The sequence below is a fragment of the Oncorhynchus tshawytscha genome, linkage group LG03 (genome assembly GCF_018296145.1).
Source record: "Oncorhynchus tshawytscha isolate Ot180627B linkage group LG03, Otsh_v2.0, whole genome shotgun sequence".
Lineage (NCBI taxonomy): Eukaryota > Metazoa > Chordata > Actinopteri > Salmoniformes > Salmonidae > Oncorhynchus > Oncorhynchus tshawytscha.
The window spans coordinates 47082629-47226807 of NC_056431.1; the positions used below are offsets into that span (position 1 = coordinate 47082629).

Consider the following 144179-nt stretch of genomic DNA (forward strand, 5'->3'; position numbering starts at 1 on the left):
GGGAAGATGGATGGAGCCAAATACAGGACCATTCTGGAACAATACCTGATGGAGTCGGAGACTCGGAGACTGGGACGGAGATTTGTCTTCCAACAAGACAATGATCCAAAACATAAAGCAAAATCTACAATGGAATGGTTAAAAAATAAACATATCCAGGTGTTAGAATGGCCAAGTCAAAGTCCAGACCTGAATCCAATCGAGAATCTGTGGAAAGAACTGAAAACTGCTGTTCACAAATGCTCTCCATCCAACCTCACTGAGCTCGAGCTGTTTTGCAAGGAGGAATGGGAAAAAATGTCAGTCTCTCGATGTGCAAAACTGATAGAGACATACCCCAAGTGACTTACAGCTGTAATCGGAGCAAAAGGTGGCGCTACAAAGTATTAACTTAAGGGGGCTGAATAATTTTGCACGCCCAATTTTTCAGTTTTTGATTTGTTAAAAAAGTTTGAAATATCCAATAAATGTCGTTCCACTTCATGATTGTGTCCCACTTGTTGTTGATTATTCACAAAAAATACAGTTTTATATCTTTATGTTTGAAGCCTGAAATGTGGCAAAAGGTCGCAAAGTTCAAGGGGGCCGAATACTTTCGCAAGGCACTGTAGATCGCAACATTGTATCTGTCCCATTATGGTGTCTATGAGCGCACAAGCAGCACTATTGAGGCCATCTCAATTTTGAAGTAGTCAATTTTATTCTTCTACAACATATATGGGTTTGTCAACAAACTGAAAGGGTGCATACTGCCACCTGGAGTGTGTTGTTTGAACAGGTATAAAGCCAAGGTTGGCAATTTACTGCCACCTGCAGTTGTGGAACATTTGCTCACAAGTATAACCCTTTGGCTGATTTCTCGTTTGGGTAAAAGTCCATCCTCCGTCCTCTCTCCGTGACCTGGAAACCGATAAGTGGTCGAGTGGTCGAGGAGTGTGTCAATTTGTTAGTAGGCAAATGAAAGACGGTCCTACCCTCCTCGATAGCCTCCTTTTGGCAAAGAAGGACAATTGTATCCTACCTCGGTCGCTTTGATATCTGCCACACCTCCTTTGAATCAGCTGTATTGTCGGAGGAGAAAACCATGTACACACTTATAAACAATATGCTACTTGTTTTATCTATAAAATGTTGTGCACAACTAACTTAATGTGTTTTTATCACTTTACACATTTATTTTGTGATCCACTCCTGTAAACGTCATTTTCCTGATGACGCACAAGTGGAGAAGGAGCTTCTCATTTCATACAAGCGCACTTTCTTCCACATTCACACTCCTCGCTGCCTCTCTAACTTTGACCCTGGATAGAATTATGTGATCCTTCCTTAACCGATAGGAAACCCCCCCAGTTAACTACTTCAAAATGGTGAAAGTCCTCAATGGCCCTACCGATGCTAAAACGGGCTTCTGGGCACTAGACTCCTCTAAACATCTCCTCTATACATGTAAAATATATCAAATCAAATAAGATGATTTTAAAATTTAAAAAAATAGAATGGCATAGTTGTAAAACATTATCCTAAAAATAAACCTTAAACTTGGTGGATACCATTGATGCTTAATATGAGGGTTTGAGAAGGAAATATCCTTTTTTTTTTTTTTATGCACTTTTACTTATTTTACCATGTCATTGTTGTAAATATTTTGAAAAAAGTAAATAGTTGGAAGAAGTTTGGAGAAATCATTTCATTGTTGATTAGATGCCTTTTCATTAATTAGGCTATTTTCTCTTGAACCATGTGTTCTATCCACAAGAAAGTAATGGACAAAATGGACACATATTGTATATAAACATTATTTCTGTCCAATATGAAAGATAAGTTCCAAATGTTTCCAAGAATGTATCGCAAGTGAGGTGTATTAACGTTTAGACTGTAAACCCAGAAGACCAATGGATTGCAATACCAATGACTGTATCTGTGAATGGACAAAGCCATTGATCACGCGACACCATTCATTCCTATGTGAAGACTCAATAGCACATTGAAGCCAAATGAAGACGGCTAAGATGGCGATTCATGGAGAGATAACATGCAAACTTCGAGCTACTCCAGGAAGTGACGTTGCAAGGCTAGCTCAGTTCTGCGCCCGCTCAATGATTAACTCAAGTTGAAGGCCGACCAGGTTACTGATGTTTGCATTAGCAACTAAATTATCCGTATAACGTCTTCTGTGTGCAATATTAAAATAATCAGTTCAAGGACATACATTTGGTTCATTAGAAGCAATTGTTGGTACCATGAGTGTCTTTAGAAAAAAATGTGACCACGAAAATTGGCATTTTTCCATTCACTGTAATGGGGAAGCTGTTTTCTCCTAACAATGCCTGCAGTACTGCAGTCGGCAGTACTGCAACTTCCGTGGTCGGCCTTGAACTTCCGTGGCTTCAATGAGAGGGGACAGTCCTCCCCTGAGCAATACATTAGGGGGCAGTCCTCCCCTGAGCAATACATTAAGCACAAGCACAGCCTACATTGCGAACAAATATATACATTTTAGTGTGTGTGTGTTATCTGATGAAATTACTTTCAATTATGTTGTAAAGTCACACAAGTTTACATTGACATTTTTGTCATTTAGTAGACGCTCTTATTGTACTTTTTCATATATACACAAGTGAAATCAAATTGTATTTGTCACATGCGCCAAATACAACTGGTGTAGACTTTACTGTGAAATGATTGCTTATGAGCCCTTCCCAGCGATGCAGAGTTTTAAATGAATCATAAAAATAAAATAGTAACACATGAATAAAATAAACAAGAATGGAGCTATGTATAGGGAGGACAAGTACCACATCAATGTGCAGAGCAGTTGTGTAAAAAGTACCCAATTGTCATACTTGAGTAAAAGGAAAGATAACTTACTGTCACGACTTCCACCGAAGTCGTTCCCTCTCCTTGTTCGGGCGGCGTTTGGCGGTCGACGGCACCAGTCTTCTAGCCATCGCTGATCCACCTTTCATTTTCCATTTGTTTTGTCTTTGTTTTCTACACACCTGGTTTCATTCCTCAATTACATGTTCATGTATTTAACCCTCTGTTTCCCCCATGTTTTTGTGCGTGATTGTTTCTAATGTTCATTTGGTACGTTATGGCTGGTTTTCGACGGGTGCTGTTTTCACCTGTGCGTAATTGATTACCGTTTATTGTTGGTCAAGTATATTGATACCTTTTGCCTTTATTTTAAGTAAAGTACGTTGCTCACTCATTCTGCTCTCCTGTGCCTGACTTCATGCACCAGCAACACCCACCTTCTGACACTTACTCATTACTCAAGTAAAAGTGAAAGTCACCCAGTAAAATTCTACTTGAGTAAAAGTCTAAAAGTATTTGATTTTAAATATACTTAAGCATCAAAAGTAAATGTAATTTCAAAAATATACTTAAGTATCAAAAGTGAAAGTATAAATCATAAAACATTCCTTAAATATGGCAAACCAGATGGCACGATTTTCTTGTTTTTAAAATTTACGGATCGTCAGGGGCACACTCCAACAATCAGACATAATTTACAAAGGAATTGTATTTAGTGAATCCGCCAAATCAGAGGTAGTAGGGATGAGCAGGGATGTTCTCTTGATAAGTTTGTGAGTTGGACCATTTTCCTGTCCTGTTAAGCATTCAAAATATAACAAGTACGTTTGGGTGTCCGGGAAAATGTATGGAGTAAAAAGTACATTATTTTATTTAGGAATGTAGTGGAGTAAAAGTAAAAGTTGTCAAAAATAGAAATAGTAAAGTAAAGTACAGATACCCCCAAAAACTACTTAAGTAGTACTTTAAAGTATTTTTTACTTAAGTACTTTACACCACTGGTGCAGAGCTGCATAATATTTGAAGTAGATACTGTATGTACATGAAGGCAGGGTAAAGTGGCTGCGCATCAGGAAAGATAACAATAAGAGTAAAATAAAGAACAGAGTAGCAGCAGAAAATTATGAGTGTAAAAGTGTGTGAGTGTGCGTGTGTAATGTGTATGAATGTGTGTTTGTGTTGTGTCGGTATGCGTGTGTGTTGTATGCGTGTGAATGTGTGTGGGAGTGTCAATGTAGTGTATGTTAATGATTGTGTATAGGGTGTGTATACATTGTCTACTGACTGTGCGTAGGGTCAGTGCAAGATCGAGTCAGTGCAGACAGATAGAGTACCATTAATAGACTATTTAGCAGTCCGGCTATTTGCAGTCTTATGGCTTGAGGGTAAAAGCTGTCTAGGAGCCTGTTGGTCTGAGAGCCGATGCTCCGGTACCCCCTGTATATAGCCTCGCTATTGTTATTTTACTGGTGCTCTTTAACTATTTGTTACTTTTATTTGTATTTATTTTTTTTGGTATTTTTCTTAACTGCATTGTTGGTTAAGGGCTTGTAAGTAAGCATTGCACTGTAAGGTGAAACGTTGTACCTGTTGTATTTGGCGCATGTGACAAATAAATTGTATTTGATTTGATTTGTTCAGAGAATACTGGGTGAATCAGGCCTTCATGGTCAGATTTCTGCAAAGAAACCACTACTAAACAACACCAATAATAAGAAGAGACATGCTTGAGCAAAGAAACAGGAGCAATGGACATTAGACCAGTTGAAATCTGTCCTTTTTGAGACTCAGAGTAGGTCAACAGATTATCTCTGCATGTGTGATTCCCACCGTGAAGCATTGAGGAGGAGATGTGATGGTGTGGGGCTGGTTTGCTGGTACACTGTCTATGATTTATTTAGAATTCAAGGCATTCTGCAGCAATACGCTATCCCATCTGGTTTGCTCTAGGTGGGACTATCATTTGTTTTTCAACAGGACAATGACCCAACACACCTCCAGCCTGAGTAAGTGCTGTTTGACCAAGAAAGAGAGTGGTTTGGGATGAGTTTGACAGCAGAGTGAGGGACCAGCATCCAACAAGTGCTCAGCATATGTGGGAACTCCTTTAAGACTGTTGGAAAAGCATTCCAGGTGAAGCTGGTTAAGAGAATGCCACGATTGTGCAACGTTGTCATCAAGGTAAAGGTGTCTAATTTGAAGAATCTAAAATCTATTTAGATTTTTTTCACACTTATTTGGTTACTAAGTGATTCCATATGTATTTTTTAATAGTTTGATGTCTTCACTATTATTCTACAATGTAGAAAATAGTGAAAATAAAGAAAAAACCCTTGAATCAGTATTGTAGGTGTTTCCAAACTTTTGACTGGTACTGTAGATATTACATTGGCTAACCTGTACCCCAACATGTATTTAGCTTCGTTATTGTTATTTTATTTTTGCTCTTCTATATTTTACTTTAGTTTATTTAGTAAATATTTTTCATTGTAAATAAGCATTTCACGGTAAGGTCTATAACTGTTCTATTCGACGTATGTAACAAATAACATTTGATTTGATTTCACACATTTGCTTTTCACATCAGTTTGAGAACTCTGCGTAATTGACCTTACGTATCTGTTATGTGGTATTTTGAAGCAAGATTGTAGTATGGTGAGAATAAGAATAGTAGGCCAGCCTATTATCATATTTCTTCTTTACACTAAAGCCAAGACAGTGAAAAGTTATCTGACTCCTAATGACATCGTTTCCATATGAAACTCCTCAGATCCTCGCTCCTCCCTCTCGCCATGACGTCACCTGGGTCCTGCTCTCGCTCTCTCTTCCCATCGCGAAGTCATTCGCCAAAGACTGTGGACTCACACTAGGCTACAACTGGATAGTCGGAGCACGCAAAACTACGCCCATTTGATGCATTTATTTCAATGGACTTATTCACAGGACTTTTACAAGGTGAGCTAAGATGTTAAAGTTATTATTCCATTGTTTTCAAATGTTAAGCGTATTCTCTCACCCAAACAGAAGTGCTCACGTCGACAAAACTGTTTGCATCATCTAGGTGCGTTCCCGTAGTTTATGCCGCGTTCAAAACAAAACGGAACTGGAAATTCTCTGACTTCAATGTGCTCAAGACAACAGAGAACTCTGGAAAAAACGATACCGATTGGGAAAAATCGTATTGAACGGTCATCCAACTCGAAATTCCATGTTTGAAACTCGGACATATTTCTAGTGCACCGACTTTCCGACTGTCTTGAATGTACAATTAGATTCAGGTTATTACCACATTTTATGAATAACTTTAGATACATTCAGATTGTGGACCATATAGTTGTAATGCTCTATCAATGGGAATTGTTGTCGTTTTTAATGCTGGGACATTTTTAGGAGCTGTGTTCATAGGTAGTCGGAACTAGAAAACTCGGTTATTTGAAACTTGCTAACTGTTTGTAGTTATACACGTGCCGCGTTCATCCAGTTATCAAGTCAGATATGTCAGAGTTATCTAGCTCCGACTATCACATGAACGCGGCGTTACTCCCAGAGCAGCCACTTTACTGCGCAAAGGTGGGTGGGCTTTTCTGTCTTTGCGGTCCTAATTTGTAGCAATTTATGACTATCTCTCGCTACATTGTTGCTTTTTGGTTTTTTTGTACCACGACACGCATCCTATACGTTACTAATACAATGTATGTCTGCCACCTCTCAAGTTTAGCTCCTATCAGTTAGAAAACCAGTTTTGCCTTCTTGAGTAGAATTGACTCCACTCAGCATCATCCATTGAACACAATTTGCAATGTTTTATGAGTGGTGCATATGCAACATTGATGTAGCATAATCAAGTCTCTCCCCGCCATATAAAGTTGGTATAACGGCACTGGGCTCGCATGCGTGACATTCGTTGGCAATCGCCATGGTTTCAAACAATCCAACTCGCCCAATATGTGAATTGTAAACTCACCCAGTATGTAAATTGAATTTATGTTGGGTGGATATGGTGCGCTTTCTACTCTTCATGTTAAGTTTTCCCAAATTGCATTCAATTTTCCTTTGTGAGTCACTGCGTTCTATTCTAAAACCTTGATAGCAGAGAAAGCTTCATTGGTCAGAATGTTAATTTATGCATTGGATGCTAAGAGGGATATCTCACAACCTTTTTAAACAGTAAGCCTATTTATCTGTTCGTTCCTCTATGCTCTTTTGTCAGTGGTGGAAAAAGTACCCAATTGTCATACTTGAGTAAAAGTAAAGATACCTTAATTAATAGAAAACTACTCAAGTAAAAGTAACCCAGTAAAATACTACTTGAGTAAAAGTCTAAAAGTATTTCGTTTTGAATATACTTAAAAGTAGAAGTATACATTGTTTCCAATTCCTTATATTAAGCTAAACAGGTGGCACAATATAACAATATATTTATTAATATTTACGGATAGCCAGGGGCACACTCCAACTCTCAGACATAATTTAAAAAGAAGCTTGTGTTTAGTGAGTCCGCCAGAGGCAGTAGGGATGACCAGGGATGTTCTCTTGATATAGTGCTTTCGGAAAGTATTCAGACCCCTTGACCTTTTCCACATTTTGTTACGTTACAGCCTTATTCTAAAATGTATTAAATACTTTCCTCCCCTCATCAATCTACACACAATACCTCATAATGACAAAGCAAAACGCTTTAAAAAATGTTTTTTATGTATGCAAATGTATAAAAATAATAAACATAAATATCACATTTACATAAGTATTCAGACCATTTACTCTGGACGTTGTGGAAGCACCTTTGGCAGCGATTGGCACACCTCTGCAGATCCTCTCAAGCTCTGTCAGGTTGGATAGGGAGCGTCGCTGCACAGCTATTTTCAGCTCTCTCCAGAGATGTTAGATCGGGTTCAAGTCCAGGCTCTGGCTGGGCCACTCAAGGACCTTCAGAGACTTGTCCCAAAGTCACCTGTGTTGTTTTAGCTGTGTGCTTAGGGTCGTTGTCCTGTTGGAAGGAGAACCTTCGCCCCAGTCTGAGGTCCTGGGCGTTTTGGAGCAGGTTTTCATCAAGGATCTCTCTGTACTTCGCTCCGTTCATCTTTCCCTCGATCTTGACTAGTCTCGCAGTCCCTGCTGCTGAAAAACATCCCCACAGCATGATGCTGCCACCACCATGCTTCACAATAGGGATATTGCCAGGTGACAATTGGCATTCAGGCCAAAGAGTTCAATCTTGGTTTCATCAAACCAGAGACTCTTGTTTCTCATGGTCTGAGAGTCCTTCATGTGCTTTTTGTCTACGGAATCTCTACTGCACTCCACACTGCCTTTTCCCCCCTGGACGAAAGGAACACCTATGTGAGATTGCTGTTCATTGACTACAGCTCAGCGTTTAACACCATAGTGCCCACAAAGCTCATCACTAAGCTAAGGACCCTGGGACTAAACACCTCCCTCTGCAACTGGATCCGGAACTTCCTGACTGGCCGCCCCCAGGTGGTAAGGGTAGGCAACAACACATTTGCCACGTTGAGGCTCAACACAGGGTCCCCTCAGGGATGCGTACTTAGTCCCCTCCTGTACTCCCTGTTCACCCACGACTGCGTGACCAAGTACGACTCCAATACCATCATTAAGTTTGCTGACAACACAACAGTGGTAGGCCTGATCACTGACAACGATGAGACAGCCTATATGGGGGAGGTCAGAGACCTGGCAGTGTGGTGCCAGGACAACAACTTCTCCCTCAACGTGAGCAAGACAAAGGAGATGATCGTGGACTACAGGAAAAGGAGGACCGAACATGCCCTCATTCACATCGTTGTGGCTGTAGTGAAGCGGGTCGAGAGTTTCAAGTTCCTTGGTGTCCACATCATCAACAAACTAACAAACTATCATGGTCCAAACACACCAAGAAAATCATGAAAAGGGCACGACAATGCCTTTTCCTCCTCGAGACTGAAAGGATTCGACATTGGTCCTCAGATACTCAAACATTTCTAGAGCTGCACAATCAAGAGCATTGTGACTGGTTGCATCACCGCCTGGTATGTCAACTGCTCGGCATCCGATCGTACGGTGCTACAGAGGGTGGTGCGTACAGCCCAGTACATCATTGGGGCAAGCGGTACCGGAGCGCCAAGTCTAGGTCCAAAAGGCTCCTTAACAGCTTCTACCCCCAAGCCATAAGACTGCTGAACAATTAATGAAATGGCCACCCGGACTATTTGAATTGACCCCCCCTCCCAATTTGTTTTAACATTGCTGCTACTCACTGTTTATTATCTATGCATAGTCACTTTACCCCTACCTACATGTACAAATTACCTCGACTAACATGTACCCCTGCACATTGACTTGGTACCGGTACTCCTGTATATATCCTGATGTTATTTTATTTTGGTATTATTTTTTACTTTTGTTTATTTAGTTAATATTTGCTGAACTATTTTCTTAACTGCATTGATGGTTAAGTGCTTGTAAGTAAGCATTTCACGGTAAGGTCTACACCTATTGTATACGGTGCATGTGACCAATACAATTTAATTTGATTTTGGCAAACTCCAAGCGGGCAGTCATGTATGTGCCTTTTACTGATTGGTGGATGCCTGATTGGTGGAGTGCTGCAGAGATGGTTGTCTTTCTGGACAATGCAGAGATGATTGTCTTTCTCCACGGAGGAACTCTGGAGCTCTGTCAGATTAATCATCGGGTTCTTGGTCAAATCAAATTTTATTGGTCACATACACATGGTTAGCAGATGTTAATGCAAGTGTAGGGAAATGCTTATGCTTCTAGTTCTGACAGTGAAGTAATCTAACAAATTCACAACAACAACCTTATACACACAAATGTAAAGGGATGAATAAGAATATGTACATATAAATATATGGATGAGTGATGGCCGTGCGACATAGGCAAGATGCAGTAGATGGTATAGAATACACTATATACATATGAGGTGAGTAATGTAGGATATGTATCCAAAATTAAAGTGCCGTTATTTACTAGTGACTTGTGATACCTTTATTAAAGTGGCCAGAGATTTGAGTCTATATGTTGGCATCAGCCTCATGGCTGTTTAACAGTCTGATGGCCTTGAGATAGGAGCTGTTTTTCAGTCTCTCAGTCCCAGCTTTGATGCACCTGTACTGACCTCGCCTTCTGGATGATAGCAAGGTGAACAGGCAGTGGCTCGGATGGTTGTTGTCCTTGATGATCAGGTCAAGGGGTCTGAATACTTTCTGAATGCACTGTAAGTGTGTGAATTAGTCCATTTTCCTGTCCTGCTAAGCATTCAAAATGTAATAAGTACTTTTGGGTGTCATGGAAAATGTAGTGAAAAGTATAATATTTTCTTTAGGAATGTAGTGAAGTAAAAGTAAAAGTTGTCACAAATATAAATAGTAAACTACTTAAGTAGTACTTTCAAGTTTTTTTTACTTAAGCACTTTGCACCTCTTGTCTTTTGCTCTCTCTTCACTGAGCAAGGCTACAAATCAAATCCAATCAAATCAAATTTTATTTGTCACATACACATGGTTAGCAGATGTTAATGCGAGTGTAGCGAAATGCTTGTGCTTCTAGTTCCGACAATGCAGTAATAACCAACAAGTAATCTAACTAACAATTCCAAAACTACTGTCTTATACACAGTGTAAGGGGATAAAGAATATGTACATAAGGATATATGAATGAGTGATGGTACAGAGCAGCATAGGCAAGATACAGTAGATGGTATCGAGTACAGTATATACATATGAGATGAGTATGTAAACAAAGTGGCTAGTGATACATGTATTACATAAGGATGCAGTCGATGATATAGAGTACAGTATATACGTATGCATATGAGATGAATAATGTAGGGTAAGTAACATATAAGGTAGCATTGTTTAAAGTGGCTAGTGATATATTTACATCATTTCCCATCAATTCCCATTATTAAAGTGGCTGGAGTTGAGTCAGTGTCAGTGTGTTGGCAGCAGCCACTCAATGTTAGTGGTGGCTGTTTAACAGTCTGATGGCCTTGAGATAGAAGCTGTTTTTCAGTCTCTCGGTCCCAGCTTTGATGCACCTGTACTGACCTCGCCTTCTGGATGATAGCGGGGTGAACAGGCAGTGGCTCGGGTGGTTGATGTCCTTGATGATCTTTATGGCCTTCCTGTAACATCGGGTGGTGTAGGTGTCCTGGAGGGCAGGTAGTTTCCCCCCGGTGATGCGTTGTGCAGAGCTCACTACCCTCTGGAGAGCCTTACGGTTGTGGGCGGAGCAGTTGCCGTACCAGGCGGTGATACAGCCCGCCAGGATGCTCTCGATTGTGCATCTGTAGAAGTTTGTGAGTGCTTTTGGTGACAAGCCGAATTTCTTCAGCCTCCTGAGGTTGAAGAGGCGCTGCTGCGCCTTCTTCACGATGCTGTCTGTGTGAGTGGACCAATTCAGTTTGTCTGTGATGTGTATGCCGAGGAACTTAAAACTTGCTACCCTCTCCACTACTGTTCCATCGATGTGGATAGGGGTGTTCCCTCTGCTGTTTCCTGAAGTCCACAATCATCTCCTTAGTTTTGTTGATGTTGAGTGTGAGGTTATTTTCCTGACACCACACTCCGAGGGCCCTCACCTCCTCCCTGTAGGCCGTCTCGTCGTTGTTGGTAATCAAGCCTACCACTGTTGTGTCGTCCGCAAACTTGATGATTGAGTTGGAGCGTGCGTGGCCACGCAGTCGTGGGTGAACAGGGAGTACAGGAGAGGGCTCAGAACGCACCCTTGTGGGGCCCCAGTGTTGAGGATCAGCGGGGTGGAGATGTTGTTGCCTACCCTCACCACCTGGGGCGGCCCGTCAGGAAGTCCAGTACCCAGTTGCACAGGGCGGGGTCGAGACCCAGGGTCTCGAGCTTGATGACGAGCTTGGAGGGTACTATGGTGTTGAATGCCGAGCTGTAGTCGATGAACAGCATTCTCACATAGGTATTCCTCTTGTCCAGATGGGTTAGGGTAGTGTGCAGTGTGGTTGAGATTGCATCGTCTGTGGACCTATTTTGGGCGGTAAGCAAATTGGAGTGGGTCTAGGGTGTCAGGTAGGGTGGAGGTGATATGGTCCTTGACTAGTCTCTCAAAGCACTTCATGATGACGGAAGTGAGTGCTACAGGGCGGTAGTCGTTTAGCTCAGTTACCTTAGCTTTCTTGGGAACAGGAACAATGGTGGCCCTCTTGAAGCATGTGGGAACAGCAATTAAAGGTGCTACATGTTCAATCGGACATCTGCATTGATCGCATTTACGGTGATATGACCTCTGCAGGAGTCAGGGCATTCATACTTCTTGACCTTCGCCGAGCAGCGCAGAGCTGTTGTGAAGGAAGTTGTCATGGAAATTAGTTTGTGTTCATACAGGACCTCCGGCCCTCACCTACTGTCAACCAATCATTTCACTGCGGAGCTATATGGAGCCCTCTGCATTGTTATAAAATTTGAGAGGCTCACAGCCATGTGTTACAGAGCTCAATTTGGCCGTGCCTTGCTTCAAATATCCATATGGTGCCTCCGACCACATTTCGAATCAAGCATAAATTGGCTCTTACTGTGCTTCTAAACAAGGTATGGTGTGATTCTGCAAACTGGGGTAGATGTTGCCCATTCGTAGATGCTAATAACCTTTAGTGACTATTGATGATAGTGTCTTCTGGTCGGGGAGTTTTAAGAGCCCTGACACTGTCGGTATGGTTTTGGAAACGTAAGGAATTTATCTTCCATATCAGCAAGAAATAATAAAAAATGAAAAAAGGTTCAATTACACACCTTTTTATAGGGTTCCCACACAGCCATATTTCCATGTTACGGCGCTTGTTAATGGAAAACAGACGGAAGACAGAGTTTACTATCTGTGCAAATTAGCTATCTGTGTCTCCTAACACCTGTGTGTATATGGAAGACTGCCGCCACAAACGTGTTGTCACTGAAAAATACTGGCGCTGCATCTGTGTTACAAACGGGTTAAAACAGTGCACAGCAGCGGAGGCTGCTGAGGGGATGAAAGTAGAGGGCTTTATGTTTCTAGAACCGTACCGCAATTGAGAATCGATTCACGTTTAGATGGAGTATTTGGCTGTTTTGGCTGCCAGAGCCAATTCGCTTCTAAACAGAACATGTATGTGTCTTTGACTATAAGGAGTAACGTTAGACTCCTTTTGTCCATTATTGGGCTAGGGTAGGCGTAACATGATAAACAAAAATACGGGACACTCAAATGAGTATGTGTTACATTTGGTATGGTATGTATTCATTTGTGGTTGTTCATCATTCATTTCGTGTGATGTGTTACGAACTACAATTCATATGATATGTTACAAATTCCAATTCGTTGTGGCTAATGTTAGCTAGGTGGCTAATGTTAGCTAGGCTAGGAGATAGGGGTTAGGAGTTGGGTTAAGGTTATTGGAAGGGTTAGCTAACATGCTATGTAGTTGTAAAGTAGCTAAAAAGTAGTAAACACCCACCCATCCACCCCCACCAACCACCATCATTTGTTTTTTTGCCTTAAGTAACCTTCTGTCTTATATAACCATACCAAACATAACATATTATACACATTTGAGTGTCCTGGGTTTTCGTAACTATGTCACATATAGTCTGAGACCAACCTGAATTCTGTGGACCATTGATGCAAATAGACGCACAGTACGAACAGTAAAACAAAAACTGTAGCCATGGATGACTGCTGTCATGTCTGTCCTCTATTGTATTTGTTTACTTTCACATATCTGCATTAGAGGGACACCTTGGAGAATAACAATCAGTGTGCATAATTCATCTGCCAGGCCTGCGGAACAGCATATAATCTAAAATGCTTGCCTTTTCCCATCATAATGTCAGTCACCTTCAAGCTTTATAATTGGAGCAAAATCTCTACAAAACTACTTTGCACAGCTGTTTCTTCAAATGACCATTGATAGATAAATAACTTAAAACTTTGTGCAACAGGTCCTGTGTGACTCAGTTCGTAGAGCAGAGCCCTTATAATGCCAGGGTTGTGTGTTCAAGTCCCACAGGTGACCAGTATGAAAATGTATGCACTCACTGCTGGAAAAACATGACTGTAAATCTGCTAAATTACTATGCTGGTAACACTTTACTTGATACCCAGTGTCATAACACATTATGACAGTCATAATATGTCATGACTGTTATGTATTTAGACCTTTTGTGACATATATTGCGTTAATTTGTTGCTGGTTAAGACAAATTATATTTTCCCCGGCAAATAACTTTTCTTTAGTTTGAAAGTTTTTCTTAAATCCTTTATTGTTGTAATGAATTATTTACAGCCATGTTTTTTTCATCGCATTTTAAATTAGAGTTCGTCCGATTATGATTTTTCAGCACCGATACCCGATTATTGGAGGACCAAAAGCCGATATCGATTAATCGGCCAATTTTTGGGGATTTATTTTATTTATTTGTAATAATGACAATTGCAACAGTACTAAATGAACACTTATTTTAACTTAATATAATACATCAATAAAATAAATTTAGCCTCAAATAAATAATGAAACATGTTCAATTTGGTTTAAATAATGCAAAAACAAAGTGTTGGAGAAGAAAGTAAAAGTGCAATATGTGCCATGTAAGAAAGCTAACTTAAGGTAAAGAAAGCTTAAATTCCTTGCTCAGAACATGAGAACATATGAAAGCGTGTGGTTCCTTTCAGCATGAGTCTTCAATATTCCCAGGTAAGAAGTTTTAGGTTGTAGTTATTATAGGAATTATAGGACTATTTCCCTCTATACCATTTGTATTTCATTAACCTCTAGCGTCGAGCAATCCCGTATCCGGGAGCGTAATTATAGCCTCAAGGTCATTACAATAACGCAACGTTAACTATTCATAAAAATCGCAAATGAAATGAAAGAAATATATTCACTCACAAGCTTAGCCTTTTGTTAACAACACTGTCATCTCAGATTTTCAAAATATGCTTTTCAACCATAGCTACGCAAGCATTTGTGTAAGAGTATTGATAGCTAGCATAACATTAAGCCTAGCATTCAGCAGGCAACATTTTCACAAAAACAAGAAAAGCATTCAAATGAAATAATTTACCTTTGAAGAACTTCGGATGTTTTCAATGAGGAGACTCTCAGTTAGATAGCAAATGTTCAGTTTTTCCAAAAAGATTACTTGTGTAGGAGAAATCGCTCCGTTTGTTCATCACGTTTGGCTAAGAAAAAAAAATCAGAAAATGCAGTCTCTACAACGCCAAACTTTTTACCAAATTAACTCCATAATATCGACAGAAACATGGCAAACGTTGTTTAGAATCAATCCTCAAGGTGTTTTTCACATATCTATTCGATGATAAATCAGTCGTGGCAGCTGTTTCTCTCCTCGAAGCAAACGAAAAATACACGCAGCTGGAGATTACGCAATAATTGCAACGGAGGACACCAAGCGGCCACCTGGTAGATGTAGTCTCTTAAGGTCAATCTTCCAATGATTTGCCTACAAGTACGTCACAATGCTGTCGACACCTTGGGGAAACGACAGAAAGTCTAAGCTCATTCGTGACCCATACACAGCCATTTAAGGAGACATTGGAACACAGCCCGTTCAAAATCTGGGGCACTTCCTGTATGAAATTTCATCTTGGTTTCGCCTGTAGCATTAGTTCTGTAGCACTCACAGACAATATCTTTGCAGTTTTGGAAACGTCAGAGTGTTTTCTTTCCAAAGCTGTCAATTATATGCATAGTCGAGCATCTTTTCGTGACAAAATATCTTAAGTTTTTTTATCCATAAATTAAAAGAGCGCCCCCTATATCCAAGAATTTAACCTTTGACTATTGGATGTTCTTATAGGCACTTTAGTATTGCCAGTGTAACAGTATAGCTTCCATCCCTCTCCTCGCTCCTACCTGGGCTCGAACCAGGAACACAATGACAACAGCCACCCTCGAAGCAGCGTTACCCATGCAGAGCAAGGGGAACAACTACTCCAAGTCTCAGAGCGAGTGACGTTTGAAACGCTATTAGCGCGCACCCTGCTAACTAGCTAGCCATTTCACTTCGTTACACCAGCCTCATCTCAGTAGTTGATAGGCTTGAAGTCATAAACAGCGCAGTGCTTGACACACAACGCCGAGCTGCTGGCAAAACGCACGAAAGTGCTGTTTGAATGAATGATTACGAGCCTGCTCCTGCCTACCACCGCTCAATCAGATACTTGTATGCTTGTATGCTCAGTCACACACTAGTTAAACTAGTAATATCATCAACCATGTGCAGTTAACTAGTGATTATGATTGATTGATTGTTTTTATAAGATTTATAAACATTTATAAGTTTAATGCTAGCTAGCAACTTACCTTGGCTTACTGCATTCGCGTAACAGGCAGGCCCCTTGTGGAGTGCAACGAGAGGCAGGTGGTTATAGCGTTGGACTAGTTAACTGTAACGTTGCAAGATTGAATCCTCCGAGCTGACAAGATGAAAATCTGTCGTTCTGCCCCTGAATGAGACAGTTAACCCACCGTTCCTAGGCCGTCATTGAAAATAAGAAGGTGTTCTTAACTGACTTGCCTAGTTAAATAAAGATTAAATAAAGGTGTAAAAAAACGGAATTTTCGGACACCGATTTGGCCGATTGTTATGAAAACTTGAAATCGGCCCTAATTAATCGGCCATTCCGATTAATCGGTCGACCTCTATTTTAAATAGCTTGTATAAAATACACCTTATGACACTGTCAGGAAGACTTATGACCCTCATAATCATATAAGCCAGATAGGCCTATCACGTACATGCCCTTATATCAGTCATCAATCTAAAAGAGGGTGTCTTGTCCTGCTCCTGAAATCTGCTCCTACATTCATCATTCATATTTAATCATCAACAAAAGAGTATTGGGTAGGTGCATGTCTGACATCACTGTGTGCGCAATTACAATGATAATTTAATATGGTTAATAAAAAAAATGTTAGATAGCCTACATGTCAACAGTATGTTTGTTATGTTGTAGTGGAATGTTTTTCCCTGTGTGGTAGGTTTGGAGGTTTTTGACACTCTTGTGTCATAACCAGACATAAATAAACGCAATATATGTCAAAACAAGTCTAAATATACAGTACTCCCAATTGAAAGGCTGGTTGAGAGAATGTCAAGAGTGTGCAAAGCGGTCATCTAGGCAATGGGTGGCTACTTTGAAGAATCTGAAATATAAAATATATTTAGATTTTTTTAACACTTGTTTTGGTTACTACGTGATTCCATATGTGTTATTTCATAGTTTTGATGTCTTCACTATTCTACAATGTAGAAAATAGTTAAAATAAATAACAACCCTTGAATGAGTAGGTATGTCTAAACTTTTGACAGGTACTGTATGTGTCATGACAGTGGTAAGACCATATTATAACAGGTTATGTAATTTGATATGGCATGGTTATGTCCGTGTCATAATGTGTTATGGCACTGGGTGTCAAGTAAAGTGTTTCAAAAATGTCAAATGTAAATGTGACATTAACTCATGTTGCTATCCAATTCACAACATAGTGTCTACTGTAGATGTAATGGATTCAAATATATTTCACACAGTTTGTGTGTGCCAGAAGAGGGGTCATACTAGGCTCCATAGTCTCGCTTTCTATTTAGTCAGCCGAGGCATGAGAGAGTGTCTTACTTCGCTAGCGGGTGACATGGAGATCAGACACTTTTGTGGTATTGTACTGTATGCTCTTCAGATATCTGAAGACATGTATCAGTCAGCAGACAGACATATTAATATCAATGGAGGCTCCTCACAGGAGGAAGTGCAAGACCATCCTACTCAGTGAATTTCAGAAAAAAAATTGTGAAACATTTAAAATGATATTTTTTAGATAAAACAAATCTAAATATAGTCATGTCACCAAATAATTGGTTAAAACACTGTTTTGCAATGAAAGCCTCCAGAAGCCTCGTCTAGGGTAGCACCATGGTGTAGCCAGAGGACAGCTATTAGCTTCCTCCTCTGGGTACATTGACTTCATTTTTTTTTTACCTTTATTTAATTAGGCAAGCCAGTTAAGAACAAATTCTTATTTTCAATTACAGCCTAGGAACAGTGGGTTAACTGCCTTGTTCAGGGCAGAACGACAGAATTTTACCTTGTCAGCTCGGGGATTCAACCTAGCACCTTTCGGTTACAGGCCCAACGCTCTAACCACAAGCCTACCTGCCACCCCAATACAAAACCTAGGAGACTCATGGTTCTCACCCACAACAGTTATGACGGGTTCCGGAGGAACGTCCACCAATCTATTAAAACTCTTGCAGTATGAACTGACATGTTGTCCAGCCAATCAAAGGATTAGAGAATAAATCTACTGCTAAAAGGAAAAGCTAAATCTAGCTATCGCTACAGTGCATAAAGTGTGGTGAGTAGTTGACTCGGAGAGAGACAGACAATAGTTGAACAGTTTTAAACAAAGTAATTTCTTAAATAATGAAATTTGTGGAGTGGTTGAAAATAAGTTTTAATGACTCCAACCTAAGTGTATGTAAACTTCTGACTTCAACTGTATATCCACAGTAAAACAAGTCCTATATTGGCGTAACCTGAAAGTTCGCACAGCAAGGAAGAAGCCACTGCTCCAAAACCGCCATAACAAAAGCTAGACTACGGTTTGCAACTGAACATGGGGACAAAGATGGTACTTTTTGGAGAAATGTCAACTGTATATTGTCTTGATATGCAGCCATTGTCAATGGTAGAGGGGCAGAACTTTGTGGGTAAATTTGTGGGCAGAAATTTGTGGGCAGAACTGAAAAAGCGTGTGCAAGGAGGCCTACAAACCTGTCTCAGTTACACCAGCTCTGTCAGGAGGATTGGCCCAAAATTCACCCAACTTATTGTGGGAAGCTTGTGGAAGGCTACCCGAAACATTTGACCCAAGTTAAACAATATAAAGGTAATGCTACCAAATCCTAATTGAGTGTATGTGACCTTTTGACACACTGGGAATGTGATAAAAGCTGAAATATATAATTCTCTCTACTATTATTCTAACATCTCACATTCTTAAAATAAAGTGGTGATCCTAACTGATTTTTTACTAGGATTAAATGTCAAGAATGGTGAAAAACCGAGTTTAAATGTATTTGGCTAAGGTGTATGTAAACTTCTGACTTCAACTGTAGGCCTAAAGGCAGAGACAATTAGAAGACACAGTGGTAGAATAAATTCAACCACACCTTTGTTTCGTCACAAAACTGGAGAGCAGCCTTTGTCCGGTGAAGTCACAAAGCATATTGCATGTAACAAACAGTTACATGACCTACATCATGGTCAAGCAATTTAATGTTTCCGATGTTGTCGAACCACTAAACAACTATTGATTTAGAATCACATTGAGTTACCGCAAGTCACAAAGATCAGCTAAAATGGCGGCGGAAGAAATGGAAGCAGTTTACGTGCGCCCAACCAATTGTGCAATTATGTGGGTTTTTCTTGCTTTATTTGTAACTTATTTTGTACGTAATGTTTCTGCAACCGTATCTTCCGGCAAAAAATAGCTTCTGGATATCAGGACAGCGATCACTCACCTCAAATCAAATCAAATTTTATTTGTCACATACACATGGTTAGCAGATGTTAATGCGAGTGTAGCGAAATGCTTGTGCTTCTAGTTCCGACAATGCAGTAATAACGAACAAGTAATCTAACTAACAATTCCAAAAAAACTACTGTCTTATACACAGTGTAAGGGGATAAAGAATATGTACATAAGGATATATGAATGAGTGATGGTACAGAGCAGCATAGGCAAGATACAGTAGGTGATATCGAGTACAGTATATACATATGAGATGAGTATGTAAACCAAGTGGCATAGTTAAAGTGGCTAGTGATACATGTATTACATAAGGATGCAGTCGATGATATAGACTACAGTATCTACGTATGCATATGAGATGAATCGGATTAGATTAGACAAAGATTTTCTTCTTCAACAAACAAGATGCATAAGACATCCTCCAAACACCCGGCAGGGCTGACATCCACAATATTTGCAAGAGGAAGCGAAGCAGGTACAGAGGACAAAGAGCCGGATGCCTGGTCAGGACCCGGCGAAGGCGACTGGGAAAGCTGCCGTTACCGTCAATACAATAAATTAGACGAGGTACGATCACGAATATCCTACCAACGGGACATCAAACTGTAATATCCTATGTTTCACGGAATCTTGGCTGAATGATGACATGGATATTCAGCTAGCAGGACACACGCTGCACCGGCAAGATAGAACAGCACACTCCGGTATTGTGATAAATTGCAGGCCACACTACTTGCCTAGAGAGTTTTCAGCTATACTTTTCATGGCTGTTTATTTACCACCACAGACGGATGCTGGCACTAAGACCGCACTCAGTCGTCTGTATAAGGAAATAAGCCAACAGGAAACCACTCACCCAGAGGCGGTGCTCTTAGTGGCCGGAGACTTTAATTAATGCAGGGAAACTTAAATCAGTTCTACCAAATTTCCATCAACATGTTAAATGTGCAACCAGAGGGAAATCCGACCACAACTCTATCCTCCTGATTCCTGCTTACAAGCAAAAATTATAGCAGGAAGCACCAGTTACTCGGTCTATAATCAAGTCGTCAGATGAAGCAGATGCTAAACTACAGGACTGTTTTGCTATCACAGACTGGAACATGTTCTGGGATTCTTCCGATGACATTGAGAAGTACACCACATCAGTCACTGGCTTTATCAATAAGTGCATCGAGGACATCGTCTCCACAGTGACTGTACGTACATACCCCAACCAGAAGCCATGGATTACAGGCAACATTCGCACTGAGCTAAAGGGTAGAGCTGCTGCTTTCAAGGTGCGGGACTCTATCCCGGAAGCTTACTAGAAATCCTGCTATGCCCTGCGACGAACCATCAAACAGGCAAAGCGTCAATACAGGGCTAAGTTTGAATCATACTACGCCGGCTCCGACAATCGTCTTACAGTGTGGGAAAAAAGTATTTGATCCTCTGCTGATTTTGTACATTTGCCCACCGACAAAGGAATTATCCGTCTATAATTTTAATGGTATGTTTATTTGAACACTGAGAGACAGAATAACAACAAAAAATCCTAGACCCACTCCAATTTGCATACCGCCCAAACAGATTCACAGATGGTGCAATCTTTATTTCACTCCACACTGCCCTTTCCCACCTGGACAAAAGGAACACTTATGTGAAAATGCTATTCATTGACTACAGCTCAGCGTTCAACACCATAGTACCCTCAAAGCTCATCACGAAGCTAAGGATCCTGGGACTAAACACTTCCCTCAGCAACTGGATCCTGGACTTCCTGACGGGCCGCCCCCAGGTGGTGAGGGTAGGTAGGCAACACATCTGCCATGCTGATCCTCAACACTGGAGCTCCCCAGGGGTGCATGCTCAGTCCCCTCCTGTACTCCCTGTTCACCCACGACTGCATGGCCAGGCACGACTCCAACACCATCATTAAGTTTGCAGATGACACAACAGTGCTAGGCCTGATCACCGACAACGACGAGACAGCCTATAAGGGAGGAAGTCAGAGACCTGGCCAGGTGGTGCCAGAATAACAACCTATCCCTCAACGTAACCAAGACTAAGGAGATTATTGTGAACAATAGGAAAAGGAGGACAGAGCACGCCCCCATTCTCATTGACAGGGCTGTAGTGGAGCAGGTTGAGAGCTTCAAGTTCCTTGGTGTCCACATCAACAACAAACTAGAATGGTCCGAACACACCAAGACAGTCGTGAAGAGGGCACGACAAAGCCTATTCCCCCTCAGGAAACTAAGAAGATTTGACATGGGTCCTGAGATCCTCAAAAGGTTCTACAGCAGCAACATCGAGAGCATCCTGACTGGTTGCATCACTGCCTGGTAGGCAACTGCTCGGCCTCTGACCGCAAGGCACTACAGAGGGTAGTGCGTATGGCCCAGTACATCACTGGAGCTAGGCTGCCTGCCATCCAGGACCTGTACACCATGCGGTGTCAGAGGAAGGCCCTAAACATTGTCAAAGACGCCAGCCACCCCAGTCATAGACTGTTCTCTCTACTACCACATGGCAAGCGGTACCGGAGTACCAGTCTAGGACAAAAATGCTTCTCAACAGTTTTTACCCCCAAGCTATAAGACTCCTGAACAGGAGTCTACCCTATGCCTACCCGGACTATTTGCATTGTGTCCCCCCCCCAACCTCTCTTTTTACGCTGCTGCTACTCTCTGTTTATCATGTATGCATAATCACTAACTATACATTCATGTACATACTACCTCAATTGGGCCAACCAGCCAGTGCCCCCGCACGGTGGCTAACCGGGCTATCTGCATGTGTCCCACCACCCGCCAACTCCTCTTTTACTTTACTGCTACTCTCTGTTCATCATATATACATAGTCACTTTAACCATATCTACATGTACATACTACATCAATCAGCCTGACTAACCGGTGTCTGTATGTAACCTCGCTACTGTTATAGCCTCGCTACTGTATATAGTGTCTTTTTACTGTTGTTTTATTTCTTTACTTACCTATTGTTTACCAAATACCTTTTTTGCACTATTGGTTAGAGCCTGTAAGTAAGCATTTCACTGCACGTGACAAATAAACTTTGATTTGATTTGAAAGAAAACAGGAACTGTTTAAATTACTCGAGCACCATTTCAACTTCAACATTTCAACATCATCAAATCACCAATGCTTTGTCTAACACAGTGATGTACCAAAAGCTATTTAGTCCAATCAACATAAGCTAAATCTGACGTGGCTCTCCATGGTTCTGATTTACAGTATATGTGTGTACATTCAAGCAAGTAGAAAAAACACGTTGACTCACCCCACTTGTAGAGAAATGCCAATGCCATCCTCTTTCATTTTGATGAAAAGGTCTATTACTCTGTCATAGAGTACATGCTTTTATTTTGTTTTGTCCTAGCCTACCTGCCTAAAATGCTTGCTCACTAGCCTAACTTCCTTTCTACATTTAGCTACATTTTGAACTTCCCTCCTCTTAGGCCAGGGGCACAATATATGAATTAATGGTTGGATCAGAATCGCCACTATAATCATTGGCCAGTACGGAGAATTAAGTAAAACCACAAGTCCAAATCCCCATCTCCATCCATGGCTAATTTAGGAAAGGGACAATTTTAGTTAGCTAGCTAGCCACCGGAGGACAACAACACAATGAGATGCAACAATTCAAGTTGTTTCTGTCAATGACGTATGTTCTCAATGCGATTTGATAGGAGTGATGCCAAATCCAAACTGGATGCCCTTGACACTTTTTTGGGTGCGCCAGGACCATTCACAGTTGATTTCACTCAGTTTAGCTCCCTGCCGATTTGTTATTAATTTTATACTTTTTTTTTTACATGAGAGCCCAGATGCTTGCTGGCTTCCCTTGCATTTAATGCTATGGTCGGCAACAATGTCATACACTTTTGGACCAGACAGCATCACATAGATGGCCTACAGAGACAGAGGGGTTCTGTTTCACTCACTTGGATGCTTTCTCTGGTGACATACATTCAGCCTCTGCGAATTTAAGGAAAATTATGAAACCCAGAGAGACGAAAGATACATTATTTTATATGTTTATTTTTGCTTGGTCAATTATTTGGGATAGCCTGGCTTCCCTTGGCATCCATGAATACACGCCACTGGGAATATGAAAGACTCTAATGGAAATAAGGCCATGCTCATTAACAAAATCGTCCTCCCTAATCTTAAATGGCACTGACCGCCACTGATTGATACACGATATCAATGCCAACATAGTGCAACCAATAATGAGTAGATGAGGACGTTTGTTCTGTGTGACATTTGAAAGTGTAATTTGGTGATACCATTTAATTTCTGATGGATGGAATTTATCTCCATCTCCCATCTTCAGCCTACTTTCTGATGTTCTGTTCAGGTCATCTGTTTTAATGCCAAAGTCTCTGCCAAAGCATAACTTATTTTTCCTTCTCTTAGCTCGCTCTTGAGTGACAACTGGATTTAAATGGAGTTCATTGTGTGAATGAATGTGCATGTGATTCCAGATAAGATGCTCCCACAGTGAGAACATGCCACAGTCTCTTGGTTTACGATAGTGCTGATCCGAGAGTCCAGTTGGTTAGTTACATGCATGCATTACAACATAGAGGGCACACTGGCACAATTGGCATGAGACAGTGCAGCTGCGTTGGCCCCAAGGCAGCCTGGCACTCTCTGACTCATTGGATCATAGCCAATTATTACCAGGTGTGACTCATGCTAGAGGTTAGGTTGGCTCATTCTGTATCGTGGGTTTTAAGTGGACGTGTTCTCCCAAGTGTTGAACTGTTTTAATCAACATTGATTGCCGAAGAGGGAGCAGACCAACCTTCCCTGTAGCTTCTGTTTTTTATTTGTTCCAATATTTTGAATGCCCATCTCCATAAACTATATTAACTGGAGAACTTTTCTCTCCGCTTTATTTGTACAGCCTCTGAAATTCTGGGTCTTTGTGCACAACCAGAGTGTTATCAACCTGGAACATGCAGAGCAGGTTGTTGAAAGTGAGATTAGGAAGAGAAACCAGAGGGTACATTTTCCCTTTCATTCCAATGTTTCTGTACCATTTGTCATACTCCATGCATGGCAAGACTGGCGTTGTGATGAGAAGTCCACTGAAATGTCTGATTAAATTGCCTGAAATGACAGTGGGAACACACTCTCTAACCCTGACCTTGTTATTGAAAAAAATATATGTTTTCCCCGTCTTCTCCTCTTTACATGATTAAGGCATGGTATCTCTTTGAGTCCAGACATTCTTGCCATTCCTTTTCACTTCTTCCCTTGCAAAAATGTACAATAATGTGTTTATATTCAAAGCTTGCAAGTGGATTGAATGAAGTGGAGAGGGATAGCCAAAGCTAGCAGGAAACATATTTTCCCTCAGTTTTCCACAACCATTTAGGGAATAATGCCAGTTTTAGAATCTGCAATGTGATACACAACCACAACATAGTTTTAATGCATTTTTTGTAAAGTTTTGGAAGTAAATTGTATTACCATTGTCTGATTTGCAAGACAGGTGTTTGAATGCAGATAGATGTTTGGCTATTAGTCAAATGTTTACCAACCAAGTAAAATCTCTTCACTGTCTGTAAGATTATCTCAGTAGGATACTAAGGGGTAACTAGCCCCCTCTAAGAACAATGTCTAATTGCTGACACAAAAAAGCAACGTTTGTAGAAAATAAATGCTATGTGGATCAGTAGAGGTCGACCAATTAATCGGAATGGCCGATTAATTAGGGACGATTTCAAGTTTTCATAACAATCGGAAATCGGTCATTTTGGATGCCGATTTTGCCGATTTTAATGTTTTTTTTTTTTTTTTTTTTTTTTACTCCTTTATTTAATCTTTATTTAACTAGGTAAGTCAGTTAAGAACACATTCTTAATTTCAATGACGGCCTAGGAACGGTGGGTTAACTGCCTTGTTCAGGGGCAGAACAACAGATTTTTACCTTGTCAGCTCAGGGATTCAATCTTGCAACCTTACGGTTAACTAGTCCAATGCTCGAACCACTTGCCTCACGAGGAGCCTGCATGTTACGCGAATGCAGTAGGAAGCCAAGGTAAGTTGCTAGCTAGCATTAAACTTAATCAATCATAATAAATAGTTATAACTACAGATGGTTGATGATACTACTAGTTTATCTACCGTATCCTGCGTTGCATATAATTGATGCAGTGCGCATTCGTGAAAAAGGACTGTCGTTGCTCCAACGTGTACCTAACCATAAACACCAATGCCTTTCTTAAAATCAATACACAGAAGTATATATTTTTAAACCTGCAAATTTAGCTAAAAGAAATCCAGGTTAGCAGGCAATATTAACCAGGTGAAATTGTGTCACTTCTCTTGCATTCATTGGACGCAGAGTCAGGGTATATGCAACAGTTTGGGCCGCCTGGCTCATTGCTAACTAATTTGCCAGAATTTTACGTAATTATGACCATAACATTGAAGGTTGTGCAATGTAACAGGAATATTTAGACTGATGGATGCCACCCGTTAGATAAAATACGGAACGGTTCCGTATTTCACTGAAAGAATAAACGTCTTGTTTTCGAGATGATAGTTTCCGGATTCGACCATATTAATGACCTAAGGCTCGCATTTCTGTGTGTTATTATGTTATAATTAAGTCTACGATTTGATAGAGCAGTCTGACTGAGCGATGGTAGGCACCAGCAGGCTCATAAGCATTCATTCAAATAGCACTTTTGTGCGTTTTGCCAGCAGCTCTGCTGTTTATGACTTCAAGCCTATCAACTCCCGACATTAGGCTGGTGTAACAATGTGATGTGAAATGGCTAGCTAGTTAGCGGGGTGGGCGCTAATATCGTTTCAAACGTCACTCGCTCTGAGACTTGGAGTAGTTGTTCCCCTTGCTCTGCATGGGTAACGCTGCTTCGAGGGTGGCTGTTGTCATTGTGTTCCTAGTTCGAGCGAGGAGAGGTACACAAGCTATACTGTTACACTGGCAATACTAAAGTGCCTATAAGAACATCCAATAGTCAAAGGTATATGAAATACAAATGGTATAGAGAGAAATAGTACTATAATAACTACAACCTAAAACTTCTTACCTGGGAATATTGAAAACTTATGTTAAAAGGAACCACTAGCTTTCATATGTTCTCATGTTCTGAGCGAGGAACTTAAAACGTTAGCTTTCTTACATGGCACAAATTGCACTTTTACTTTCTTCTCCAACACTTTGTTTTTGCATTATTTAAACCAAATTGAACATGTTTCATTATTTATTTGAGGCTAAATTCATTTTATTGATGTATTATATTAAGTTAAATTAAGTGTTCAGTCAGTATTGTTGTAATTGTCATTATTACAAATACATTTTAAAAATCGTCCGATTTAATCGGTATCTGCTTTTTTTTGTCCTACAATAATCGTATCGGTATCGGCGTTGAAAAATCATAATCGGTCGACTTCTATGTGTATGAAGGTGATGCTTAGGCGAATAAACGCTAAAGGGAAATAAATGGCTACACTTTTTTAGTTATTTCATTAAATTCTGTTTTTTAGAAAAAGGTTTTTTTTTTTAAAGCACCGAGGTAACTCCCAGTAGTCTTTTTAAAATTACATTCAGGAGCAAAAGGTTTTCAATGGTTGTTTTTAGTTCCCCCCAAAAAAATATTCATTGGAATATAGAATTGGAATTGAATATAACTAATAGTATGAAATAACATTGGAATATAACATTTGATAAAAAATAACTTAGCTAATGAATTCAGTGTAACATTGTGACAATTCTCTTGTGCTCTGCTATTGCACAATTCTAATTTGTACATAGGTCACAAATAAAGCTATCCCCAGTAAAATTGGAGTACAACTCATGAGCCCACCTCCTGCACTGCTCACGCCTAATCCAGTCCCCACCTTTGAGAGATGCCAATTGAAAAGCTCTCTCTTAAAAATGTAGCTATCTATCTAGTTATATGACATAACATGTTATGCAAATAGCTAAAATGCTATAAAGTAACATTAACTGTAAAGCTATCAGTCACTAGTGGAAACATTTACAATTGCTATTAAGTTACGTTATATTTTTTTATGTATTTTACCTCAGACAATCTGGTGGTAAGGTTGCTAGCTAGCACTTCTAGCAGCTTATGCTAACTAGTTAGCTGGCTAGCATTTATTGCTAGTGAAGTTGCTAGCTAGCAAGTTAGCATAAACTAGCTTAACTGGGCTAGGCATTGTCTAAATGACAGGTAGAAACACATTCATAACCATAAAAGGGTAACTAACCCCCAGGGGCCAGTTACCCCCTCTCTCTAAACAGGTGGATTATTTATCTTAAGGCCTTCCCACTTGTATATTTTAAAAAAACAATTATAGATACAACGTCATTGGAATATATCTACAACATTTTGAAAATGTCCCAAAAATTGATAAACTTGCCACAAAATAGTTTTGTTGAAGTATCGACACAATTTGTGGTGACACAGACAAAAAAAAATGTTGCGCAAGAGCAGTGGGAAAGTGTTGGGAAAACAATTTGGTCACATCTTTTTTTATTTTACCTTTTATTTAACTAGGCAAGTCAGTTAAGAACAAATTCTTATTTTCAATGACGGCCTAGGAACAGTAGATTAACTGCCTGTTCAGGGGCAGAATGACAGATTTGTACCTTGTCAGCTCGGGGGTTTGAACTTGTCCAACACTCTAACCACTAGGCTACCCTGCCGCCCCATCTTGTGGTCTTAATGTGAATTACAGAGAGGGGGTGGGGAGGGGGCAGTTACCCTAGGGGGCTAGTTACCCCCTATTTCTCTACCATGTAAGACTGAGTTGATGTCACTGAAGAATCTGAACCTGTCAGAGCTCGCAGACAAAATCAGTCAATGTAGACAGTGAGGTGTCTGTTATGGTTCTCATCAACATGTCTTGGATGACATTATCTTTCAAAGACTTGCCAATGGTCAATATAGCCCCACATGATACCATGAAGAGTGTATGTCTGTATTATGTTAGAGTACTATTTTTCTGCAGACTATAAGGACCACAGGCTGGTTATAAAACTTACGACACAGAGGAGTCTAGACACATACTGAAACGTTTACACCTATTATTTAGTGCATGCTTTTAGTACATTTGAGGCTCAGTGGTAGCCACAGGTATTCAGGCCTCAAAGGTAGTAAAATGGTTTACAAAAATAAATTCCATCATATTCCCGTGAATTTAGTTTATAGTACTGTATCCATTTAATTGCCATATTCCATTGGTTTTGAGACAAAGTAGAGTCACAATTCTCAGACACAAGAGGTATGTGGCGGGGTCTACAATTAATCACGGATTACAAAAAGAAAACCAGCCCCGTCGCGGACCAGGATGTCTTGCTCCCAGACAGACTAAACAACTTCTTTGCTCGCTTTGAGGACAATACAGTACCACTGACACGGCTCGCTACCAAAACCTGCGGACTCTCCTTCACTGCAGCCGACGTGAGTAAAACATTTAAACGTGTTAACCCTCGCAAGGCTGCAAGCCCAGAGCATGCGCAGACCAGCTGGCTGGTGTGTTTACGGACATATTCAATCAATCCTTATCCCAGTCTGCTGTTCCCACATGCTTCAAGAGGGCCACCATTGTTCCTGTTCCCAACTGAGCTAAACGACTACCGCCCCGTAGCACTCACTTCCGTCATCATGAAGTGCTTTGAGAGACTAGTCAAGGACCATATCACCTCCACCCTACCTGACACCCTAGACCCACTCCAATTTGCTTACCGCCCCAACAGGTCCACAGATGACACAATCACACTGCACACTGCCCTAACCCATCTGGACAAGAGGAATACCGATGTGAGAATGCTGTTCATCGACTACAGCTCAGCATTTAACACCATAGTACCCTCCAAACTCGTCATTAAGCTCGAGACCCTGGGTCTGTGCAACTGGGTACTGGACTTCCTGATGGGCCGCCCCCAGGTGGTGAGGGTAGGTAACAACATCTCTACCCCGCTGATCCTCAACACTGGGGCCCCACAAGGGTGCGTTCTGAGCCCTCTCCTGTACTCCCTGTTCACCGACGACTGCATGGCCATGCACACCTCCAACTCAATCATCAAGTTTGCAGACGATACTACAGTGGTAGGCTTGATTACCAACAACGACGAGACGGCCTACAGGGAGGAGGAGAGGGCCCTCGGAGTGTGGTGGCAGGAAAACAACCTCACACTTAACGTCAACAAAACAAAGGAGATTGTCGTGGACTTCAGGAAACAGCAGAGGGAGCACCACCCTATCCACATCGATGGGACAGTAGTGGAGAGGGTAGTAAGTTTTAAGTTCCTCGGCGTACACATCACGGACAAACTGTTTTGGTCTACCCACACAGACAGCGTGGTGAAGAAGGCGCGGCAGCCTCAGGAGGCTGAAGATATTCGGCTTGTCACCAAAAGCACTCAAACTTTTACAGATGCACAATCGAGAGCATCCTGCCTGGCTGTATCACCGCCTGGTACGGCAACTGCTCCGCTCACAACCGTAAGGCTCTCCAGAGGTTAGTAAGGTCTGCACAACTCATCACCGGGGGCAAATTACCTGGCCTCCAGGACACCTACACCACCCTATGTCACAGGAAGGCCATAAAGATCATCAAGGACAACAACCACATGAGCCACTGCCTGTTCACCCCGCTATCATCCAGAAAACGAGGTCAGTACAGGTGCATCAAAGCAGGGACCGAGAGACTGGAAAAAAAGCTTATATTTCAAGGCCATCAGACTGTTAAACAGCCACCACTACATTGAGTGGCTGCTGCCAACATACTGACTCAACTCCAGCCACTTTAATAATGTGAAAATGAATGTAAAAAATGTATCACTAGCCACTTTAAACAATGCTACTTAATACAATGTTTACATACCCTGCATTCATCTCATATGTATATACTGTACTCGATACCATCTACTGCATCTTGCCTATGCCGTTTTGTACCATCACTCATTCATATCTTTATGTACATATTCTTCATCCCTTTACACTTGTGTGTATAAGGTAGTTGTTGTGAAATTGTTAGGTTAGATTACTCGTTGGTTATTACTGCATTGTCGGAACTAGAAGCACAAGCATTTCGCTACACTTGCATTAACATCTGCTACCCATGTGTATGTGACAAATAAAATTGGTTTTGATTTGAAAGTGCTTGAATTTCTGTTTAATCACAATAACTGAGTACAATGCACAAGTCAAGAACAAGTCAAGCTGAGTCACAGTTGAAATTAAGGTATTGGAGGGATGGGAGTGAGGCAGTGGGAGGCATGGGGGATCTTGATGCCACTCATCAGAAAGGCATTTCCTCCTTATTGCTGCTCCTCAGGCACTTCCTGTTCACGAACAACCCTCAAACACAGAGGCAAGAACCTCCTCAGTTCCTCTGTACTGTGCGCCAGAGAACATGAACCCAAATCTCTCAGCTATCAAAGTCCTGCTCTCACACAGGGTGCTAGCATGTACTGTCTGTGCATCTTAGGCCGTGAACACAGATTTACTACAACTGTAATGACGATAACTGTCAGTGTTCGTCCTCTGTTTTTTCATGTACACAGACTGATTAATGTTCTGAGAATGTTTCCCAGTCTTACATACAGACAGTTAGCCTTCCTCTTGTGTGGAACAGTGTCATTACTCAAAGTGATCTGCAGTACAACAGAAAGGAAGTCCTAATCTATTTTCATGATATTCAAACTAGCATTTTGAAATTGTTGCTCATTGCTCACTCATTTTTACAGCTGTGATGACAAGTGATGTCAGGCAACTTCATCTGCAAGCCAGCATTGTTCCACACATGTCTGATGTGCACTTTTATTGCCAAAACAGGTCAGCAGTATCTCAAGCCTAGAGTTGAAATGAATAACATCGGCACATAACCAAATATTCTGTATGACATATTTATTACAAACGGTTTGGAACCTAAATTAATTTCCCATTGTTTTGTTCTGAACAGAACCATTATTTTTTGGGGACGGTAGGGATATCCTTGTCTCATCGCGCACCAGCGACTCCTGTGGCGGGCCGGGCGCAGTGCGCGCTAACCAAGGTAGCCAAGTGCACGGTGTTTCCTCCGACACATTGGTGCGGCTGGCTTCCGGGTTGGAGGCGCGCTGTGTTAAGAAGCAGTGCGGCTCGGTTGGGTTGTGTTTCGGAGGACGCATGGCTTTCAACCTTCGTCTCTCCCGAGCCCGTACGGGAGTTGTAGCGATGAGACAAGATAGTAATTACTAAACAATTGGATACCACAAAATTGGAGAGAAAAAGGGAGGTAAAATGTATTTATTTTATTTAAATAATTAAAAGCCTACAAGAGAAATGTCCTCCATGTGGACAAGTTTTAATATAGTAGTGGACTAAGATGAGAAGAACTTTGGCGTGGCCAAATGCAGGATACTGTGCAACTCGCTATTAAGGTAGAATGATAATTTGTTTTATCATTATTATTGTATATCATTGTTATTACTGTAAGCCTATTTATTTATCGAAACCAGTTCTTTAAATATGCTAAATTGAAACATTTTTGTTGGCTAAATTAAGGTTGATTTATAAGTAGGCATATAGTACCAAAAATCTCACATTTGGACTCATCAGACCTAAGAACAGATTTCCACCACTCTAATGTCAATTGCTCATGTTTCTTGGCCCAAGCAAGTCTCTTCTTCTTATTGGTGTCCTTTAGTAGTGATTTCTTTGCAGCAATTCGACCATGAAGACCTGATTCACCACAGTCTCCTCTGAACAGTAGATGTTGAGATGTGTCTGTTACTTGAACTCTGTGAAGAATTTATTTGGGCTGCCATTTCTGAGGCTGGTAACTCTAATCAACTTATCCTATGCAGCAGAGGTAACTCTTCCTTTCCTGTGGCAGTCCTCATAAGAGCCAGTTTCATCATAGCGCTCGATGGTTTTTGCGACTCCTGAAAATTTTCCGGGTTTACTGACAAACGATGTTTTAAAGTAATGGTGGAGTGTCATTTCTTTTGCTTATTTAAGCTGTACTTGCCATAAAATTGACTTGGTCTTTTACCAAATAGGGCTATCTTCTGTGATGTTGGCTTTCACCGACTGGTCGAGCACCGGTACGCACTGCCAAGTAACTTGTCACATATATATTAGTGATGCACTAATACTAATATTAGTGATGCACACAGTGGACACCTAAGCCTATAGGTCCTATGCATGCAATGCCTCAAATCTGACAGCTGAACCGAGGGGTGGGAGATTATTGCTTTAGGAAAGTAAAAAACAAAACATAAAATAAAATAGGCTATAAAGTTTTACATATCCTACACATCAAATACAAGAAATTGTTTTTGTAATTTGTTATATGCTGTTTTTATGGACACGTAAATGTGGCTCATTTGGCCAATATCCCTCGTTTGTTGATGGCGCTGGCAGCACCAGATCGGATCTGAATGCATATGGATGTCCGGTAAATTTCTCAAATGTCTGGTCAATTTAAATCTTCCCGGTCACGTGTCTGGTGATACATTTTCCTTAGGAAACCCTGGCACACACGCTTGCAAAGATCTTCTGGCAGGCAGGCACACAGTGGAACAGGCGTTTATTCTTTTGTGGTACGGGGAAAAAATGTTGGGAACGTAAAAGCACATTACTAACCGGTTCCCATGATTTTAAAAGAATGTTTCTGTTTCGCAACATTAAAGATCACTTTCGTTTGCGGTTCTGATTCTGTTCCCTGTCAAATTACATTCTTTTCAGGTTTTCGGTTCTTTTCCCTGAACCGGTTCCAACATCTGATTTTACAAACGCGGTACACACCAGTGAAAACTCATCATAGGACTGCTCGGTCCATCTGGTGTCAGTAAACATTTCAATGTAATTAATCATGCTAGTAAATGTATCAACTTCCTACTTTAATCAGATCTGGAGTACAATGTGCAAGTCAGTCAGGAATGCAATGCCACTGTCTATAGGGAGACAACAATGCCCGTACTCTCCTACAGAGGGACGACTCTACATTGAACATTAATCACATCACCTTGGTGTCTGAGTCCATATCCTGTGTGGAGGATGATGATATACTGAGAATATCTTTATAGCTGAATACATTATCTTGAAAAAGTAGAGGCAGTTAGCAAATGACAGTGGTTTTGATGTAGATGGCTGATTACACAATGGCTATTACACAATACACAATGTCCTTTGTAGGCATTGTTTTACTTGGGAACTCTTTCCCTTTGAAACTTGAAAGAAAGGTCACCTCCCTTCCCTATTTCAGTTGGTCCACTTGAGTTCCACACTAATTCTCAACTTCACACCAAAGCAATGAAAACTGTAGAGCCATTTTTCAATTTTCAAGTTCAGCAGATTGTCTGATAACAGAGAGTAGTCTAGATTTTGCAGTAGAGTGGAGAATTAAGTGCCAATTCAAGAAGCACACATTCTGGGATTATTTTAATTATGCAGCCTGTCTCTTCTTTTCTTGCAGTTGCATGGTAGGACAGATATACTGTACTACTGTTGGGTGGTATACTGTATTTTGAAAAACCCACAGGAGTTTTTCAATAAATGTGAATATTTGTAGCAATCTTGTAAGTTAATACATGCAGTCAACTGGTGCAATACATTAGGCAATAAAGCAGATTGCGTTCTTAATTTCACCTGTCACAAATATTTTACATTATTAAGCTTACTATAGTGCCCCAGAACAGTTGAGCCAGTCACATGTTTGTTTTAAAGAGCACAATAAGAGAAGCATGAGCTGGTGAGTCCATAGCGTTCTATTGGAGAGTGTCTGTTGTGTGGAGGTAATGAAGTTACACTTGTATGCAATTTAAAACTAAATGTTTGCCGTCAGATATCTTAGAACTGTTTTCTGCCATGTTTTAGAAGTCAGAGAGCTCTGTTAAAGGCACAGCTGCCATTTTTCCCTGTAATTCCTACTAGAGTTTTTTTCCTCTGTTCTTCTCCCCTCTGCTCCCCTCTTCTCGGTGTACACATATGGCTCTTTCTTCAGAAAAGCATGCATCAAAACTTTGTTCATTTGCACAATTTCTCTCATTCACTTTTGCTTGTAAATGTCCACACTCACCGAAAATGACATTCGTAGCTACTAGATATGCTTGTATAACTTTAGGAGCTGGATTTGCCTATCTTAGCAATTATTTCATGTTAGTTTTCGATTGTTAGCATTTACCTAACAGTATCTTTGGGATTTTGCTATTACTTGTGCTAATCTTATTAGCATTTTAGTAATAGAGGCCCAATAGGATTTTTTGTGTGTTTTTAGCGCATCCTTGTGTGCGATGTCAGTGATACCGTAAATCCGGGGATGGCAGAAGAACGGTATGAAAATCTCAATACCGCCCAATCCGATTAACTGTATTTAATTACCAAAGCCCATTCATTTACATTTCAGTGAACATATGGATTGCTTTTGTGTTTTTGCATGATGTATTTAATGACATGTTACACCTTAGATGAGGATTATGAGCACATGTATCTGACCTGGATGTAAAAGACAGGCGTAGTCTGTAATAAAACCATTTGCACCAGCCCTCCCCTGGGGGGCCTGAACACAGTAGGAACCAAATCACTGGATATAAGGAGTGGTGTGGATGATAGATTCATAGTGCATTTCCCCTGTAGGGATTTAAGAGAAAGGGCATTTCGGTTGTTCTGTCATGGCCTCAGCACTGTTTCAGAATATGATAGGCTAATCTGCATACACTGCCTGGTGCTGCAGTTGCGTTACCTGCCACCAACGCATGGTGATGGTAGGCTCCTTGGAGCAGCAGAGGTTAAATTTATAACAGATGTAGTGTTTATATTCATGCTGTGGTGTGTCTATGCCAGGGCCTGCGTATGTGGGCAAGTTGCACTAAAATCAGCCTATCCTCTGCTGATTGCACCCTATCTTTCTCTCTGCCTCGCTCTGTCTCTCTCTCGCCCTCTCTCTGCATCTCTCTTTCTCTCTTTGCCTCTCTGTCACTCTCTCCCTCTCTGCCTCTCTCTCTTTGCCTGTCTCTCACTCTGCCTCTCTTGCTGCCTCATGCTCTCTCTCTCTTTCTCTCTCGCTACCTCTCTCTCGGTCTCTCGGTCTCTCTCTCTCTCTCTCTCTCTCTCTCTCTCTCTCTCTCTCTCTCTCACTGCCTCTCTGAAGTTGAGAATGCTGACAGGAGGTATGGGTAAAAGTATGAGTCAAATTAGGGCAGCACACAAGGGACCATCTGATTCATATAACCTGCAGCCACGTAGACTAACCAACGCAACCACCCATAATATTATGGCAGTTTGTCACTCATAAATAATTATGTTGTTCATTGTTTTCTTTATGTGACTTTAATGATGTAATTCATTTGGCAGGTGAGGTTTAGAAATAGATGGCCTGCAGTAATGGTACTTATCAGGGTTTAACTAAAGGTACCACCAGTAGGTTGATTGATTTGGTTTAACCCGTTTTTAAAGACTGATGAAGAAACCTCATGAATGCAAACCTCACACCCCCTTGTCATTCATTAGTCTAATGGCACCATCAGCAGTGGCAAAAAATCTTTGCTTTTTGTTTGGTTTACATTGGCTTCTTCCACTGTTTTTGAGAGATATTTTCGGCGATAGCAAGACAGTGTTTCCCCACCCTTCAACCCCCTTGCGCAACCTAATGCGGGAAACAAATATCTTTAGGTTGTCATCCAGATTCACATGTATCTATTTTCCAAGCTTAAAGCACACTACATTTTACCAAAAGTTTGCTCTGCTTCATGTTTTCAATTTTGCCATGGAAAAAATATTGTGATACTGGTATCATCACAGCCCTACTGATGAATGTGTAATATCTTGCTAAAGCATCTGCATTTGTTCGCTTCCTCACAAAACTAGACACATTTTTGTGGGATTTGCATGGAATTTCATTGATTAGAAGGGTCCTTTGGAGGAAGGATAGTTGACATCTATCTGACATTTGTATCATAAAGCTTAATTGAGAAATAATTAATTGAAGTTGGAACATTTGACATTTTGGTCTTAACAAGGCCTCCTTTAAGACTCCATAATGTTTCATCTGTAGGTGCTACAAAGCAAAATATGGGGTCATATGACGCTTTAATCCTTGCTCTATAATATGAGTCATAGTTTTATTTCAATAAAAACATTCTTACATTTATTTATGAATATGAAAAAAATATGAATATTGAAAATAAACCATTTTAATTTGCCAAATGTTTCAATATATTGTTGAAGACAGTATACTCTATAGACATGTCAAAGTTCCAGTGTGGGATCTCTGCTAGTTACTTTACACAGAGAAATTGGCATTATAGGCAATGTACCCAATCACAGCCCTCCTTTTACTTGCATCATTGCACATCCTGCAAATCACCAGCAGAGGTTGATCATTTTGAATAAATTTAACTCTGTTGACAATGCTTACAAATTGGATCATATCTCTAAAAGTAGCAGATATCCCACTCTGGAACTTTAATATACAGTGCCTTCGGAAAGTATTCAGACCCCTTGACTTTTCACACATTTTGGTACGTTACAGCCTTACTCTAAAGTTGATTCATTTGTTTTTTTCCCTCATCAATCTATACACAATACCCCATAATGACAAAGCAAAAACAGGTTTTTAGAAATGTTTTCTAATAAATAAAAAATAAAAATGAAATAACACATTTACATAAGTATTCAGACTCTTTACTCAGTAATATATTTAAGCACCGTTTGCAGTGATTACAGCCTTAAGTCTTCTTCGGTATGATGCTACAAGCTTGGCACACCTGTATTTGTGGAGGTTCTCCCATTCTTCTCTGCAGATCCTCTCAAGCTCTGTCAGGTTTGATGGGGAGTGTCGCTGCACCGCATATTTTCAGGTCTCTCCAGAGATGTTTGATTGGATCCAAGTCCTTGCTCTGGCTGGCCACTCAAGGACGTTCAGAGACTTGTCCCAAAGCCAATCCTGCATTGTCTTGGCTGTGTGCTTAGGGTCATTGTCCTGTTGGATGGTGAACCGTTGCTCCAGTCTGAGGTCCTGAGCACTCTGGAGCAGGTTTTCATCAAAGATCCCTCTGTACTTTGCTCCATTCATCTTTCCTTCTATTCTGACTACTCTCCCAGTTCCTGCCACTGAAAAACATCTCCACAGAATGATGCTGCCACCCCCATGCTTCACCTTAGTGATGGTGCTAGGTTTCCTCCAGATGTGACGCTTGGCATTCAGGCCAAAGAGTTCAATCTTGGTTTCATCAGACTAGGGAATCTTGTTTCTCATGGTCTGAGAGTCTTTAGGAGCCTTTTGGCAACCTCCAAGCTGGCTGTCATGTGCCTTTTAATGGCTTCCGTCTGGCCACTCCACCATAAAGGCCTGATTGGTGGAGTGCTGCAGAAATGATTGTCCTTCTGGAAGATTCTCCCATTTTCACCTCCCTGACCAAGGCCCTTCTCCCCCGATTGCTCAGTTTGGCCGGGCTGCCAGCTCTAAGAAGTCATGGTTCCAAGCTTCTTCCATTTAAGAATGATGGAGGCTACTGTGTTCTTGGGGACCTTCAATGCTGCAGACATTTTTTCCCCAGATCTGTGCCTCGACACAATTCTGTCTCGGAACTTTAAGGACAATTCCTTTGCCTCATGGCTTGGTTTTAGCTCTGATATGCACTGTCAAGGGTGGGACCTTATATAGACAGGTGTGTGCCTTTCCAAATCATGTCCAATCATTTGAATTTACCACAGGTGGACTCCAATCAAGTTGTAGAAACATCTCAAGGATGATCGATGGAAACGGGATGCACCTGAGCTCAATTTCAAGTCTCATAGCAAAGGGCCTGAATACTTATGTAAATAAGGTGTTTCTGTTTATATATTGAATGCATTTGCTAACATTTCTAATTACTAATTTTCTCTTTGTCATTATGGGGCATTGTGTGTAATTTAATACATTTTAGAGTAAGGCTGTAATGTAACAAAATGTGGAAAATGTCAAGGGGTCTGAATATTTTCTGAAGACATTGTATATATGTATTTGTAAGGGATAATCAATGAGGGACTATGCATTCTATGGGAAATAATGAACGACGTGGAAGGTGTGTTCCACGAACTGCTAGCGGAGTGGAACTAACCTTCCATGGAGTTGCATTATTTTACTGAGATCGCATAGAGACCCGAGTTTATCCCTTTAATAACATGGCTATAATTTAACACATTATCCATTAGAAAAGTAGAAATGTGCTCAACATCCACTCAAGTAGCTAGCAAGTTTACTAGATAGACAGTAGTTGCCTTTGTAACCAAACAAATAGACTTGCTAGTTTAGCTAACCAAACCATCAGTCCTAGCTTGCTATTATGAAAATTGAATTCAACAATGCCAATAATGTCGACTTTTGCTTTCAAAGCAGCTCAAACATGTAAGAATGAACTAAAGCTATTGAATTCCACCGTGCTGATATACAGTGCCTTGCGAAAGTATTCGGCCCCCTTGAACTTTGCGACCTTTTGCCACATTTCAGGCTTCAAACATAAAGATATAAAACTGTATTTTTTTGTGAAGAATCAACAACAAGTGGGACACAATCATGAAGTGTAACAACATTTATTGGATATTTCAAACTTTTTTAACAAATCAAAAACTGAAAAATTCGGGATATTCGGGATATTGTCTAGGGGTATTGTCCCTTGAGATTGAATAATTTTATTGGATGATATGAATTGCCATATTTATGTTTGTTCTTCAAATGAGGTATTTTATGAAATCAGAAAATTGTTGTAAATAGTCCAAGTTAATTTGACAATGTTTTAAAGGTTACATATCAAATCAAACAAATTGTGTGATGGGCACCTTTTCAAATAAAAAATAAAAAAATGGGTCTCTAAAATAAACAGAACAGATGCTCAATTAAGTTCTGGGTCCATACGTGTTAAGAGAAGAGGTCAGTTACATTAGTGAAAGAATGTCAACAAGTGTTTGCAATTCTCTTTTTGAATTGCTGTATTTCATTTATTTAAAAAAATACTTGTTTTAAAGAATTGTGTAAGAGTCTGCTGATTTCCACAGCCTTCTAGCTTCCTTTTAAGAGGCCTTTTCTCAGCAACCTAAAATACATGTATGATCGAAGAATGAAGCAGGTGTTAATCATGAGCTTTGCTACACAGAAAGCAGCAGTTGACTCCTCCATTGTCAACACTTTGATTAAATCAGTAGACCTATATCGTTATATCAAATTAGGGAGCCAAATTAAGGTGTCTCTGAACAATGTGATTCAGTATGCTACAGACGAGTCACTCACTTTAATGGTACTGTTTGGCAAGTTCTAATGAACTTCATGAAAAAAATAGCAACTACATCTTTAGTTTACTTGTCCTGATGCGATACCATGTATGATTTATGAAGGGTATACAGTCCCTTCAGAAAGTATTCATACCCCCTATTTTTCTCACCCAGCTACACACAATACCCCATCATGACAAAGTGAAAACATGTTTTTAGACATTTTAGAAAATATATTGAAAATTAAATACAGAAAACGCATAAGTTGAAGTCTGGCTGGAGCCAGAAATCTTGTTGCTTGTTTGTAGGTGACCAAATACTGATTTTCATCATAGGTACACTTCAACTATGAAATACAAAATGAGAAAAGAAATAGAAAATCACATAATTTGCAAATAAATTCAGTAAAAATCCGACAATGTGATTTTCTGGATTTTTTTTTTCTCATTTGGCACCTGTCTGACACCTGTCCATAACCTCAAACAGTCACACTCCAAACTCCACTATGGCTCGTAGTTGAAGTGTACCTATGATGAAAATTACAGGCCTCTCTCATCTTTTTAAGTGGGAGAACTTGCACAATTGGTGACTGACTAAATACTTTTTTGCCCCACTGTATATGTAAACTTCTGACTTCAACTGTAAGTTTTCACACACTGAGTCAATACATGTTAGAATCACCTTTGGCAGGGATTACAGCTGTGAGTCTTTCTGGGCATGTCTCTAAGAGTTTTGCACTCCTGGATTGTACAATATTTGCCCATTATTCTTTTTTAAGGTATCCGTGACCAACAACCAATACATCTGTATTCCCAATCATGTGAAATCCATAGGTTAGGGTCTAATGAATTTATTTCAGTTGACTGATTTCCTTATTTGAACTGTAACTTGTTGAATTTATATTTTTGCTCAGTCTAATTTTATTTTTTTAAATTATGCTTAAGGATACACATGTCAAATACAGTGGGATCCAGAATTATTGGATCCCTTGATAAAGATGAGCAAAACATACTGATCTATATTGTATGCTCCAAAACATCCAATTTATATTATTTTATACTAATCCAATTGCTCAGAGAAAGATATTTCTTGTTATCCTCTCAAAGGGAGGGTGCTGGAATATTGTAAAAAAGGATAACGAGAAATATATTTCTCTGAGCAATTCTATTAGTATAAAATAATATCATTTGTATATATTGCTTGCATACAATATCACTCAGTATTGGGTTTTTAAAAAGTATTTTTTTGCTAATCTTTATCGAGGGATTCAAAAATTCTGGACATCACTGTATATGTCTACAATCCTTCCCCCAAAGGAACCTTCTGGACATCACTGTATATGTCTACAATCCTTCCCCCAAAGGAACCTTCTGGACATCACTGTATATGTCTACAATCCTTCTCCCAAAGGAACCTTCTTTGTATTACATTTTGTGAAAACCCACCAAAAGTCTTGGCCTTTTTGTTCTCGTTTTTGAGGAATCACCCTACTGGAATAAATCCCTGACTAGTTATCTTCCCATTATGTGAAACAACGAGGCAGAGATTATGGCTGAGCAGCTAAGCAGAGCAGAAAGGGCTTCTGAGATGGGAAGTGAGACTCTAAATGACATGCCATTGTTAGTGACGTTATCTTGAAACCTAATGTAGCTTTCTCTCTCAAAACGCTTTGTTAATGTGCTGCTTTTGAAACTAGATTTACATGTTGGGTATCATGTCACTTTCCGCTATTGTCCTTCTTGATCTGCTGCTGTGAGGTTAAGTAAGTACTGAAGGGTGGTCACTGGTCAAGGTCAGGGTATAGGTCAGAGAGTTGTAGACCACCCAGAGGTAGTGTCAAAGCAAATGGACAAAGTGGAGTAGTGCTGCCTGGAGAGGTGGATATGTTTCCCAACGGCCCACCTGGCGAAGGATAAGACAAGTGGTGTGAAAAATTGAAAAAAAGGTGTGATCTAGAAGCTTAAAGGGTTCTTCAGCTGTCCCCATAGGAGAACCCTTTGAATTACCCTTGTTGATTGCAGGCAGAACCCTTTTGGTTCCAGGTAGAACCCTTTTGGGTTCCATGTAGAACCCTTTCTAGCCGAAGAACCCTTTTTGAACCCTTTTTTTCTAAGTGTATGAGAAACGGTGACATACACTGTGAATTACATACAATTATTTATCCCATATTGGTTTTTCACAATCAGGACAACCCAAGCTGTACTGTGCAAGTACACTAATAGTAGGCTTACTATTGAAACAGATAAAGGAGTCAGAAATTCATGCACAGGTTTCTGCCAGGTAAGCGCAGGGTATTTTGTAGCTAGTTAACATTTTAATTGCGAAAGTTTTTTGGATTAGGCCTATCATTGGTGTCACTTTATTTTTCCTGTTCATTCATTGTTTGAAACCTCTACGTTTTACTTCATATTATGATGGATGTCTTACCTTGCTTCAAAGTAGCCTATAGCCCACCATAGAAACATGAGGCAATTATTTTATAAAGGCGTCCTCATATGCGTTCTCCTGTTCTATTGGTTTTCTTTCATCTTTCTTTCATTGTCTAGCAGCCGAAGGCATTATCCTAGTCATATTAGCAACCCATGATAGTTGTTGCGTCTTTAGATCTCCCTCTTTCAACATTTCTAATGGATATCTCCATCTCTGTCCATGAAACGGCTGGCATGTGCAAAGAAATAATAGTTTATCAACATTTTAAGCTGCAGATTTTGATCTGTTCCATCAGCCTTATTAATTGATATGGCTTATACCTCCACTACTCTGATATCCATTGTGGGGATTTTTATTATTTTTTTATTTATTTAACTATGCAAGTCAGTTAACCTATTTGGGATAGGGGGCAGCATTTTCACTTTTGGATGAATAGCATGCCCAGAGTGAACTGCCTCCTACTCTGTCACAGATGCTAATATATGCATATTATTATTAGTATTGGATAGAAAACACTCTGAAGTTTCTAAAACTGTTTAAATGATGTCTGTGAGTATAACAGAACTCATATGGCAGGGTTGGCTCTCGTTCCAGTGCTTTTCTTCAGACATAGGAATTCTCCGGTTGGAACAGTATTGATGTTTTATGTTACAAACATCCTAAAGATTGATCACATACATCGTTTGACTTGTTTCTACGAACTGTAACGGAACTTTTCGAGTTTTTGTCTGGACGAAGTGCTCGTGCCTCATGAAGATGGATTACTGGGATAAAACACGCTAACAACAAGTGACTATTTGGACATAAATGATGGACTTTATGGAACAAATCAGTCATTTATTCTCAAACTGGGATTCCTGGGAGTGCCTTCTGATGAAGATCATCAAAGGTAAGTGAATATTTATAGTGTTATTTCTAACTTCTGTTAACTCCAAAATGGCGGATATTTATTTGGCTGGATTGGGCTCTGAGCGCCGTTCTCAGATTATGCTTTTTCCGTAAAGTTTTTTGGAAATCTGACACAGAGGTTGCATTAATGAGAAGTATATCTTTAATTCTGTGAATAACACTTGTATCTTTTATCAATGTTTATTAGGAGTATTTCTGCAAAATTACCGGATGTTTTGAAATCAAAACATTACTGCACATAACGCGCCAATGTAAACTGAGATCTTTGGATATAAATATGCACATTATCAAACAAAACATACATGTATTGTGTAACATGATGTCGTATGAGTGTCATCTGATGAAGATCATCAAAGGTTAGTGATTCATTTGATCAATATTTCTGCTTTTTGTGACTCCTATCTTTGGCTGGAAAAATGGCTGTGTTTTTTTGACTTGGCGGTGATCTAACATAATCATATGTTGTGCTTTCCCTGTAAAGCATTTTTGAAAATGGACACGATGGGTAGATTAAAACCTCTTATGGCTGTGATCCCTGTACAGAGATCAACATCAGGGGAAATTTCAGAGTGACAACTAAAAATACAACGTCGTAAGATTAAACATTCTTGAAAATGCAAGTGTCTTACACCCTTCAAAAGATTAGAATATTGGTAATCAAACTACATGTTCCAATTTAAAATAGCTATTACAGAGAACAAATACCATGCTTTTGTTTGAGAAGAGCAATCAACAACAGAAACATTTTCCGCCATGACAGTTTTTACACATTCACATCTGAAGGTAAAATTATGACTTACATTCTAATATCTTGCTCTTATTTCTCTTCCTGAGGGTCCCAGTGATCAAATTAAGTGCCGTTTTCTTACATTTTCTTAAATCGAAACATTCTGTAACCCGTTTGTGCCGGGAATTCCATCTCTATCAATTTTTTACGGAGGATTCGACGTAATTACACACGGTAAACCATGTTTATCTAGTCATGGTTGGTTTCAGTGCATTCCTCTGGATGTTTGCAACACAGCCAAACGTCATTGTTTTTTTGCGGGGAGTATTGACCGAAGTGAACTGATTTGAAGACAACGAGCAATGACTCCCTTGCGCACCAATCATTTTAGCGAAGCTTCGTTGATGGACTGTATTTCTGCCCAATGACCACTGATCTTCTTGAAATCTAGCTGGGTAGATAGCCAATGAGCTGAGGTAAACGCCAGTATGTAATGGTTTTGGGTTGGACCACCATTTCTTGTTTGTAAACGCATGCGTAAGGAACTCCATTCTCGTCTTGACGATCAGAGGAGTTGCTGTGAGGCTTGTTACGCACAGCTGTATTTCGGAAAGTTGTATTTTCAACGATTTCATTGAAGATATCATGGCAAATAAATCAGGAAAAGCGAAGTCAAAGTCTAAAGTGAAAGTGAAAAAGTGAAAGTGACAGATTTTTTGTTTGAGGAATCTTTGAGTGTTATGATTTAAATAGGAACTGAGGAGCTGTTTCTGCAAGGACAGGACGTACTTCTGGACGGGTAAGTGCTAATGCCGTTTTATGAAATATATATATGAAATGTATTTTATTAATTTGCAATAAAGTGTGTGTGTGTGTTGGTTTGTTTGGGTGTGTGTGCATATATATATATATATTCCATGTCAGATATATATATTTTCCATGTCAGATTTTATTATTATATTATATTATATAACAGCACTTCACCTTAGTGACTGTTCCCTCTGCTCTATACAATACATATCTGTTTATTTTATGTGATAATAAAAGGCTCATACAATACAAATATTTTTTTATGTTATCTTCCACAGTGATAGCGACTCCGACTGGGAGCCCCTGGTGACAAGCTGCCCGCTCTACCTCTGCCCCCTGTGGTGTTCATAAGCCACAGTTCATTACTGCAGGCATGACTATGCCTCAGAGCCAAAAGGGCACAGCATGGAGGCGTCGTTGTGTTCTGTGTCGCATGAACTGCACCACTTGTTCAGTTTGCCTCTGCTTTACATCAGAAAGAGACTGCTATGGGACATGGCACAGGAAGCAAAATATTGTGTCGAGGACGACGAGTTGAGTTTTTACCAAAAAGTTATATTTTGGTTTCATCTGACCATATGACATTCTCCCAATCTTCTTCTGGATCATCCAAATGCTCTCTAGCAAACTTCAGACGGGCCTAGACATGTACTGGCTTAAGCAGGGGGACACGTCTGGCACTGCAGGATTCGAGTCCCTGGTGGCGTAGTGTGTTACTGATGGTAGGCTTTGTTACTTTGGTCCCAGCTCTCTGCAGGTCATTCACTAGGTCCCCCCGTGTGGTTCTGGGATTTTTGCTCACCGTTCTTGTGATTATTTTGACCCCACGGGTGAGATCTTGCGTGGAGCCCCAGATCGAGGGAGATTATCAGTGGTCTTGTATGTCTTCCATTTCCAAATAATTGCTCCCACAGTTGATTTCTTCAAACCAAGCTGCTTACCTATTGCAGATTCAGTCTTCCCAACCTGGTGCAGGTCTATAATTTTCTTTCTGGTGTCCTTTGACAGCTCTTTGGTTTTGGCCATAGTGGAGTTTGGAGTGTGACTGTTTGAGGTTGTGGACAGGTGTCTTTTATACTGTTAACAAGTTCAAACAGGTGCCATTAATACAGCTAACGAGTGGAGGACAGAGGAGCCTCTTAAAGAAGAAGCTACAGGTCTGTGAGAGCCAGAAATCTTGCTTGTTTGTAGGTGACCAAATACTTATTTTCCACCATAATTTGCAAATAAATTCATAAAAAATCCTACAATGTGATTTTCTGGATTTGTTTTTCTCATTTTGTCTGTCATAGTTGAAGTGTACCTATGATGAAAATTACAGGCCTCTCTCATCTTTTTAAGTGGGAGAACTTGCACAATTGGTGGCTGACTAAATACTGTTTTGCCCCACTGTACATTTGACAATCAAATTCCCCCATACTCTTTATCAATGTCTCGTGTTGGCAGTCTTAAGGACAGAGGAGTTCATCTTCACCACTTTGTGAAGCAATGTTGCATTCCTCACATCATACCTTTTTTTTCTCTTGCTGGTGTCTGGCGCAGCACCCTTAGAATCACTCATGCTCTAGTAAAAACATGTCAGTGGTGTCATAAGCCCTTTCCTCCATGAACACCCCTTCCCCAGAACCTATGAAGTTACTGAATTATAGATGAATTGTAGTTTGTTGTGTATCAAGAAACAGTGCTGTGTTCTACTGACCCACATCTGATTACAAGAATAGAGCAATAGAGTTGAGGTGTACGTTTTGTTTATTGTAATCTGCTGCATTTTGACCTCTTTAGTCTGGTTTTTCAAAGAGGTTTTAGAGTTTGGTGTTATTGGTACATAATCTCTTTGTCAGGTGAGCATCTATAGTAGTCACAACTGAAAGCCAGTGGTCACCAACCGGTCAACCATTCCTAGTCTATCACCAAACATTTCAGTGGAAAAGCCAACGATAAAGGCTTGCTCTCCTTTTATTTTATCATTCATGTTGCACTGTTGGCGGTAGGTGCACTTGATTCAGAAGCCTTGCGCACCTGGTAAGCAAAGTATTTTCTATTTTGAACCATTGAATTTGTCTGAAAAGAGGAACTCCGCCTACCAGGAGTGCAGGATCTGTGGCTAAATCAAGTGCGTCTACTGTGCTGGCCAATCGGATAGCTCAAATCACAGTGCCTACAGAGCTTCTACGACCGCGGCCACAGCAAAGTTTGACACTAGCCTAAGTAAGATTTAATAACTTTTAAAACCACAGCAAGACTGTCAAAGAATACAGCAAAGAGCTGCTGTTTTTCTAAGAGTTCATGTAAAAAAAAATATTCAGCCCTGTCAACACTGGTTTTATTCAACACTATTACAAAACAGAAAACGTGCTTCTCCCTCCTTCCAGCTGAGACTAATGGTGTGTTAAAACAACTGGGGACTCGGAAATCTCCGACTTCCGTGCGTTCAAAACAACGGGGAAAAAAACGTGATCCAACTGGGGATTTTTAAAAATGTTTTATTGTTTTAATTTATTTATTTGTATTTAACCTTTTATTTAAGTAGGCAAGTCAGTTAAGAACAAATTCTTATTTACAATGACGGCCTACCCCGGCCAAACCCTAACCCCAACGACGCTGGGCCATTTGTGCACAGCCCTATGGGACTCCCAGTTCCATGTTGGAAACTCTGACATCTTTCTAGACCCCTGACTTTCCGACCTGAAGATCACTGACGTCCCAGTTGTCTTGAAAGCACCATGTCCATCAGATGCAGGTACACCAGTAACATAAAAAATCAAATTATTTCAATTCAAGCTCCGCTGTGCTTCGCAAGTGCTACTCCAACTGATCTATTTTGTAATCAAAGTCAAGTTTTGAAATATAATATGGTCTCAGAATAACAATATTTCAGGCCAGGCGTACAGCCAATATGCTGTGATAATATATTAGGCCTACTGCACAAACCTCATTCCTACATAACTATTTTTATTAGGTTAATGTTGCATCTTCTATGTCATGTTTAAAAAATAATCCTGAGGGGTAGATCTTGACTAAGAAAAGGTTGTTGACCACTGCTATAAGTCATATTACAGTTCAAATTGTATACTTTGCCACAAGCCTATTCATTTGTCAGAAGCCACTGTGTGCTGTTGCCTTCATACTGCACAGGAGAGTAGGCAGGGGGTTATGGTACTTTACACAAACCACCTCTCCTTGAGTGTGGGAGAGGCAGCAGATGTGACTGTTTTTTTGATGTGTGTTGCCGTTGGTTCATCAAAAAAATATGCGGAAAGAGAATGGAGACTACCTGAGATAAGGTCTGGATTTTCCCATAAAACATCAGCGAGTAGCAACACCTGGTCTGTTGTTTTGTTAAAAGCAGTAAAAAATATAAGGCTTCATGTAGGTTGTCTTGACCAAAACATTGTTTTTAGCCAAAAAGTAGGCTATAATAAAAGTTGTTATGTTGATTCTGTGTTATGTGATTCACGCCTATTTTGTCCGATTTATTTTAGGCTGCAGCTCAAACTGCTGTCTACTCTCCCGTCTGAAGTCTTTGGGCTAAAATGTTTACTTGAATTCAAATGGAGCTTTTTGGATATGCACTTCATTTATCATTCTGTTTCCGTATGGGTCTTTAGCTATCCCCTTTCTTCCTCCAGGTCCTTTTTGATGGCCCTCAGTGCAGAACTATCCTCTCCAAAGGATGATCAAGGATTAAAAAAAAGTTTTTCACAGGGAAGGGAATGGATATGGAAATTAGCTCTACACACTATTTGTAACGTACATATTCTAGAAATTGCTTTCACTGATATCTCCTTGATGGTTCGATTTCTTTTTTTCAAAGTACAGGAGAACTAACTGAGTGGAGTGAAACACAAACGCTTCAAAGTTAAAACAACATTTGGAGGACCCAAGGGTTTACTATTTCAAGCATAGCTTAACAGCATAGCATCAACAGCATAGCATCAACAGGATATATTTCAAAGACGAGAGGAGGCAAAAAAGTTATTAAGCTGTCCGTTGCATTCTCTCAGGGCGACCTGCCTTTGGTATAGTATAACATAATGCATAATGTCAAGGTTGTAGACCAAATAGAGATGAGGTTAATACAATTCCGTGTCTATAGGGTTTCACGTGAAATTCCAATAATAGTAATGCATACCTTGAAATCTCACGTTGAATGTCCTCTCCACCCACCTCGAGGTAGAGGAATTTGTGTTTTGTGTGTGCAGAAATTACATGGCCTGACCCACCCCCAACCACACACACATAGAGACACTAGGGATTTGTGTTTTCTTGTAATTGCCACGTCCAAAATCCTATCTTCTGGGATGTGGAACTTGTAAATATCTGGGGGATATTTACATTCTGTCACCATTTTGGCAATCCATTATTTGTGCCTCTTAATTATATTAGTGAGCAGGTTGCAAGATATATTGTTCTAATCAGAATTCATCAGGCCCATTTAATGAGATTGTCAAGTGTCGCTAAAAGCTAATTAGATATAAATAAGCCATTTAGTTAATCCTGTTTTTTTTCTATTTCATCTCCAGAGACTATGAAAGGCTGTTGACGACTAACTAAAGGGAACCCAGGAGAGCAGCCTGAGCACATAGGTTGTGTGTGCAGGGAAAGAACCAACAATGGCCGCCCATCGAATCAGGGCGACCAACAACATTGCACTGCCACGCTGCAAGTCAGAGGGGACACTCATTGATCTCAGTGATGGAGTCTCTGAATCTAACTGCCTCACAGATGTCAAAGGTATGTTAATGAAGTTAATTCATATTTGAGATATTTTGTTGTAGTATTGATTATCTGTTAACAGATTGACGTTTTTGGTGTTTTTTGCAGTGCCTTCTCCCAGTGCCTTAAGACTGGACGCCACTGCCTCCTTTGGCACTGCCAGGGAAGTCATTGCAATTAAGGATTACTGTCCCTCCAGCTTTACCACCCTCAAGTTCTCCAAGGGAGAACATCTCTTTGTGCTGGACACATCGGGTGGAGAGTGGTGGTACGCCCACAACAGCACTGAGATGGGTTACATCCCTGCAGCATACGTCCAACCCATCAACTACCGGGACTCCTCATTCAGTGACAGCGGTATGATCGACAGCCTAGGAGACTGCTCTGTTGAGGAGGGAGCCAAGGAGCTGGACCTCCTTGAAGATTGGACCGGGGTGTTCCTGAAACCCACTGCCCCCCAAAACGGGAACCCCTTTGCCCCCCATCACCAGCCCCTTAGTCGTAGCGCCACCAACCCTTTCCTCAATGGAGCCCTTCAGGGTTCGCTGGATCAGAACAGTAATGAAAACAGTAAGTCAGTGGATCTTCTTCTTTTTGACACAGCACCCTCTGTCCCACCAAACTCCACCAGCAGCACTGTCAACATCAATGGCTTTGGCAGTGACATCTTTGATCTGAACCACATCAGCCCCAGCCTGGGAGTGGGCCAGACTTTACGCAGGGACAACCCTTTCTTCAGGAGCAAGCGATCCTATAGTCTCTCAGAACTTTCCATCCTGCAGGCTCAGAATGACGCCCCAAAGGCATCCTCCAGTTTCTTTGGAGGCCTGAAAGCACCTGCGCCTGAGCAGTTCCAGAGCCGAGAGGATTTCCGGGAAGCATGGCTCAATCACCGCAAGCAAGCCAGGTCCTGCCATGACCTGGACTCCTTGGGCCAGAACCCAGGCTGGGGCCAAACGCAGCCGGTAGAGACCAACATTGTCTGCCGTCTAGACAGTTCTGGAGGAGCTGTCCAGCTTCCAGACACCAGCATTAGCATTCACATCCCGGAGGGCCACGTGGCCCCTGGAGACACCCAGCAGATCTCCATGAAGGCCTTGCTGGACCCGCCTCTGGAACTCAACAATGACCGCTGCACCACTGTGAGCCCAGTTGTGGAGATCAAACTCAGCAACATGGAGACCAAAACCACAGTCACCCTTGAGATGAACGTGTCAGTTGTGGTGAAGAAGGAGAGCAGACAGACGACAGAGGTCATGTGTGTGAGGAGTGACTGCAAGGAGGGCCCCTACACTCCAATCCCACAGGCGTACATGTATGGGGACACCGTCCAGGTCTGTCTGGATTACCTTGAACCCTGCATGTATGTTTCTGTTGTGGCCCAGGCACAGTCGGTTGCTCCAGGCACCACAGTTTGGGATAACGTGGTGAAAAAGGTCACCCTGGGCGTCTATGGGCCTAAGCACATTCACCCATCCTTTAAGACTGTGGTGGCTATCTTCGGCCATGACTGTGCCCCAAAGACATTACTGGTGAGTGAGGTGGGGAGGCAGGCCCACTCTGCTCCTCCAGTGGCCCTTCAGCTCTGGGGGAAGCACCAGTTTGTCCTGGCTAGACCACAGGATCTTCGGGTCGGGGTTTACTCCAATATGGCCAACTATGAGGTCAAGGACAGTGAGCAGGCCAGGGTGGTCAGGGGGTTCCAGGTCAAACTGGGAAAGGTTAGCCGGCTTGTCTATATGATTGCCTCACGCACTGCTGACGATGTCTCAGATTTCACATTGCGGGTCCAGGTCAAGGATGACCAGGACTGTATTCTCGCCCAGTTCTGCGTTCAAACACCAACACCTCCACCCAAGACTGGTCCACGGACGTCTGCGCAGAGGCGCTTCCTGAAGAAGAAGGAAGTAGGGAAAATTGTTTTGTCCCCTCTGGCCATCACTAACAAGTACCCTGTGTTCCATGACCAACGAATCCACAACCTGAAGTTTGGTAAATTTATCAAAACAGTCATCCGTCAGACCAAGAACCAATACTTACTGGAGTACAAAAAGGGGGATTACGTTGCACTTCTGAGCGAGGAGAAAATCAAACTGAAGGGACAGTTGTGGACTAAGGAATGGTACATTGGTTACTATCATGGTAGGACAGGACTTGTCCATGCAAAAAATGTTCTGGTGGTGGGGAAAGTGAAGCCCATATACTTCAGCGGTGCTGAACTTACCACTACACTCTTACTGGAGCAGATACTTAAGCCCAGCAAGTTCCTGACGTACATCTATGCCTCTGTAAGGACTATACTGATGGAGAACGTAGGAAGCTGGAGGGCGTTTGCTGATGCCCTGGGTTACGTCAACCTACCACTGACACATTTCTGCCGTACAGAGCCTGACAGTGAGCCTGAGAGGGTGGCGTCTGTTCTGGAGAAGCTGAAGGAGGACTGCAACAATGCAGGGGGCAAGGAGAGGAAGTCCTTTCAGAAGGAACTGATGACTGTAAGTAATGGCCAAGGGCAGGGTTCCCCAACTGGAGGCCCGCAAGCCGAATTTGGCTCATGAGTGGTGTTTTTCCCCCCCTCCACCCCAAAGTTTTCTGAGCAAAAAAATATAAAAATATACAGTACTAGCCAAACGTTTGGACACGTACTCATTCCAGGGTTTTTCTTTAGTTTTACAATTCATGTAGTAACTAAAAAAGTGTTAAACAAAAAAATATATAGTATCCAACCTTTGCCTTGATGAAGCTTTGCACACTCTTGGCATTCTCTCAACCAGCTTCATGAGGTAGTCACCTGGAATGAATTTCAATGAATAGGTTTCCCTTGTTAAAAGTTAATTTGTGGAATTTCTTTCCTTAAAGAATCTAAAATATATTTCGATTTGTTTAACACTTTTTATGGTTACTACATGATTCCATATGTGTTATTTCATAGTTTTTGATGTCTTCACTATTATTCTACAATATAGTACAAATAAAGAAAAATCCCAGAATGAGTAGGTGTTCAAACTTTTGACTGGTACTGTGTGTGTGTGTGTGTGTGTGTGTGTGTATGTGTATGTGTGTGTGTGTGTGTGTGTGTACATACAGTTGAAGTCAGAAGTTTACATACACCTTAGTCAAATACATTTAACCTGTTTTTCACAATTCCCGACATTTAGTCCTAAGAAAAATTCCCTGTCTTACATCAGTTAGGATCACCACTTTATTTTAATAATGTGAAATGTCAGAATAATAGTACAGAGAATTATTTATTTCAACTATGTCTTACATCACATTCCCAGTGGGTCAGAAGTTTACATACACTCAATTAGTATTTGGTAGCATTGCCTTTAAATTGTTTAACTTGGGTCAAACGTTTCGGGTAGCCTTCCACAATAAATTGCCCCCTTTCCTCCTGACAGATCTGGTGTGACTGAGTCAGGTTTGTAGGCCTGCTTGCTCGCACATGCTTTTTCAGTTCTGCCCACAAATTTTCTATGGGATTGAGGTCAGGGCTTTGTGATGGCCACTCCAATACCTTGACTTCGTTGTCCTTAAGCCATTTTGCACAACTTTGGAAATATGCTTGGGGTCATTGTCCATTTGGAAGACCAAGCTTTAACTTCCTGACTGATGTCTTGAGATGTTGCTTCAATATATCCACTTAATTTTACCCCCTCATGAAGCCATCTTTTTTGTGAAGTGCACCAGTCCCTCCTGCAGCAAAGCACTCCCACAACATGATGCTCCCACCCTCGTGCTTCACAGTTGGGATGGTGTTCTTCAGCTTGCAAGCCCCCCCTTTTTCCTCCACACATAACGAGGGCCATTATGGCCAAACAGTTCTATTTTTTTTCATCAGACCAGTGGACATTTCTCCAAAAAGTACGATCTTTGTCCCCATGTGCAGTTGCAAACCGTAGTCTGGCATTTTTTTGTGGTTTTGGAGTAGTGGCTTCTTCCTTGCTGAGAGGACTTTCAGGTTATGTCGATATAGGACTCGTTTTAATGTGGATATAGACACTTTTTGTACCTGTTTCCTCCAGCATCTTCACAAGGTCATTTGCTGTTGTTCTGGGATTGATTTGCACTTTTCACACCAAAGTACGATCATCTCTACAAAAGTATCTATATCCACATTTTTTTTTGACTAGGATTAAATGTCAGGAATTATGAAAAACTGAGTTTAAATGTATTTGGCTAATGTGTATGTAAACTTCCGACTTCAACTGTATGTACATATTCCATTAAAAATCTGCCGTTTCCAGCTACAATAGTCATTTACAACATTAATAATGTCTACACTGTATTTCTGATCAATTTGATGTTATTTTAATGGACAAAAACGTGCTTTTCTTTCAAAAACAAGGACATTGACCCCAAACTTTTGAATGGTAGTGTATATATTATATATAAATACACACACATAACTTTTTTGTATTATTGTTGGACATGAAATACTTTTAAAAACACCAGCAAATTAGTATCAAGTGATTTTCAAATTTGGAAATCTGTTACCAAGTATTCCCACGCATAATAGACAGACGTGATCATATACGAATCTAAGCAATGTTTGAAATTATTATATTTTAGTTCACTGTTATCTGTTTGGGCTTCAGTCTTAAATGGTTGTCTATATCTGTCAATCTTTTTTCTGCGTGATTCACTTTCTTTTTTTTCTTTTTTATAACCAGGTTTCCATCCAACCTTTTTATGCGAGTCAAGTACATTTCTGAAAGAAAAATGTCACGACAGGCCTGATGGAAACAACTAATTTGCCAGTAAACTCTCGTCAAGGTCGGATATTTTTGTGCCGGTAAAATTAATTATACGAGAAATGGTAGTGGTAACGCTTTTATGCTCAAATATTGATAAAATAACCATCATATCTAAGTAAATTTGGAGTCACACAATGACATTGTGTGGTCCTCCCACTACGACTCGGGAAAGCATGCAGTTTATTAGTCTACAGATTAAATAAGTTCTGATGAACTTCACAGGGTGATGAAAGGGCATGGTGATTAGGTTGATGAGTCTTTCAAATAAATATTGAGCGTTTTATTCTGATGACATGATGATTGATGCTTGGCTGCCATTTGACATTAAAAAAATCTTGCTCTATTTGTCCACAAATTATCTCATTATGTAGTCCGGTGTTTCCCAACTCTAGCCCTCAAGTATCCCCAACAGCACACATTTTTGGTGTTGCCCTCGGCAAGCACACCTGATTCAACTTGTCAACTAATCATCAAGCCGTCAATGAGTTGAATCAGATGAGTTTGTCTGGGGCTTCAACAAAAATGTGTGCTGTTGAGAATACTGGAGGACTGGAGTTGGGAAACGCAGACGTAGGCTTTACCCACACTGTATCTGAAAGTTGTTGGCTAGAGTGCACGTGCCAAGACCAGAGTGGGCACATTTGCTATATAACACATTGTTTTGGGACAAAACCATCAGTAGAGTTGAAAATGTGATGGAAATCCATTTAAACTAGTATTTGTTATTCCGTACATGGGAATTTAACCACAAAATTCATTTTATGTTCACTTCATCACGCACAGCCTTTTATCCGCAACCAATCAGTTTGATAGAAATGCTTCACTGGTTGGGAAAATGCGCATATTTATAATATTTGCATGAAAATCTGTCGCCAAATGGATGGAAACCGAGGTTATGTGTTTAGCACTTTTGTTTATTCTGTTTGTTCTAGTGTGCATATTTGTGTCTTGTGTTTGGTCTTGTGTGTGCGCTGTGCCTGCATCTGTCTCTATACTTGTGTGTCTAGCTTAGGTCTTTTTCAGGTCAGTCGTGGCTTTGGTTCCTTATCTACTTACAGCTGCCTGAGGCTATGGTCCAGTGGGCTAATTCTGTTGAGTGTGCAGTCAATAAGTGCTGCGTGGGCATCAGGGTCTTATGGGGACTAGAGAGTTGTGGAGAGCAGCAGAATATTTTGGCACAGCACAAACCCACACCTCTGTCTCAAAAACATTGAGTTAGAGATACTGTATGTGCTGCATTCGTAAATCCAAATCATGGCTCAGCCTGTGTTGATAATGCTCCGTCTTCATTTCTAGTCATAATGTGTGAATCAAAACCTACAGGAATACAACCATACTGTCAAACACTTTTTATGAAAAAGTCCTTGGTTTGATTTTGGAAGTGATAATCAGTGTTTTGACCATTGTAGATGGTGTCGAGCAGTGACTGCTGAGGCTAGGATGGCTCATCATAATGGCTGGAATTGAGTGTAATGGATGGAATGGTATCAAACATATTAAAACCATGTGTTTGATACCATTCCATTCACTCCATTATGAGCCGTCCTCACCTCAGCAGCCTCCGCTGGTGTCGAGAATAATACGTGACTTAGCATCGGTGTTTCTCCTAGGATGTTTTTTAGCAGCAGTTGCAAAGTTAGCGGGGAGGGCGTGGTAGTGGGCACGGCCAATGGCATGGTTTTAGAAGCCCTCCTCTTGGACGCAGACACAAAATGCGTATTTTCTTGTAATTCTACACATTTTGCTATGGGGCGGAGAGAACATTTTACAGGTTTAAAGCTAATTTCATACAATTGTACACATTTTACCATGGCTTATTTGATGTTCTTATGCTTTCTGAGTGACTCAAACGTTATAACAAAAATCAATATGTATCTGCCATGACATTTTTTAAAATTTTAGATTCTCCCTTGACTGTCTAGTTTTTATTTTGGTGATTTTTAGTTCTTAAAGATCTTATTTAAAAAATATATATTGTAGCTCCATTATCTTTTTCTACATCCTTTATATCATGTTTTAGTCATCCCGATAAAACACTTTTGGGTGTGGGGTCAGCAATTTAGCCCTGACACTTTTCAATGAATATGGAGGAAACACTGAACATGATTGAAGAATAGAGCCATAGAAGCATGTCATACTGTGTGGATTAGCAGTATATCTGATGAATATTCTTCACCTCATGTTGCTGAGGGAGTGCAGAGAGTATCACTTTGCTCTCTGTTCTCTTTGATAGGTGAAGTTCATGTCACGCCGTAACAATGACATTGATATGAGGTGAGACGGTTTCCCCTCAAAAGTGTCTGAGACGGAAGAGAGAGCACACACCAGATATAACTGTTGTTGTAATCTTTAAACATCTGCACTATTCAGTCGGCTCTGTCCCCATTGTTGACCCTGTCGTGTCAAGACTCGTTAACACTGTAGCCTCACCCCACCCACCAATAGACCAGAAACCAGCTGGTTTGGGCCTGACTTGGAAACTTTCCTGCAAACCCAACCCTTGTCTGTCTGTTTCCCTTTCTCACATTATTGTGTGCAAAGATGTTGTCCTCAAGACAGTTTCATTCAGTATTTCCCAGTATTGCTTTTGGCAAAATTGGCAGCAGGCCCTGCAATAAGTTTCTATACAGAACAAAATTGAAAAATGTTTCAATATGTAGTCTCTCCTTTGTGTTTCAAAGTGTTGACAACCTCTGAGATGTGATGTTGCTTTGAAATCATAGATTTTTTTGTCATCTGCGTGCCAATATCATTCCAAGTTCGATACAGTGTGTGTTGGGTAAGAACGTTCACAAACTTAAAGAGAAAGAATACTCAACGTCAGCCTCACTCGCTCTCAGTGCCAACATAATGATTTTCTTTTTTTCAATAACATCCCTTTGTTGAAGTCTCTTAGAGGTCATGGTCATAATAGAACAGGCTCTGAGGTAGGATGGAACATAAACACTATATAATTTACGCCGGGTTGTAAACACCAATTACAACCATTTATAGACATGGGGGAGCTTCAGTGAGGAGAAGAACTATATATAAAGACGAGTCCGTGGTGGAGAAGACATGTCCTCCACAACACTTCCCATTTCTCAGGCTCAGTTGTTTGGTGTACACTATGTAATGATGTGATAGAATCAGTACTATTAATTGGGTGTGTTTTCCCCTTTTCAAATCTACATAGAACATCTTGGCAAATAGGATGCACTTCATTGGATGGACCTTTGGAAGCGATGGTGCAGCAATCAGTCATACTGATATCCTTACAGAATTCAAAAGTATTCACAAAGCAAGTGGTATACTTAGAGCAAACTCATCCAGCCTTGCATGCATAGAATGTACAACTCCTGATGAATAACCACCAAAGACATCAACAAACACTCTTTTGGTTTATTTATGGAAAATACTTCAATCTAAACAACTTCACACAAGGTTATTTGGTACTTATGCAACAAGAGTTGAAATGGGCACTATAAAGTTAGAATCCACTTCCTTCCACTGAGAGGATGTTAGTGTTATTTAAGCCCAGCTAAGATATCCTCACATTCCACGGCAGGCTACAAGGGAACCAACGCATACCGGATGGATAACTGTTTGCAACCAGTGTGTCTACACCAACCCACCTATCCAGCTTCACAGATTAGGATTGATGTCTAGGTTAGGCTAATCCAATGTAGGTAACCGCTGTTCCTTTGTGCACAACAATAACAAAACAGTTGCCGCTTGTTCACCCTGGTTTTTCTCGAGGAGTTTTGTGTACTGACTTTTTTTGCAACTGTTTATCCCCCAAACAATAGATTACTTACATAGTGGTGGGCTTCAATTGCGGTCTTCTGAGGCTTTGTATGTGGCTGTCAATTTAATTACCGTCTCCTACGTCTCTCGGCAATTAAGTGTTTTCTCTGACACTGAAAATAATCCCTCCTGATTCGCTTGCATATCATTTGACGGAGAGCTAAGAGTGTATTTTTAGATGCAAAGGAAATAAAATATTGTGTGCACCTCAGAGGGAGATGACAGCCTTTGTGCTTGAGTATCTGAAGGCATGCACATTTTATCTCATTGTTCAGGAAGAAAGGAATTATCAGCAGTGTTAGGCATGGGCCTATATCCACACATCTCAAATAGAGAAAGATTCCTCTTATTTGCCCCGTCCACTTCCCCCTTTTCCCCCTTTCTTAGTTGGTAGAACTGCATTGCCTGTAGTAATTGCCTATTGAAACATAATCACAATTAATTAACACTTTCTATTTCAAAACAAATATATGGAAAATGATTTTGCATATGGTAATGGTGATCACATTGAACACGTGCCCACTACCACGCCCTCCCAAAACAGTAGTGCCCATGTTCAATCCAACTCTAGGAGCGAACTTGTGAATTAAACTTTGTTTTAATGAAACCTGCAATGCCTATGAGGTTATCTAATCACCACATATGATCAAGTATGTTTTGTACATTCTGTTAATTTTGCATTTTTATTTCATTCAAGACTCAGCCCTGATATGCTTTTGTGCTCTAGCTAATTTGCCCATGACTGATTGTGTAGGAGTTTAGCTATGGATGTATAATTCAGAGCTGGGTTAATCAAGTACTAATTGTTGTTCAGTCGAATCTACATTTGACAACAAAAAAACAAAACAGATTTTGAGCCTGATAATTAAGCCGACCACAACCAGAAAGTATTCTCTTCCTGGTACATACATACAATCCTCTAGGCTTTGGAGAACAAGCCTATAACAGGTGCGCTGGGAGTCGGGAAGCAAGTTCAGTGAATCATTTAATCAATAAACGAAGCCGAAACCTAACGAAACCTAATACAAAACAAGAAACACGAACAACGCACAGACATGAAACTGAAACCGAAACAATAACACCTGGGGAAGGAACCAAAGGGAGTGGCATATATAGGGAAGGTAATCAGGGAAGTAATGGAGTCCAGGTGAGTTTGATGACATGCTGGTGCGTGTAACTTGGGTGACAGGTGTGCACCATAACGAGCAGCTTGGTGACCTAGAGTGCCAGAGAGGGAGTATATGTGACAGTACCCCCTCCCCAACGTGCAGCTCCAGCCGCAGGACACCGACCAAAGGGACGATCCCGGGGATCAGGAGCGGACCGGTAACCTCTGTTGAGGCGCAGGAGCCTGGCGACCTAGAGTGCCTGAGAGGGAGTATACGTGACCATACCCCCTCCCTCGTGCCCAGCTCCACCCGCAGGACGCCAACCAAGTGGTCGATCCCGGGGATCAGGAGCGGACCGGTCGCCTTCGTTGAGGCGCAGAAACCAGACAAGCCAGCTGAGGAGTAGGAGCCGGATGAGGAGTAGGAGCCCGACGAGCCAGCTGATGCTTGAGAATCTGATGAGCCGGGTGAGGCGTGAGAGCCGGACGTGCCAGCTGATGAGTGCGAGTCCGACGAGCCGGCTGAGTCTTGAGAATTCGACGATCCGACTGAGGCTTGAGAATTCGACGATCCGGCGGAGGCGTGAGAGCCCGACGAGCCGGTTGAAGCTTGAGAGCCCGACGAGCCGGCTGAGGACTCCCCGGATAGCTCCGGACCCGACATAATTTCCACCACAAAAAAAAACTAAAAAACACTCCCTGATGCTTCCCTTGGGTGAGAGGTTATTCTGTATTCTGCTGGGAGTCGGGAAGCAAGTTTAAGGAGTGAATAATTGAATCAATAAATTAAACATAATACAAAACAAAAAACAGAAACAACGTACAGACATGAAACTGAAACAAAAACAATAACGCCTGGGGAAGGAACCAAAGGTTGTGACATAGAGTTGAAGTCGGAAGTTTAAGTACACCTTAGTCAAATATATTTAAACTCAGTTTTCCTGACATTTAATCATAGTAAAAATTCCCTGTTTTAGGTCAGTTAGGATCACCACTTAATTTTGAGAATGTGAAATGTCAGAATAATAGTAGAGCGAATTATTTATTTCAGATTTGATTTCTTTCATCACATTCCCAGTGGGTCAGAAGTTTACATACACTCAATTAGTATTTGGTAGCATTGCCTTTAAATTGTTTAACTTGGGTCAAACGTTTCGGGTAGCCTTCCACAAGCTTCCCACAATAATTTGGGTGAATTTTGGCCCATTCCTCCTGACAAAGCTTGTGTAACTGAGTCAGGTTTGTAGGCCTGCTTTCTCACACATGCTTTTTTCAGATCTGCCCACAAATTTTCTATGGGATTGAAGTCAGGGCTTTGTAATGGCCACTCAAATACTTTGACTTTCTTGTCCTTAAGCCATTTTACCACAACTTTGGAAGTATGCTTGGGGTCATTGTCCATTTGGAAGACCCATTTGCGACCAAGCTTTAACTTCCTGATTGATGTCTTGAGATTGCTTCAATATATCCACATAATTTTCCCACCTCATGATGCCATCTATTTTGTGAAGTGCACCAGTCCCTCCTGCAGCAAAGCACCCCCACAACATGATGCTGCCACCCCTGTGCTTCACGGTTGGAATGGTGTTCTTCGGCTTGCAAGCCTCTCCATTTTTCCTCCAAACATTATATATTTTTTTCATCAGACCAGTGGACATTTCTCCAAAAAGTACGATCTTTGTCCCGATGTGCAGTTGCAAACCGTAGCCTGGCTTTGTTATGGCAGTTTTGGAGCAGTGGCTTCTTCCTTGCTGAGCAGACTTTCAAGTTATGTCGATATAGGACTCGTTTTACTGTGGTTATAGATACGTTTATACCTGTTTCCTCCAGCATCTTCACAAGATCCTTTGCTGTTGTTCTGGGATTGATTTGCACTTTTCGCACCAAAGTACGTTCATCTCTAGGAGACAGAACGTCTCATCAGAATGAGTCTGATGACATGCTGGTGCGCGTAACGATGGTGACGGGTGTCCGCCATAACGAGCAGCCAAGTGACCTACAGCACCGGAGAGGGAGTATACTTGACAAAGACCCCAGATTCACAGTAGACTTTGGTAGCGAAATACAGAGCGCACATCCTTATCCGATTCCGAGGTGCATATTGAAGACATTGGAAGAACTGTCCACATTTACTTTTCGTCAGCCAAAAAGATGAGTAGGCCTAACGAACAGCCAAAGCACTAGTCTATGTCAATCTACTATCCCCCATAGTACAAAGGTTGACCTATTATATTCTGTGCGAGAAATAAATATTCCAAACATAGTCTGGGACAGTTGTGGTATGCAATAGATCCCAAATTAATACAACCACTAGCATCAAAACAGTTTTTATGCAATGTGGCTGACGCAACAGATCAGAACGTTTATCTTAAAGTGTTGATTAGGGTATTTCTTCACATTATAAGTGCAGCAATGCAAACATGGTAGTACGGTATAAGTACAGCAATGCACACATGGTAGTACGGTGTAAGTACAGCAATGCACACATGGTAGTACGGTATAAGTGCAGCAATGCACACATGGTAGTACGGTATAAGTGCAGCAATGCACACATGGTAGTACGGTATAAGAGCAGCAATGCACACATGGTAGTACGGTATAAGTGCAGCAATGCACACATGGTAGTACGGTATAAGTACAGCAATGCACACATGGTAGTACGGTATAAGTACAGCAATGCACACATGGTAGTACGGTATAAGTACAGTAATGCACACATGGTAGTACGGTATAAGTACAGCAATGCACACATGGTAGTACGGTATAAGCGTGAATGTTCCATTAGCGGAAAACACCATTATCAAAAGTGACCGCAAATGCAATTATGCATGTAATGCTTTTATTATAAAGGTGCATTTTTTTACTGAAAATGATCTTCCCCAGACTTGAAACTCACGTTCTGCGTATGCATGCCAGTTAGGCTCTACACCCCTTGCAAAGTGGATTAATGTGCTTAATTTTTAAGAAGTTATTTTGCCATTTTAGTTGTGATACAAATCTTATTAAAACATATAGGGCTATAGGCTAGGCTACATGAGGTGTGTGACGATGATTCGAAAAAGTTGCAAAACTAAACATGGTTTCTTATACTTGGCATCATTCACAAGTGATAATATATAATTCACAAGTCATAGGCTAATATTGTCATCAATCAGACTATTCTTGATTTCATCTTGATTTTTCATATCCTAAATAACATATGTGTGAAATTTGATTTGGATTCAGAATGGACCATTATCGAAACGGGAAAAAATGCATGTCATCTATGCACTTAAATAGCAAATGGGAGACACTTTTCCCTGTGGTTTATTTTCATGCCAGCCAGGTAGACTATACTCCTGTTGTAAATATAAGCAATGTGGTTAATATTAGTTGAGAAATAAATATTCAGTGCATTCGGAAAGTATTCAGACCCCTTGACTTTTTCCATGTTTTGTTAGGTTACAGCCTTATTCTAAAATGGATTAAAACGTTTTTTTCCCCTCATCAATCTACACACAAAACTCCATAATGAAAAAGCTACGTTTATAAAAACAAAAAAACTGAAATTGCATATACATAAATATTCAGAACCTTTACTCAGTACTTTGTTGAAGCACCTTTGGCAGGGATTACAGCCTCAAATCTTCTTGGGTATAACACTACAAGCTTGGCACACCTGTATTTGGGAAGTTTCTCCCATTCTTCTCTGCAGATCCTATCAAGCTCTGTCAGGTTGGATGGGGAGCGTCACTGCACAGCTATTTTCAGGTCCCTCAAGAGATGATCAATCGGGTTCAACTCCGGGTTCTGGCTGGGCCACTCAAGGACATTCAGAGACTTGCCCCGAAGCCACTCCTGCATTGTCTTGGCTGTGTGCTCAGGGTCGTTGTCCTGTTGGATGGTGAACCGTTGCCCCAGTCTGAGGTCCTGAGCACTCTGGAGTAGGTTTTCATCAAGGATCTCTCTGTACTTTGCTCCATTCATCTTTCCTTCTATCTTGACTAGTCTCCCTGTCCCTGCCGCTGAAAAACATCTCCACAGCATAATGCTACCACCACCATGCTTTACCGTAGAGATGGTGCCAGGTGTCCTCCAGACGTGACGCTTGGCATTCAGGCCAAAGAGTTCAATATTGGTTTCATCAGACCAGATAATTTTGTTTCTCATGATCTGAGAGTCTTTAGTTGTCTTTGCGCAAACTCCAAGCGTGCTGTCATGTTCCTTTTACTGAGGAGTGACCGTCTGGCCACTCTACCATAAAGGCCTGATTGGTGGAGTACTGCAGAGATAGTTGTCCATCTGGAAGATTCTCCCATCTCCATAGAGGAACTCTGGAGCCATGTTAGAGTGACCATCGGGTTCTTGGTTACCTCCCTGACCAAGGCCTTTCTCCCCTGATTGTTCAGTTTGGCTGAGCGGCCAGCTCTAGGAAGAGTCTTGGTGGTTCCAAACTTCTTCCATTTAAGGCGGATGGAGGCCACTGTGTTCTTGGGGACCTTCAATGCTACAGAAATGTTTTGGTACCCTTCCTACGGACAATTCCTTTAAACTCATTGCTGGGTCTTTACTCTGACATGCACTGTCAATTTTAGAACAAGTCTGTAATGTAACAAAATGTGGACAAAGTCAAGGGGTCTGAATACTTTCCGAATGCACTGTAGTAGGCCTAGCCTAAATAAAGCTGATTCTCCTCTTTTTAGTAGAGGCCATCACTCTGTTTTCTCGTGCAATTGCATAGCATATTGTAATGTTGCGCAGTATTAAGTGTTTAATTCGATTTTAAAATACATTTGTATTGATGTCAGAGTGATTAGAGGGACAATGGAGTGCTGAGTACCATGAAGTTACCAATTTTGGTAGGCTACTAATGACCGTCAGTAGCATCAGAGCTTGGAGAGGCCTTATTACCGTGGTTAAACGGTTACGTGGAATTTCACTGCCTTCATAACAGCCCTAGCCACTGCTTTTTGCACGCATTTGCGTGTGTCTGGCTGTGTGCATAGTGAATGTGTGTGTGTATGTATGCACCTGCTGTAACCCAGCCTAAGTTCATATTTGTGCCCTGCTTTTAATAATGTATTGTATTCCTTTCGCTGTGTAATTTGTTATATTACTGACTAACACATAGGAAGGAAATGACAAAGCCTCTAAATCAGTTTACTAACCTGTCCCTTATGCCCCTCATCCTTGTAAGGTTTAAGGCCCCTGTGTGTCCTAACATTATGGACGCATTTAAACTGCACATGGCCACATACAAAATGGCCACTTGCATAGTATGTGTGCAATAATAACCACATTAACGCTTGGCGGTCAGTGAGCTCTATGGATTTCACCATTTCAGCCAAATGCACTTGAGTCTAGATGAAATTAAAACTGTAAATTTTCCTCAGCATTAAGCTTCTTCAGCTATGTCTCCCAACATTAACATTCAGGGCAGGACAAGATCATCAGCACAATAATAATACTTAAACAATTCCCAAGGTTGACTTGACACATATACTCTCTTTTGCTTTGTTTTGTCCGGCAGTTTAATGTAATCTAAAATAAGCAGAAACACCATATTGTTGTTTATTGTGTGTATGGAGTCTTTTAGACTCCTAGTGGGATTGTATCAACCCCAGTCTGCGGACTAGAGGTCTGTGTGAAATGGCCGTGGCGTTTGGCGTCTGATTGATGGACGTGGGCAAAGACATGTCTCTGTGGAGGATCATTACCCCACAGATGTTTCCTGTCTCATTGTTGAGACTAAACAGAAGTGCCAGTTATGGACCAAGAGGCGCCTGCATTCCACCCCACCTCCCCTTGCCCCTCACATAGCCCCTCTACCTCAACTCAGCTATGACCAGACAACTATGCAGAAACACTCTACGGAGCTGCCTGTTCTGTCTGGTGTTGTTGGGCCACGAATTGGAGGCCAGTGAGTGTGCTATGTACTGTGTTGTGTATATATACTGACTTCAGTTTTAAGGCGGGTTCTGAGCCACCATTGCACCCATTCCTCAAATAGGATTTGGAAAAAGAGGAAAAATCTGGAGGAGGTTCTAAACTGCGTGGTGGGCACCCCACTGTGTCCTGCACTAAGAGGAATTTAGTTCCCACTCACGCACACAACTCTGTAGCAGACCCTCCCGAGTCCCAATCCTCATCCTACGCTTTGAATTATTTGTGGAGAGAGAGAGAGAGAGAGAGAGAGAGAGAGAGAGATCCCTGAAGTTGATAGCACTTGGGAGTAATAATAACAATCTATTTCTGGAAGATGACTTTGGGAGCGGCCATCGGGATGATCATGTGCAGTTAGCTCTGTGTTGCCATTTTTTAACACAGACCTCTTTTTTTTTCTGCATCCCTAGACTCCATCTTCTATTCTTCACTTCCTGCTCAACACTCTCCCTTCCTCCTTCCTTCAGCAGTAGGGTGTGGCCAACTGCTGTGCTGGTACAGTTGACAGCACGACATATCTGTCTCACTCTGGAGACATGTTGTTTGTGTGATTTTCGTCTTCTGCCAGTCTGGTTAGAATGGACGAGGTTCACACAGAGGGCGGAGTGTCACGAAAAGAACCCAGAATTCTCTCATCTCAGCTCAGCAGACTGTTTGGTTGAGGGTATAACGGCGATCAGGTGGATTTGTGTATTCAGAACAGGAAAACAGTAAGAGAAGTACACGTTGAAAGTACAAGTTGAAAGGGAAAAGTAGAACTTAGTAGTCAGGGGTTCTCAAACTTTGTGGGGCCGGGGACCCCTTTTGTAATAGCTAATTCACCAGGGACCCCTCATAACTCCAGTGAGAGAAAAAATAGCATACAAGGAGTTTTACTATGACTTTGGCAGTGCATGGCAGGACAAACAAAGTCTTGGGCCCTGCGAAGGAACATTTTAAAGGCCCACCTCTTGGCATTGGAGTTAACATTTAGCAGTTTAAGCTAATTCTACACGCCTCTGTTTTGGTTAAAAGCTGAGGGATGGGCCTAGAGAAATGCAACCACTCTCAAATTCAGAGACAGGACTATGGATGCAAGGACGGACCATCCATAATATAGAAATTATAGTTTTAGCAATGTTTCATATATATATATATATATATATATATATATATATATATATATATATATATATATATATATATAGTTTGTTTACATTTACATTGTTTACAAACATTGGGTTATATTTTGGGTTCTGCTTATATTTCTGGTTCTGATTGGGTAGGACAGTTGAACTAAGCTCCTGAGGCATTTATAAATCATGTTCTTCATGAATAAATGGGCTATATCATGGTATGCCATACCAAAAATGCATGTAGCAACTATGGATTCTAGCTTTAAATTACAGTGTGTTTAGGTAAAATCATCTTATAACTGGTTGAAAAATGTATAATTGGTGAAGCACTGTGGATACCAATATCCCATGTGACCCTCCCAGTCCCATGTTTCCCAAGGTTAAGAGTATATGAGTAGATGAATAATATTACATTGTATTTCATTGTATTTTATTACACCCTCAAATTATTCTATGGATACTTTAGCCAAAATGTGTTTCGTCTGTTGGTAGAAATACTCTTAAGATATGAAATGTTATTTTGAGATCTGGCCGCGGACCCCTGCAGTAGAACCCCTGAAGTAGAGGGCAAGACTGTGACTGAGATACAGATTAGAGTGAGTGGCTAAGATGGGAAGAGCGACATGGGAACCTTTCAGACATAAATGGAGATGGAGAGCGAGATGATAGAAGAGAGGAGGAAAAGATGGAAGTATAGACAAAGCCAAAGAATGGGAGGATGAGGAGGAGGAGACTGGAGAGACAATAGATTGCTATTCTTCAAGAAGCAACACATTTATCAAATGAAGTCCCTCAGTTCTCAGCCTGACAATGATCACTCTGAGCTATCCTCACTCTGAGCTATCTTGCTTTCATACACTTTGTTTTCAAATAGAAGACGATACCTTCGAAGACTGATTCACACTATGTAAAGACGCATACCGCAGAGATTCCCCCCCCGCCCGACTGCCCCTTTCAGAAATATGCCTGACAGAGTTGCATTCTCACTTTGACAGTGAGATGTTTTATGGAGTTGAGAAGATGCAGTGTCTCTATGCACTGATGTCTGCATTGATGTCTTTGTGACATTTAGCTAAACCAGTCTCATGCAGACAGGCAGACACACACACACACTCGGACACACCCACACACACAATACACCAATCCCTTGTGCCTCAGTGACATTTTGAGAATAAAAACACAGCATATACACTGAGTATACCAAACACTGGGAACACTTTCCTAATTTTGAGTTGCGCCACTCCCTCTTTACCCTCAGAACAGCCTCAATTTGTCGGGCATGGACTCTACAAGGTGACGAAAGTGTTCCACAGGGATGCTGGCCCATGTTGACTCCAATGCTTCCCACAGTTGTGTCAAGTTGACTGGATATCCTTTGTGTGGTGGACCATTCAAACGGGTGCACATGGGTACTACGGGTACTACCACAACGGGTACTACCATACCCATTTCAAAGGCACTTAAATCTTTTGTCTTGCCCATTCACCCTCTTTTTATTTAACTAGGCAAGTCAGTTAAGAACAAATTCTTATTTACAATGATGGCCTACCCCGGCCAAACCCGGACGACGCTGGGCCAATGGTGCGCCGCCCTATGGGACTCCCAATCACAGCTGGTTGTGATACAGCCTGGAATCGAACCAGGGTCTGTAGTGACACCTCTAGTACTGAGATGCAGTGCCTTAGACTGCTGTGCCACTCAGGAACCCTCTGAATGGCACACATACACAATCTGTCTCAAGGCTTAGAAATCCTTCTTTAACCTGTCATTTCCTCTTAATCTACACTGATTTGAAGTGGATTTAAATAGTAACACCAATAAGGGACCATAGCTTTCACCTGGATTCACCTGGTCAGTCTGTCATGGATCAAGTTTTGTTAATATTTTGTATACTCAGTATGTAATTAAGCAATAAGGCACGAGGGGTTGTGGTATATGGCCAATACACCACAGCTAAGGGCTGTTCTTATGCACGACACAATGCAGAGTACTTGGACACAGCCCTTAGCCATGGTATATTGGCCATATGTCACAAACCCCCGAGGTGCCTTATTGCTATAATAAACTGGTTACCAATGTAATTAGAGCAGTAAAAATAGATATTTTGTCATACTCGTGGTATATGGTCTGATATACCACAGCTGTCAGCCAATCAGCATTCAGGGCTCGAAACCACCCCGTTTATAATTCCTCTTCAGCTGTCTGTGATGGTCTTTGGCCTAAAGCTGTGTAAATAGCAGTTAGCTCAAACTTCCTTGAATCTGGTCACAATGCCGACGTGGTTATCATACAACTCTTGACAGCATGAATTTATGACATGTCAAGTGTGTCATGCGTCATTACAGTAGTAACACTGCATCTCCTATTCAGTCTTAAAGCCTTTTGCTATATTCATTATATTCTGTGATCATAAATGCTCACCCCACATCCATGCAGCCCCTCACCCCTCAACAGTGGACATATTGACGACTCTATCCAACCCTTAGTGTGAATAGATGTCATTTCTGGATCTCCGTTCTTGCCCTCATAATCTTTGGTAATACTTGGCAAAAGCCTTCACAGTTCAGCACCAAGTCACAGTGAAGGGGTGGGATCAGGCACAGATTACCCTGCAATTTGACTGGAGCTTGCAGTATTAACAGTGTGAGGCGAACAAAGAGGCACATGGGAGCGGAGCATGGTGGAATGGGCTTACTGGCTCTGTCAATGATTTATCCATCTCTCAGTTCTAACAAGGACGAGAGACGTGTTTATAATGTGAAGGCGCAGTTGTGTGGCGGGAGTTCAACACACGAATATAAACCTAATAAGAATGTTTGTTTTGTTCCTGACTGTTTCCTTAATGAACCAGTAACAGGCTGTTAGCTTTGTGGTCAGAAGAGGGCCTAGATCTCAAGAATTATTTGCTTTTGTCAACCCAGGCAAACAGTGTAGTAGGTCAGCACTGAACTACTCTCTGTGTGCGTTGTTTGTACAGTCAACTGGTTTTATATGTGGAGCATCGTCTGTCTGTCTGTTAGCATGACTCCTAGCTGTGTCGGGATCTAGCTCGAGGTGACATGGGCAGTACTCTCCTTGAATTCTGCAGGGATTTCCTGTTGCTGTTACCCAGAGAGGAAGCAGGTGCTTGTCTGAAGCCTTATCTTTCAGTAGGACTCTTCCTTCCACAACATGCACAAACACACATAAACACACGTACGGAAATACATACTAACAAATGCACACAGATGGGATCGTTCAATGTCCTTATTCTAAATCATTCTGCATAAGAATGTTTGCATAGTTACTAAAATGGAAATGAACTCCATGTTGCTTTAGCAGAAATAATCAGATTATATAATGTAGTCTGGGCTGAAGTGGAAATCCCCTCTGCTTTTTTACTGTGATCTGGGCCGAAACGGTGCATTCCTGGCTAACTGTTAACAGGAGCTCCAGGCATCCAGCACACTATCTCATCCTCTGTGTGTGTGTGTGTGTGTGTGTGTTGTGTGTGTGTGTGTGTGTGTGTGTGTGTGTGTGTGTGTGTGTGTGTGTGTGTGTGTGTGTGTGTGTGTGTGTGTGTGTGTGTGTGTGTGTGTGTGTGTGTGTGTGTGTGTGTGTGTGTGTGTGTGTGTGTGTGTAAGAGAGACAAGCATCACCACATTCCTTCACCTCCTCAACCCCCCTCCCTGCCCGTTTCCTGTCATTCCATGCATTCCTGCCCATGGAACTAAAGCCCAAATCAGAGCTTTAGTTGGCTGCACTTTAATATCCCATTTATTCTCCCTGGCTCTGTTGAGTCTAACCATGTATTCTGTGGTTGCCGAGAATCATTTACGGGAAGGCTCTTTGGTGTGTGCATGGGTTTGTTGTGAGTTCATGTATTTGCATTTGTTTGTGTGGCTGCATTTGACTTTGCAAATGTATACGTGTGCAGCACTTCACTCCTGCCCTATGATTCTCTTTGCCTGAGGTTGTGCTTATATTGAAAATATTCCATAGTGTTTTCAGATTCAATGAGCACAACACAAGCACAGTTTAGTTTCACCCCAACTTGATAAGACGTGGGGGGTTAAAGGGTGAAGGATTGGTCTGGATGACACTCCAAACAAATTAGACATACAGAAATATAAGCCACACGAGTCAGTCAAATGTCTCTCTTTCTCCATTTGAAGTAGTGTAGTTTTGGTTCCCTGCTGTTAGCTGTGCTCCATAATGGCACGTAGTCCCCTGCTCAGCTCCCCTGCCTATCGCTGAGTTAATCAAACAGCTAGCTAGCCGGAGCCAGAGAGTTGGAGCCTGCATGGCCTTGGAATGCTGTAGCCCTCCTGGTGAGGTGGTGCTTAGCGGCTCAGTTCCCGTCAGGCCTTCTAGAATACATCTGAAGAAATGACACAGACTTCAGATCATGGAAAATAGGATGTTTTGGGAGCAATGTGAAGCATAGCCAATAAACAAAATGCAGAGGAGGAAGTCATGGAATTTCATGGGCTCTTATGCTTGTGTTCTTGTGTGTTTGTTTATGTGGGTTTTGTATGTTATCCTGTCCTGACCAGCATCTCCTTGTCTATGAGCCAGTCATTTCATGGAATAGTATTGATAAGAATGTATAGCGTGTTTATTTTTTATCCTGACCAGTCTGTCTCTCTGTCTTCCTTCTCAGGCATTGCTGAAGATGGACTGCCAGGGCCTAGTGGCCAGGCTGGTGATGGACTTTGTCCTGCTGACCACAGCAGTGGAGGTGGCCGGTCGATGGAGGGAGCTGGCTGAGAGGTTGGCCAAGGTGTCCCGTCTGCAGATGGATGCATATGAGGCACCCCACAGAAACAAGAATGGAGTAGTGGACAATGAGGTAAGTGGTTTGGATGGCACAATCCTACTGAAACATTGTTGGCAACCATATTGAAAAATGGAACACTAGACATAGCTGTTTGAAATGATATTACCTGCGATCTATAGATAGCGACATGCTTATTCATTTTTTAATTATACTTTTGGAATGATATACAGTGAATGTCACCCATATAACCATGACCATAGTAAATTAAACTAGCAGAACATAGCATGCAATTTATTGTCACAATGTTCAATATGTTGTCAATTGCCAACCCTCATTGTCCTCTGACCTTATCTCTCCCTGTACTGTGTGTTCTACAACGGGTTGGTCAAAACTGAGAAATCCCTGTGCAGCTACTGTCCCATCAGCCCTGCCAGTCAATTCATTATCTTGATCTACACTGTGAAAAGCATCTACACATTATTTCCCCTTGCGTCTAGCCTAACATTTGGTTTGCAACAACGGTCGGGGTTGTACAGACGATGTTGTCTGTCTCTCGACATTTGCAACATTGTTTCAATGTTGAAATTCGATCTCCACTGTCCTATTGAGAATGAATGTGTCAGGAAGAGAGACATCTTTTCTCAGCCAGTCGAAATCATGAATCAGCATACTTATTATGGATATATACAAATAAATGTCAACAGAAAAACAGGTCAAATGACATGAAATGCAGCTAGTTTGCCGTCTTGCCAGCTTCAGTTTGAAGTGATTGCGCTAGCTTTGTAACTGGCTAGCTCCTCTGAACAGTGTCCCGCTGAGAGGCGAAATCGCGCATCATTAGCTCGTTGTTATACATGTGTCCAAAACAGCTTCAACAAACGCAAATGCAGCTACATTGCGGTTATTCTAGCTGTTTGACCTTAGCTAGCTAGCAAGGGTTAAGAGCATTGCCCTCCAGCATGGCAATGAAACATTTAGAATGAATGACTGGATATAGAACAAAAAATACTTTACGACTGGGTCAAGTCTTTGGCAACCTAACCTATAGAATGAAAGGCCAGCTAGCAACCATAGATGTGTCGGGACTAGGCCTATATTTTCATTGAGCTGTTTAGCCAGCTGTCTCATGTACAATTGCTTTACTTGAACCTTTATTTAACTAGGCAAGTCAGTTAAGAACAAATTCTTCTTTTCAATGACGGCCTAGGAACAGTGGGTTAACTGCCTGTTCAGGGGCAGAACGACACATATATATTTTTTTTTACCTTGTCAGCTCGCCAACAACATAATTATGACCATAGAAACATCAGGAAACAGCATGGAAGTCCCATGTGATCTACTTTCAGTTAAATATGGTCGCTTCAATCTCCACCTCTTTCTGTTTCTCTCTCTCCCTGTGTAGGCCATGTGGAAGCCAGCCTATGACTTCCTGCTGACGTGGGCGGCCCAAATCGGGGACAGCTACCGGGACGTGATCCAGGAGCTGCACATGGGCCTAGACAAGATGAAGAGCCCCATCACCAAGCGCTGGAAACACCTGACGGGCACGCTCATCCTCGTCAACTGCTTGGATATGCTCCGGAGCTCCGCCTTCAGCTCCGCCTCTCAGGACGACTGTGCCATCTAGACCAAACTAGCCATCATCATCATCACAACCGTCATCCCTCACAGGTTGCAACTTGTCTCCTCCCCTTTCAATTTATTTCCCATCAGTATAGATAAAAGAACGAGGAAGAGAGAAAGCCCCTTTATACTGTTGAGTTGGACCTACAGACTCCGTCTTCTGCTGTCCTTCCAACGTCGATCACCATCCTAACCCAACCCCTGACCCTACCCTTCTGGATCATTTTGCATATCTACCTAAAATGTAGAACATACCTTATTCCCTGTTTTTGTATTGGAGATTCTGCACAACAGCTGCCTGTCTGTCTCCTCCCTCTGAGTCCTGCTTCCTCCGAATCTGCCTTCAGTCTCTCACCCCCGGGAGGACGAGAGCACTAGACTGCCCCCCTCACCCCACCAACCTTCGTATTGCCACCAGCCAAACTACACAATGCTACAGTCTCAGTATTCACAAATACTATTTTAATTGTCACTACGTGGCATGGTATGTATTTTTGTACTCTAAATATGGCACCACATTTTTTTTAAGACTCTTTGACACCTTCCGTTCATGACTGTGGACCCATTACTAAGAGAATAAACCATTTTGAAATGGTGTCCATGTTCTTTTGTCTTTGTCACGTGTGTCAAACAAGCTGAATGCGTTTATTTATAAAGCTCTGTAATTGTTAAGATGAACGTGCACTGTTGTTGTTCAGGGTTTCCTCCTCAACTCATTTGTTTGAGAACTGTGTATATTTCAAATAGTCTTTCTGCTTCTTCTCTCGCCTCTTTATCACCTCGTTCTTTTTAAAGGAACCTTAAATGCCTGCCGTTGTTTGTTTTTCTACTCCTTTTTTAAAGATATTTTGTACCAAAGCTTGTCAGCAGTTAATATGGTTCCACATATAGCTACTGTAGATGGCCTCATTCAATGTCCAACCACTGTTGTGCAATGCTAATTCTACGTTAAAGATCATGTATATGTTTCGACCACTGTATGTGTTGTGTTCCGTGATGAGTACTGTATAGCTTGCTTCATGTTCATCCACATTTTGCATCCGTTTTGACTGCATACTTTTGTGGAGAATAATATGAATAAAATGTAAATATTTATACACAATTCATTATGCTGATTGCTGAATAACTGGATTCATTACCGCAGTATCCATATTTTGTCTTCAGGTCAGATTTGTTTGAATTTTTTATTTTTATTTCAATTTTACCTTACAAGCACACAAATCATGTTAAAGAGGCAGGAAATGACAAGAAAGGTATGTGACAGGCACTGTTTAGTTTCTAATCAGCATTCAGTTTGCGCAGACCACCCAACAACATCCCAGAGAATACAGCATGTTCTGCTGAGAACAAAATAAATGTACTGGCACACAGGGAGATAATCTCTCACCCCATCTTCCCTTTGTCTAATGGCTAACTGGGTGATACAGCCGGTGTGAAAGAGAGGTCAAAATACACCGGAGAGGGGGATAGATAGACACCCATGAAAGAGAGGAAGAGGTAGAGATAGAGACACATATGGAAAAGAGGAGGAAGGGGGATGTGTAAGTTTCAGTCTGGATGACCTCCAGCAGCCGGTTTGCTTATCTAACTTTCTGCTTTGCCAAGCATTCCCATCACTCGATACGTCTGATGTTGAAGCAACCATGAAACCGTTTACAGCTCCAGCAAAACGGTTCCGAGGGGTGTCTCTCTCTCTCTCCGCGTCCCATAAAAGCAAGGAGGGCCTTAATTAAATACACAGATTAATGGAGGAGAAAAAAAAGCCAAAAGGACTGGAATTAATTACGACAGAATATGGGCAGACATGCATCAAAACCCTGCTTTGAGGGTGGGTAATGAGCTCCCCTGGGCAATGGCAAGGAAAATACAGTTTGCCACTTCGCATAGCACAGCCAACTTTCTGTATACACTTTCTAAATGTGTGTTTAATCTTGGATAATCCATAAAATGATGTGAGTTCTTGGTGTGCCACTGGGAGTCAAGTTTAAGCTTGTCTTGGTGTTTTTAAATTACTCTTATCCAACTTGGTGTTCAGTGGTTATTAGTCAGTTGCCTGTGATTTAGCTTCTCATGCTAATGTTTAGCATAGCACTTTTTTGCTTAGTATGGAGATTGCTCAGTTTTAGACGTGTCTTGGGTCTAACCAGTGACTCTGGACAGAAATGTTAAGCTTTTAGTCTGAGCTGATGGAGTAATGGAAATGCATAGATCATTACTGTCTTGGGCGCTAAAGATCTGAGGGATGAAAACATAATTCCTTCCTTCTTACACACACCCATATACTCTCTCCTCATTTGAGAGGGATAAGTGTGATCCCTTATTAATTCCATCCCTGCTACTATCTCTCGCTCACTCTCTCCCTGTATATTTCTCTCTCTCTCTCTGTATATTTCTCTCTCTCTCTCTGTATATTTCTCTCTCTCTGTATATTTCTCTCTCTCTCTCTCTCTCTCTCTCTCTGTATATTTCTCTCTCGCTCGCTCTCTCTCTCTCTCTCTCTGTATATTTCTCTCATAGCTCTGATCTAAATGTGGCCCTTTGTGGTGACCAGACAGGAAACACATCCAATCAAAGTGCAGATTTTATGGGGCTTGCAGTTTAGGCCTCTAATGTGGTGTATCATCTATATGTTGCTTGAGGTGGCAGGTAATTGAGTGTAAGGACTAACAGTGGGATGAAGGGATACACAGAGATGAAACAGAGAAATGAAGGTGAGAAGAGCTAAAGCAATACAATTGATGATAGCTTCCCTCTGTCATTATTATCTCTTTCCTATTTAGACGTTATCCATCGAACAACAACTATATTTCCAAGAAATACATCTGATCTCTATAGACAGCCTAGTTTTAATATTAACAAATCTTGTGTCACATTTTATGAGGGGAAAAAACAGAAGGAACACAGTTGGGTTGTGAAAGTAGAGCTAAGAAAGATCCGACTTTGATTGGCCTGCCAGTGACATTTTCACCCCGCATCGCTATTCCTTACACACTCCCACTGTGTTCGAAGACTTCTAAAGAACCACAGAAATTAATGAAGATATGTCTGCACACCAAATGAAAAAATAAAACATGATTACTCAAATGAATCTTCTAACTCAGTCATGAATGATTTGCAGTGAGCAGGAGTACACAGCCACCATGGACATCAACATCATTTGGCTCAAGGCAAATAAGTAAACCAGAACCAGACCATAGAACCAGAACCAGACCATAGAGGAAAGTCTACTTTATGAAAGGAAAAGCACAGTGTAATTTGTCTGAGTCCATTTTTTAAAAATCATTCTGTCGTTATATTTTGGCAGCTGTCAGGAGAACCAAATAAAGGTCAGCCCCTAGATGATCCTCTCAAACTGAGCACGCTGAGGGCGTCTCAGAAAAAGGTATTGGGACTATTTCATTTTACGCTTTAAAAAAAGTGTACATAGAATTACATTGCTTATGTATCCTTTCCATCATCTTTGCAAGGAAATATCAAAGTGTGAAGAATGTCTTTTTTCAGTTTGACATCTCACGCAGGCTAAGATAGCCACTCACTTGTTATTGACCGAGATTAGTGGGCTTGGAAGTGGAATGGTTTTTTCTATGATCCTCCTGTTGGCAATTAAGTGTGTGCGGCCGAATTTCACGGGTACGACTTGTTATTGACTCCTCATTCAATCCGGACCATCATTCCAATCAACCTAACAAGGTAAGTAAACACCTTTCACCTATATATAATGGCACAGATCTACTTATAGGCATTGCAATCACACCCACTGTCTGCTTATCCAAATGACATATGAATCAGAGATCATTGCTAAAGCCAAATAAAACCTGTTCCTTTAATGTGTCTATGAAGGTAAAACTGGCTGGCTTTGAACAATAGGGTGAGCCAGTGTTAGCAAGCAGAACTCAGCTGTGGTGAGTGTGATTATATTTTCTCTTTCTCCCAGAGGCTTTAAAATGGCTGTTGATTGAGACAGAGCGATATAGACTCATCAATTTCACAGCGGGTCAGCCACTGACATTTTCCAGACATTTTCCCAGACAGGTCCCCCCTTGAATTTTTATTTTTAATTTAATCTGACATTAGGTGAACAATAGGTTGCTTGTTCTCTCTCTCTCTGTGTGTGTATCAAAAGGTGAGCAAGATCGAAACCTCCTGCTCCTTATCAAAACCTTGTCCTGCTCCTGCCTGTGTACATAAGACCCTGCGTAGACCCCCCTTTTGGCATCGCCTTAGTCTGATGGAAATGGACCCGCTTAACCCTTTCTATGGTCTTTCAAAGAGAGATGAACAATATTTCTAATCGATAGGCCATCTAACCATCTAACCTGTGCAACAGTTTCGAGTGTTTAGAGGTGAGAGACATGCTAAAAGGCTTTGGCTTTGTATTCCGTCAAATTCCTATGTGTCATTGTCAGTTTCACCACAGCTGACTCCTCTCCACCCGAAGGCCAGTCAAGTGTCCATTTTTCAGTCCTTAGATGACAGAAATGGCATAATACGATGTAGGGGTGAATTGTTGGTCTCCAAGGAAACAGCTCTAATGTTATTGGCTACAGGGAGTGAGAACAGTGAGAGTGTGTGAGAGATGCTCCTGAAATTTCCACTGCATAATAAATGTAGGTTATATTCTACCCTACCCACACAATAGTCAGACGAACTGCCACACTACTTGGTTAAGTGCTATGTTCCTGTGGAGACGATTCATATATTTACCTGATCAGACTTCATTAACACTTCCTTGATTCTTCAGTGCCTATTTTTCCAACACACGTTTACCACAATCACTTCATTTCAAGTCAAACTCACACGTATTTATTTTTCATTAAAGATGGATTATAAAAGGGATATAAATTCAATTCAATTCAAATGTATTTATATAGCCCTTCGTACATCAGCTGATATCTCAAATTGCTGTACAGGATATAGGATAGAATTAAGTAACAATGGAAAAAAATATGGGAAAAACTGATGATTAGGATGAGCAGAGAGGGGAAAGAGTATTTTCTCACTGTGTCATTATCTGTGAATATGGGGTAATGGTCTGAGAGAGGCTGGATTTGACCGGGTTCAGATGGCTGCTTCCTCTCTCTTTCCCTCTCCCTCTCTCCCTCTCTCTCTCTCTCTTTCTCTCTCCCTCCCTCCCCCTCCCTCTCTTTCTCCCTCCCCCCCTCTCTCTCTCTCGATCTCTCTCCCTCTCACTCCCTCCCTCTCCCTCTCTCTCTCTCTCTCCCTCTTTCTCTCTCTCTCTCTCTCTCTGCCTTCTCCTACAGAGACATTCTCTTTACTACCTGCTCTTCCCTTTAATTTATCCCAAGACAGAGGTATCCAGCCATGAAAAAAGTAATATTCTTGATAGCCTGGTATCATATCTAGATCTCTCTGGAAAACGACACTTTGTCTCAATAGGCAAAAATATGAAGTAAAATAGAAAATGGTGACTACATTTAATATATTACTTGCAAATGATAATCTCCAAACATTGGTGAAAGGGGATAATAACTGTGTTGTGTGGCAGTAACATTTGCTTTTTTATCTCAGGATAAAGGAGGTAGATTGTTGCCACATAAGGCCAAGGAGAGAGGACCCTGCCTTGTTTCATGAATTCTTATGGGGCTTGCAGCTTAGGCCTGAAGAATGTAAGGGATCAATGTGTACTGTCATGTGCCTCTCTCTTTATGCCGTTATCTTTGACATTGTCTTTCTGTATCTCTCTCGTTATCTCTCTAACTCTCTCTCTCTCTCGTTATAGCTCTAACACTACCTAACTCTCTCTAGTTATCTATCTAACTCTCTCTAACTCTTTCTCTATCTTGTTATCTCTCTAAGTCTCTCTATCTCGTTATCTCTCTAAGTCTCTCTCTCTCGTTATCTCTCTAACTCTCTCTTGTTATCTCTTGTTATCTCTCACTCAAACTCTTTCTCATTATCTCTCTGACTCTCTCTAACTAACTCTCTATCTTGTTGTCTCTGTAACTCTCTCTAACTCTAACCATCTCTCTCGTTATCTCTCTAACTCCCTCTAACTCTCTCTAGTTATCTCTCTAACTCTCTCACTAGCTCTCTAACTCTCTCTCTAACTCACTTTCTAACTCTCTAACTTTCTCTAACTCCCTCTCTAACTCTCTCTCTCTCTCTCTCTCTCTTGTTATCTATCTAACTCTCTCTCTCGTTATCTCTCTAACTCTCTCTAACTGTCATTATCTCTCTAACGTTCTCTCATTATCTCTCGTTATCTCTCTAGTTATATCTCTCGTTGTCTCTCTAACTCTCTAACTGTCATTATCTCTCTAACTTTCTCTAGTTATCTCTCTCTAGTTATCTCTCTCTAGTTCTCTCTCTTGTTATCTCTCTAACTCTAACTCTCTCTAACGGTCATTATCTCTCTAACTCTAACTCTAACTCTCTCTAACTCTCTCTCGTTATCTCTCTAACTATCTCTAACTCTAACTCTCTCTAGTTATCTCTCTCTCTCTAGTTATATTTCTCTAGTTATCTCTCTCTCTCTGTGTGTTCTATGTCTAATGTGGTGTATCATCTATATGTTGCTTGAGGTGGCAGGTAATTGAGTGTAAGGACTAACAGTGGGATGAAGGGATACACAGAGATGAAACAGAGAAATGAAGGTGAGAAGAGCTAAAGCAATACAATTGATGATAGCTTCCCTCTGTCATTATTATCTCTTTCCTATTTAGACGTTATCCATCGAACAACAACTATATTGTTGCTGTAAATGGAAATGCAATCAGAGGACATGGAAACGAATCTTCTTTTCTCTCCCCTGCTACTAGAGGCAGGGGGACTAGAGAGACCACCTATTGAAGGAAACACAGTTATTGTGCTCCTAGTAAACAGTGATGCCATGGCAACCCCCAGAATGCACTAGCAAATCTCCTTAGCCTTTGTGTTGAAGAGTCTGTGTGTTTGTGAGTGCTTGGTGAGAGAGATGGGGAAAGAAATAGAGAGAAGAGAAGAGAGAGAGAAGGGAGTGCAATATTTACTCTTAAATTGTATTTGTTTTTGTTAATTTTGTTTTGTGTCTTCTAACTTGTTTATTGTTTATTTCACTTGCTTTGGCAATGTAAACACGTGTTTCCCATTCCAATAAAGCCCTTTGAATTGAATTGAGAGAGAGAAGAGAGAGAGAGAGAGAGAGAGAGAGAGAGAGAGAGAGAGAGAGAGAGCAGTGGGTTCATAGAGCTGGATAGATGAAAATAGATAGGGAAGTATGGGGTGCAAAATGCTGTCCCTAGCGACAGAATCTGAGAATGCAAATGAGAACTATAGGATGTATTACTAGTGACTGTGACTGATGTATTCAATTACTAGCATTTGTGATACAAAGTGCACAAACGGCTTTAATGAACAACAACAATGTAGCAGTAAACTAAAATATCAAAACATTGGGTGATGGGGTTTGTTAGAGCATGAATGTTCATTATTAGTTGGCATCACAGACACCATTAACTGACACTATTAACTCTGCATCCAACATTTTTTGCCCCTCCATTTATTTATACGCAACGTGGTATGTAAATGAAATCAGCAAACTGTGGCTGCGAGATGGCTTAGCACATTCACATTAATAGAGGAGTAGTATATGCCTATTAGAATGCCATCTCTGCAGACAGTTGTGTGGAAGGGTAAAATAAATCAGCGGTAAATTTGTCGCATCCTGAGGCAGAGTCTATTATTATGTCCCCCAGTTTGAGTGACGGCTACAGCTAGACATGCATGGGGCGACAATCAAAATCTTGGGAGCACTCACATTCAAATCGTGTTATCCTGAAGTCTGCTGACCTGTGTGCTCACATTATCCACCTTTTCTCACATTGCGACCTGTCTAGACCCCTCCCCTTTCCTGGGATTTCCAGATGTGTCGTGGCCCTGGAGCTATAGATCGCTATCGAAAAAACGTCACAATACGGTGCAGAGCGTTCGATTTGGCATGTTAACTATTTGTTTTTTATATCCTCACCTTTTGCATCGCATAGTCAGAACAACACATATACGATTGTTCCACATTTAGTTCTATCAGTTATACAGCAAGTAACTGCCTGCTTTTCATGATCAATAAACATCAATTGATCATGCAAATTCAGATACATGAGGGTAACCTATTCATTTGGCATGTAGCTAGCTAGCTAAACAAACAACATGTGCCATTTAGCTTGTTTCATCAGAGATCAGGCTTTTGGAAAGAGCTTGACACCATCAAGTCCTCATCCTGGTAAAGTTGTCTGTTGGACTACTGTCATCACCACTATAGATGGCAAGCAAGATGGCATGCAAATCAAGCAATATTTGGACATAGCCATCTAATTTATCCTCTGAAAGTTAGCTTGTTAGCTAGCCATATTGACGTGATCTGTTTTTAGCTAGCTAGCCAATTTGACGTGGTCCATCAATCAATGTTGCCTATCATGTCTGTCAGCATCAATTGTGTTTAAACACTCAAAAACAATGTTGAAAAGAGGATGTTAGGTAACTTCGCTGGGTAAGCCTACATTGTTTGGAGAAAAAAGTACATTCGGTTTACATACCACTATGTTTAGCCAACTGTACAAAGTTTCTGCTGAGCTTGCAAAGCAAACATGATCAGCTAACAGTAGGCTACATCGGCAAATGTGCCATTCTGCTGCTTTGCAGCCAGTCCACAAGGATGGGAAGTTAACCTAAACCACTCATATTTGTCAGGTATAGTTCACTTTTATTTTATATCACTCAAATATCCAACTAATGGTGGCCAATATTGAGAGATATCGTGAGCCTACCCTCACCAATCGGAATTTACATGATCAATTGATGTTTACTTATCGTGAAAGCATGCAGTTACTTTGCACGGAATAGTCAAACATTTGTAGTTCTGACTATCCTCTTGAAGAGGCGATGATATTACAACCAAATAGTTCAAATGAATTTAACAATCCCTTGAAAACGGCACGCAGTTGTCAATGGTTTTTAGCGTAGCTGGGAGTCTCCTTACCCCCCAGCAGGCCAATCGAATGCTTTTCACCGTATTGTGACATTTTATTGATAATGACCTATACAATATACGACTGCCCATGGCTTTAAGAAGTGTCCCCTTCTACCCCTTCTACTCTGTGGTTGCAGCCGAGCAAAGGAGCACAAGTTGCATTGTAGCAGCTCCCTCACTACACACGTTACGAAAGTGGCTAGCATGTCAGAAAAACCTTTCGGGACCTAAGATGTGGATCAGGAGAGAGCAAAAACCCTTTTGCACATCTTTCATCCACTCACATTATGTGACCTATGACATCTTGGTCAGAGCCTGCGACGATACAATTCACCAGTGATCCTAGGAGTTGCTTGTGGATCCCAAATTGTTTCAAAATCGCAGTTTAAAATGGTGTAATGTGTGGCCAGCTTATGTTGATTTGGTTGGCATACATTTGGAAAGGCTGATGGCTTCGAATACCAGGGTCATTTTCTTTGCTGAAACTTGAATTTCTTATCTCTGCATTGAGATGATATTACTCTGCTTGAAGTGTGAAAGTGCAGGGCAGAAAGTTACAAATGGCATCCTACTCCTGTATCCAAACCATGATCTTAATGGATATTACAACCTTCCCAGAATGCTCTCTGGTAGGCCAGCCCATGTCAAACAGAAGCCAGCTCCGTTCCCATGCAGCCCCTCTCTGACAAGACCCTGGTGAATCAGCTGATTTTCTGCCACCGTACCGCCCGTAAAACATTTACCATGTCAACGTGGGGAAATAGGCCACAGCCTGAATCCATGCCATCATCCCAGAGTCTCTGGCACAGCTTCCCTTTCAGCTACTACTGTATTTTTCTGTGCAATGCGATGGGAGGTTGATGAACTAGGGCAAGCTTTGACATCAACAGCAGTAACATAGTGGCTATCCTCCCAAGCATGAAGCCTAACTCACCATATCAGTAATCTCTTTCTCTGTAGAAAGATGAGAACTGTATCTGTCACAGTTGGGACTCAACTACCTTTTTCCGGTTTTCCCATCCTCCAGCCTATTGGCTTTGCAGATGGCACTCATCTGCAAAGAGCGAGGTAGTATCATTTATTAAAAGCCACTTTATGAGCTGTTTGGCTTTGTGTATAGGCCTACAGGCTCTCCATGTCATGTCTGCTCTACTTTCTCAGATCATGTAATGCCATAACATCAACCCTCCACAACGTATACGCTACCGCCATACATTGGGTAGCTTTTTTGCCCATCTTAACCTCCTCTGCCTTGTCTCTGTTGAACGTACAATGTGCGAGTACACAAACTACGAGCCCAATGTGTGAGTACACACACGCGCACACTCTACATCCTCCACCTTTACATCAAAGCGTTTCAATGCTTTTGTTGATACATGAAGCATGAAAGTGGGATTTCATTCAATCTTCCTATCCTTCATACATCCACTCTCCCTCTCTCCCAACCCCCAGAAAGCACTCTCGTGCTCCACCTGAGAATAGAAGTCAGGATGCTCTCTTCAGTGATGCAAGCTGGGGATGTCTGCTACCATTATCCCCCATTACAGCTTATGGCAAGGTGTATCTACCATGACATAACCCAGGCTTTTATCTGCAACTGTCAGCCTCAGAATAATGTCAACATGGACCTCTTTTAAGGTCAGCATGGGTGGGTGGTCCTGTGTGCCTGTGATAAGGTAGCAGCCTAAGCATGTCCAGAAGACTATGGATATCCATTCAGACGCAGAATTGTTGTTCCTCTTGTTCAATGTGTAAGAATGTATGATGTGTTGTTTAATGGGTGGGGTAAATATGGGTGGTAGTTGTCTATGAATGAGGAAGCTTGTGAAAACGAATCTGGAGGGCTACACGTTAAACGTCTATAGTTTCAGAAGTCATTTCAGTGTATTATATTTCAATCAGAAGTCATTTCAGTGTATTATAGATACGATCTCACTTGTATTAATTTCAACCTCAGCAATAGTAGTGAATGGTGAAAAATATGGACATTAAAAGGTGCATAGGCTAACATGGCAGCTTGAGAACGTCTTCAAAGAGCATTGGTTGAAAGAAGTCTCAGGTATGCCTTATTGAATATCAGTAGACATTTCTAGAGATAAATGGTGCACTGTACAGGGGGTTGTGTGCGTGTGTGTGTGTGTTGTGTATCTGACAAGATAACTGCGTAAACTGGCTATAGATTACCAGGACCTAAAACCTGCCACCCTATTATCAGTACTGAACATGATGTCTTTTTGTCCTCGAAAATCTAGCCATTAATATTCTCATGATCTTTTCATCCTACATCTATTCATAAATTATAGCTTGTTGTAAACTTGGTGTGCTGGTGTTGTTACTGGTTCTAGATGGTGGAAAACCTGGTGTGTTGGTATTGGATCTAGATTGTGGATAACCTGGTGTGTTGGTACTGGTACTGGTTCTAGATGGTGAAAAACCTGATGTGTTTTATTAGTTATAGAGGAAGTAGAGTAGTTACCAGAGCTTCAAAAATGGTACTTGTAGCAGTGGTGTGAAGTACTTAAGTAAAAAATACCATAAAGTACTACTCACTGTAAGTAGTTTTTTGGAGTATTTGTACTTTGCTATTTATAGTTTTGACAACTTTTAGTTCACTACATTCCTTAAGTAATGTACGTTTTACTCCATACATTTTCCTGACACCCAAAAGCACTCGTTACATTTGAATGCTTCGCGGGACAGAAAAATTGTCAAATTCACATACTTATCAAGAGTCCACCCTGGTCATCCCTACTGCCTCTGATCTGGCTGACTCACTAAACACACATGCTTCATTTGTAAAGGATGTCTGAGTGTTGGAGTGTGCCCCTTGATATCCGTAAATTAAATTTAAAAAATGGAGCAGTCTGGTTCTCTAATTTGAAATGATTTATTATTTTACTTTTACTTTTGATAGTTAAGTATATTTGAGCAATTAGGCCTACATTTACTTCCAATACTTAAGTATATATAAAACCAAATACTTTTTTACTTTTACTCAAGTAGTATTTTACTGTATGACTCACTTTTACTTGAGTCATTTTCTATTAAGGTATCTTTACTTTTCCTCATGACAATTGGGTAGTTTTTCCAGCACTGGCCATTGGTTTGTACCATGGCACACAGTTCAATGTGACCTAGTTCCATTATTTTAATTCATGAATGTTTAATATCGTATCTTTGCGTCACAACCATGCCATGTCTAGACATGATGAGCTGCAACTTAGCATGAAATTTGCGATTTAACCACACCTTGTGGTGTACTCTAAAGATGTGGGCTGACCGAAACTAACAAAAAACATGTCCAAGCATAGTCCAAATATTTGGGGTAAGGTTCACTCCCACACAAAGAAAAACCCTAATAACGAAATGCTTGTTGGAATGAACAAATCACGTAAGAAAATGCTAGTTTTTATTACTCTCATTGGAAATTGTAGGATTTACTCCAAAAGCACTCAATGATTGCAGGTTCTTGAAATGAAACTTTAATGAATCTTTAAGAGGTCTTATCAAAAGCAGGAGCGGATGTAACTAAAAGGAGATGGATTATTACTGACAGCACATCTGCTGGGTCTCCTCTAAGACTCCAGGTTGAAAAAAAACTCTTCCTCCCTCCCTCCCTCTAACTCCTGCTGCAGGATGAAACACACCTGGGAGTATGTGTGTGTGCGCTCGTTGGTACGTCCGTGCGTGCGTGTGTGCGAGAGAGAGGGGGTGGTGCAATGTTTCTGCAGTGACTGGCACACCGAGGAATAGTGATAAACAGTTGTACCTGGGGCCAGTGTGAGTGTTAGCATGAGTGTGTGTTTTTGCTCCTTTGACTGATGTTACATGGCGCAGTGGTTGACTTTAGAGTGTGTATGCGTGTATATTTTGCTGTGGCTGTGAAAATACAAAATACAGATGGTATTAAACCATCCATCTATTTCAGTTGTGAACTAGACCTGACCCTAATCTCTGATCCTGGCTAGTGTAAATAGTGCGATTTTAGTTTATTGTAATAACCTCTGGAGAAGATAGTGAGAATTTGATGCAGGGGTTTGGTGTCAGAGTCTGCCATCTAGTGGACAAATATTCAAATGTATTTGGGTTCTGTTCTTTGAGCATTAAAGTTTCAGTGAAGTGATGAAGTGCTAAAACATTACTGCCATCATAAATGTATGAAGTTATTACCACCCAACCTAATGTCACATTGCTGATCTCTACCATAAACCTGAAGCATAATGTGCTAAAACCCTTACAATTTCCCCCTGATCAGGCAGTGATAATGAGTTGTGAACTAAAACATCTTCAGTCCGTCACAAAAGCCTTTAAATCTTGAAACGTAGAGAAAATACATTCCAATATACTCCCACGATAATGAGCCATCTTCTAGGTAACCTGTTCCTCCCCGTACCTCTCTGTGGGGGATTGTGTGTCCATTAGCAGGCTTGAAGCATCATGCCAGGCTTGTGCAGGCTGGAGCTCAGAGAACCATTCCATTTGGCAGGGTCAGCAGAGGGGCGGCCCAGAGAGATGAGATATTAACCAGTGCCCATTACCACAGTGAGAGTAGAGGCTGCATAGGTTGAGGGAGACTAGAGCTGTCCGATTTCGTTGTTAAGAGCTCCTGGTGACTTCAGGAGGAAAGGAATGTGTGTGTGTGTGCAAGGGGGATGAGGAGAAGAAAGTGCGCGTGTATGTGTGTGTGTTTGTTTATAAATCCTCATGAGGATAGTAAAACAAGGAACATTTTGATAAATGTGGACATTTTGCCAGTCCCCACGAGGAAGAATACTATTTTAGGCTTAGGGGTTAGGTTCAGGGTTATAGTTGGGGTTAGGGTTCAAATTAAGGATAGGGTTAGGGGTTAGGGTTAGAATTAGGGTTAGGAAAAATATAATTGTGGATGGGAATCAATTATTTGGTTCCCACAAGGATAGCGGTACAAAATTGTGTGTGTATGTGTGTGCACGTGCACACATGTCTGCTGGGCGAAAGGGAAATGGAGGGTGAGGACTGAAGAGGTAAAAGATAGGGAGAGAGAGAGAAAAGAGAGCGAGGCCCCCTCCCCTCCAGTCATCAATCAGAGTGAGCACTCCTCTGTTGCTACTTCATTAGATTATATAAAACAAGGCCTGTGGAGGACAGAGAAATTCTGATGAAATGATAAAGTGGCTAACGAGGATCCCTTTAACATTAATATAAATCTGGGTTCATAGCAACTCTGCTAATGGCAATTAACAATCACTTCCGTATTCCCATATGTTCACAATGAAATAAATCAAACATCAATTGCTGAAATTGAATATGAGTAGGCTATTTTATGTTTTTAATAGGGTCAAGTGGAGTATTAATTTGTATAGCCTATGCCCTTTCATGCCCTCTGCTAATGTTTTGAATTTCAGACCCAACCAGGAACATATGGGATGGGGCAGTTATCAGATACCGTATGTGCATGTGTTCTGTTAAGTAAGGGGCTTATCTCTGTGTATTTGTGGAATGAAGGCTACTAGAATACAACAGGATTACAGTTGGTTTCCTGGGGTCAGAGTGAATGATGATACCAATGTTTTTCAACTGTTTTTGACAGTTTCATGTATTGTAAGCCTATCAGTTCTAAATGTGAAAAATTGAATAGAAGTTTATTGGTCAAGTACACCAGTTATCAGATGTCATAGCATGTGCAGCTAAATGCTTATTTTACTAACTCCTAACAATGCAGTAAAATGTCAAACACGTACACAAATAATCAATTGAAAAAACAGAAAGAGCAACAAGAAATCAAGAAATGTCGGAACAAATCCAATTAACAACCCAAATAGCACTGTAATAGCAATCCACATGCAATCAACACGCATCTACGCAGGATGAATTCTAGGAATTATATGTACAGTAGTAGATATATTAGCGGGAGCTATGTCAAGAATCCTGTATATAAATAAATGTGTGGTGTGTATAAACAGTGTAACTAAAATGCACTGTACAGAGGTAGTATAAACATTTGAATAAGCTATGTCGAAAATACAGTATACACAGTGCATTCAGAAAGTATTCTAACCCCTTGACTTTTTCCACATTCTGTTAGGCTAAAGACTAATTCTAAAATTGATTTTTGTTTAAGTCCCCTCAGCAATCTACACACAATACCCCATAATGACAAAGTGGAAAAAGCTTTTTAGAAATGTTTGCAAATTTATAAAAAATAAAACCTAGAAAAATACCTTATTTACATAAGTATTCAGACCATTTGCTATGAGACCTGAAATTGAGCTCAGGTGCATCCAGTTTCCATTGATCATCCTTGAGATATTTATACAACTTGATTGGAGTCCACCTGTGGTAAATTAAATTGATTGTACATGATTTAGAAAGGCACACACCTGTCTATATAAGGTCTCACAGTTGACAGCGCATGTCAGAGCAAAAACCAAGCCATGAGGTCGAAGGAATTGTCTGTAGAGCTCCGAGACAGGATTGTGTCGAGGCACAGATCTGGGGAATGGTACCAAAACATTTCTGCAGCATTGAAAGTCCCCAAGAACACAGTGGCCTCCATCATTCTTACATGGAAAAAGTTTGGAATTACCAAGACTCCTGGATCTGGCCGCCAAACAAAACTTAGCAACCGGGGGAGAAATGCCTTAGTCAGGGAGGTGACCAAGAACCCAATGGTCACTCTGACATGGCTCCAGAGTTCCTCTGTGGAGATGGGAGAATCTTCCAGAAAGACAACCACCTCTGCAGGACTCCACCAATCAGACCTTTAAGGTAGAGTGGCCAGACGGAAGACTCTCCTCAGTAAAATACACATGACAACCCATATGGAGTTTGCCAAAAGGCACCTAAAGGACTCTCAGACCATGAGAAACAAGATTATTAATATTCAAACAAATACTTTCAGACTTTTACTCAAGTAGTATTTTACTGGGGTACTTTCACTTTTACTCAAGTAGTATTTTACTGGGGTACTTTCACTTTTACTCAAGTAGTATTTTACTGGGGTACTTTCACTTTTACTCAAGTAGTATTTTACTGGAGTACTTTCACTTTTACTCAAGTAGTATTTTACTGGGGTACTTTCACTTTTACTCAAGTAGTATTTTACTGGGGTACTTTCACTTTTACTCAAGTAGTATTTTACTGGGGTACTTTCACTTTTACTCAAGTAGTATTTTACTGGGGTACTTTCACTTTTACTCAAGTAGTATTTTACTGGGGTACTTTCACTTTTACTCAAGTAGTATTTTACTGGGGTACTTTCACTTTTACTTGAGTAACTTTCTATTAAGGTATCTATAATTTTACTCAAGTATGACAATTGGGTACATTTTCCACCAGTGCCACGCAGTCATGAGTGAACAGGGAGTACAGGAGGGGGCTGAGCACGCACACCTATATGGGGCCCTGTGTTGAGGATCAGCGTGGCAAAGGTGTTGTTCTCTTTCTTCACCACTTGGGGTTGGCGTGTCAGGAAGTCCAGGACCCAGTTGCACAGGAAGGGGTTCCGACCCAGTATGTATGACCCAGTATGTATTATGTACCCAAATGTATATGGGTGTGTAGGTGGGTTATTATTGTGTGGAATCAGGCCAAAAGCAGCTACCATATCCCTACTACACCTATATAGGACATCCTCTACATCTACAACACAGCTTTCACACTTGCTTTTTCAACACTGTCCACAGTTCTAAATCACCATTTGGATACCTGGATTTCTATGGTTTGAAATAGTAAACCCAGTCCCATAACACTCAATAATCTGTGTTTTTTTCAGGGGCAGAATTGAGAATGACAACCAAAACCTGGAACAGCATGTTTGGAGTGTTGCTGAGGGGATGGATGCTTTTCACATGAGGTAGGTGCAGTCCTGCTAGTGCCCTGTTGGAATTTATGTCACCTCAAATTCCTGTATCATGGTTAGTAAACGAATGCTCTAGTAGCTTGGATTAGTAAACGAGGTTTAACCAACACCAAGGCAAATGCTTTACCCTTTCTGAACATAAACCTATTCTATCATATAGGTTAGGAGAGGCTTATCACATGACTGGATTTGTTTAGGAACCTATTCAAACATGACATGATAGAGGTGTCATTGAAATGTCCCCAGTCCCCACAAAATAGCAGGCGCTTAAGCGTGCTTCTATTTATTTACGGTCTGTTGTTTCTGGGCTTCGACAGAAGGTGGCGTCGTCCTCCGTGTATTGACTTCTATCAAAAAACCTCTTTAACCTTATGAAAATGTTGCACTAGAATCTCAGGAGGGAATTCTGAAATGGTTAAACCTATACAAATGCTCTCTACTGAATATAGGTCAGTTATAAATAATCGTTTAATTGTGCAGGTATTTAGGATATTAGGCATATTACTAGAACCAGTTCAATTGTTTTTTACGTTATACTAATGTTATGCACATAAAGTGACATCGAAATAGTCATTCGTAGCCAATACCTACAATAAGGTGCTCATTCTCAATATTAAAATACCTACTAATGTATTAACTAATAGCATTCTAATTTATCAATAGCTTGCACAGCTGCATAGGCGTATGCTTTTAACCTAGGCCTATGCTTTGCACTGTGTACATTTTTGTTATAATTATCTGGAATATTCTCGCTCCTTTAATCCACAGGCCTATGGGTGAATCGAATCAAATTAGAAATACGCAAAGGGGTAGGCTATTTATTACGCATATACATTTCTAGCTATATGGATTTCGATATGCATGTCGATAAGCACGACATAACAACGTACATATGGCCATAGCAACGTGCATGTGGCCACAATAATAATACATGTGCACTTTGTTTGGCATGGCCCGAATGGGTGGAGCGTATGTTATGGTAGGCAGGCTACTGCGCTGTTTTGCTTTCTGCTCCCTCATCAGTGTGTATGCTGCGGCCGCAGTGGTAGGAGTCGGACCGCATGTGCCGTCACGTAGCCTACCATAGAGCTCATAACATCAACCCAAATTCATAGCTGCAATAATTGTAATTTTGTTTATGGACGCAGTGTAGCTATTTCTCGCGATAATTTGGACTCATCCACGAATCGCAGGTGGATTTTTTTTCTTTCTTCTATCCCGGAACGGAGGCTCGTTTTTTGGACAGCCAACGTGCCTGTAGAGGAGACGTGGGGACGGGAGACAAGTGCGCAGTGCTCACGGAGAAAACAGTAGAGAGAGACAGCAAGCAGTGTGTTTGTTGTAACCCACCAGGATCGTCCTTTAGCTGTCTGGTGAGTGTGGGGAGTTCGACAGTTGCGAAATGAAATGAATATTAACTGGAGTGTGGAGAAGAATTCTAATGAACCCCGCGCTGCGTCCTACAGATGAGGACACGGTTCCCCAATGCTTCTGAGGGGAAAACGAGAATGAACCATCCAAAGCGCACGTCGGGCCTGTAAACACATTGACTTTACGTTTGTTGATAGGCTATCGTTGTTGTGGATTCATCGACGAGCCTATTGAACATTGAAACGCTGTTTTAGGTCATTACATAGGTTCCGTAGAGAAGCTAGACGTTCCCTTCACCTGCTATTGAAAATGGGCAACAGTTTCTCCAACATATCTGCTTTCCAATCCCTTCACATTGTGATGCTGGGGTTGGATTCGGCTGGCAAAACGACTGTTCTTTATCGTCTGAAATTCAACGAATTCGTAAACACCGTGCCAACAATTGGATTCAACACTGAGAAAATCAAACTCAGTAATGGTACGGCAAAGGGGATCAGCTGTCACTTCTGGGACGTGGGAGGCCAGGAGAAGCTCCGACCCCTATGGAAATCCTACAGTCGGTGCACGGACGGCATCATCTATGTGGTGGACTCGGTAGACGTCGATCGGTTGGAGGAGGCTAAAACGGAACTGCATAAAGTTACCAAATTCGCGGAGAACCAGGGGACACCGCTGCTGGTGATAGCCAACAAGCAAGACCTGCCCAAATCTCTTCCAGTCGCGGACATTGAAAAACAGCTGGCTCTCCACGAGCTCACCCCATCCACCACATACCACGTCCAACCTTGCTGCGCCATAATTGGCGAGGGACTCCACGAGGGTATGGACAAACTATATGAGATGATTGTAAAGCGGAGAAAGTCTTTAAAGCAAAAGAAGAAACGATAACGACCGCCTTTGGGTCGTAGCCTATGGACCGTTCATTAACCTAAACCTACGCAACATTACTGTATCTAAATGCTGTTTGGGTATGCCAATGTTGCCCTGAAATGACATTTACTTTGCGGTGATTGTTGTAATTTCCTTTCATTGGGTTGTAAAAGTTGCTGACGCTGTGAATCCTATAGCTGAATGATGCTTTTGCACGCAAGAGGGTGATCCTATTGGTGCAAGATATTTACTAAGGTTAACCAAAACAAACTTGATATTACTTTTATCATAGGAACAAAAGCATTACATGAATGCGGGCTGGCCCGTCATTTACTGCTTTACCACGGACTATAAATCTGTAGCTAAACATGTTATTTTGAAGAAGCATCCCATACAGTATAGGCCTATACTGTGATGGACTATGGACATTCTCACGGAATGCTTCTTTGGACAGCAAGTTTTACTTTGCACGTTAAGTGGATGTGGGTCACAATGAAATGGACCCTGTTCATTCATGGAGAAGAAAAAAACTGAAACCAAGATATCTGTATTATGAAAGCCACACCTCAGTCCCTGTATGGGTTTATTAATGCAGAGGTCAACAAGGCTTCGGAGCGTTGAAGTTTACTATGCGTGGTGGACTGAGGATAACATTGTCTGCAACGTGGTCCACTACTTTGCACTTTTAATTTCCTAACAAAATAGTAGAGTACTACACTGTATAGCAAAAAACAGGCTGTGTATGTACCAAAAAGCCCAAATTGAATTATTTTTTGAATATTAAAATGTATACAAAATGCATGGTGACTGATTACTTTTATTTCCATGATGTGATAGAGGAATGTAAATGTAATCTACAGTAAGAGGATAATGTCAACAGCTGGCCAAGATGACGGTGATCAACAGGAGATGTATTTTAAACCTGGTGAACTGTTGACCTGAACACATGGACTGGTTTGTCTCTATATCTCCCCTGAGAGACCCTCACATTTCAAAGGTGTGTATTAGGGAGAGGAGAGGAAGACAGGAGGGGCGGTCACAGTCTATCAATGAGCTAATGGGAATCTATTCAATGTTGTCACTTGATCTCTCAAAATGTCTCTATTTAACACATGCTCAAGCCCATCGTGGTTTGTGAGTTGGTGTTAGAATGTAGGTGTTTTGGATAGGCCTACCCGTTGGTGTTGGATGAGTCTCAACGTTCTATTGTATTCACAGTCCAACATCAAGCAAAGCAAGGGTTAATTTGTGTGTCATTTTTAGAGCTGCAATGCGTTGTCATATGTATTTGTGCACAGACCTTGTTAGGAGAGGTCATTCAATTCCCTGTTGGGTAGCGGTAACTATCGTTGTGTGTACCAGAGTTTGGAAACTTGAGTTTCCTAGCATGCTGTATCACTCTCACTCACTCAATCACTCTCAGCTATGGCACGCACATACACACACACACAGCAGTCTTTCTCCCTCTTTGGCACTCATACACGTGCATGTGCTCTCTCTCAAACACATGCACACACACACACACACACACACACACACACACACACACACACCTCCTCATCCCCTCTCTCTGTTAGTGATTAGGATATCCATTGGAGTGTGAAAGAAGAAAAGAGATTCTTTGGGAGGGGTTTTGACTAGATGTGATACAGCTTCAATCAAATTTGACATTTTGTTGCAGGTTAGGAGAACTTACACAACAGCGTTGGATAATTAACATAGCAGGTTAGGATAATTAGGTTAAGGTTAGGAAAAGGGTTAGGGTTAGATAAAATGCAAAAACGTTTGACGTTATTTGGACAAAAGCTGTAGCCCTTCAAGCCATGACCCTAGGTAGGTGAACATTCCCCCTGAGTCAGAGAGGTAACAGTACCAGTACTTTGTGTGTGACCCAGCCAGCCGTACCCTGGTAGTGTATTTGCACTATAGGTCAGGTCACAGGAGGGGATGGTTACCTGATATTGGCAAGACAGTTTGATCAGTCCACCTGTGTGTAGCTATGTTCCTACTATATAATCATCATTATTGCCATGTATGTATGTATGTATGTATTGACCATGGCACTGCCATATTCTGACCATTAACACTATGAAAATAGTTTTCTTAGTCATGACTCATGAGTATGGGGATAGTAACCAGCGGTTCTTACTACAGTATATTCCCTCACTCAAAGGCCGTGTGGTGTTTTTCCATAAGTTGACCCGACTTGTGTGAAGTGCAGAGGGAGAGAGTATGTGTGCATGTCCTTTTGATGTTATTTAGTCTTCACTGTAGATACAGCACATGTTTGCCTGTTGGGTAAACGGGCTCTGACAGATGACTCAATAGTAACTGGTGTATTCCCAGAAAGAGAGAGACCACACTAAGCAAAGGAAGCCATTGTGAAAGCACTAAAGCACAGCTAGAGGCGGTTTTCTTAGGACATCCAAGTTCTATCGCAACAACAGCAACGGGCAAACCCTCAGTGGTTTTAGAGACCTGGCCATTTTGTTAACCCTTTGGTTTGGTTGTAACTTCATAACAAAAAATGGTTTTGTAACTATTGTTCACTATTAAAAATACACATTTTATTATCAATTTCCTCATCTAAATCCTAGTCTAAATGTTTGGCCTTTGGGGGTTTACTGGAGTTTGATCATCATAAATGGATTGTATATACAAAGGTTATTTGTCAGGTGATAGATTTTACACTCAATTGAACAGATGTGAGTGCTAATGATGGGAAAGGTCAGAGGTGACAGGAGCGAACCCAATAATCATTTGTCTCCTCACTCTTAATGCCTGCTAATGAACTACTGCTGTTTCCTTCTGTTTTATGTTGTCTCTCACTTTTATGTCAATTCATGAAAAACAATGAGAATCAATGACATTCTTTTGCCAAAACATACCAAGAATATGCAAATGTTAATAAAATGAAATTAGCTGATATCATATCTCCAGAAATCTGCAATTCAGAAAGGGGATCTGCTGTACATTTCAGCCTAGACAACAATGTGACCTCCAAAAGTGCTTGTTTTGTCCCTTCTTTAAGCTAGTTTCTGTTGATAAGGACTTAGTTATACTGTTGCAAAGACTTTTCACAGGTCAAGAGAGACAATGGCAAGGCAGTAGTGTACAGTTACTCCACCCCACCAGTATAACAGATGGTTCCCTATTTCACAGGGCCTGCTCTCCAACTGGGTGCTAATGAAGTGCTAAATGTATCAGTTTGTTCATATTTGCTTAGCTTGAGTCTTCTTTGCTCTAATAATTATTCTCCATTCATTTGACACAGAAGGAGAGAGAAAAAATCAGTGAAATCCACATGACCATTTTGGGAGGCACAGTTATGTCAATAGCTCGCTGTTGCCGGGGAGACGGTTACCAAAATACCTACGGTAACAACAAACATCTATTAATAAAGGGATTATTTTTTAATGAACTGTGTATAATTGTTGAGGAGTGTGAGGGGCTCACCTCAGCCTCTTGTCTGATACTGGAGAAGAGGGTTAGAGGTGGATGGTGGCCCCTGGCCCAAACTTGATGGAAATTCAATTTGAATGGTAATCCATTTTAAAAGTTACTCTTCAATTAGACAAGGAAAGATGGTAATGCTGAGGTAGTGGGGGAAGAGGGATATGCCAGTACAACAACACCGTATGCTGCAATCCAAAGACAATGCTTCACAACCCACTCTACTGTGACGATGATCATGAACGTTTTGCAATTTCAAATTATTTATCTTTTTCCTCGTTCTTGTTTTCCTTCAATAGCCTATATGGTGGCTGACATACAGGACACATGTTAGTTTACACAGGATGCAAAGAAGCCAGAGATAGTGAATGGAGAAGTTCAGAACCTCCCGAGACATTTGGCATGGTTGTTTTATTACCTTGTGTCTAAATATACACGGGGAAGGTTAATCAGGCTAATAAGCAGTTAGTTAGTTGTACACGTCTAACAGTTGGATACACATGCACTCCATGCACATTCCCAATTTGAACTCCCATATTTAAAAGGATATCTGAGGGGGAAGTCCAGGATGTTAATAGTTAGGGTGTTTGTGTAAAAGACACTCCTTAACCTCCTGGTATAATAAACCTTATGAAGCAAAGATCATGTTGACGGAGATGTAAAGTTAGGCCAACAATAACATCTAGTGAGGGGAGAGGACACTGGAGACGAGAGGGTTCAATACAAAAACAAACACAGTGTACACTCCTTCTCTGTCGTGACATTGTGTTCTTATAAAGTAGCTATTTTCTCTTATGTGACCCAGGCATGTTTGTGCAGGACATAGCACTCCCTTCGCAGATACGGTATTATTCTTTCAAGGACGGTATGTACAATTGTATAACATTCAGATAGGGTCAGAAGAACTAAGTTGGTGGCCATATTAGAAACATTTAATCTTTGTTAGCCACAGTACAACTACACAATTTCGCCTCTAACTCTGCTCTCCTTCTTCTTTGTTTCTTTTTCTTCCTCCTCCCTCCTTTGTTTTCTGCTAGCTCTCTAATTACCCACTTACAGCAATAGGAGTCGTCGTGTCAGGGCAAAAGAAACCGCCTCAACAGGAGTGAGGAGGATTAACACACTGCATAACCATCCAGAAACATGACAGTCTTTCTTTTCCTTTTTTGGGTGCTGTTGTTCTTATTGTTCATAGAAATGTGGTTCCATTTCTAAGAAAAAATAAGGTTAACATGCCGGTTGTGTTATTCCAGATTCCTATGTGTAATCTTTTGCACTCACCCTGCAATCAATACCACTGAATCTTTCACTGTTGATAATTCCCATGGGTTCAGTTGTCTGTTATGAACCATAAGCAACAACTGATTGCATTTTTATATAGCACCTTTCCACCTACATAAACGCACAAAGCACTTTACATAGTAAGGGGTGAAACTCATCACTAATGTGTAGCACCCACTTGGATGATGCACAGCAACTATTTTATGCCAGAACACTCACCAACACTCACCATTAGCTGTCATGTTGGAGATTTAAGAAAGGATATATATGCAAATTGGGGAAATTATTAGGTAGACATGATTGGAAGAGGCCAGGTTGTATATTTAGCCAGGACACCAGGGTTAACACCCATACTCTTACGATGAGTGCCATAGGATGTTTAATGACCACAGAGAGTCGGGACACACATTTACATTTTTTTTCAATTGTTTAAGCACAATTTTGAAAACAGGGCCCGGTTTGTCAAAACACTACACACAATTAGCACAACCCTACACCAAAGTAGCACAACACTTCAGACCATTTGCAAAATGGAACACTTTTGTCAAAACTATACACGACTTCATAAAAATAATCATTTGTTACCATACGAAACACACACATTTCATATTACTTCAATCTTTTTGAACCAGTTACACACTGCTGTTGCCAACCTAAAACACTTTTAGCAAGTCTAATTGTCAGTGATTAGAGTACTGTAAATGAAGTGCACCGAGAAAGCGCAACTATACAAACACTACACAAGACCAATGCTGCAGACTGAGGAAAATATCATTTATTTCTCTCCATATACCCAAATCAGTCAACATGGAGAACCACAACAAAACATGTCCCAGTTTTCATGCTACTACAGTAGTGTGCATAACACTGTTAGCTCAACAAACAGACAAACGTAAAATACTGTATCCAGTACAGGTTACAATTACAGTAAATAACAACAACAACAAACATAAAAAATAATCTGAAAAGAACTGACAATATTGTACAGAAAATACTACAGTAAACATACTATACATTATCTCTTCACCTAGCTGGATCTGTCCAGAGAATTTCATCACAAGCAATATCGTCATTAGCAAGACAACGCGGGAAGAACCATCTTGAATGTCGAATCCATCCTTGCACAGCTGCGGCGTCGACTTGGTCACAACCTCCATGGCGTGAATGAGGGGTACCTGGGGCTGGAGATCGTAAACCTTCCACTGCCATGCAGAGAACAACTCTTCGATAGGGTTTAGAAACAGAGAGTATGATGGAAGGTATAGTACTGTCAACTGTGGATGGTATTGAAACCAGTTCTGGACCAAAGCAGAGGTGGAATGACACATTGTCCCAGATGACCGTGTATTGCATCTGGTGCATTTCATTACCTGCTGTGACGATGTGGTGCAATTCGGCTAAAAATGCGAGAATGTGAGGTGTGTTGTAAGGGCCCATTTTGGCATGACGGAGGACAACCCCATGCTGTGAAATGGTAGTGCAAAGGGTGATGTTACCCCCACGTTGCCCTGGGACATTGATTATAGCCCTGTGGCCAATGATATTTCTGCCTCTTCCTCTACCTCCTTCTCCTCTGTGTACTCCTCCTCTCACCCTCACTCTTCTTCTGACTCCTTCCATTTTGGTTGAAGGCAGGTGAACCTACCTGCTGCATTTTTATAGTGCTTTAACCTGATTGGTGTGTCTAAAATGTAGCAATCATGTGTTTGTGCACCTGATGGCTGTGTTTAACAGATTGGCTCATAGGTGTGGTAATTTGACAGTCAGTGCTTTGGAATTGCAAGGAAGTGACATCATGTAGTGTTGTGTTTTGCAAATCACTGTGTGTAATGTTTTGCAAATAGTGTGAAGCTGACAATGTGCTTACAGTTGTGCAAATCTAGCCTTGTGTTTTGCTCCTTGAGTGTAAGGTTTTGCTAATTGTGGGAAAAGATACATTTTAGTGTGTAAGCAATCGTAAAAAACTGTAACATCTCATCCAAATGACAGCACCTTAAGCAGGGCTACATCCCTTTCCCTGCCCTGGGGCATTGGGCTTTCCTTAGACCAGAGGGAAGAGAGCCCCTTACTGCCCCTACAACACCACTTCCAGCACCATCTGGTTTCCCATCCAGGGACTGACCAGGACCAACCCTGCTTATTAGCTCCAGAGCCAAGCCAGCAGTGGGATGCAGGGTGGTATGCTGCTGGCTGGGAGCATTCCGTCATTGCCTCATTCCTTTGTTCCTCAATTGCATTACTTCATTCAGAAACATTTTTTTTCCATGACCCTGTCTGAAAGCACATGGAAAACCATTATCCCTGGTGTGTGTGTACTGTAGATATGTGGCTATGTGACTGTGCCAACACAACGACTCTTGTGACTGCATGTTTTCTCAGCTGCATTATGTCCTGCAGGGGTGATAAAACACGTATTATTTGGGTTGTCCCTGCATGGTATATGTAGTGTGTGTGTGTGTGTGTGTGTGTGTGTGTGTGTGTGTGTGTGTGTGTGTGTGTGTGTGTGTGTGTGGTCAGAAGCCTATATAAACACTGTATGATGTATGCATGCACAAGTGAGTACGTGTGTGTGGAGAGAATTCCAGGAAATGTACAAAAAAATTTAAATCTCTCTGCCGTCAAGAAGGGGTCCACCAAATCTCTCTTAGGACCCCCAAAAAGCTAGGGCTGCCCCTGGTTAAGTGCACACTATTAGTATGGACACTGGTAAAGGACAATGATCTGTTGAACTAGATGTGGTGTGATGTTTGAATGCTAAGTTATTTTACTGAGCTGGACTGGTGTAGTTTTAACTTGCCGTTGACCAACTGAAGACTAAATGGTGTTTAGATTGGTGGCAGTCACTAACATTAGTTTGTAATATTCGGTAAACTGCTGAGTTGACACAGGTAACAGGTAATAAATGCAGACAAAGACAATGGATAGATTGAATGCACACGCACTCACACACACCACCATGCACAACCACACAGCCTCCTCAATTAAAATACTACATGTGCTGGTGCAGGCAGAACAGCCAGCGAAACTGACAGAGGCTGAGAACACTTTGGGTGAAATTAGCATTTGGAGCAAACAGGCACAGCAAAGGGGGATGGGGAGGGGTGAGAAGGGGTGAAGTGGCCAGGATACAGCCAGCCGGGTGTTTAAGCAAACATCATCTGTCAAGGCCCAGCGACCACTAGTCTTCTCACCAGTTAATTTGTCCATGACCTTTTCGGGTCTGACAGATAGCTGCTGAGTCACACGGTATGAATGGTCATGCAGGCAGCACCATCTCTCTCTCTCTCCCTCTCCACCATCTCTCTCTCTCTCCACCATCTCTTTCTCTCCCTCTCTCTCTCTCTCTCTCTCTTCAATTCAAGGGGCTTTATTGGCATGGGAAACGTGTTAACATTGCCAAAGCAAGTGAGGTAGATAATATACAAAAGTGAAATAAACAGTAAAAATTAACAGTAAACATTACACATACAGAAGTTTCAAAACAATAAAAACATTTCAAATGTCATATTATATATACTGTATATATACAGTGTTGTAACAATGTACAAATGGTTAAAGTACACAAGGGAAATTAAATAAGCATAAATATGGGTTGTATTTACAATGGTGTTTGTTCTTCACTGGTTGCCCTTTTCTTGTGGCAATAGGTCACAAATCTTGCTGCTGTGATGGCACACTGTGGAATTGTACCCAGTAGATATGGGAGTTTATCAAAATTGGATTTGTTTTTGAATTCTTTGTGGATCTGTGTAATCTGAGGGAAATATGTCTCTCTAATATGGTCATACATTGGGCAGGAGGTTAGGAAGTGCAGCTCAGTTTCCACCTCATTTTGTGGGCAGTGTGCACACAGCCTGTCTTCTCTTGAGAGCCATGTCTGCCTACGGCGCCCTTTCTCAATAGCAAAAAAAAAATCAAATCAAATCAAATTTTATTTGTCACATACACATGGTTAGCAGATGTTAATGCGAGTGTAGCGAAATGCTTGTGCTTCTAGTTCCGACAATGCAGTAATAACGAACAAGTAATCTAACTAACAATTCCAAAAAACTACTGTCTTATACACAGTGTAAGGGGATAAAGAATATGGACATAAGGATATATGAACGAGTGATGGTACAGAGCAGCATAGGCAAGATACAGTAGATGATATCGAGTACAGTATATACATATGAGATGAGTATGTAAACCAAGTGGCATAGTTAAAGTGGCTAGTGATACATGTATTACATAAGGATGCAGTCGATGATATAGAGTACAGTATCTACGTATGCATATGAGATGAATAATGTAGGGTAAGTAAACATTATATAAGGTAGCATTGTTTAAAGTGGCTAGTGATATATTTACATCATTTCCCATCAATTCCCATTATTACTGTCATTGACAGTGTGTTGGCAGTAGCCACTCAATGTTAGTGGTGGCTGTTTAACAGTCTGATGGCCTTGGGATAGAAGCTGTTTTTCAGTCTCTCGGTCCCAGCTTTGATGCACCTGTACTGACCTCGCCTTCTGGATGACAGCGGGGTGAACAGGCAGTGGCTCGGGTGGTTGATGTCCTTGATGATCTTTATGGCCTTCCTGTAGCATCGGGTGGTGTAGGTGTCCTGGAGGGCAGGTAGTTTGCCCCCGGTGATGCGTTGTGCAGACCTCACTACCCTCTGGAGAGCCTTACGGTTGAGGGCGGTGCAGTTGCCATACCAGGCGGTGATACAGCCCGCCAGGATGCTCTCGATTGTGCATCTGTAGAAGTTTGTGAGTGCTTTTGGTGACAAGCCGAATTTCTTCAGCCTCCTGAGGTTGAAGAGGCGCTGCTGCGCCTTCCTCACGATGCTGTCTGTGTGAGTGGACCAATTCAGTTTGTCTGTGATGTGTATGCCGAGGAACTTAAAACTTGCTACCCTCTCCACTACTGTTCCATCGATGTGGATGGGGGTGTTCCCTCTGCTGTTTCCTGAAGTCCACAATCATCTCCTTAGTTTTGTTGACGTTGAGTGTGAGGTTATTTTCCTGACACCACACTCTGAGGGCCCTCACCTCCTCCCTGTAGGCCGCCTCGTCGTTGTTGGTAATCAAGCCTACCACTGTTGTGTCGTCCGCAAACTTGATGATTGAGTTGGAGGCGTGCGTGGCCACGCAGTCGTGGGTGAACAGGGAGTACAGGAGAGGGCTCAGAACGCACCCTTGTGGGGCCCCAGTGTTGAGGATCAGCGGGGAGGAGATGTTGTTGCCTACCCTCACCACCTGGAGGCGGCCCGTCAGGAAGTCCAGTACCCAGTTGCACAGGGCGGGGTCGAGACCCAGGGTCTCGAGCTTGATGACGAGCTTGGAGGGTACTATGGTGTTGAATGCCGAGCTGTAGTCGATGAACAGCATTCTCACATAGGTATTCCTCTTGTCCAGATGGGTTAGGGCAGTGTGCAGTGTGGTTGAGATTGCATCGTCTGTGGACCTATTGGGGCGGTAAGCAAATTGGAGTGGGTCTAGGGTGTCAGGTAGGGTGGAGGTGATATGGTCCTTGACTAGTCTCTCAAAGCACTTCATGATGACGGATGTGAGTGCTACGGGGCGGTAGTCGTTTAGCTCAGTTACCTTAGCTTTCTTGGGAACAGGAACAATGGTGGCCCTCTTGAAGCATGTGGGAACAGCAGACTGGTATAGGGATTGATTGAATATGTCCGTAAACACACCGGCCAGCTGGTCTGCGCATGCTCTGAGGGCGCGGCTGGGGATGCCGTCTGGGCCTGCAGCCTTGCGAGGGTTAACACGTTTAAATGTCTTACTCACTTCGGCTGCAGTGAAGGAGAGACCGCATGTTTTCGTTGCAGGCCGTGTCAGTGGCACTGTATTGTCCTCAAAGCGGGCAAAAAGTTATTTAGTCTGCCTGGGAGCAAGACATCCTGGTCCGTGACTGGGCTGGGTTTCTTCCTGTAGTCCGTGATTGACTGTAGACCCTGCCACATGCCTCTTGTGTCTGAGCCGTTGAATTGAGATTCTACTTTGTCTCTGTACTGGCGCTTAGCTTGTTTGATAGCCTTGCGGAGGGAATAGCTGCACTGTTTGTATTCAGTCATGTTACCAGACACCTTGCCCTGATTAAAAGCAGTGGTTCGCGCCTTCAGTTTCACACGAATGCTGCCATCAATCCACGGTTTCTGGTTAGGGAATGTTTTAATCGTTGCTATGGGAACGACATCTTCAACGCACGTTCTAATGAACTCGCACACCGAATCAGCGTATTCGTCAATGTTGTTGTCTGACGCAATACGAAACATCTCCCAGTCCACGTGATGGAAGCAGTCTTGGAGTGTGGAGTCAGCTTGGTCAGACCAGCGTTGGACAGACCTCAGCGTGGGAGCTTGTTTTAGTTTCTGTCTGTAGGCAGGGATCAACAAAATGGAGTCGTGGTCAGCTTTTCCGAAAGGGGGCGGGGCAGGGCCTTATATGCGTCGCGGAAGTTAGAGTAACAATGATCCAGGGTCTTTCCACCCCTGGTTGCGCAATCGATATGCTGATAAAATTTAGGGAGTCTTGTTTTCAGATTAGCCTTGTTAAAATCCCCAGCTACAATGAATGTAGCCTCCGGATAAATCGTTTCCAGTTTGCAGAGAGTTAAATAAAGTTCGTTCAGAGCCATCGATGTGTCTGCTTGGGGGGGGGGATATATACGGCTGTGATTATAATCGAAGAGAATTCTCTTGGTAGATAATGCGGTCTACATTTGATTGTGAGGAATTCTAAATCAGGTGAACAGAAGGATTTGGGTTCCTGTATGTTTCTTTCATCACACCATGTCACGTTAGTCATAAGGCATACGCCCCCGCCCCTCTTCTTACCAGAAAGATGTTTGTTTCTGTCGGCGCGATGCGTGGAGAAACCCGCTGGCTGCACCGCTTCGGATAGCGTCTCTCCAGTTAGCCATGTTTCCGTGAAGCAGAGAACGTTACAGTCTCTGATGTCCCTCTGGAATGCTACCCTTGCTCGGATTTCATCAACCTTGTTGTCAAGAGACTGGACATTGGCAAGAAGAATGCTAGGGAGTGGTGCACGGTGTGCCCGTCTCCGGAGTCTGACCAAAGACCGCTTCGTTTCCCTCTTTTTCTGAGTCGTTTTTTGGGTCGCTGCATGTAATCCACTCCGTTGCACTGGTTGTAAGGCAGAACACAGGATCCGCATCGCGAAAAACATATTCTTGGTCGTACTGATGGTGAGTTGACGCTGATCTTATATTCAGTAGTTCTTCTCGGCTGTATGTAATGAAACCTAAGATGACCTGGGGTACTAGTGTAAGAAATAACACGTAAAAAAACAAAAAACTGCATAGTTTCCTAGGAACGCGAAGCGAGGCGGCCATCTCTGTCGGCGCCGGAAGCAAGGCTATGCTCACTGAGTCTGTACATAGTCAAAGCTTTCCTTAAATTTGGGTCAGTCACAGTGGTCAGGTATTCTGCCACTGTGTACTCTCTGTTTAGGGCCAAATAGAATTCTAGCTTGATCTGTTTTTTTGTTTTTCTTTCCAATGTGTCAAGTAATTATCTTTTTGTTTTCTCATGATTTGGTTGGGTCTAATTGTGCTGCTGTGATGGGGCTCTGTGGGGTGTGTTTGTGTTTGTGAACAGAGCCAGGACCAGCTTGCTTAGGGGACTCTTCTCCAGGTTCATCTCTCTGTAGGTGATGGCTTTGTTATGGAAGGTTTGGGAATTGCTTCCTTTTAGGTGGTTGTAAAATTTAACATCTCTTTTCTGGATTTTGATCATTAGTGGGTATCGGCCTAATTCTGCTCTGCATGCATTATTTGGTGTTCTACATTGTACACTGAGAATATGTTTGCAGAATTCTGCATGCAGAGTCTCAATTTGGTGTTTGTCCCATTTTGTGAAGTCTTGGTTGGTGAGCGGACCCCAGACCTCACAACCATAAAGGGCAATGGGCTCTGACCGATTCAAGTATTTTTAGCCAGATCCTAATTGGTATGTTTGAATTTGATGTTCCTTTTGATGGCATAGAATGCCCTTTTTGCCCTGTCTCTCAGATCGTTCACAGCTTTGTGGAAGTTACCTGTGCCGCTGATGTTTAGGCCAAGGTATGTATAGTTTTTTGTGTGCTCTAGGGCAATGGTGTCTAGATGGAATTTGTATTTGTAGTCCTGGCGACTGGACCATTTTTGGAACACCACTAGTTTGGTCTTACTGAGATTTACTGTCAGGGCCCAGGTCTGGCAGAATCTGTGCAGAATATCTAGGTGCTGCTGTAGGCACTCCTTGGTTGGTGACAGAAGCACCAGATCATCAGCAAACAGTAGACATTTGACTTCAGATTCTAGTAGGGTGAGGCCGGGTGCTGCAGACTGTTCTAGTGCCCGCGCCAATTCGTTGAGGGTGGGGCTTAAGCTGCATCCCTGTCTCACCCCACGGCCCTGTGGGAAGAAATGTGTGTTTTTTTGCCAATTTTAACCGCACACTTGTTGTTTGTGTACATGGATTTTATAATGTCGTATGTTTCACCCCCAACACCACTTTCCATCAATTTGTATAGCAGACCCTCATGCCAAATTGAGTCGAAGGCTTTTTTGAAATCAACAAAGCATGAGAAGACTTTGCCTTTGTTTTGGTTTGTTTGGTTGTCAATTAGGGTGTGCAGGGTGAATACATGGTCTGTTGTACGGTAATTTGGTAAAAAGCCAATTTGACATTTGCTCAGTGCATTGTTTTCATTGAGGAAATGTACGAGTCTGCTGTTAATGATAATGCAGAGGATTTTCCTAGGTTACTGTTGACACATATCCCACGGTAGTTATTGGGGTCAAATTTGTCTCCACTTTTGTGGATTGGGGTGATCAGTCTTTGGTTCCAAATATTGGGGAAGATGCCAGAGCTAAGGATGATGTTAAAGAGTTTTTGTATAGCCAATTGGAATTTGTTGTCTGTATATTTGATAATTTCATTAAGGATACCATCAACACCACATGCCTTTTTGAGTTGGAGGATTTTTATGTTGTTCTATAGCTCATTCAAGGTAATTGGAGAATCCAGTGGGTTCTGGAAGTCTTTAATAGTTGATTCTAAGATTTGTATTTGATCATGTACATGTTTTTGCTCTTTATTCTTTGTTATAGAGCCAAAAAGATTGGAAAAGTGGTTTACCCATACATCTCCATTTTGGATAGATAATTCTTTGTGTTGTTTGTTTCGTGTTTTCCAATTTTCCCAGAAGTGGTTAGTCTATAGATTCTTCAATTATATTGAGCTGATTTCTGACGTGCTGTTCCTTCTTTTTCCGTTGTGTATTGCTGTATTGTTTGTGATTCACCATAGTGAAGGCGTAGACTCAGGTTTTCCGGGTCTCTATGTTTTTGGTTGGACAGGTTTCTCAATTTCTTTCATAGATTTTTGCATTCTTCATCAAACCATATATATACACTCGCAACATGGCTGACTGCAGTGGAGGCTGCTGAAGGGAGGACGACTCATAATAATGTCTGGAACGGAGTATAATGGCTGGAATGGAGTGAATTGAATGGTATCAAGCCAGCAGCCTCCACTGGCTTACAGCCTGCACACTCCCAGACATGGCCAAGGGCGTCTAGTCTGTCAAGGCTGGAGGTACAAATCACGCCGAGCCACAGGGGGAGGATGAAGTGTTTACAGAGCCCTGACTGCAAGTCTTGGGTAAACTCTACGGCACCCCCACTCTACCGTTTAATCCTCTCGATTGGCATCAGGATTAATGGGAAATGCTGTGTGTGTGGTGTACGTGTGCGTGGGGGAGAGAAACATACATGCCAAATGTAGACCATATTGTGTTCTTACAGATTATATTAAAGAGCAGAAGCATTGAATTACCTGTTCAGACCCCAGTCCTACCTACCTATCTACCTACCTACAGTGCCTTGGAAAATATTCAGAACCTTTGATCCCTTTTCCACATTTTGTAAGGTTACAGCCTTATTTTAAAATGTATTCACTTGTTTTTTCCACTCATCAATCTACACAGTATACCCAATAAACAGGTTTTTAGAATTTTTTGCAAATGTTTAAAATAAAATAAACAGATATCACATTTACATAAGTATTCAGACCCTTTACTCAGTACTTTGTTGAAGCACTTTTGGCAGTGATTACAGCATCTAGTCTTCTCGGGTTTTACGTTACAAGCTTGGCACACCTGTATTTGGAGAGTTAATCGCATTAATCTCTGCAGATCCTCTCAAGCTCTGTCAAGATGGATGGGGAGCCATGCTGCACACCTATTTTCAGGTCTCTCCAGAGACGTTAGATTGGGTTCAAGTCCGGGCTCTGGCAGGGCCACCCAAGGACATTCAGAGACTTGTCCTGAAGCAACTACTGTTGGAAGGTGAATCTTCATCCCAGTCTGAGGTCCTAAGCACTCTGGAGCAGGTTTTCATGAAGGATCTCTGTACTTTACTCTTTGCCTCAATCCTGACTAGTCTCCCAGTCCTTGCCGCTGAAAAACATATCCACAGCATGATGCTGCCACCACCATGCTTCACCGTAGGGATGGTGCCAGGTGTCCTCCAGCCGTGAAGCTTGGCATTCAGGCCAACGAGTTCAATCTTGGTTCATCAGATCAGAGAAACTTGTTTCTCATGGCCTGAGAGTCTTTAGGTGCCCTTTGGCAAACTCCAAGCAGGCTGTCATGTGCCTTCTACTGAGGAGTGGCTTCCGTCTGGCCACTCTACCATAAAGGCATGATTGGTGGAGTGCTGCAGAGATCGTTGTCCTTCTGGAAGGTTCTCCTATCTCCATAGAGGAACTCTAGAGCTCTGTCAGAGTGAACATTGGGTTCTTGGTCACCTCCCTGACCAAGGTCCTTCTCCCCCGATTGTTTGGCCGAGCGGCCAGGTCTAGGAAGAGTCTCGTTGGTTCCAAACTTCCATTTAAGAATTGATGGAGGCCACTGTGTTCTTGGGGACCTTCAATTGCTGTAGGCATTTTTTGGTACCATTCCCCAGATCTGTGCCTCGACACAATCCTGTCTCTGAGCTCTACGGACAATTCCTTCAACCTCATGGCTTGTTTTTTTTCTCTGACAGGCACTGACAACTGTAGGACCTTATATAGACAGGTGTGTGCCTTTCCAAATCATGTCCAATCAATTGAAATTACCACAGGTGGACTCCAATGAAGTTGTAGAAACATCTCAAGAATGATCAATGGAAACAGGATGCACCTGAGTTCAATTTCGAGTCTGAATACTTATGTAAATAAAATATTTCTGTTTTTATTTATCTTTATAGATTTTACATTTTTTATAAAAAACTGTTTTTGCTTTATCATTATGGGGCATTGTGTGTAGATTGCTGAGGAAATTGTTGAATTTAATCAATTTTAGAATAAGGCTGTAACATAACAAAATCTGAATACTTTCTGAAGGCACTGTACCTACAGGATATGTGAATGCTATAGTATGTAAAACTACAGTATTTAGACCAATGATTAATATAGTACTTTTTTATATGGGCATGTATGTGTGCGTATGTGTGCATTCATATTAGACTACATCCATGTTTTTGACTCTCCTTCTACTTGGAGATCCCACTGCAGTGTTTTCAGTGAGGAGAGTGAATGTTTTCTGCTGGTGTGCAGTTTAGTCTGTCAGAGAGTCGTGCACAAAGCTGTGTTCTGGGAATCATGCCTCTTTATATGGTGAGAGAAGAGGCTTCTGGGACATGTGCTAACACAGGCAAGCATTACAGCCCATTCATCTTAGCACCTTGTGCTAACACTACGCTATGGACAAAAGCTAGCATTACAGCCCATTCATCTTAGCACCTTATGCTAACACTACGCTATGGACAAAAGCTAGCATTACAACCCATTCATCTTAGCACCTTGTGCTAACACTATGCTATGGACAAAAGCTAGCATTACAGCACATCCATCTTAGCACCAACACTTTCTTCTCAACCCCACACACACACACTGGGAAATCAGTATCTATTCTGCTCCTGTCCTTCCCTCCGGGCCAATGTGTGGATGAATAATACATTTCATCTGGTGACAAAAAGGACCCTGTTAAACGTTGAATAAGGAAGCGGCCAATCAACATGGCTGACTGGGAACATCAGTCATCGGCTGGGGCAGAGGCTGGTCACTCAGCTAAAGTGCACACTGAAAACCTACAAATGAAATGTACAAGAAGGAGAGGGGAGGATTCTCCTTTATGGTTGTGTTGTCAATGTGTTTTGGTGTGTTCGGATATGTATGTGTGGGTACAGAACAGGTTAAAGTGCTCATACTGCTGCACTTTCTGTACCCGGTAGACAAGCTCAGCAGCTTAATACATTTCAATCGGACTTCTTGCTTTTGCTGGGTGAAAATACGAGCCACACTTTGTCATCTGAAGTGTCCTTATTCCTCAATTTATTGTACCACCTTCACCTCCTATTGGGAAAGCCTGAGAGTGCCTTATATTGGAATTGAAATTGTATTGACCAGTCTTATGAGGTGGTTGGTAGTGATAAGGATGACTGCAGTGGAGGCAGAGGGGAATGAGTGGGTGGGTATGAATGGTTGGGTTGGTGCAACAGGAGGGGGATTTTGGAGTTGTGTGTGTGTCGTGTGTGTGTGTTGGGGGGGATACACACCCCAGTAGTGTCGTGCCCTGCCTCATTTTTCACTGAGTCGGCGCCCAGCAACAGCTGAGGCAAAAATTATTTCCTTCCATGAGTCTTGCTGGGCCAAGCAGGGAAACTTCTTTCACATGGAAATGAAGCAGACTCTTTGTTGCCACTGTTTTCTTCCGCTCCCCTTCTCCCACTCACTCTGTCTCGCTCTCTCACTTTCCTGATTTATTTCAGTACTTCCTCATTCTTCCTCAGACTGGTACAGATGTGTATTGTCTAAATCAAATCAAATCAAATGTATTTGTTCCATACACATGGTTAGCAGATGTTAATGCGAGCGTAGCGAAATGCTTGTGCTTCTAGTTCCGACAATGCAGTAATAACCAACGAGTAACCTAACAATTCCAAAACTACTACATTATACACACAAGTGTAAAGGGATAAAGAATATGTACATAAAGATATATGAATGAGTGATGGTACAGAACGGCATAGGCAAGATGCAGTCGATGGTATCGAGTACAGTATATACATATGAGATGAGTAATGTAGGGTATGTAAACAAAGTGGCATAATTTAAAGTGGCTAGTGATACATGTATTCCATAAAGATGCAGTAGATGATATAGAGTACAGTATATACATATACATATGAGATGAGTAATTAAGGGATTGTAAACATTATATTAAGTAGCATTGTTTAAAGTGGCTAGTGATATATGTTGCATCAATTTCCCATTATTAAAGTGTCTGGAGTTGAGTCAGTGTCTATTGTCCATTATCTCTGTTGACTTATCCACACTTCTTACCAACAGAATTTTCAAGTGTTTTTTGGTTTCAAATCACTGTTTTCCTCTGTTACTTCTACTACAAGAAAACAAAATTGTTTATTTTTCTCTAGTTTGCTAAGGGCTAATGGTGTCCTTTACATCTTGATGAAAGACAGAGTGGTCTCAGTTCAAATGAAAGCCTTTATAGAGGAATCCCATTTTCATGATGGTCTACACCAAGCAGCAAGCACCTATTCATTAACTGAAATGGACACATATCCTATTTGGTCAACTTTCTTATGCTTGGCCAGTTTAGTTGATACTCTACTATAGTCTACTAGCTTCACTAATTGTAAACGGGATTTGGTTTTTATAAGGATTTGCAGTAGCACCTCATTTTAGCATAACTTGTCAGAGAAACAATGGTAGTTCACCTCAAATAAGAACATTTGTTGATATAATTTTTCTGTGAATGTGTATCAAATACACCTCAGGAACGCACTGCACCACTATCTCGTTCCCTGTCTTTCGCCTCTCTCCCTAATCTCTCCTCCTATGACATAGATGGGACTGCAAGATAAGCAGCAGATTGGGTGCAACATAACTGGTCATGAATGACAGCTGTGTTCCCATCCATAACAGCCAAGGTGTGCACAGATGGAGAGGCCTCAATTGGTATGGATTTTCCGGTAGTCTATCTGAAAGAAGATACAGCAGTTTATAATATTCTTGTGTTTACACACTTATTAATGTTTTTTGCCTTATCTTTGACAATTGTGTCTTCCCAGCATGGAGTGATGTCCTTTCCTCCTCTGACCTGCAGCTCCATCTATGTACTGTACATGACCTATGACCAGATTTCCCTTTGATGTGTACAGTATGACTTCATCCATGTCCCTGTGGAACAACCTGCAACATAGTTTGAAACGTGGCAGACAGACTTAGAGCATTGTGGCGAATTGTGTTTGGAGCAGGTCACCCAGAGGCAAGGTGACGTGAGGTCCAGCCCATTGGCAGGAACTGCAGCAGTCACAGTGGGTTGGTTCATGTCTGTAGCCACTCTCTGTTCTGCGTGGTTCACTGACTTTCACAAGCAGACAAGCTGTCTACTGCTGCAGAAAGTACACCTACTCACCGACTATGATACATACACACGCAGGCACACACACACACATCAACACACATCAGCACGTTTGTTCGTAAATCTGTCCAGTCTGATAGGTTTATTGCCTTATTGTCTCACACCTGGGCCTGAACTCTAGTGCTTTGATCAGTTGCCTTGCCAGGTGTGTGGTTTACAACAGGAACCTTTGTTCTAATGTATTTTCCCTCCTGACTGAATGAAAGATCTATTTCTGAACGAGCTTCACTGACCTCACTCCAGTCTTAAATATAAGCCAGACTCACTTTAGTGCATTGAATCCGTTTACATAGACAAACCATTGCTAAACAATTGTTCCACTTCTAGAAAATGTTCTGTAAGGACAGTCCCTGCCCCTTTGTTTCTTATAGCACTTTTCACACAAATTTTCATCACACATTTTAAACAATTTTTGTTCCCAATTTTTGTTTGTCAATTTTCTGCTGAGCAGTTATTTCTTATCGAAAAATGGCATGTTTAGCATTTAGCTTATGACAGACATTGAAACATTTCCCCACGTGTAACCAAAGTGTGTTGAAATGGCTCCACAAAGACTAAACTGTCCTAATCTCATGATGTACGCTGAGTTTGAAGTGATGTGTTTGCATCAAAGCCTGTGTGACCTTAATATAAAAATGAAACAGACATTTTCCGGCTGCAGTACACTTTGGTTCGACAGCATTTCCAAAAAGAAAGATCCAGCACATATCACTGAATACTGTGTATCTTTTCACCATCTCAGCATTCCCTTTGGAAATAGATGCAATCTTCGCTCACTTTGTTTCTATTGTTAAAAGCCAAGCTGCAAACACAAAAACACCTTTTAAACCATGTTTTTACTGTTTTTAAGACTTTGTCCAAATCATTTAAGCTGAGCTCTGGTCTCCCCTCAGTCCATTCTGACTTGTTGCATAACATAGTGCTGTTCATTATAGTCGCTATCTTGTGACCTTGCACTTTCTCTGAGTAACTCATTTGTCCTTGTCTCTGCCGGGGTCTGCTGCAGTCTCTGCCGGAACTCCCTCCCTGGGAGCCGTGTGCTAAATGCCACACTCGGTTCATTCTGTGGGGAACATGGTGGAACATTCCTATTGGAGGAGAGGTCAGAGTTCACCTTTCAGAATGCGCCGGCTGGTGAAAAGTAATGTGGCAGGATTCCACAGGCTCTGACCAGAGTCCTTCTGGAGAAGTGCTTTTCAGTCGAGGGTGGGTAGGGGTCAGGGGTTAGAGGACAGAGGTGAGAGGTCATTGAGGCCCTGTTTGAGCTGGGTAAACAAACAACATTTGGCCATGATGAACCTCACCAACCTTTAGAGATTTAGAGGGTCGCTAGTGCTTGGCAACTTGAAGAATAACCCTAAACTGTTTCACTTGTTTGTTAGAGTACTCTTAGAGTTGATATATATAGCATTCTAATATTATCACGGTGTTGCAACTTCCTGTGAGTTCTTGTTTACTTTACATTAAAATGTATAGCAATAGGTTGATATATTTACATTCACAAACAAATGCTTTCCTTTTTCAGTCAGAGGTTTTCTCCGGTGGTAGATCTTCCCAGGTGTTCAAGGGTTGAGGAGTTTAAATCCAACGCAATAATCGATGGACCAAGAAACAGGATAAGCTGGAACAGTTCAAATCTGCAGCTTGAATGTATCCAATTAAGATCCTCCTTTAAGTAGTCACATAACAAATATGTTAACTGGGATTCATTACCAGTGTGATTAATGTGGTTGTTGTCAAGTTATTTTCATTAGCAGACATGAAAGCTGCAGAACAGAATCAGGGCCGTTTAACAATTGGCTGTGACATGCTCTTCTCTTCCGGTTATCAAATGCAGAGATACAGGCGGTCGGTGCCAAAATAACTTGGACACTCCATTTAATGCAGCACTTGAGTAGAGACAGAGAGGTGTATGTAACAAGGTCCATTAAACACAAGGTTAAACCATGAAGGGGAGTGATTGGGTGGGAGGGATGGATTTGGACACTAACCCCAAATAATTGACTTTGCTCTCTGTCAGTCTGTTACTGTGAAAAAGAATGATTGTAGCATTTCTGTGGGTGATGTAGTTTAGTGAAACCGGTGTGAAAGATGATGATATTCAGACCATGGAATGGCTGTGGAATAGAATGAAATGGTTCAGCTGTGAAAACAATGTTCTGATGCTCTCACGCTACCCTTTCTTGTAAATTAGATGGTGTAGTGTAGATTCTGCTACACGTTTTGTTTCCTCTTACTTTCCTATTGAGAGGTCTGGTTCCAGATCAGTAGATTTAATGTAACTAGTTTGTCAGAGTTGAAATTAGATTAACATGAGAGCGAGTCCCTCTATATATGTCCCAGAGGAGTCCGTGGGTGTGGTTTTGTGTGTGCGTAGACTTTGAACAACATTTGTGAAAAAGCTGAAAGTATCTGTTGTAGTGGCAGGCCCAGAGCCCCCGACCTTTCACACTAGGGTGGGGGAGAGGTAAAAGCTAGCATGGAGGAGAGTGTCCATCACAGTACAGAATTGGAGGCACATGTAGGCTGCTTTAGAAGCACTCGTCTGGATGGTGGAAACCCATTTGTGATGGCAGGCAGCGGGATCGCACACTAGACAGCACAATAACATCCATTATGAATATATTAATGTCACATACTGTCACATGTAAGTCATCCGTCTCTGACAGAGACAAGGGGATGCAATGGCAGTGAAATGAACCCAGAATGTGTTTTTAACCTTTAACCCCTAGAGACCACACCCTGACCCCTCTGACTGGTCCAATCTCTTACTTGTAACCCTGAGCTACATTGTAGTGAAATGAGTGAACATAATTTACATATAAATGAAATAACAATCATTGTACATTCTTATGGTGCTGTAACGGAATGGTTCAACAAGCAACAATGCGCATCATAATGGATATCAAGATGTGTCAAATATGTCAAACACCCCCCCCATCCACATCGATGGAACAGTAGTGGAGAGGGTAGCAAGTTTTAAGTTCCTCGGCATACACATCACAGACAAACTGAATTGGTCCACTCACACAGACAGCATCGTGAGGAAGGCGCAGCAGCGCCTCTTCAACCTCAGGAGGCTGAAGAAATTTGGCTTGTCACCAAAAGCACTCACAAACTTCTACAGATGCACAATCGAGAGCATCCTGGCGGGCTGTATCACCGCCTGGTATGGCAACTGCACCGCCCTCAACCGTAAGGCTCTCCAGAGGGTAGTGAGGTCTGCACAACGCATCACCGGGGGCAAACTACCTGCCCTCCAGGACACCTACACCACCCGATGCTACAGGAAGGCCATAAAGATCATCAAGGACATCAACCACCCGAGCCACTGCCTGTTCACCCCGCTGTCATCCAGAAGGCGAGGTCAGTACAGGTGCATCAAAGCTGGGACCGAGAGACTGAAAAACAGCTTCTATCCCAAGGCCATCAGACTGTTAAACAGCCACCACTAACATTGAGTGGCTACTGCCAACACACTGTCAATGACACTGACTCTACTCCAGCCACTTTAATAATGGGAATTGATGGGAAATGATGTAAATATATCACTAGCCACTTTAAACAATGCTACCTTATATAATGTTACTTACCCTACATTATTCATCTCATATGCATACGTAGATACTGTACTCTATATCATCGACTGCATCCTTATGTAATACATGTATCACTAGCCACTTTAACTATGCCACTTAGTTTACATACTCATCTCATATGTATATACTGTACTCGATATCATCTACTGTATCTTGCCTATGCTGCTCTGTACCATCACTCGTTCATATATCCTTATGTACATATTCTTTATCCCCTTACACTGTGTATAAGACAGTAGTTTTTTGGAATTGTTAGTTAGATTACTTGTTCGTTATTACTGCATTGTCGGAACTAGAAGCACAAGCATTTCGCTACACTCTCATTAACATCTGCTAACCATGTGTATGTGACAAATAAAATTTGATTTGATGTTCATGAGTTGTCTCACATCTGTTGAAGTGGCCATCTGTTTTAATTTCATCCTGACAAACCTTGATTTTCAAAGAAATACCATACTACCAGACCAGGCAGAGCAGTAGAGAAGTTGAGTGGAAAGCTTTTACAGGCCAGTGTGTTTACGGGAGGACCAACAGATGCGTCATGCTGGCTTGCTGGTGAGACAAATGAAAACATCTCAGGGTTTTGTTTGGTCTGAGAAAATGTAGCGTTGTCTTTGGAGAGCTAGTCACTGTGTGAGAGTTCAGTAAGTGTATGTGAGTGTCTGTGCGGGCAGGAGCTTGAGGCTTGTCATGATGACCCTTCGGCTAGAATCTGGGACACACAGGTTCGGTCCAAAATGGCGCCCTATTTCATACAGAGTGCACTATTTTTGCCACAATATACTTTTTGCACTATGCATACCATTTCCGATTGGCCCCAGATTGAAAGACTGAGCTGTACTGTGATAACCAATTGGCAAGGATTTGAAACTTCCAGATTGAACTGCTGTCCTAAAGCTTTGTTGTTCACCCTCTGGGGTCTGACCACTGATGGACCAGAGGAGTGACATTTATGCCCAGTGTGTCAGATGCATAATTGATGATTACACTAGGATTGGTCTTCCTCTATATCTCTCATATAAATCCCTCTCAGGACCTCATGCTGAGGTACAAATTGAGCTAAAAGGGGCCATTATATTCTTGTAGAAAAGACACTGATTCATACAGAAGCCTTTGATTTTCCAAGAATGAGAAACGGATGGTCTGGGAGTTTTATATCCTATCCACACGCTTCACAATTTACGCAGGCAGGGGGCTTACTGAGCAGCGTACATGTTGGACTTTAGTTTGTTTTCCCAATTCACTGGCTGGCTGTTATATTTCCATCCCCACAGTGTGTGTTTTCCTAATCTTAGTTAAGTCTTTGTTTTTTGCTGACAGCAGGCGGTTGTCGTGGTGATGTGGAGAGTGGAAAAAGAAGCCAACGTGTAAAGAGGAGATATCAATAGTTCGGAAGTGCGATTACCAGAGTCGCACCTCCCATGTGCGAGATGAGGAGATCAAGAAGAAGTCATTATCACTTCTCGGCAGGGAAGAAAAAAAATATGCAGAGAGAATTTCTTATATTTGTCTGTCTTTTCAAGGAAACATAGAGCCATTATAGTATTGCATTGTGGCAATGCAAGACTGATGTTAGTGCTCCAGCACTTCTATAACCAGCCTCTGAAGACTAGTGAGGAGTAATGCTAGATATAGCCTTCTATCGATTTCCTTTCTCTGTCTGGTGAGTGGATCAGCAGAGTTGTTTCCCCAGCAACCAGACCAGCAGAGAGGTTTGGGATAGAGCAGGAAGAATGTAAATGAAAGCAAGGAGTCTGTCTTATTGTCAATTTGTTTGGGTCTGTAGAGATGTCATTACCTTGTTGTAGAAAGTGGAGAATTGGAATTGGAATTGTCTAATGATACAATTAATGACTGGTGTGAGCAGAACCACAGCTCAAAAACAGGCTATCTAAAAAGTCTGGGCCCTTAGTCTATGACTTTGGACTGGCAGACTGAGGATTGGATTAAAGGGGGATTGTTGTGGTCAGCCCGATTTGTTTCAGGATGAAAGGGTGCAAGAGGTTGACATAGCAACCAGTCAGCTGGTCTTAGTCCAGCTGTCTATGGGTGTAGGGGTGTTTGGGAGAGGCTATGCAGCCGTCGGAATGCAGCGGATTACTAGTGAATAGAGTTCAGTGCCCTGGCGGCTCTCTCTATCTCTCTCTATCTCTCTCTCTCTATCTCTCTCTCTGTCTCTCTCTCTATCTCTCTCTATCTCTGTCTCTATCTCTCTCTCTGTCTCTCTCTCTCTCTCTCTCTGTCTCTCTCTCTATCTCTCTCTCTCTCTCTCTCTCTGTCTCTCTCTCTCTCTCTCTCTCTCTCTCTCTCTCTCTCTCTCTATCTCTGTCTCTATCTCTCTCTCTGTCTCTCTCTCTGTCTCTCTCTCTCTCTCTCTCTCTCTGTCTCTCTCTCTCTCTCTCTCTCTCTCTCTCTCTCTCTCTGTCTCTCTCTCTGTCTCTCTCTCTGTCTCTCTCTCTCTCTCTCTCTCTCTGTCTCTCTCTCTCTCTCTCTCTCTCTCTCTCTGTCTCTCTCTCTCTCTCTCTCTCTCTCTCTCTCTCACACACATTTCAATTTAAGTGCTTTATTAGCATGGGAAACATATGTTAACATTGCCAAAGCAAGTGAACTAGATAATAAACAATAAAAATGAACAGCAGTGTCATATTATGTCTATATACAGGGTTGTGGGGGCGGCAGGGTAGCCTATTGGTTAGAGCGTTGGACTAGTAACCGGAAGGTTGCAAGTTGCAAGTTTAAACCCCTGAGCTGACAAGGTACAAGGTACAAATCTGTTGTTCTGCCCCTGAACGGGCAGTTAACCCACTGTTCCTAGGCCGTCATTGAAAATAAGATTTTTTTTCTTAACTGACTTGCCTCGTTAAATAAAGGTAACATTTTAAAAAATGTAACGCTGTGCAAATTTTGCTGCTTTGATGGCACACTGTGGTATTTACTCTATGGGATAGATATCCTCTATGGGATCGGGGTCCCTATACCGGGATGGTTGATGCTAACGTGCGCTAACGTGCGCTACTGTGACTAGAATGACGTAAGTAACAGCAAACTTTCCAGGACGTATACATATCTAATATGGGCAGAGAGCTTCACTTCTTGTTAATCTAACTGCACTGTCCAATTTACAGTAGTTATTAGAGTGAAAAAAATACCATGCTATTATAATCCTCTCACCAGGCTCGAATTTGACTCTCACAATATTAACTTACATAGAGTATCTCAACAGCATTGGATGTTAGGTGAGAGGGACATCTCCAATAAGAATTCCTATTGTTAACTATCTAGGGTGATGACAATAGGGTATTAACTTCAGATGAAATGAGTATAGGTTTCTGTTATTGTATCAGGATAGGCTATCCCATGCATTAAATTAGATTTTAAACTTTACATGACTCCACCAATGCAACATACATACGTTTCAATATGTGTATTATTACGTTTTCATAGCACAACATCAAAAGAAATAAAATCAATAAACCCCAACAAGTCGCGCACAACCCGTGTCCAAATTAGTTAAAGCTTGCTTAATAACCCGTTGGCGCACGTTGGAGCTAAAGAAAAGAAATGCATTAACATTACAATTTAGTAGCAATTCAATCACCTGTTAATTATAATTCCAATTAATTATAACCAATAAACTCAATACTTGGTTCCAACAAGGGTATTACACTATTGTTTGAGGAGAGTGCATAACAACAAAACACTTTTATCACGGCAACTGGTTTGATACATTCACCTCTGAAGGTAAATAACGTACTTACATTCAGTAATCTTGCTCTGATTTGTCATCCGGAGGGTCCCAGAGATAAAATGTGGCAGAGTTTTGTTTGATAAAATCCATTTTTATATTCAAATGTAGGAACTGGGTTCTACAGTTTGAACCCCTGCTGTCTCCACCCCGCCCATCCATCTAGATGTGTGAAAGTTAGTGTATAAGCTAATGATCCATCATTTATGACATTCCTGGGACTGTATAAACTTACATTTTGTATTCCTATATAATTTTTGTATGTTCTCTATAGTTATGTACTTGAAAATGTATCAATTAACCAATCCGGCACATTTGGGCAGACTTGATACAAAATACTGTGCAGTATTGCAATGCTTCACTGGATCAATCTGAAACTTTACACACACACACACTGCTGCCATCTAATGGCCAAAATCTAAATTGCGCCTAAACTGCAATATTATATTATGGCCTCTTGCATTTCAAAGATGATGGAGCAAAAAAAATTTGAAAACACATGTTTTTGTTGTTTGTATTATCTTTTACCATATCTAATGTGTTATATTCTCCACATGAATTTCCTATTTCCACAAACTTCGAAGTGTTTCCTTTCAAATTGAATCAAGAATATGCATATCCTTGCTTCATGTTCTGAGCTATAGACAGTTAGATATGGGTATGCCATTTTAGGCACAAATTTTTTTTCGAAAGGGTACGATCCTTAAGAGGATATGGGAGTTATTTGTGGATCTGTGTAATCTGAGGGAAATATGTGTCTCTAATATGGTCATACACTTAGCAGGAGGTTAGGAAGTGCTGCTCAGTTTCCACCTCATTTTGTGGGCAGCGTGCACACAGTCCGTCTTCTCTTGAGAGCCTATGGCCACCTTTCTCAATCGCAAGGCCATGCTGCCTCTCTCTCTCACTATCTTTCTCTCTCTCTCTCGCTCACTGTTTCTCTCTCTGCTTCTGTCTCTGTGTTTCTCTCTCTGTGGGTGTGTCTCTCTTTCTCTCTCTCCATGGTGACATCTCCAGTTTAGTGAGCCAATCAGCCCCACTGCACTCAGTCATCAGACAAAGCCCAACACCAAGAAGTACAACTGTGTACAAACTGTTTGGAGTGGACTGCTCCCACATAGGATCCGGAAAGTTTGCACTTGCTTTTCTTCTAAGAAGGGCATGATAGACAACATTTTGACTTGTCATTCGTCCAATCGCCAAAAGGAAATTTTGTAAATAAGACATACCAAATGACCAACCAAGGCATAGCTTGGCCTATAGGCTTTTAAATGCAAAAGGACATTCCCTTACCAGCTGTAAGCATATAGTTCAGTTGAGGTTGAATGAAATGGCACATCTGACACAACAGATCTTATTCGACAGGGATATATATCCCTATTCCTCTGTGGTGGAGCATTTCTAAAAGTGGAGGGGTGGAGGGGACATCATTAGTGCTTGTGTCCTTGACTGATTTCTGGACTCTCATTATGAATTTAATTACGGTGGCAGAGCTGATCTCTCCTGGAGCCGTGGTTGGGTGTGGATATCTCTCTCACTAAGCCGCACCAAGCTAATTAATGAAAAGAGATTTGAAAGAGAGCAATGAAGGATAAGAAAGTGAGCCTTGTATAGTACGTTTAACATCCACCTAATCTTAACTCTAATGATTAACTATCCTTTTCGCTATATTTCAAATGGGGATAGTATTTATTACGATCCCCATTAGAAGCTTGGGGCGGCAGGTAGCCTAGTGGTTAGAGCGTTGGACTAGTAACTGAAAGGTTGCAAGATTGAATCCCCGAGCTGACAAGGTAAAAATCTGTTGTTCTGCCCCTGAACAAGGCAGTTAACCCACTGTTCCTAGGCTGTCATTGAAAATAAGAATTTGTTCTTAACTGACTTGCCTAGTTTTTAAAAACGTTACTCTTCCTGAGGTCCAAACAGGGTTAAAACAATTACATCACAACAAAACACAAAAACAGAGTATATCAAACAATAAATAGACATTATTATTCAAAATGTAGAACATAACACTTTTTTACAATGTGTGTTCGTTTGTCTTTTCACAGTCCGCATTGTTCCATGTAGTCATGGCTCTATGTAGTACTGCACATTTCCCAGAGTCTGTTCTGGACTTGGGGGACTGTGTTGAGCCATCTGGTGGCATGTCTTGTGGGATATGTCTGGGTGTCTGAGCTGTGTGATAGACAGTTCAGTGCTTTCAACATGTCAATACCTCTTACAAAGACACGTCAATGCGGTCAATCTCTCCTGTACTTTGAGCCAGGAGATGTTGACATTCATGTTATTGATATTGGCCCTTCCTGTACACGTAAGGGCCAGCCGTGCTGCTCTGTTCTGGGCCGACTGTAAATTGCCTATGTTATTTTTGTGGTACTTGAACATATAACTGGGCACTAGTCCAAGTGTGATAAAACTAGGGTCTGTAGGACTTGTTTGGTTGATTGGGTTGTCAAGAAAACAGAGCAGTGCTTTATCAAGGACAGACCTCTCCTCATTTTAGCTACCGTTGCATAAATATGTTTTTGACCAGGTCAGTTTACAATCTAGGATTACACCAAGCAATTTTGTCCCCTCAACTTGCTCAATTGCCACATTATGGATTACAATATTTAGATGAGGTTTAGCAAATGATTTGTCCCAAACACAACTCTTTTAGTTTTTGATATGTTTAGGACTACGTTTATTACTTCACACCCATTCTGAAACTGACTGCATCTCTTTGTTCAGTTTTTTACATTTTGTTAAGTGATTTTTTTGCAGGGATAGATTGTGTAAGGAAAATCCCTTACATCATATACTGCAGCTCTCTGATCCAGTCTGCTTTTAAAGGATTAGGGTCTCTTTACACTACACTAGTTTGACGACACAAACTAGGTCCAGGGGAGATACTTGTGTAGTGTAAAGATACGGATCTAGATTCAAATATCTCTTTAAGAGATGTCTCCAACACTACCTCCGGAGGTAGTGTGGTAGATGTCTGCACCAAATACCCCCCGCTGAATGGTGCCGTGTATGGACAAAGGCTCTCCCACACCACATGTCCCTGCCAGAATTACCTTCATTACCGTAATACCAGAAGACTGCATCTTTGCTCTATTAGCCTAAAATGACAGGCTTTTAAAATATCCACACATCTGTGAATCATTGCAGTATGTGCAATATTTAGATGAGAAGCTCTTGTATAGTTTGAATTGCTATCCTTATTTTGTTTGTCTGTATACTATGGTATTTACGGTATGCTAATAGCTGCACTCACACATGAAGCAGGCATGTGACTTTAGTCACACCACATCCAAGGATAGTGTAAACAGAAAGGTGAAAGGCAAATCTGATGTAGAAGAGAGATAGAACTCACAAGACATATTTTACTCATGTAAAACGTACCCAATTGTCATACTTGAGTAAAAGTAAAGATACCTTAATGTAAAATGACTCAAGTCAAGTGAAAGTCACGCAGTAGAATACTACTTGAGTAAAAGTAAAAAAGTATTTGGTTTTAAATATACTTATGTAAGTACCAAAAGTAAATGTAATTGCTAAAACATACTTAAGTATCAAAAGTACAAGTATAAATCATTTCAAATCTCTTGTATTAAGCAAAAAAGATGGCACCATTTTCTTGTTTTTTAATTTACGGACAGCCAAGGGCACACTCCAACACTCAGACATCATTTACAGACGAGGCATTTGTGCTTATTGAGTTTGCCAGATCAGAGGCAGTAGGGATGACCAGGGATGTTCTCTTGATAAGTGTGTGCATTGGACCATTTCCCAGTCCTGCTAAGCATTCAAAATGTAACAAGATACCCCCAAAAAACGACTTAAGTACTTTACACCACTGCCTATAGTCCTGCCTTATCTCCATCCCAGAATCCCAGATAGACAGAGGTCAGGGTTACAGACAGGCAAACATCCCTAATTGCTCACAAGGTCTCTGTGCGTAGAGGGAAAGGGGGAGGTGACCCAACAGTGGTGTCATGGTTTCTCCTGAGGCATTGGTGATCCATCGTCCAGCCTCACCCTGTTAAATAATGTTTATAGAAGCCCCTTCCCAGCCAGGCTGATTTACTACATGTTGGTTAATCATCCAGCCAGTTCAAAGAGCACTGCTGTGATCCTATGATCCTAGCAGTGGTTTATAAACTGTGGGTCGGGATCCAGATGGGTCACCGGATGGCATTTCTTGTGAATAGAAAACAATTTAAAAACTTTTTAGAAATACCATTTTTGGGATGGAAAAACAATTTGAGTGTAAACTTAAATGATTAATACAAATATAAAGTATATACTGTATAAAAGATAATGGAAAAACAGGTTTTTAGAAATATTTGCAAATTAAGTAAAAGTAAAAAACAGAAATACCTTATTTACATAAGTATTCAGACCCTTTGCTATGAGGCTCGAAATTGTCCTCAGGTGCATCCTGTTTCCATCTATTATCCTTGAGATGTTTCTTCAGCTATATTGGAGTCCACCTGTGGTAAATTCAATTGATTAGACATAATTTGGAAAGGCTGTGTGCCTTTCATCAAGAAAATGAGTGGTGTCCACCAGGATATTCAGCATGTAACCTCTAAAGCAACTCTTCCCCTCTTCCTGACAATAGAGCATTGGTGTAGGAACATAAACTGTGTAAAAATCTGTAAAAACAGCCAAATTTGCTGGGTCCATATCTAGTGTGACTGGGAACGTTTTTGCTTTGCTTCTTCTCCACTGCAGTATATTTATGCTAGAGGCTAGAACTGGAAATATATAGTGCACATTAACTGGTTGGATAGCCAGCCAGTCATGAAAATGGCTGCTAAGTAAAGTTACTACTAGTAGCTAGCCAATATTGACGAGACAAAACCAAAAAGAGGAATATTTGTCAAGTGTCATGATTAATGCATGCTATGTATACCTAACTAGGCAAGGCAGTACCACTCTTCATTAGCATAAATCCCAAACTATTTATGAGAAAACGACATCACCACTTTGTCCATTTCAATGACCCGGGCCAGCTAGTTGTCGTCGATGACAGATCAGGTTTGAATAACCTAAATGTGTTTTATGGTTGGGAAGGCCTGCACGGCCGAAAGTGAGTGATCAAGCTACTGCTAGCTGTTGAGCATTTTGAACGTTACAGCTTTCAAGCAACCCAAAGACAGCGAACTATCTAGCTGGCTAACTATTTTTGAATTAGGCATTCATAGCCCATCTAGTTAAGTTTGCAAGCTAGCTTTATCTTGCGTGCATAATACTTTTTGCTTTGTTTGTCGATCTGTAATGCTAGCTAGCTAGCTAGCTATACAGTTCCATCCTGCCTAGCTGCCCATCCAACCAGCTAGCAATAGGCAGCTAGCTAGACAAATATTTATTGTACAAGATATTCTTTAAGTCTAAGTTGGATATTATCAGTGCTGTAGTAAAGGATCTATCATACAGGCAGTTAAGATGGCATGAAATATGATTTAATCCCCAAAATATAGCATGTTAATTCCAAGCAAAACACATGTAAGTGAATTGGTTATCCAAAGTTCTGAAGGTTTCTTTACCCTTCCAGGTCTTTGCTAAGCTAAACAACGGACCTCACGTCATTGATGACACAAACCTGTCTTCAATAAGACCTTTATTTTACTCTGCATCTCTGCCTTCATCTTGAGAAAGAATGATATACAGTGAGTGGACATGATGCAATCCATTACATCATAATCATTCACTGTAAATCCTCTGGGATTGTTTGGTTAAGTTTATTATGAATCACAGTTGGTTTATGACTTTTAATTGATTATGTGAGTATTTTATTGTCCTGGATTTAATTCTGGCTTGTATAGTAAGTTTAATTGCTAGTCTATGACTCATTGGTGCATATACAGTACATTAGCTCAGGCTGGTCTTCCGTTTACCCGTGAGGTTAACTATAGGGGGGGAAACTGTTTCATCGCCAACAGCCAACTGCACAAGATTTAGGGGAGATAAAAGATATGTGGATTAGGTTTAGCAGCGATTTTCTTTGGCATTTAAGGGTGGATAAGGTATAGAAATCAGTCAGTCACAGCTGTGGTCGTCTGGACCAAGAAGTATCCACTGGTAAGTGTGCAGCCCTCTCATGAGAATAGAGGGTTGGGAAATTGGCACAAGAATCACTCTCCAATATGGTTATGATCCTCCACCAATGCTCTATTTTCAGGAAGAGGGGAAGAGTTGCTTTAGAGGTTACATGCTGAATATCCTGGTGGACACCGCTGTAATTTCCTTGATGAAAGGTACTAATCTACCTCAGAAGTATTGTCATTATGGTCATCTGACTCACTCTGTTCTCAAAATCCGTGAGTAATGGAAATGAGGAGGGAAGTACAGTAGCCAGTACTTCAATCAACATGAGAAGAGGTGCAGACGAAAATCATACACATCAAAGAGAAAAATAGACGTGACTCTCGCTGACAATTAAAAGCTGATGGTTTTATTTTTATTTCAACTAGGGACAGGAGGCCATTTTCTTCCCCAAAGCTAGAGCCTGCCGTCTGCTTGTGTCTCGTCTGGTGAAATGAGGGGGTGATAAGTACCCTCCACCCTCCTCTGGGGACACGCTACATTCACTTCAGGAGGCACAGAGGCATGATCTCATTCTCAAAGTAAATTATTGATGTGAAAATGGATTATTTGAAACTGGCCTAATGGCTTTTGAGGAAATGGCAGTAATCTGACCAATTTCACATAATTTACTCTAACAGAGCTCCTGTCACATGACTAATGAGGAATGGATGTCCATGTGATGTATAAAATCATATCTTTGTCCAGTCTATATGGTGTTGTTAGTGTCCTTTTACTATTATATTCATACCACAAATGGACAATTTAAATGTTCTTCCAAATTGTTGTGATGTACATTGATGATTTCACAACTGCATCCCATCTTTTCATTGGTTGCTGACTGTCTTCCAATGTTTTTACTGGTTGCTGACTGTCTTCCCATGTTTTTGTTGTTGCTAACCCTGAGACACGCCCAGCATGGCAATATCAGGAGGTGCGTGCAATTTGATGTCACACAGTGGCAACAGCACAATAGTAGTTGGGATTATGGGAGTAGTAGGGATATTTCCAGTTCAAAGTCAGGGGGAACACATTCATAAAGCCCACCCTTGAATTATTGAATGAGCTCTGCTCCATGAATCATTGAGAAATTTCACAAGAACTCCCCCTTTCCCCCCCCGACCCACTCTGCCAGAAGCTTCCTCTACCCTACCCACCCAGCTGTGAGATGGGCCTTAAATGCCGGCGGCTGAGAGTTTAAATTATTCAACTACTAGAGATGCCTCTGACGCTATCTGGAAAACAACAACAGAGGAACACATGGAGATTCCTGCCAATGGAAACCAACTGATGGAAGTCGGTGAAAGCCCCCACCAAAGTTCTGTCATTGTACTGTTCCTATGCCTTTCATGCTACACGAGACAAGAGGCTTGTGGGAGGAGCTATAGGAGGACGAGCTCATTGTAATGGCTGGAATGGAGTCAATGGAATGGTACCAAACACATCAAACACATGGAAACAACATTTTATTCCAGCCATTACAATGAGCCCATCCTCCTATAACTCCTCCCACCAGCCTCCTCTGCAGTATACCTACTCCATAATCCAGTCCTGTTTTTTTAACTCCACTCAAATCAGATTAATTGATCCTCCTCTCTGGCACATTCCTGCTCTCACAGATGAGAAATATATTTGTCATCATCATCCGAATCCACATTGGCTTATACTACCATCCAGCTATGCAATTGTTGTATTGACAGGGTAGAAGTGAACTGGACTGAAACCCTAATACGTAGAGATCAACGGCTTTGAGCAGGATTTTGTCTGTCAGTGCCAAATAACTGACTTTCTGTGGACACAAAGTCTTAGCCCTCCACTCTTATATTAGCCAGAGACAAAGCTCCCTGTTCTCCAGTCCTTGAAAGGGTGATGGACGGGGTGGTTCTGTGTTCAACTATAAAACAGTGCTAGAGCTTCCATACTCTTCAGGCAGGACTGTTTTATTTTCTAAGGGAACTAAGAGGACCATTGCTCCTACTCTGACTGTAGCAATCCTCTCTCTCTGTCACTCTCTCATTCACTATTTCCTTCTTGGTTGCAAGTATGCACAAACACACACTCATGTAGGGTGACTAAACCATATGCATGTGGTCAGTCATGCTTTTTCAGCAGGACTTTATCAGACCTCCATGACCTCTCTTTCCTCTTTCCCACCAGGTTCGAAAAATGAAAAGTGGCATAAGCCTTACATGTCCAATAATGGAGAATGATTTGCACCACAGCTACAAAATAAATATTTGGTCAGTCATGCATAGTTCCCATGGTATGTTATCAGCTGTGTGTAACACTGAATGACCTTGTACCACCTGCCTGTTTACCATATCTTAGTTTATTTTCCCTGTTAGCCATGTGGCCATAATGCAAGAGATCAGACTTGTTTGATTTGCATTATGGCTTTCATTGCTGTGTGCCTTTATTTTTGTTCAAATAAAGGCAAAAATACAAACTAATGCTGTAAACCTATACCTTCTCTAAAAGCAAAATTTCAAATCAACTCAAATCAAATTGTATTTGTCACATGCGGCGAATACAACCGGTAAGACCTTACAGTGAAATGCTTACTTACAAGCCCTTAACCAACAATGCAGTTTTAAGAAAAATACCTTAACAAAAATAAATAAAGTAATAAATAATTAAAGAACAGCAGTAAATAACAATAGTGAGGCTATATACAAGGGGTACTGGTACAGAGTCAATGTGTGGGGGCACCGGTTAGTCGAGGTAAATGAGGTAATATATACATGTAGGTAGAGTTATTAAAGTGACTTATGCATAGATAATAACAGAGTAAAAGAGAGGGCAGGGGGTGGCAATGCCAATAGTCTGGGTAGTCATTTGATTAGATGTTCATTCGTCTTATGGCTTGGGGTTGAAGCTGTTTAGAAGCCTCTTGGACCTAAACCTGGCGCTCCGATACCGACTTCCGTGCAGTAGTAGAGAGAACTGTCTATGACTAGGGTGGCTGGAGTCTTTGACAATTTTGTGGGCCTTCCTCTGGTATAGAGGTCTTGGATGGCAGGAAGCTTGGTCTCAAAGATGTACTGGGCCGTATGCACTACCCTTTGAGGTGCCTTGCGGTTGGAGGACGAGCAGTTGCCATACAGGGCAGTGATGCTAACAGTCAGGATGCTCTCAGTGGTGCAGCTGTAGAACCTTTTGAGGATCTGAGGACCCATGCAGAATTTTTTCAGTCTCCTGAGGGGGATAGATTTTGTCCTGCCCTCTTCACGACTGTCTTGGTGTGCTTGGACCAGGTTAGTTTGTTGGTGATGTGGACACCAAGGAACTTGAAGCTCTCAACCTGCTCCACTACAGCCCTGTTGATGAGAATGGGGTTGTGCTCGGTCCTCCTTTTCCTGTAGTCCACAATCATGTCCTTAGTCTTGATCACGTTGAGGGATAGGTTGTTGTCCTGGCACCACAAGGCCAGGTCTCTGACCTCCTCCCTTAATGCTGTGTCGTCGTTGTTGGTGATCAGGCCTACCACTGTTGTGTCATTGGCAAACTTAATGATGGTGTTGGAGTCGTGCCTGGCCATGCAGTCATGAGTGAAAAGGGAGTACAGGAGGGGAATGAGCTCTCAACCCTGAGGAGACCGTGTTAATGATCAGAATGACGGATGTGTTGTTACCTACCATTATCACCTGGGGGCAGACTGTCAGGAAGTCCAGGATCTAGTTGCAGAGGGAAGTGTTTAGTCACAGGGTCCTTAGCTCAGTGTAAGCTTTGAGGGCATTATGGTGTTGAACGCTGAGCTGTAGTCAATGAATAGCATTCTCCCATAGGTGTTCCTTTTGTCCAGGTGTGAAAGGGCAGTGTGGAGTGCAATAAAGATTGCATCATCTGTGGATCTGTTGGGGCTGTATGCAAATTGGAGTGGGTCTAGGGTTTCTGGGATAATGGTGTTGATGTGAGCCATGACCAGCCTTTCAAAGGACTTTATGGCTACAGACGTGAGTGCTACGGGTCGGAAATCATTTTGGGAGGTTACCTTAGTGTTCTTGGGCACAGGGACCATGGTGGTCTGCTTGAAACATGTTGGTATTACAGACTCAGACAGGGAGAGATTGAAAATGTCAGTGAAGACACTTGCCAGTTGGTCAGCACATGCTCAGAGTACACGTCCTGGTAATCCGTCTGGCCTTGCGGCTTTGTGAATGTTGACCTGTTTAAAGGTCTTACTCACATCGGCTGCGGAGAACATGATCACACAGTTGTCCGGAGCAGCTCTACCCTTTAGCTCAGTGCGGATGTTGCCTGTAATCCAAGGCTTCTGGTTAGGGTATGTACGTACAGTCACTGTAGGGACGACGTCATTGATGCACTTATTGATGAAGCCAGTGACTGATGTAGTGTACTCCTCAATGTCATTGGAAGAATCTCAGAACATATACCAGTCTGTGTTAGCAAAACAGTCCTGCAGCTTAGCATCTTCATCAGATCACTTTTTTATAGACAGTCACTGGTGCTTCCTGCTTTAATTTTTGCTTGTAAGCTGAAATCAGGAGGATAGAATTATGGTCAGATTTGCTAACTGGAGGGCAAACGAGAGCTTTGTACGCGTCTGTTTGTGGAGTAAAGATGGTCCAAAGTTTTTTTTCCCTCTGGTTGCACATTTAACATGCTGATAGAAATGAGGGAAAGCAGATTTATATTTCACTGCATTAAAATCCCCGGCCACTACGAGTGTTGCCTCTGGATGAGCATTTTCCTGTTTGCTTATGGTGGTATACAACTCACTGAGTGTGGTCTTAGTGCCAGCATCGGTCTGTGGTGGTATGTAGACAGCTATGAAAAATATAGATGAAAACTCTGCAGGTAGATAGTGTGGACTACAGCTTTTTGGTTGGACACTTACCCAGTAAAGGGCCAAAGTGCATATAACAATAAGGTTAGATAATTGTCTGGAACGAGCTTGAGTCTAGCTGCTAGACACTTTCCCAGGCTTTCTTCCTCTGTCCCAGAAACATATGCTGTGTAACGTAAGCCCTCTGTGGGCTTGACTAATTCTGAAGCACTGAGGGAGGGCTACCTTTACAGAGCCTGTGTAAACATCCCCTACATAGAGGGAGCCTCATTCAGCCATTGTGCTTGACGGGACAGGTGGACCTACCGCCTTTGTTTCCACAGCAAAGAGCTCGGGACTAAATCACAATGGCTGATCCTGGGGTGAAATGCCATCCTTCAGGAGGAGTACTTTGCCCTGTTGGATTTTTACCAGTTGGGGAGATTTGGGTGAGGGAGTGGAGGTATTGGTAGGTCTTTGGTCAGGTAGTAACTTGAGAGAGGAGTGAGGAAAGGGGAGGGAGTGAGAGAGTGAGAGAGTGAGAGACCGCTCCCTTGGGATAGAATGGCTGGGTATGGGGCTATGGGAGGCAGTCTATAGTTGCAGTTAGTCCCAGCAGCTCCTGTATGGTGGTGGAGGTCAGGGGTATAGGGAGATCCCAACACAAAGGGCCTGTTGTCTGCTCTCATTTCAGCAGATCTTTCCCAGGATAACATTGCTATTCAGAGCCATGCCCCTGATAAGAGCTCACCCTACCCTCCTCCACCCTCCCTTTGTGGGGTGAGATCAGAGGGGTCAGGGGAGGGGGCCGGAGAGGTCCCCAGATGGAGAACGTAAATCCAAACCTGTCCAAACCACCAGGCTGTGAATGGATGCATGGAGCTAGAGCCCCCTGTTAGCTGAGATCAAGCCTGGCCTATAAAATAACTTCCCCTCTGGGCTTACAAAAGTCCCAGGGTACAGCAATCTAACACTGATGATGTCCTACTTAAACTGGGTTAAATGAACACCACCAGGGACTGGCTTCCTTTTTTATATGATTTTACAATTCTGACCTTCTGAGTTATAATGCTGCTTTTACACTCAACTTCCTATATTATTGATCACACCATTGGAGGCTGCTGAGGTGTTTGATGTATTTGTTATCATTCCACAGTTTGAACGTTGAGTCATATTATTTTGTGTGTTTCCTGACTTATCATATGCAGTGCCTTCAGAAAGTATTCACAGCTCTTTACTTTTTCCACATGTTGTTGTGTTACAGCCTGAATTTAAAAATGATTAAATTGTATTTTCGTCGCTGGCTAACACACAATACCCCATAATGTCAAAGTGGAATTATGTTTTTTGAATTTTTGTCAAATTAATAAAAAATTAAAAGCTGAAATGTCTTGAGTCAGAAAGTATTCAACCCATTTGCAAGCCTATGTAAAAATGTGCTTAACAAGTCACGTAATAAGTTGCAAGGACTCGCTCTGAATACAATGATAGTATTTAGCATGATTTTTTAATGATTATCTCATCTTTGTACCCCACATGTACATCTGTAAGGCCCCTCAGTCGAGCAGTGAATTTAAAAACAGATTCAACCACGCTGAGCAGGGAGGTTTTCCAATGCCTCGCAAAGAAAGGCACCTATTGGTAGATGAATATCTACCAAAAGGTGCCTGAATATCATGGAGTGCATTCTTCTGAAACTCATCAGTCTATTCTTGTTCTGAGGAATGAAGGCTATAGCATGCGAGAAATTGCCAGGAAACTGAAGATCTCGTACAACGCTGTGTACTACTCCCTTCACAGCACGGCTCTAACCAGAAGAGAAGTTTCGGTCCATTTTGAGCCTGTAATCGAACCCACAAATGCTGATGCTCCAGATACTCAACTAGTTTAAAGAAGACCAATCAGAACAACAGTTTTCTGCTGTGCTAAGCCATGGACCTTGCCAAGGCTTTCGACTCTGTCAATCACCATATTCTTATCGGCAGACTCAGTAGCCTCGGTTTTTCGGATGACTGCCTTGCCTGGTTCACCAATTACTTTGCAGACAGCGTTCAGTGTGTCAAATCGGAGGGCATGCGGTCCGGTCCTCTGGCAGTCTCTATGGGGGTGCCACAGGGTTCTTTTCTCTGTATATATCAATGATGTTGCTCTTGCTGCGGGCGATTCCCTGATCCACCTCTACACAGACGACACCATTCTATATACTTCCGGCCCGTCCTTGGACACTGCGCTATCTAACCTCCAAACGAGCTTCAATGCCATACAACACTCCTTCCGTGACCTCCAACTGCTCTTAAACACTAGTAAAAACCAAATGCATGCTTTTCAACCGTTCGCTGCCTGCACCCGCACGCCTGACCAGCATCACCACCCTGGATGGTTCCGACCTTGAATATGTGGACATCTATAAGTACCTAGGTGTCTGGCTAGACTGTAAACTCTCCTTCCAGACTCATATCAAACATCTCCAATCGAAAATCAAATCAAGAATCGGCTTTCTATTCCGCAACAAAGCCTCCTTCACTCACGCCGCCAAACTTACCCTAGTAAAACTGACTATCCTATCGATCCTCGACTTTGGCGATGTCATCTACAAAATTGCTTCCAACACTCTACTCAGAAAACTGGATGCAGTTTATCACAGTGCCATCCGTTTTGTCACTAAAGCACCTTATACCACCCACCACTGCGACTTGTATGCTCTAGTCGGCTGGCCCTCGCTACATATTCGTCGCCAGACCCACTGGCTCCAGGTCATCTACAAGTCCATGCTAGGTAAAGCTCCGCCTTATCTCAGTTCACTGGTCACGATGGCAACACCCATCCGTAGCACGCGCTCCAGCAGGTGTATCTCACTGATCATCCCTAAAGCAAACACCTCATTTGGCCACCTTTCGTTCCAGTTCTCTGCTGCCTGTGACTGGAATGAATTGCAAAAATCGCTGAAGTTGGAGACTTTTATCTCCCTCACCAACTTCAAACATCTGCTGTCTGAGCAGTTAACCGATCGCTGCCGCTGTACATAGTCTATCGGTAAATAGCCCACCCATTTTTACCTACCTCATCCCCATACTGTTTTTATTTATTTACTTTTCTGCTCTTTTGCACACCAATATCTCTACCTGTACATGACCATCTGATCATTTATCACTCCAGTGTTATTAATCTGCAAAATTGTAATTATTCGCCTACCTCCTCATGCCTTTTGCACACAATGTATATAGACTCCCCTTTTTTTCTACTGTGTTATTGACTTGTTAATTGTTTACTCCATGTGTAACTCTGTGTTGTCTGTTCACACTGCTATGCTTTATCTTGGCCAGGTCGCAGTTGCAAATGAGAACTTGTTCTCAACTAGCCTACCTGGTTAAATAAAGGTGAAATAAAAAAAATAAAAAAATTGCAAAAGGGTTTTCTAATGATCAGTTAGCCTTTTAAAATGATAAACTTGGATTAGCTAACACAACGTGCCATTGGAGCACAGGAGTGATGGTTGCTGATATGGGCCTCAGTACGCCTATGTAGATGTTCCGTAAAACAAACCGCCGTTTCCAGCTACAATAGTCATTTACAACATTCACAATGTCTACACTGTATTTTTGATCAATTTGATGTTATTTTAATGGACAAAACATTTTATTTTCTGTCAAAAACACGGACATGTGACCCCAAACCCCAAACTTCAAACCCCAAACTTTTGAACAGTAGTGTATGGTTTTCAGATGTGCTGTGATTTTTCCCAAAAGTTCTGAACCTTTCTATTCTCATATTTTCTAAAGATTGTAAATTAATGATTAAATGTTTTGCTAAGAGTATTATTATATTATTGATCGATTGACTAGGACTTTTCAAATCACCCAGCAGTACTTTTTGCAGAGTTTGGTCCAGGTGTTGCAATTCTTCAGCCATTCCTGAAAGGCATTTCACTGTACTTGTGCATATGACATTATAACTTAACTTAAAACTTGAAACGAAACTTGCGACCAAAAACAAGCTACATATTGACAGTAACAAAACAAATAATCGAATGATTCTGTCTCTTCGCAGCAAAATCAGCACAACTGGGATGGTTGTATATTATACAGTGCCTTCAGAGAAAATACAGACCCCTTGACTTTTTCCAATTTTTTTTACATTACAGCCTTATTCTAAAATTGACTACATGAAACAATTCTCAGCAATTTACACACACAATACCCTATCATGGCAACAAACAAAAAAATACCTTATTTACATAAGTATTCAGACCCTTTGCTACGAGACTCCTAATTGAGCTCAGGTGCATCCTGTTTCCATTGATCATCCTTGAGATGTTTCTACAACTTGATTGGAGTCCACCTGTGGTAAATTAAATAGATTGGACATGATTTGGAAAGGCACACACCTGTTTATATATAAGGTCACACATTTGTCAGTGCCTGTCAGAGAAAAAACCAAGCCATGAGGTTGAAGGAATTGTCTGTAGAGCTCCGAGACAGGATTGTGTTAAGGCACAGATCTGTGGAATGGTAGCAGCATTGAAGGTCCCCCAAAAACACAGTGGCCTCCATCATTCTTAAATAGAAGCAGTTTGGAACCAAACCATTAGGGGAGAAGGGCCTTGATCAGGGAAGTAACCAAGAACCCAATGGTCACTCTGACAGAGCTCTAGAGTTCCTCTGTGGGGATAGGAGAACCTTCCAGAACGACAACGATCTCTGCAGAACTCCACCAATCAGGCCTTTATGGAGTGGCCAGAAGGTAGTAACTCCTCAGTTAAAGGCACATGACAGCCCGCTTGGAGTTTGCCAAAAGGCACCTAAAGACTCTCAGATCATGAGAAACAACACTATCTGGTCTGATGAAACCAAGATTGAACTCTTTGGACTGAAAGCCAAGCGTCACATCTGGAGGAAACCTGGCACCATCTCTACACTGAAGCATGGTGATGGTAGCATCATGCTGTGGAGATGTTTTTCAGCTGCAGGGACTGGGAGACTAGTCAGGATCGAGGCAAAGATGAACGGAGCAAAGTACAGAGAGCTCCTTGATGAAAACCTGCTCCAGAGCACTCAGGACTCAGACTGGGGTGAAGATTCACCTTCCAACAGGAGTTGCTTCGAGACAAGTCTCAATGTCCTTGGGTGGCCCAGCTAGAACCAGGACTTGAACCCGATCTAACATCTCTAGAGAGACCTGAAAATAGGTGTGCAGCAAAACTCTCCATCCAACCTGACAGAGCTTGAGAGGATCTGCAGGGAAGAATGGGAGAAATTCTCCAAATACAGGTGTGACAAACTTGTAGCTTCATACCAAGAAGACTAGATGCTGTAATTGCTGCCAAAAGTGATTCAACAAAGTACTGAGCAAAGGGTCAGAATACTTATAAATGAAATATTTCAGTTATTTATTTTTAATACATTTGCAAAATTGTGACTAAAAAGCTGTTTTTGCATTGTCATTATGAGGTATCATATAGATTGAAGAGGGGGAAAAAACAATTGTCCATTTTAGAATAAGGCTGTAATGTAACAAAATATGGAAAAAGTCAAGGGGTCTGAATACTTTCCAAAGGCACTGTATATATACAACACTCAATTGGTTGAAAACATTTTGTAAAATCATTTCCACAGAAAAACTGAATACGGCATCGTTTTTGGTATCAGTTCATAAATCATGTGCCATGGAATTGGTTCATCAAAAATCTCTTCCCATCTATTTTGAAACCTATATGGCACAGTTGTCATTTTTTGGGTCATTAAATTAAACTGGTATACTTTTTATTTATCACAGTTTTCTTGAAGCAATTTTGGTCTTTAATGCAGGGCCGACAGACAAGTTCCTTGCTTTCTCCCTCTTCCACTTGCCTCTTCTATTTTTGCGGTAATGCTGCAATGATTTGATGTTAATTTTGGGTAGAGTAGACATTTCCATATATTTTCATTAGCTCCATGTGTGGCATAACTCCAGTGGGCCTCCCTCAAACCTACCTTTGTCAAAACAACATCATCACCACACAACAGTCTGTCACATTGTCATTGTATGTTTTAACATGTTTTGGCATCTGTTTGTGCTCTTCCACTAGTTCTCATGGAATTTTGGAGACTATAACAAAATCCTATTCATGCCATGGGTTCTACATGGAACCCAAAAGCGTTCTACCTGAAACTGTCACGACAGCGTGATCCTATATGGGGCATACACATTACTATGTTGGATCTAAGCAACACCTCAGAAGAATGATGATCCACGCTTCTTTGAAAATCTGTATAATAATAAAGACTCCAAGCAATACAAGACTCTATTATAATGGTGGGAGATTATAATACGGTTTTAAATACCTCAATGGACCGTAAAGGAAATCACACTACAAACTATTACCCTCGTGCACTGAAGGAAATCACACTATTACCCTCGTGCACTGGAGGAAATCACACTATTACCCTCGTGCACTGAAGGAAATCACACTATTACCCTCGTGCACTGGAGGAAATCACAAATATCATGGATATATAGTGGATATATGCATTCAGTTGTGCCTTTCCCTATTTTACGGATGCTTAAATATCCTGACATAGTGAGATATACATGGCGGGGGCTCAATCAAGCTAGCCATCTTGACTACTTTCTTATGTCATTCTCACCGGCACAAAAAGTTTAAAAAGTGTTGATAGGGGACAGAATGTGGTCAGACCATCAAATAATTGGCTTATACAGTACCATTCTAAAGTTGGACAAACTTTTTCAAGAAAGATCAAGTGAAATATATTATAAAACTAAAGCGAACTGGATGGAATATGGAGGAAAATGACAAAATTCTATTTTAATCTTCAACATAGAAATGATACCAAAAATAATTTACTGAAACTTGTTACCTATATGACAGTCACCCATGGTTCACCAACATATATTTTGAAAGAGGAAGCAAAGTACTTTAAGCATATGTTTTCGTTTCAGTCTCCTCCATTTCCACTAACCAATGTAAACTGTAAAGATTTTTTATATTAATAATGTAAAATGAACTGCTGTACAGGAAAACTCATGTGAAGGCCAAATTACAGAAGAGAAACTTCTTGATGCAATTAAAGCCTTTAAGTGTGGGAAAACTCCACGGCTGGATGGCATACCTGTTGAGGTACACTAAACCTTTTTTGATGTACTCAGAGGACCGTTATTAGCATGTTTAGCCCATTCCTATAAAAATGGTAGCTTGTTCAGCAGTTGAAGACGTTTCAAAACATTGCTGTGTTTCTGGTTGTAAGCAAGCTAGGACAGAACAGTTTTATTAGAGATACATAAGCCTTTATCAGATTACATGTTTAAAGGTCCATCTGAATCCTATTTAATTTATGATCATTGACAGTGCATTAGTTGAGGGTGACAGTCTATTGAATATCCAGTGTGTTTGGATTTTGCTGCTACATTTTTTGTCTGATCAGCATAGGTTCATGAGTAATCAACAAATTTCCCTGCATGGAGCATCTATGCTAACCAAAACAACAAACTCTTTGGCATTAATCTGGCTTTGGCATTGTGTCACCCCTCTGGCACAGCTTTGAGCAACCCCACACACCAGCCCCTCCAATCTCCCTAGCACCCATTCCCATCTTTGATCCACACAATGGAAATGGGCAGGTGCCATAGGAGAGAATGTGATTGATAGTCTATATACCCAACAAAGGTTTCAGAATCACATTGCCCATTTCAGCAATATCTGATTGCTAGCAATACTGTCCAGTCAGTTTTCTGAAAATTTGCAAATGAGTTGAGCAATCATAGCAGTGGGTATGGGTGTATCAGTGCAAGCTTGGAGGGTTCTAGAATCATCCTTTAGTTTTCGAGGCATGGTGAAAGATAGAACTCCTGTTACATTCTGTCTCGGCTCGGTGCTGACAAAGTTTAGAGTGAGGGTTCGGCCTCCATATATAGCCCCCACAGCACCAGGAATGGCTCTAATCCAGTTAGGCTCTCAGCCTCTGGCTGCTTGAATAACCTGACCCCCTTCCCAAGTGAAAGGCCTTGAGTTGACAGACATACAGGGAATTTTCGGACCAGCTGTCCCATGCACTGTTGTTTTTGATTTGGGGGGGGGTGTACGGGCGCCGAGTCCAGCGTTCTGCATAGTCCAGACTCCGAGAAACCCCTCACGTGCTTCGACACTTCCATCCCATAGATAGACTGAGACAGAGTACATGAGTTATAGGGGGAATGTCAGGCCGGTATTTCAATACATCTTGAAATAGAAGGGCAGTAATACCGCTGTGCTGATGGAAGCAGATTCAGCACTGGGAGATGGAGCTGTGCTGGAGAGGACTTACCCAGATGGGCTTCACTATCTGCATTATCATCCGCTTGATCATCCGCTATCATAAACCTGTTATCCATACAAATGTAGAATCTTAATTTCATCTCCCTGTTACAGGAAAACTTTCCTGCAATGCAGGAAATGTAAAACTTAAAGTGTATTTGAGGTTTAAAAAGGCTTCTGAAGTTTGTAATATCCACTTTGAAATTTCAGACTTGATTTTCCCTATCAAAAAATGTATCAACTCCTTCACAAATGTACGTACATTAATTATAATCCACAATTCACATTTCCTGTTGCTGGAGGATTATTTTCCTGCTTTAGCAAATTGGCGGAAAATTAAGATCATACATCTGTATGGTCATCTCCCCAGTGTACTCTGTCCTCACTCTGTGGAGCTTAGTTTCACTGACACAGAGTCAGTGCTCATCACTGTAGTCCAGATATAGGCTACAGCATCTCTCCCATGCAACATCCTCCTGCTGAGTGGGTCAATGGCGAAGGCCAGGAGACTAACTACCCCTCTCTCTACCCCTTCATCTTCTGTACCTCTCTCTCTCTAGAACGACGGTAACAGCAGGGTTCGGCCAACCCCCGGTTAAGAGGAATTTATTCCTGAGGTGTAGTTGGTTCAGAGGGTGTGTGTACTACCGTGCACAGACGTCCCAGAAAAGCTGCTAAAGTACATTTCAACCTTTTAAGTCTTGAACAAGGGGGCTTGCTGAGCAGTGAAATCACACATGAAAGCAAATATTGATCATTTCCCATGTGGCAGGCAAAGGGTGGCTTTTTCTGTCAGTGACAAAGCAGCATTCCTGTCTTAATATGCAGCACAATACTATGGCACACTATCATGTGAGATATAATGCATAGTCACTCAAACTCCACATTTCTTCCTGCACCAGTACAATGTGAGTATTTCATATTTTATTAGGATCCCCATTAGCTGTTGCTGAAGCAGCAGCTACTCTTCCTCGGGTCGACCCAAAACATAAAATATGACATAATACAGAACGTCAATAGAAATTAGTTAACTCAAGGACTGAACTACACAAATTCAAAATATGAACAATATAACCAAAAAAAGGTTAGACGTGCACACTGAGTGTACAAAATATTAGGAACACTTTTCTAATATTGAGGGGCAGCACCTATAGCCCTCAGAACAGTTCCTCAATTCGTTAGGGCATGGACACTATAAGGTGTCAAAAGAGTTCCGCAGGGATTCTGGCCCACGTTGGCTGGATGGCCTTTGGGTGGTGGACCAGTCTTGTTAAATACGGGAAAATGTTGAGCGTGAAAAAGAAATAGCAGTGTTGCAGTTCTTGACACACTCTCACAGATGCGCCTGGCACCTACTACCTTACCCCATTCAAATGCACTTAAATCGATTGTCTTGCCCATTGACTCGGGTGGGAAAGTCTATGCTTTCTGGTTCTTGGGTATGGGTATGATTCTCAATCAGGGACAGCTGTCTATCGTTGTCTCTGATTGGGAATCATACTTAGGCTGCCTTTTTTCCTTTTCTCATTTGTGGGTTGTTGTCTTCGTTTAATGCATGTATAGCCCTAGTAAGCTTCACGTTCGTTTTTGTTGTTTATTGTTTTGTTGGCGACATTTAAAAATCAAGAAAAATTTACGCTCACTACGCTGCACCTTGGTCCGGTCATTTTCAAGATGACTTTCGTGACAGTTAGCCTGCTGTGTACATTGAAAGGGAAGATTTGCTGCTCTGTTCTGGGCCAGCCGTAGCTTTTCTAGGTCCTTCTTTGCAGCACTTGACCATATCACTGGGAAATAGTCAAAATTAGATCAAATTAGAGCCTGCTTGACTTGTTTGGTAGATTGTGATGTTAAAATGCTGAGTATCTCTTTATCACAGACAGACATCTCCCCATCTTTACACCAATAGAATCAATATGTCTTGACCATGCTAATTTACGGTCTAAGGTGACACCAAGAAGTTTAGTCCCCTCAACTTGCTCAACAGCCACATCATTCACTACCAGATTCAACTGAGGCATAGAACTTAGGGAATGATTTGTACTAAATACAATGCTTTTAGTTTTAGATATATTGAGGACTAGTTTATTACTTGCCAACCATTCCAAAACTGACTACAAGGGATTTCACTATCATCAGTGTACAAAGACACACAGGCTTTGTTTAATGATAGTGGTCGATCATTAGTAAAATGAGAGAACAGTAAAGGGCCAAGAGAGCTGCCTTGAGGAATATCACACTTGACATGTTTTACATTAGAGAAGTTTCCATTAAAGAAAACCCTCTGTGGTCTATTGGATAGATAGCTCTCAACCCATGATATGGCAGAGGAAGTAAAACCATAACAGATACGTTTTTCCAATAATAGATTATGGTCGATAATATCGACGTCTGCACTGAGTCATAATAATACAGCTCCCACAATCTTCTTATTATCAATTCATTTTCCAAAAGTTTGCTAAGCGTGGGCAGCAAGCTGACTGGTCGGCTGTTAGAACCAGCAAAGTGAGCATTACCATTCTTGGGTAGCGGAATGACATTAGCTTCCCTCCAGGTCTGAGGACAAAAACTTTTCTCCAGGCTCCGATTAAAGATATGACAAACAGGAGTGGCAATATAATTCGCCACCATCCTCAGTAGCTTTCCATTTAAGTTGTCAATTCTAGGTGGTTTCTCATTATTGATGGATAACAATAGATTTTTCCACCTCTCCCACACTAACTTCACAGAATTCAAAATAACAATGCTTTTCTTAAATGATTAGGTATTTTATACATGAATATGATGGCTCACAGTCTGTTGGCATTTCATGACTGAGTTTGCCCACTTTGCCAATTAAATGAATATAATTGGCAATATCTAAAGGTTTTGTAATGAATGAGACTTTTTTTGCATGATTTGATCAGGTGTGGTGATGGTATTTTGACATGGTCTGTATTTTCATCCTGGTCTCATTGACTAGACGTAACATAGTAAATGTAAATCCGGGACACACAATTGAATTTGATATGTTATGTTTGGCAGGTTACATCAGACAGAAGGTTACTTAAGTAAAAAACAAAAGTAGGGTGGTTGGTCAGAGTGGATGGGTATGCATATAACGCAAACGTCTAGCAACCCAAAGGTTGTGTGTTCTAATCTCATCACGGACAACTTTAGAATTTTTGCTAATTAGCAACTTTGCTACTACTTACTACTTATTAGCTATTTTGCAACTACTTAGCATGTTAGCAACCCTTTCCGTAACCTTAACCCTTTAACCTAACTCCTAACACTAACTTTAACCTTAACCCTAACCTTAGCCCTAACCCCTATCCTAACTAACGTTAGCCACATAGCTAATGCTATCCCATTCAAATTGAAATTTGTAACATATCATATGTTTAGCAATTTCATAACATATTGTTTGATTTTCAATTGGTAACATATCATACTAAATGAATGATGGACATCCACTAATTAATACATACCATATGAAACGTAACATATGATACTAAATGGAAGGAGACAGATTTATATTTACTATGTCTACTAAATGAAGGGAGGCGGATTTGCATTTACTATGTCACATCCATGTTGGTATTTTCTAAAGCGGTGTCTGTTTACAGTACGAGTGGCATCAGGATCATGATCTGACAAAGTCAGTTATGGTTAAAGAAAGTGCAAATACTATTTTACCGTGACTGAAAAAGAACAAGCCACTGAACTGATTCAGTGCAGTAAGTGATAAACTAACATCAGATATGAGGGGGAAAAACATACATTCTCCTTTGAAAGCTTAAACTGTTGTCACACCACCCTATCCAGTATATGTTCAGTATGGGATATTATGTAACTGTCTGATACTGGAGGGGCACATGTATGGGAATACAAACCCCACTGATAAATCACATTCTAATTTTGTTCATATTTGGGCAATCCTTTCACTCAAAGGCAATAAAACACTGCATCCTGCCCCTAGTTGCAACGTTAAGGGAATAGAAAATTAATTCAAGATATCTAGTCAGGGGACCTTCCAGTGACAAATTTACAGTATGTCATTTAAGTAGCATATTCTTGCCTTGTAGCCTTTTGTTTTGGGAAGGGGCAGTCAGCTCTAGTGACCCAGTTTAGAGAGTGCTCTGATGACTGGGTTGGATTCAGAGTACGAAACTTTATATTATGCAGTTTTTCTTTGGGTTTTCAAAAGCAACAATCTAAGCTATTGTGTTTGTGGTGTCTAGTGACCCTCTTTTAATGTGTGAGAGTAACTGGTAATGTAACAGACCCGGGCAGACTGCTTAGGAGGGGTTTCATCAAGAGGGATATTGTTTATGTACAGTGCAGCAGAGCGCATCATAGGGAACTTTGGATTTGATTAACTTGATAACCATTTGTAGGAGGTTGTGTGTGTGTGTTTTCCAATAGACTACTTAACCAAGACTACATATGGCACAAAAATATATACAATTTATTGAACTATAGAGAACTTTTTTTATTTTATTTTTTAAATCAAAGCCCAACGAAGGGCTCTCCCCTGCTGTTGTCCACTGTGGCAGAATGTCATTGGTCTCACAGTGCCTCAAGCCAAGCAGAAGTAACAGCAGACCTTCAGCTCTAAACAAAGCCACAGCTGCGGATTTTGGCCAAGTTGTTTCAATTACAGGTAGCCAGCAAGGGCCCTAGGGGTCAGTGAGATAAACCAAAAGTTGTTTGCTGTTTGCTAGCCGTTAGAATCCCCCATGCTGATGCCTAGGTTCTCACACCGCATCCACCCAACCAACCCGCCCTGATAAAACCTAATGGCACCCCCAGGCATGAGGAAGTAAAGTGCTCCAGTACCATTGTGGGGAGTAATGGAATGTGGGTAATGGCTCTACAGCCATAGTTGAGGGGATTGAGGATGGGGGAGTCATTATAGTCTGTTGCTACGGCAACCTCCATAAGCTTGCCATATGCAGGAGAGGGGAAAAACACAAAAACATGAGCATCTTGTAAATGACATGCAGTCTTCAGTCTACAGGAAGCTACAGTATGCATTTTCAGATGGATTCAGTCAACTGTTGGTGGGGGGTTGGGATTTGGAATTGTGCTAAATTTTGCAAACCCTGTGTGGAGATGTTGATTTTATATCAGTCTTGTTTTGTAGCATTTTCTCATCCACTGATTTCTAGCCTTAATTGATGGATTAATCATGACATACAGTATGTTATACTATGCAAACAGCACTCTTAAATGTGTGGGTGGGTCACACAGTTCAGACATGGTCAGATTAGTTCAAGGCCCTGCCATTATAGGTACCTGATTGTTCTTTTTGCCCATCTCCTGGTAAAGAGCTAACTGTGACTAGCCTTGGTGTGTATGAGACTAGGCCTGTCCAGAGAGCCTGGAAATTAAAGCGTTAATAATTATCGCTCCAGCTTCGGCAGGGTTTAATTTTTGACCTCCACAATGAATATTCTATGGCATTGCTGTAACACTCACCAGTATTCACTCCATGTAATGTATTTTTATAGTATGTGTTGTTGTGTTGAATATTTCTATTACAAAGAAAGGTCAAGGACTATAGATAGGCCTATGCACATTTATTGAAGACCTTCAGCCCTAGTCTTGGAGAGGAAGACATCCACTTCTGTTCTTGGTCAAAGAAGTACTTTCAATGCTCTTCATATAATCTATCCCATCTCCAGCGTCTCACACCTGGGCCCGGTTTCCCAAAAGCATATAAAGGCTAAGTTCATCATTAGAACCTACGTAGGAACATCGTTAAATCTCTGAGCTGTTTCCCAAAACCATTGGTATTAACATTGCACTTGAAAATGATCGTAATCTATTGCCTTCCTCAGACCACTCGTAGAACAGCTAAGTGGGTCGTTAGATGCTTTTGTGCCCTCCCGTGTCACTTTATGCACAGAAGTTCTCCACTAAACTTAGAATCCGGTGGTTTATCTGTATCTCTGTGACCACCAGTGGCGGATTTAGGTATAGGCGACATGGGCAGCTGCCCAGGGCGGCATCTTGCCGGGGGCAGCACAGGGCGCCCGCACAAAAAAAGTTGCACATCACGTCAATGATACAATGTCACCGTGTGGGACTGTAGGTCAATTAACCTTGTTGTAGTGGGCGCCCTGATTCTAGTTTGTAAGCTAGGCAGGCTGTTGCCTGGGAAGGTCTCCCACTCAGAAGTACGAGATGGGGAGGGGGGCGGGGGTAAGTTGACCTCAGGTCTCCCCACTGGAAGCCCGAGGTAGGGGGAGCCGGAGAATCTATTAAATAGCGCACCTCTAACGTTGTACAGTACCAATGCAATTAGTAAAATCAGTCACACTACGAAATGCTACCTTTGGTTTAATACTGACTCTTAGGGAGGACTGAAGGGGGTTCGCCCAGGGAGCCATACAATCTAGAACCGGCACTGGTGACCACTGATAACTTCAGAACAATGTTGACTACAGATACAAAGGTGCCAATGTCTTTGGAATTGATACAAACAAGTGGGTATAAAAATATGCTTCAAATGAAAACCGAGATGACTGCATTAAAATAACAGCAGGCTTTAGGGCTATTTCAATCATATTGAAATACATTTGAATTGAGTATTATTATGCTACTTGTAGGCTACTGTCTGTAATTTATCTCAATATATTTTATGATGTGTGGCCTAACATGTGCGCAATGATGTACCAAATCAGTGATTTAATGCATTTTTATTGAGTAAGGATTAGAATAAGCCATCTCAATATTTGCAGCCGTATGCAGTAATATCTCTCTTGGAGCTGATCCGTCATCAGTATTGTGAAATAATACTGCGCAGCGCTCCCTTTCTTTTGATCCTGTCAGAATCAACACATGCTCAAATGTTACACTCTCTGCGTGGTGTTGAGGGAAACGCATGTTACATCGTCGGCATTTGTAGGAACAATGCATCATTAAAACACTCCTAAGCCTAAATTCCATCGCTATTTGAAAACCGGGCCCCCCTCTTCTTACTGCACTTCAGAGGGAGGGATGACTCTCCAGATACTCTGCATGGTCTCTGGGCAGATTACTCAAACTACTCTAACCTAGTGGTAATCATAGAAATACAGTACATTACATATTTATATACTGTACATCACTGGTGGGAACCCAACACCATTATCA

General features: G+C 41.5%; 2 protein-coding genes across 2 annotated transcripts; both read left to right on the forward strand.

The window, feature by feature from the left end:
* Positions 1-5636: 5636 nt before the first annotated feature.
* LOC112237447 (SH3 domain-binding protein 4) lies at positions 5637-73389 on the forward strand. The gene is made up of 5 exons (XM_024406040.2): positions 5637-5772; positions 49025-49235; positions 49326-51712; positions 70548-70736; positions 72067-73389. Exons 2-5 carry the CDS (start codon positions 49115-49117, stop codon positions 72289-72291), a joined length of 2922 nt encoding a protein of 973 aa, XP_024261808.1. The 5' UTR covers positions 5637-5772; positions 49025-49114; the 3' UTR covers positions 72292-73389.
* A 16709-nt stretch (positions 73390-90098) lies between these two features.
* On the forward strand, positions 90099-92132 carry LOC112237456 (ADP-ribosylation factor-like protein 4C). The gene has a single exon (XM_024406051.2). The coding sequence runs from the start codon at positions 90773-90775 to the stop codon at positions 91349-91351; it is 579 nt and encodes a 192-aa protein (XP_024261819.1). The 5' UTR covers positions 90099-90772; the 3' UTR covers positions 91352-92132.
* The last annotated feature ends 52047 nt before the right edge of the window (positions 92133-144179 follow it).

Excerpts from the sequence above, each read along its gene's own strand:
- LOC112237456 (XM_024406051.2), top strand. The coding sequence starts at position 90,773 with ATGGGCAACAGTTTCTCCAACATATCTGCTTTCCAATCCCTTCACATT.
- LOC112237447 (XM_024406040.2), top strand. The coding sequence starts at position 49,115 with ATGGCCGCCCATCGAATCAGGGCGACCAACAACATTGCACTGCCACGC. Across the intron at positions 49,236-49,325 it reads CTGCCTCACAGATGTCAAAG|TGCCTTCTCCCAGTGCCTTA; the intron begins GTATGTTAATGA and ends TGTTTTTTGCAG. Across the intron at positions 51,713-70,547 it reads TTCAGAAGGAACTGATGACT|GCATTGCTGAAGATGGACTG; the intron begins GTAAGTAATGGC and ends CTTCCTTCTCAG.